Here is a 132,650-nt window from a genome sequence, read left to right on the forward strand (position 1 = left end):
TTCACTTCAATATCTTGCTAAGATCATGTTAATTTTGAAAGCTTAAGATACGATGCATCCTCTATATGGCATCCACCCATCTTTCAGCAGGAAGCTGGGATTCCTGTGTTCTTCTCACCACTAATTATCTAATTACTTCTCTAGTTCATTGCTCAGAGAAGACTGAAATACAGGCATATTGTGTCTGAAGCTTTCATGACCCTTCCTGGATCCTCTAACAATGAAGTCATCAAGGACAGTTGGCTAAAAAGCAATGGACATTTAATGATTAATTGTTTTATCTTTTAAAAGTGCTTTTAAGATATGAACGCTATTTCAAATTGTTGATATTACTAATATTAGTCACCAAAGGAAAGCATTTTACTTGCCTGCAAGTTTCAGGAAATAAAGTGCCATGCATAGATGCTAATATGCACAGTTTTTAAAGGTCACCATCAATCCTAAAGACTGAATAAAGAGCTATGTCTTATCTTCAAATTTGAGAATGGTTGACTGTTCTGCTATCCTCAGGAAGGAGTTCAGCAATCATGGGTATGTGGGTTTTTTGGTCAGGGTTATTTATATACCAACACAATATACATGATAAACATGATATATAAACTTCCAGAGTTCTTTGCCTCAGTTCCCAGCTGATTAAGCATCCTTTACAGAACACTTAAAAGAAATTGCAGTTGGAGCTAACACTATAAGCAGCTCACTGGAATTGAGTGTTTTGATTGTGATTTTCATGCTGAAAACAGAACACTGTTAGCCAGAATGATTGACTGGAGAATGTCAGCTGAGGAATGATTATCTTAGTAATGTACCAAGAATACGATTAAAACTTGGTATTATGCTACTTGACTTAAACATGTATTCTACATTAAGAAAAAAAGAATAATATCATCTTGTAAGGAAGGAAAAGTAAAATTAATTGCTGTTGATTCATCTAAATCTTGCTAAGTGCTTCAATACTAGCATTTTGGTTTCTGAAATATTAGTTACTTGGTTTCTGAATTGGTTACTGTGTTCTTTCTCTAGGGCCACTTCAGAAAATTCAGAGACTCCAACAAGGTATGTCTTGCTTACTTTGCTTCTCAGTAGATTTGGAAATGTAACACACCCCTGTGCATAAACCTTGAGTATTATTTTAGATTTATTTAAAATATAACCACTGTATAATTTATCTGGAAGGGTTCCTCCATAGCCCATGTCACAGAATGACATGAAGACAACTTTCTTTCAGAAATGCAATTATTTTCATATAACTTAAAACATTTAATTGGATATTTATTCAAATTGAAAAAAACAATTGTAACTCCATAAAAAATTAAAAACTGCTTCACAATTTTAGTTCCACAGTTACATATGGTGCTAATGCAAATATTCTTTTACATACAACTGATGCTCTAAGGACAAAATGAAAAAGACACTGTGAGCAAAGTAAAGAAAGTGGTAAATTTGCATATGCAAAAGCTTGTAATAGATGGCATTAACATAAGACGAATTGGTGTAAAGTACTCTGAACTTATTTGAGTGTCTAATTTATTTAATTAATTCATTAATCAAATGTATATTTTACATGGTCTAAATTAAGAGAAGATTACTTAACCAACCTGCAATTTCATGGCTTATAATTAAGACGGCTTCACAGCTTGTCATGGTTTAGTTGCCATACTAATAGAAATATTCTCTAAAGAAGCAGACAACCCTCATTAACTGCATCAGCCACCTTCTCCCTTCCTTATAATTTCTTATAACTTTAGTATTCCTGTAGTGACCAAACTGATTGTTCACATAAATAAATAAAAATTGGTAAGTGTAATTGTTTACTTATTTAACTTTTAAAAAATCAGTACTTTGCTAGTTTAGTCTTTACTAAATAAATACAATTTATTTATTAGGTAGGAGAAAAGGATTTAGAAGTTCCTTTATTACTAAAATAATTTTGAAACAGTAAAGAAATGGCAGTCAACTATAACATCCATACTAACAAAACAGCGACTCTTGGGATACTAATTTTTCAAAGGGCTCAGTGTATCCAGCAATCTAGTGAACTAAAGCATTACATGGCTCTTTATATGTTTATTTTTATATACGTATAATTCTTTATACATGTATTTTATATATACACTATATATTTAAAGAAAAAAAGAGAAAAAATTTCTCAAAGAAAATTCAAACTCACAATAATAAACCATTTCATAGAATCATAGAATGATTTGGGTTGGAAGAGGATCTTGAGGGTCATTTAGTTCCAACTCCCCTGCCATAGGCAGGGACAACTTTCACTAGACCAGGTTGCTCAGAGCCCTATCCAGATTGGTCTTGAACACCTCCAGGGATAGGGCACCCACAATTTCACTGGGCAACCTGTGCCAATGCTTCACCACCCTCTCCGTAAAGAATTTTTTCGTAATATCTAACCTGAACCTTCTCTTTTTCCATTAGAACCCACTTCCTCTTGTCTTGTTACTACAGCACGTTTTCACCATTTCTATTGCAGAGCTGCCCTTTCATCAGAACAGGTGACTCTTCCAAAATCAAAGACTGATATGGATGTCCAAGCTACAGCAAGGTAACATAAAAACAATATTTTGATTAGCATTGATAAATGTAAGTACTCAAATTGTTTTATTACTGTATTTGATATCTCTTTTGGACATGTGTGTGATTAATGAGTCATTTATCTAGTCCTAACTATTGACCTGGAAGTAAAAACTTTGAGTTCCATCTCATTGACTTGCTAAGTTATCTCAGATGTTTCATTTTTTTATCTTTTAGTCTGTCTAGCCTGCATCTTGAAAAGCAGCATATAGATAGTTTCAAAACAAATGTTTTGAAACAGAAAAATTTGAGTAGTATGGATTATAGAGTGTATTTTCTTAACTCTTCAATACATTATGGGAGAGGTAATAACTACACATTACTATGTATATAAAAACAGCCCAACTCATGCACTGCAGTGTTAACATTTTAAATAGTAAAATCCCAACACAGAGATTTAGTGTGACAAAATTAGTATGTTTAAACAGATGGACTTGTTCTTGTGGTATGAGTTAGATGGCATATGTACTAATCTTGGAAAGAGTATAGAATACCAGAAAACTTATTAGTGGAAAAGACAGAGACTTTTTAACTAAAATTTCAGAAAATTGTAAGGTTTTGTACTAATGGATATGTTATACTTCTCAAAACAATCAGCAATAACTGCCCCACCCTTGGAAATGTTCAAGGTCATGGGACTCTAAGCAACGTGATCTTGTGAAAGGTGTTGCTGTCCATGGCAAAGGGTTTAGAACCAGGTGATCTTTAAGTTCCCTTTCAACCCAAGCCATTCTATGATTCTATGATTCTATAAACATGCAAAATGTTTTAGTCTGTGACCTTGAACAGAATAAAAGGCCTGAATATGCAATTAAAAATTGAATTAATTAGAAACAGATTTCTAGATATGCCCTGAGAATTACAGTAGCTCATTGCTCAATCGCTAAAATTAATCTAAATTATCTAATTTTAATTAGTTTGATTCATAAAGCTCAGTTTTGTTTGGTCTGAAGCTATAATCTATACTATTTCAAATTGTGTTCCTCTCCCCCGAAGTCCTCAGTATGTAAAATCAGTACAAAATTATTAAGAAAGCATCCAAAAGATGCCCGACAGCATAATCCCTAGAAAACAAGCAATGTTTCACTGAAACATTTTCCTGTTAACAAATGTGGGAGATCTTAGAGAATTAAATATGCCACTGTATTAACTATGGGAGTCACAGCCATTCTTTACTCCTAAAGGCTTTTTAAGGTCTTTCTTAATCCTCACCCTCAATCAGTTCACATTCATCACCCCCTGGTTGCTCTCATTACCATATCAAGCTCTGTATTCCTGTCTCTTCATTGGTGAAGAGCTGGAGGAATATTTTACTGGTCTACAAGTTTCTATGGCAACATTGCACTGCTATTTGTGTCAGTATATAAACTGTAAGTAGTCTGTAATCTTAGTGGGTAAAATTCAGCCCTCTCCACTGCTGCTATTAATTCCTTTACATTTGGCTGGTGCTTCAGATGTCATCCATCTGCTGCTGCTGTGTTAGCTTCACAAAACTACAGACTTCTGTTAAATTTACGCTAATCAAAAATGTATTAATCAGCTGTCAGCAGAAGTGATGTTTTTCTATTAAAGATGTCATAAAAATACTACATTTTTGGCAAAAGTAGTTGTGTCACACAGGGGAAGTATACATGAAGAGTATGTATAGTAACATCAATTTTTAGTAGAATACTATTTTAATTTACATACTTCAGTTTCCTATATTTTTACTTGGAATGCAAAGATTTTCAGGTCATGCTTTTAAAACTCATACTTAATTGATTACTTGTCTTCCACTCAGGATTCTGATAGGGATGTTAAAGTAATAATGAATTAATTTCAGTATAAAACAAGCAGAAAATGGCAATTGGCTTTCCATCAAACTGGTCAGTGATACAAGCAAAATCTTTCAGAAGGGATTTACCTGAAAAGGATGTCCGATACTATCTCTTTGGTCTAAAAGTGTAAGCTTCATTGTGTAGTGTTCCATGTAAGGCCTGACATTGATTCTGTTAATGTTAAAAATAATTTTGCATTGTTTTCATGGACAACAGTTAGACATGGCATCCACCTTAAAACACAGAGTATATAATAATATATATATCTATCTTATATCTAGCGGCATGGACATATGCGACCTCTACCTCTTGGATATGATTAACAAAATGAAAAAGGCATCTTGTGATTAGTTGGGGCATTTATAGATACCCTAGACAGCATAAGTAGGCTAAGACACAAGAAAAGTAAAGATAACTACTGCCTAATAATTGTGCATTTTTCAGAGCATAATAGGTCAAATCAGGTCTATTGGTATCACACAAATGCAGCAGCAGATGAGCACTACACTGCCTACATACAAGGACATTTTTCTGATTTCTTCAATGGGCCTTTTATTCATTGCTTATCAGGGTTTTTTTGTGTTTTATTTCCACTTCAGTGAAGATCCAAGATTCTCACTCTGCATTTTTCCACTACGTAATTGTAGCAACCATCAACTGCAGGTGTTTAAAAGCCAGAACTCTTTAAAGAACTATGTTCAGTAGAAAATTTTGTTAAACCACTTCAAACATCTTGAGGGTGTTTAACAGAGCTTTAGTCAATCTTTCATTAGTGATTACATTTAGGGTACAAAATTGTGTATTTCTATCAAATGCATTTATAATGCGGTTTACTTGTATTCATCTACACTGCTTCCTTGCATATGTATATACACACACCCCGTTACAGAAAGTAATGTATTTGTCACAGTGGGCCACATTTATCAGGGCATTAGCAAAGGTATTACCACCAAAAGATGCAGAATAATCAAAAAGCCATATTTCCAAGAGTTCATAAATTGTAAGAGTGATGAATTTATCTCTTATTTTGCATGGATACATCAGAATTTGTGTTGGACATACTTGAGGAGAAGCTTTTGAGGTGATCATAACAGTGGTTATATATGAAATTAGAGAGACATCCCACTCAGCTTGTAAAGCATCTGTGGCGAGATTCTCTGCTACCAGCAGATGACTATTAGTCTGTAGGGACACAGGGCATACTGTAGAAACATTTACATAAGCATATCATTTTGGTATGCCATCTACAGCAGTCAGGTTGAAGAAGATGTTTCAGCTGTGTATTTGTGTGTATGTGGGTGAGAGAGGCAATTTCTAGGGAACAGAAGCAAGGAATTAGAATATTTTTTTCTGACATAATTAAGATAATAATTAAGATAATTCTATATTCTTGCTCCTGTACAGGGTTTTCCTATACTGTATAGAGTAACTCAGTATCATCAGTCTCGTCAGATAGTAGAAAATTTAGACAATGCTGTAAATCTGTTTGTATTTTGCTCCTTTTTAATGATATTCTCATTTGACCCCTATTTGAAGGAACCACAAATTATTTACCTGTGCTTAAATTAACTCTTGCAACAAGGACACACGTTTCTATATCTATCAAAATCTGGAACTTTGAAAAGTGGAAAAAACCAAGAAACAGGATTTTCTTCCAAATGATTAAAAAAAGGAGTAAACTGTTATCAACCTGAAATTTTCCAAACCAGTGGAATTAAAACCATCATGTCAGATCTCCTAAATGAATATTTATTGATAAAACTTTTCCTGTTCTAGAGTTGCATAAAGCGGAAAAGTGAGAGAACATGTAAGTGCATTTTGAGGCATTGGCCAATTATGTGTTCCTATTGCATGATCTAGGGAGAGAGATAGTTGCTGTCCCTGAAAGCGTTCAAGACCAGGTTGGATGGGGCTCTGAGCAGCTTGGTCTAGTGGAAGGTGCCCCAGCACATGGCAGGAGTGTTGGAACTAAATGATTTTTGAGGTCCCTTCCAACCCAACCCATTCTATGAGATAGGCAATTCCAAAGACCCACTAGAAATGTCCTAAAGAATTATCCTAGCTTGAACCAACATTTAGATGATCAAAATTTGAAGGCATGGCTCCCATACCAGTAATTCCTGTGTGACTTTTCCTTTGGGATGTCTTTTTATTTGCTTTCACTTTTTATCTAGACCTCCTGGAGACCTCTAAAATGTTCTGAAGGACACCTGTGTCCCTCAAAAAATGCTGGAAGCAAGGATACTAAAAGACAAGTCATATAGGCACACTCACAATTCAGTACCTTGCTTTGGCTATAACGACATTTGTTTCTTTATGGCGAAGTGGCTTTACACTTTCTAAATTGTTTCTGATAGTACAAATCAATAGAGTCATTTTTGATCATACATTTTTACATTTCAGGAGAAGGCTTCCAAGTGACAGGCACCTTCTGTCTCTCAATTCTGACAGATTTGGCATTCACTGGAATGCTGGTTTGGAGCTTTTCTGCGTGTTGATACAAACAACTCACTGTGGCACAGCTTATGTGAAGAGATCCAAGCCCATTATTCCTAACTGAAAAGTTAACACAATGTCTACAGGGTCATACACACCCTTCAAGCAAAACGGAATAAGTTATTGTCCTTTTTCAGTAATCTTTCTCAGTCTACCTTCTATGGAACATTTTGATCAACAGCTTCTTGCTCTGTATTTAAGTCCAAAATCCTCTGGGCTAAGAATTACACTGGTTTTGGCACAGTAGCTTTCACAGTTGACTGCAAGCTTCTTCTGTTCTTTCATCCTCAGCTGTTATTGATGAAAGGTCTGAATGAGGGCTTCTGGCACTGATCAGTGAGCGTGGCAGTGTGGAAGGAAATGCACCCTGCTTCAGAATAAATGCCAATCTTTTCTCAAAGAACTCCTTTATTCATTCTCAGTTGTATATGACAAAAGTCTGATAACATTGACAGTAACACAGCCATAACAGCAGATCAAAATTCATCTGGGCCCACAGTATTAAACTTTATCCAGTAAGATGTCTGATATATTTAATATACTCTAGACCAACTCTTTTAGCTCAGAGTTGGAAGGTCCACTTGGCAATTGATAGCTTTTGTCTTCTCCTGTGCGAACATGACTAGGTCAGAAATGCCCTCATGGTTTTAGCCAGGCTTGGTTAGTGTGGTCCTTCTATATTCCATCATTTCAGAAGAAGGAACTGTTGACTGGAATTCTTTGTTAGTCCACTGGGAGAGATCACTGAAGAAAGGACAACAGATGTAACTTTTTTAGTTTCACAATTAAAAATACTATACATATATCTTATAATATCATCTTGGTCATCTCAGTAGTTTTTATAATTCAGCTCAGTGCTTTTAATCAGAAAACAGATTGACATCTATTAAAAATAATGTGCATGACTCCTTTAGTAGTATTCAATAGTATCCTTTAATATCTGCCTCTGGATTGCTTCATGATTATGTTGATGATGACAGAGTGACTACATTTGAAACCTTACTGAGTGTTCTGTGATTTGACATGAAGTGTCCCACTCATTAAAGGCAATACAGCAAATCTTCTGAAATATGCATGGTCCTTCAGTTTTCTAATCCATAAAATGACACCTACAATATTGGTGTGTGGGTATTATGTCAACTATTGGTGTATCAGCAATGATAGATCATGAATTTCTAGGTAACTAGGTAAGAATGCCTTCAAGAGTTAGGGAACATTTGGAACTAGACAGAGGCTCAGCAGGACTTTTACAGGTTAAATAAGCATTCACTGAATGACTAGGGAGTTGTGGTCACATAATCTCCTGCATGATCCTTGAGGTTCAAGAGCATGGATGTGGTCTGTTTAAAATTTCCTTTCTCACTTCCTACAGTACACATGTCCAGGATCAACTTCAATTTCACCTCAGCATTAAAGACAGTCAGAAAAACGCGATCAAACTTTTTAAAATGTATTTTTATTGACTGTTTTATTCACTGCTCTCAGAATTTGCAAATACAAACATCAGATAGATTTTCAGTGCTTTCACTGAACAATGATGACATCACTAAAGCTGTTTTGTAGGCATGATTCATGTTTCCTGCTTCCATGTCATTTGAAATTTTAATGTTTTCAAGACTTAAAAAAAAGCCCAACAAACCAACAAAAACCCCACAAAAACTGTTAGCTGTTCTTGAATGTGTGGATGGGATTCACTTGTGGTTTTCTTTTTGATGGTGATCTGACTTGTCACCAGCTAAACCAGAGTTTCTGAACTATGATCCACTGAAAATAAGTGAGATTCACAAGCACAGGTCACAGAGCAGAAGGACTGAAAAGTATCAGATCTTTATCTCAAGTGAACTGAGCTAGAAATCAAATGCAGACTGAAAATAAAAGCAAAATGTAGACAACTCAATTTCTCTAACTTTTTCATACAAAACATAAAAGGGGAAAAAAATCATACTTTGTGGCTACATAATACATTAATTTTTACACTTTTAAAAATTACTTAATGAAAATGTTCATAGATCCTTTGTACATTGAATCAAAGAAGACATCAGATACCTAACATTAATGGAATGAGGTAATGCAAAGGACAACTGTACTTTAAACGAGGAAACATTTGCTGATATTGATGTGGGTCAGAGGTATTAAGCTTTTGAAATATAGCTGATTTCTGTAGAGCTTGTCACACAAGAATTATGTAATTTCCCTTTCTGTTTGTGTCTGAGAGGCATAGGGGTAAAGATATGGCAGAATAAGAGTCCCTGGTTAAACTAAGCCATAAATTTTATGTGCAGCCTGTTTTGACACCTTTTTTTTTATACTTATTTTTATTTATGTTCTTTGCTAGCCTTTTATTCAACTGGACTCTCTTCATTAATTGTCAAATTTCTAATCCTATTTTACACAAGCACCTAGAGGCAAAATAACAGATAGCAGCAGCAAAATTCATGGTTACCAAGTTTCCAGCATGAGGCCCACAGTGGCCCAGTTGCACATAGGTTTTTCTGTCCTTCAGAGTAGGGCTTTCTTTTGGATGTTAAAGGCAGAACTAAGTTTTTTCTGGAGGTGCTCACTTGCAAACAGAAAAGTAACTGAATCAATAGAATTGTCTTCCGTACTTCAGCAATGCTGACAAGCACATTGAGGTCTTAATGCAAGTCTTAATATTTTTATTTCAGAATAAATTAATTCATTGTTTCAATACTTGAGATCTTTTTGTACAAAATGTGATATAAATTCCTCTCTACTGCTGTTACAAGAATTTTTTTGCAGCATAAAAGAATTCATATTAGTTGCCCTGAGTTAGGTGCCCCTAAAAACTTCTAGTCATGTCCTGAGTCTTTATTAAAATATTTAATCTTATTGAATTTGTGAGTAAACTATATATTCTCCTCCTGGAAGGCCATCTGACCCACCTCATTCTGATCCATTTCAAAAATACTCACCCCAGGCAGAATGTTCACAGGGATGTAATGGTTGTCTCAAAAGATACTATGCTTTGAGGTGGCATCCTTTGGAATGACCTATGAAAAATGTCATCATCTATTACAAGCCACCTACCATATTTGAAAGATATTTCCTCAAGTTTGTCTCAACTGCTTTGTATAGAAGTTTTATGCTGCTGTTTTCCATCATCATCTATATTTTAAAAAATTGTCAACAAATGTAAGCAGTAGGAATTCAATTCATTTCATCCTTCTACTCAGTTTTTTCAAGTGACAGTTACACTTGCAACTGGAAATCCTTCTCCTCAGCAGCCTTGCACTGCAACTAATATTCTGATACACAAGGAGCCTTTTTAATATATGAATATAGGTTAGTCTCTTTCCCACAGTAATGCCTGTCATCTCTTTTAGAAGTATTAAAAATGGGATAAATTGTATTGCTGATTTTTAACAAGGTAACAATTCTCAAAAGAAACCTAAACTGAAATTCTGTTTAGGCTCTATAATGCACACTCCTCTAGTTTTTAATGTGAGGCTGGATTATGTGCTGATATCAACACTGGTGGTCACTGTGTGCTAATGCTAAAGTAAATGTAGCTTTGCTAACAAAGAGAGATTTAAAAAGTCAGCAAAAGTATGCCCTGAACATAATCAGATAAATTCTGAGACGTACCATGTCCTGTAGCTTGCCCTAATTTGCATTTTATCCTTTTACAAATAACAGCTCTCAAACTTTAACTTCAGTTGATAATAGCCTGAACTATGCTTGAACCAGTAACTTGGAAGCTGCGTATCCTGTGACCTCTTCTTTGTACCAGCCAGCCACCTCAAGGCAAGCTACTTGAAAGATGTCAGTCCTGATTACTTGTTGCAGTCATGTCAAGATGTTTCATGAGGCTGAAAGTTTGAGAAGTGTTACCAGTGCAGTAAATTAATATCTTCTAAGGGTTCTGTTTTACAGACATTTTGTTCCATAGGAACCATAGTGTAGTGAACAGGTCAGTCTGTATTTATTTCTGTGCTGTAACCTGCAGCTGCAACTGGTTTTGTTAACTTATTAAGAGTCTTTAGAGTTAAGTGTTCTATGAATCAGGCTGCAGTTGACCAGCAGTGCATATGTAGCCTAGACTTTTATTCCTTTTGTCACTGTCCCTTTGGACAGCAAGCCAGTCAGTGTATTGGGATACCCAAAGCACAGAAAATAATGTGTGAGGAAGTAAAAACATGCTGTCGGCTGCAAAGTTATTTTGACTTAAAGACTACAGAAGGGAACTAACTCTTCTATCCTTTGAGTTGCACCAAGGATTAATATGGGCTGGTATACTCATTTCTGAAGGAATAAGTCTTAAATTACTGGAAGTTTGCATTCTTTCCCCCCATTATTTCCAAATAGGCAATAGGTCAAGGCTGAACTGTTTTAGATATCTTCTCACTCTTTTTCTTGGAAACTCTGTGCAAACTGAACAGACCAATTTAGGGGAAAGTAAGTCTGAAGTTATGTGGGAAGAGTGTTAAAATACATGTGAAAACTTAATAAGAACATGTTTTAGAGCCAGAATAATTTCTGCTGATCTTAAGGGAGTTCCTTCCTTCCCTTTTGACAGAAAACTGTTACCTACAAGAACAAGTATATAAGTGATATAATTTCCCAATGTTCTAAAATAAATTTCTATAGAATTATTCATTCAATTATGTTGTATTTAGTACAAAAACACTAAGATATTTTAATATTTCTTTCAAAGATTAACACAGAAAGTTCCAGAATTTGGGCCTTGTTGTAGAAGCATATTTTATCTGCATTGTATTGGGCTACTTTTATAGGAAGATTTCTTCAATTAATTTATCTAATTCTAAAAGAAGAACACCCAGGAATTAATAAAATATATGAAATTTAAATTTGTATAAAAGCTAATAGAATACTTTTATATCTACAGGCTGAGTAAAAATTTCAAACATATCTGTTTTATTGAGTTAACTCTCATTAAAAACACATTGGAATTTGGTTCTCCAAATGCTTATATGCCTTTGAAAGTCAGACAGGAGCATACAGACAGAGTGGCCTGCAGGGCACAGCTTTGCTACTGTCACAGCTTTTCTATTGCTCCATGCTGTGAAAGTTAGCAGAAGTAAGCACAAAGGATACTGATAACCGTGCTGAGTAAACTGCATGTAATCCCATGACTTCAACCAGAATGAACAGGAGTCCCAAATCTGCTCTCTATGTTTTGGGTGAATATACAACACTGAGGCCAATATATATGCACAGGTTGCATAGCAAAGAAAGGTCATAACTGAGGCATCTGCAATTGCAAAGCTTTGGTAGGCTTCATTGAAGACTTCAGATGCATACTTAAAGTACCTCTAAGAACATAAAGGAATGGAGGATGCAAGAAACAAGAATTCTAATGCACATATTACTCACGCCAGAAACATGCACAGCTGGGTTTTTTGGTGGTTTTGTTTGTTTTTAAATAAAATTTGCAAAATTAAAGTTAAAGGAACTACCTAAGCCCTTATTTACACTTGCTATAATTTTAGTATTGCTACTTCCACCTACCAAGAAAGCAATTTGCCATCCAGGAAAGGATAGTTTTGGACAACTGCAAGGCTACAGTTTCTGAAGAAATACTCCGAAACTGTGAAATCTGTGATAATATAAAGAGAATTTCCAAAAGTATATAATTTATTAAGGACTGGTTTGGAACTGTAGTTAATGCCAGTAGAGTCTTCTTGCACTGAACTATTCTTTCATTCCTAAACAAATGGAGATCTTGATAATCTCATCAAAGGGAAGCCCAAAGCTGACAAACGTGACCAAGAAGAACCTGAAAGGGCTATTGTTTCATGACAGAACAGGTCAGTGAAGAGACATATGGAACATTGTTGACTGCCAGGCTATAGAACAGGTGGCACTGTCACATCATCAAAGGCATCCTTCTTTTCCCATTGCTTTCTTTTGAGGAGTAAATGTATTAGGTTTTTGTAGGGAGCTAAGGTAACTGGATAATAACTTTTTGGGTAAAGATGCTGAAAAATTTTCAGTAGAGGAGTTTGCATTTTGAAAATGCGTTTTCATGGAAATGAAGTGTTCTATGGAATTATTAACACCAGCATAATCCTTCAAAGGGAAATAAAGGTAGTCAAAACAACACTCCATGTTTTGACTTGACACTACAAAAAGTTACATTCAATGAGTATAAAATATGTTAATTTCCATTTCTAATAGATATGTTGCATTAATATATATTGTATCTTTAATGTTACTATATTGAAAAAGGAAATTATTTAACTAACAAGATCTAATTTAAGGAACAATTTTTTCCCCCTGACAACAGACAATAATAATAATAATTATAATAAACCTCATCCTATCTCTTGTGTGGAAGTTCAAGAATTAGTGGATGCAACTAGATCTCACCATCCCTCACTTTAATCATGAAATTTCTTGTGAAAAGTGAAAGTTTTCTTGGGAAGGAGCTGGTCTAGATAGCCTACCAAACAGACAAGTGGACTTTTCGACTGCCTCAGGAAGAGTGTGGGCTTATGTGCATATGGTGGACATATGGCTGTATCAATGAATTACTAAAATGATGTATGCTTTGGACTTTTAATCAGTTAATTTTTTCTTTCATAAAGGATGTGTCAATTATAATTTTTTAAAATTATTATTTAGTTTGACTACTTGACATCTTGTTATACTGGTTGTGATACAATCTGGGTTTTGTTCTGTCTCTAAAGGAACCAAGACCTCGACAACCTCAGCAAAGTGAATCCAAGTTCTTCCACAAGTGACAAGGAGTAAGTCTTCAAAGTTTCTCAGGCCCTACTTTCCTAAAGCAGTGAGTAATTTGCAACTATGAAAATGTCAGGAAAGGTAACGTTGCAAACCTGGAAAATATTTTATAGATTTAATAAGTAGCATTTCTTATACAGAATGATGAATATATAAAAATACAGATTAATTCAGTGGCATGTGCACTATCAGCTGAACAAGTACTATCTATGGCAAGCTTCCATACATGCCTTATATGCTTCTGCAATTAAACTGTTAATGAAGTACTGTGATACAGTTAGAGAAGGGGCAGTAAACAAAATACCATAGAACTCACGGATGATAAGGGTTGCCCCAACCAGGTGTAACAAAGCATTTCAGTCAGCAAGGGCAGTGATACACAGAGAGCATCTTGAACTTACTTTTTTGAACAATGCATCAGTTCAATCTGTTTCTTGACATCTGCAAGCATCCCTTCAGCACATGGAAGGGGAGGAACTGGCAGGGTACTGTGCTAGTAAGAACTGTGTAATATTTGTCACACCTAACACTGACATTCTGCAGAAAATTTCAAGACGGATGTTCTAAACAGTAATAGCACACAAATGTTGCCTACCTATGATCATCTATTTTACATAAGACAATCTTACATATATGCACACACATGCATATATATATGTACACTTAGCACTAACCTGTAAGTTGAGTATCATTTCTTTTGGAAATTTTAATTCACAGATAATTTAATAGGATAGAGTACAGGGCTTTGAGACACTACTGAATTTTTGGAGGATCCAAAGTTTTAAGATTAATAAGCCTATCATGGATTGAAGTGACCAAGCTATGAGTTTCATAGAGCTAACTGGGCCTTTTGTTTTGCTTCCTATTTACCTAAAGAGAATCACAGGGTTTTTTACAGTAGTTAAGAGTGCTTTTCATAGGTCATTCAATCCTCTAATTCATGGAACCATTTTAAAATAGTAAAGAATATAGAGGAAAAACTTGTCTCTAATTTAATTGTATTTATGAAATTTTAAAAAAAGTTTCCTTATATGTAAACTATGTGAGTCTTTGGATGCTTACATTTTCAGTATAAATATGGACATAATCAATGCTTTAATTGATCACCATGATCATAAACGGAGGAAATTTCTCATCATTCCAGAAGGACAGTATGTGGAAATTTGGCTATATTTCTACAAGCTGTCTTCAGGAGTTTCTTATTTTAAATAAAAATTATTTTTGAAAAGTAATGATGCAAACACAGGTTATGCTGCTTGGAGCCTGTAAATTAATTCTAAATTCTTTGAAAGTTCATATTTCTCCTTCACTGTCTTCACTGGCAAAACACAGTCTTAAACTATGGCACTGATCTGACTAAAGTCTTTTTTATCTTCTTGGATATAACAGATAATATTTTTTATTTAATTATAACTTTACCTTGCTAGGGGAAAATTGTAAACATATTTTCTTATTATGTTCAAGTACATAAGTGTTTGAAAATTTTGAACACAAATGTAACTAACAATTTACTTTTTTCCTTTTAAATGTGTGCATAAATATATTTCTTTCTTTTATGACACTTTATTCCTTCCTAGATAGGGGGAATATTTTAACAGTTGTATTTGTTTGTTGTTTCAGACAAAAACACCTTCAGGATCTTACTGAAATAAATACTGCTGATCAGAAAAACAAGAGGTGAGTTTGTCATTTATAAACTCATAAAATGTTGATGGTTGATTGGATATTAGCATTAATAGCTACTGTTCTGTAAAAGTCACTACATTTTTATTTGTGTTCAAATGGGAACCTGAGTGACCATTTTTAATCTGAAATGATTTGTCAATGGGCAACATTTTTGTTTAATTACAGGGCATTTAATATACAATATGATTGTAAAATTATTATATACATGACACAGGATAATGAAATTTATTATATGAAACTGATTTTTCACAAGTAAGTGATTGATGAGTTACTAGTATAAATGTGGTGCAATATAGACCTAGAGATTGTATAAAATCCTAGATAACAGCAGTTGCAAGAGGAATTTGGTCTGCATATAAAAATAAAGCAAGTAACATATTTTGGAAGCCATTTCCATAGCTCATGGTATTGATGCCTGTACCGAATGAAATTCTGTTATCAAGTTAAAATGATAGAGCCACAGTCAGTTTAGCAGATGTTGGCAGGACCTTCACCCATAGCATGGGAAGGCAACATGACATAGTGGTCATAAAATGAAATGAGAGATTCTGACTGGGTATATGGAGAACTGTCCAGCAGGGGAGCAGGCAGCCTGGAGAGGTTATGCCATCTCTCTCCTTGGAGGTTTTCAAGACCTAATTGACAAAGACTTGAGCAACCTGGTCTGACCTCAGAGCCATCCCTGCTTTAAGCAGAAGGTTGGACTCAAGAGCCCCTGAGGTCCCTAAATTCCAGCCTGAATTATGCTACAAAACTATAATGAACTTGCTGGTTTTGAGCTGTTTGTTATTCTTTTGTGTCATCACACTAGAAAGAAACTGAAAAATACTGAAGCCTGAACAGATAACTAGTCAATTTATTCAGGAATATTCCCTGTGAAATGCATACAATTTTTTTCTTCTTCAACATAAATAGTTCAGCCCGTTTAATATGTTTAGCTTAAATAAAATATTTCTATTAATTCTGAGGTCTCTCTCACTTTCAGAGATGAGGACCTTGGTGATAACACTGAAGTAAAGTCTGCTGATGACCAAAGTAAAAAGCGGTGAGACTCAACTGGTAGTTTTCTCTAAAATTTGAAGAGCTAATATCATCAGTTGTAGCTGTTTAGTGTGGTACCAGAAATTTGAACTCTTAATATAAGAAAGCAAAATTTTCCCAACATAAGTAAGATATCTGTATTATTTCTAAAATGTGAATGAATAACAATAAAGCTGCACGTATTTTGGTAGTAAGCAACAACTCAAACATATAATCTCTTGTTAAGAATGAAAATGACTGGTGACAAGATCCTCATAAGTATTTTTGTGCTTATCTAGGTGTTTTGTGAACTCAGCTGCTAGCATCTCAAATATAAGTAAATGCATTCCTAGTACAAAGTTTTGCTGCTACTAGGTTTCATTATTTTCAGAAGCTAGGATCCATTTTGGTCAATTAAAGTGAAGTTAGTATTATGTTTTCAGCTACTATTCTGATGGTATCTTTTTGACAGTCTGACCAGAGAAGTATATACTAAGTATCTACGGCAAATTAATTTCTCTTTTAGTTCTGAAAGGGGGCATGCCCGGTTAGAAGTCACAATAGAGGGTGCTGCTTCATGCTGCATGCTATGCATATAAAACATGACAGCACTAAGTGAGGGTTGTTCGGCAGAGCTTTGGTCCTTGGCAAGCTCACTGAAATAAATCAAGCTGCAGCCCAAACATCCAGAGTTAAGGTTTGAAATCATCATGTTGTTTCAGAACCTTTGGCAGAACCAAACAACAGCAGCCTTTGTCTGAGCTACTTTGTAAAATCATCAAAAACATTATAGCACTTATTTCTTAAATCTTATAATTTGTATGACAAGGTTTATTTTGTGTTTGTTTGACTGTCATGTCTGTGGTAGCGAAAACTGCAGAGACAAGGTTTTTTTTGCTTGAATAATAATCCTGCTTTTTGAAATGAGTCTACGTGTCTGTTAAGCTAGTAATTTCTAAGAAAAACATAACTGTAGTATATTAAAAAAAAAAAAAAAAAAGAAAATTTGGGACTGAAATGCAGTAAGCCAAAGAATACATTATAAAATACTGACAAGAAAATGTGGAGTGCTATCAACCACTGAGACATTATTGCACAGCTGAAAACCTCAGTGAGCACTTCAAGGAAACTAGAGTTCAATAAAGTTAGATGAAGTTTCTGATATGAATATATCTGAATATATCAGCATAAACTGGAGGACTTAAAATTATAGGTCAATGATTGCATTATTTTTCACCAGCAACAGTTTAACAACAGTAAGAAAAAGATACATTTCTTTAACTACTTTTTCAAGCCCAAGCTTCTGCATTTATGGCTCTAAGTATAAATTAAAAGCTGTGTAGATGAAAAAAGTCTAAAAAGTCTTTCCTTTTTTTTTTTTAGGATAACTGAGAAATCATATGAGAATCCTCCAAGGGCTCCGAATAATCTCCCAGAAACAAACTACTCCAGTGACAGTGAAAGAAAGACCAGGTACTGTGGACAATGAATTGAGCATCATAGCATCTAAAGTGACATTTCTTGCAGAAAATTAAGAAAAAACATTTTTTCTGCATGAAATTTCAGGCATGCTTAGAAACTCACATTGGTCTTTGGAATCATGCCAGCCCTCTTCCAAATCTACTTCCAGGATCCCAGGCTTAGAAGCCCACAAATCATAGCTCTGGTGCACAGAGTGGGGAGCACAAGACATACCCTGTGTAGCTCTAGACATGTGGCTGAAACACGAAATTGAGGAGAGCAGCTAAGCCAGAATTCTTGTATAATCAACAGAGGAAAGGCATTTCCTGTGTGTTAGATACACAGTGCTCCTATTTCTTACGAACTTACTTCTTTGTGAGGGTGTAAGGAAAATATTACACTCTTCACTCAAGTGCCTTATTAAGTTCCTAAAACTATATGGGATGAATCTGAACCCATGTGTCACAAATCTAATCATGGAAACTGTGACAAGGGTTTCTGACTTTTTGACCAGGAACTAGCTATCTTTAAAACCATTTATCTTGCAATGTTCTTGCTCTAGCTGGATTCTGCTTCTGCAAGCACACACATTGCAAATCTGAGTGAAAAATATGATGTAGCGATATTTAAGAGAACTAGCTATACACCAGGTCTGCTGGTAACAGGAAATAATTTAAACAAAGGAAATTATATCTTGTTCTTCATGGTTAAAATGTATTTTCAAGAAATATGACAACAAAAATGTAATATATAATTCCGGAAGGAAAGACCTTTTTGGATTAGGAAGAAACCTCTCCTCAGTACCAATCCATCCATCTATATGGATTAATTAAATATTAATGTGGGTGGGATTGTTTAAAGATATAACCCTATATGTAAGGTGTTGCATTGCTGTATAGTAGTTTTGAACTGCTTGAGTCAAGGCTGACGACTTTTCAGGGAAAGGAGTAATCTTCTATGGAGCCTCAATGACAGGGAAAATAGCAGTCACAGTGTGGTACTTTATGGGAACTATGGCCAATGTCCCCATCCTTAACCTTATGCACACCTGAGCCTTGGTGTGGGTAGGAATGGGTGCAGGATCTCTAATCCCTCATTTTCTTATTCTAGGAGGTTAGAGTACAGTTGAAATTTATGTATTCTGAAACTTCTGCATGGCCTCAAAGGACAAGCCCATAAACTGGCTGAGAATAAAGGCAAAGTAAAACAGCATACAATTTAAGACTAAAATGACTATTCAACAAAAAATTCAATTAGCATTTTGTGGCATTTTGCACACATACAGATTCTGATTTGTTATATTCTGATTATCTTTGAAAGTTAAAATAGAGACAATAATACAAGAGTGGCAGGTCAAAGAATGTGCTGCAATATGCAATGTTACCTTACACTTGACAAAATTTTTACCCTCTACCTGAACCTCTAATCCTAATTTAATTAATGAAATCTTATTAAATGATTGGTCTTTGTAGGTTATTTCAGGTTTTATGCAATAGATTCTACAGAGTATTTATGGCTGAGTAGTTTGCTGTGTAAACAAGTCACACCACAGCAAGCAAAGGAGTGAGTGATATGAGCTGAAAGAGGGTACGTGATCAGATACACAGCTCTCAGGCTACATTGTGACTCAGTCTCTTGTCAAGCTCTCAGACTATGCATTTATTTTAAAAGGTTCTGAGTTTCCTCACACTTTCAGTTGACAAGGTTAGAAACTGATTCTTTGGAAATATTTTTGCTTTAGCTTCATTATTTTTTTCTATACAGTAGTACAGTTATATTTTTCTCCTAAGTTGTGGTTATATACATTTTTGTGTTTTTCAACATTTTTATGTTCTATGAAATGTACATAAAACCTTTATCATTTAAGCTTATCAGTAACTGCAATTTTAATACATTTCTGGTTTACCATAGAAATCAAATAAGAAATATTTACATTAAAAAATGAAACTATGTAAAAAAGAGTATCTGGGCTTAACACCTTTCACACACATATTATCAGTCTGTTATACTTTACCTGAAAAAAAACATATTCTGCAAAGACACATGATTATAAACAATTGTTCGTAACATTGCTAAACATTATTCAAGAGTGAAATGGAACATGTAATAATCACCATATGCCTTATGAATTTCTGGTGAATAGGATAATTAAATCAGTCCAGAAATGTTCAAAACATGTATGGCAAGAGGACTTCTTCAGCTGTCACATACATGTTCATCCCTTCTGTGCAAACAAAACTGAAACTTAAACAACTTAGAAATGGGACTGTCAAAAAAGGAAGATTTAACTTCCCTGACAGTTAAGTTCAGTTTATTCCTTTTTACTTTTTAATTCCTTTTACTCTGATACAAGGAACAATACAGTTACTGTAGTGATCACAAATCACACATTGAACAGCCTGTATTATTAAGACGTTCACTCTAATTCAAGGAGCGTGTTGTAATTTTGTTTGGCTGTTTGAAAGCTCTTTGAGGACAAGCAAAAGAAGCAGAGGAAAAGAAAAAAATGCAGTCTGTCACCATTTCCTGACATGTATAATTCAGTCTGGGATATCAGCACAGGCAAACCCAATAACATTCATAGAATTTTGCTCAATGGGCTTGTGTGGATTTAATTTTGAAATGCTGAAAAAATTATTCAACAATAAAACACAGTCTAAGGACACTATATTTCTAATTTAGGGTTTTTTTAATTTGATATTATTATTCTTTATGGTTGTGAAGGTACAGAAAAGAACTCATCACCAACTATGATGGGTTTTTTTTCACAAGCATGTTACTTTAGTTTAATTTGCATATTATCATCAGAGTTTAGTGATTGCTATGCACTCTCTGCTTCACAGCAAATCATCATATGGTGCCTATGAAGAAAATATAACTGGAAATACTATTAAAACTGTTTACTCCACTTCTGATCGGTACGTACACATTAATAACATCATAGAGTACCAAAGGATACAGACATTTGCATAAGCATTCAAGTGTTCAGACAAAAGAGAGCAGTGGAAGTCACCATTAGGCTCGTCAGACAGCTTTTCATACAGAGCTCTCTTTCAGTGGGATCTTGCCATCAAATCATTACCACAGTTCAGCAGCCTAATATTATATGTCAGGCTTGTCACAGCTGACATTTTAAAATATCTATAGAAACAATAGCCAGTGCTTTAAGTGATAGAGTTGGCTTTGTGAGTCTCTAGTTTCTATCTCAGGCAGCTGCTTACTCTGCAAAATGTCCTTCCTTTGTGAGAGTGATTTCTGTAATGACCAACTTTATGACCAGATGTGGAGGAATCAGTACACATGACAAGGCTGTTAAAAACAATGTTTTCACAATAATTGAGATATTCCCAAACATACAAAGCATATTTGCTCCATCAGTAACTATCTCACCTTACAGAGAAAAAATAGTTAAAGGATAATTTGAACAGTCCCATTACTTGGAATTACCAAATCAGAAGGACTTGGTATCCTTTCCAACATAAGTATAAGGAACTCTGGGAATGATTAAATATTAGTACGATGGTTTGTCATTGAGTGGAAAGGAGCAATACCAGTTGATTTTGTAATGCAAACCCAAAGACAATTATATTTAAATACATATGTATTTAAATTACATACGTGTCACGTAAGAATGCAACAAGAGCTGAGAAAATTTTTAAAAGTACTATTGTCATAAATAGCAGATAGGCTGTTCTATATGCGTGTTCACTATAACTGCCATGAAGGTATAAATTCTGTCTGATGTACAGAAAATCAAAAAAGTTTTCAGCCATTTCAGCAACACAGAGTATTCTATACCAGACTGATCAAATTATGGCAGTTTCAATTCAACTACCAATTTACTTTTGTGATTAAAATGTTAAAATTCTTGTCCTCCACTCCATCCCTATTTACTATACATGCTCCCAGACATTCAGCAGCTTAATTCAGTTCACCAGAGAAGACCATTCTTTCTATGAAGGTATTTTTGCTATTTGACAATTACATTCAGCAATTTACCCATCACAGGAGCATGTATATTACACTTGTCAGCTAGAATGGAGGGAATACACACATGACATTTTTCCATTTATGGTCACTGTACAGTATAAAAATGTCTTTCCCACGCAGTGTACTAAGCTTATCAATTTTCTGCTTGAGATTTCAATGGCAGCTCTTCTTCTGACAGCTGATGTTATATTATATACACAGGAGTATAATTGGAAAAGATATATGTACATACTGCAGGAAGCCCTTGGGCATAGATGCCAAAATGATCTTAGATGCCTTGCAAATTTGCTGTCATTCGACTTGCTTCAAGGTAAGAAGATTTCACCTGGTACTAAGAAATATAATTTGAATGTAATACCTGCATTATACTACACATATAATAAGACTATTTAGGCCTTAGGCCTTCTCCACCTTGAAGAGTAGGAAGGCTTCCAACTGGAGGAGATTAATGTAGAAAATACTATCTCTCTGTTTCTCTCTCTGCTCTACATACTCCCTTCCTCCTTCTTTCCATTTCTCTCTCTCCTCCCTCTACTCTCCTCCCTGCCTCTCCTCTCTTGACACAATAAGGAGGATAAAGGATGCAACTGAATGTATCCTGAATGTCCCACACATTTAGAAGCCTTCACTTACACACACTTACAGTCTAATACAGTGAATTATATTCAAGTTACACTCTCTTTGTATTATAAAATTTTGTTCAATTTCTCTTTTTATGAGGTTTTGTAATGTTCTTGATTTAGTGACATCTAAAACAGTCTTAATTATTAAAAACTAGGTATTTTTTCCCTGTTTCCATTAAAAATGAAGGAACAGAAGAAATTTTTTTTGCTTGTCATTCCAAAACCTAAGCCTCAGCCAAAAATTAGCTCCTAAACTTTTCTCAGGATATTCCTGGCAGTGCTCAGTCCTATGGTCTGTTTTCTTTCTGCCTCATTTGTCTTATTTCTGCTTGCATCTACATACAGAGTTTGCTGTTCTCACAAATGATACTCTGCAAAATCACTGCATTAGAATAGCTCCTTTTTATGCCCAGTCCTGCATAGCTTTGACTTCAGCTTCTGCCACCAGTTCTTTTACCTACTTACTGCATGGAAAAATTAACACAAAGCAGAATACAGCAGTAAGGTTGCACTTAACATGTATGAAGCTGCATGTGCTTTTTGTCTCATATTGACTTTCTGAGCTTTTTGAGCACCAGAAATGCAATTTCTTCATGGGAAAACACTATCCAGTGCTATTATTGCAGGTAAATGTAAGCTCTGGCTTGCTTCCCACACTGGGAGGAATGGGCTTTTCATGCAGTTAAGAGTATTAACAAGATTATATTGGCTAAATTATCTGTTAAATATTATTATTATAATTTATATAATTTATAAATATTATAAATATTATTATATTATTTTGCTACCTATTCTCCATTTGGGACCTGTCTGGCCAGCAAAATTCAGTTTTTGTGTAAATACACACTAATGAAAGCACTGGCAAAAAATTTAAACAACTGATGTAGGTCTGTGGCTCATGCTTGTAGTTATGTATTTAGCTAAACAGTGCAATTTTTCATCATTAATATTCATTTAGCTCCTTACAAATACCCTGTATCCATTAGAGATTTGCATGTAGCTGACAGCAGTATAACATCTTAATTTCCTTGCAAAGCTATATACCAAAAGCTCAGTGAGTAAATAATCCAAATCGTAACAGGGGTTCTCTGTATAAAAATTCTAGCTTATCTTTGAGATAAAAAGATCATGAAGACATGCCCATCCTTTTGTTGATTAAAATAAGAAACATAAAAAAAGTGAAGAAGCAGATTGTTTTAATAGCACCTTAATGTTAGTGCTGATTTTCATTTATCAGAGCATAAAATATCCAAAGAAACCAGAATTTACTGTTCTTTTATTAGATTAAAACAAATAAATAAATAAATAGGTAAAATTATCTGGATACCAAGATTCTAGTTTATATATCAAATTACCATGCTCCTTGATCCACTGTAAGCTTTCCTTGTGATATTGGGAAGTAAGCCTATGTGCGTATCTGTGTATTTTCATATGTGAAACATGGAAAATGCTTCCTTATCTAAAAAAATTAGCTTTCTTTAGACATTTGTGAAAGCAGTGTCCAGATTCTGGAATTGGAGACGTAGTTAAGTGTTAAGGGTCATAAAATATTTTGAAATAAGCAGGCTTAGTTTCTTTAAGATCTACTCTGGGTTGGATGATTAGATGTGATCACGCTTCTTTTACTCGGTGAAGAAAGAAAAGGATCTCAAATTGGTGATTCATCTTATTTTAGGATAAACTTCTAAGCTAAGACAGAGAAAGTACCCTTTGGAAACCTCTGGGGAAGTACGGGGTTGTTGAGTATAATGAGTACAGTAGGGAACCAGTTGAGACACTGATTATCAGATGTTTAAAGGTGAGATATTCAGACGTTTAACTTTATGTTCATTAAAACTACTCTTTCGGAGTTCAGATTTGATGATATTGCAGTACTTATAACCAGTATTCTGGTCTGGAGTTGCCTGTTTCCTAAAGTACAGCATACTAGGAATGAGTACTAGAGGAAGGTTTCATTTTAATTTTTCCTCTTTCTTTTGACTTGTGTGTTGAAGTGTGAAGTATGTAAGAGACCCCTGGAAGATTTAAAAGCAGGAGACAGCATTTGGATTTACAGACAAACTGTGCATTGTGAGCCTTGCTATTCCAAAGTTAAAGGTAAGGTATAAGATGGCACTGAACATAAACAAAACAATTTAGAGAACTTCATTCAAACAACTTGAACGTACAACACAGCAGTTGTTTTTGTTCACTTCTGCGCACTTAAACCTTTTCAAAGTATCTAATTCAGTAAGTTTAGGATGATATCCAATCCCCTGGTCTAGACACAATTATTCTGTGAGGGAGATATCAAGTCTCACTGTAACCTGTAGAGTCCTACCTGTGCAGTCAGTGAAGACACTTAGAGTGAGGCAATGGCATCTTGCCCTGGAAGTGAGAAGAATAAATTGCAAGGTCATCTGAGAATCAGGTTGCTCTACTGAAATGATTAAGCCAGGGGCCAGACGTACTTTCACCTAGAGGAGCTATTGTGACCATGAGAAAGAAGATACAAAATCTATTAAGTCATAATGAAAATATTTTACTGTGATTACCATTCTTACCTTTGTGAGGAGCATAGTGAGTAAACAAATGTGCAAGGCAGTGACAAATGAACATTTTGTTCTATTAAGTTTTCTAGAAGTTGATAGATTTTAAACCTTGTCTCTTCACAGCATTTTTATTTCATATAAATCAGTACCTAGTACCTCTGTACCAACTTAAGACAAATGGACATGGAGAAGAAATGCTCTGATAAGCTGATTATCTTAGATAAGATCATGTTAACAAAAATTATATTAAAAATTTGTTTGATTAAAATACTTTGTGTTATGCCATTGCAAAATTTGACAGGAAGAGTGAATTTTGCAATTAATCAGATTAGAAAATTAGTAAGAATTGTAATAGTTACAAAACAGTAAAAAGACATACCAAGATTCTGTATATTAAGCATTATAAATTGACATGTTCCATTTAATCGAACTACAAGATATGACAATCAGACTTCAGTAGATATTCTAAAAAAAGAAAAAAAAATTAGAATATACTTCTTTGCTTGGCATTTCTGACCACTATTTTCTCTCTTGCAGAAAAATGGATCTACTAATTCTGACATACAGAAAGCATGACAAAGAAGTTCCACTATTGTTTAATTAAGTGTATTGGCCTGTTAATTCAAAGCACTGTGGAAAATAATTCATTTGTATTGTGAGGAACAAATTTCCTAAATGAAGTCCTACTGCATGGTTACCAAAGGAATTAATTTATTGGGAATTTAGATGCCCTTTCATACCTACATTGCAGGAAGCAAACCAAGATCTTCATCAGTATATTCATCAGATCTGTGAAACTGCTAAAGTCTATGTAAAACCAATGATAATTTATTGAAATTTTCTGAATGTCAGAACATACGTACACACTTGTTATGAAGGGGTTGTATTCTCTTTTGTGAAAATGCATCTCCAATATAAAGATCTTTTAGCTTAATATAGCATGAATGGGATTCATCTCATCAAAGATTAGCCATTTAGAGGTCAACTATTTGGTTTAAACTACTGTTTTCATACAGAGGGAAGGGTGTTCATGCTGTGCCTTTGAGGAGAGACACCGTTCTCCAGAGGAAGGTTCTTCCCAAGTAACTTAAATGGTAATTTTGAGACAGAACAAATCATCTTTGGCAAATGCATCTCTATTACTGCTGAAGGATTCTAGACAAAAATAGTTAGAGGGGTTTAAGTAGAAGTATTCCACTCCATGTTTATAATTCTGGTAACTATTGTATTACCATTTTTTTAAGAGGTGCACACTTAATAGTTGCCATGAAATAATGAAATACATACTTTGCATGATATTATGTTGTTGTATTTATCTTTCCTACTTTATTAAACTACCTAAACAACTTGAATGGATTTATCTTGCCTAAATTTATATACAGTGTAGACATCTATTTCTCAGTTACTTGATCTATTCTGTCTTACATAGAGAAGCAAACATTTTCAGGAAGCAATTCAATTGGTCAGATTACAAATGTCTATTTTACTGTGGTGTTAACCATGATTTGAATATATGTCTTACTTTCCATGGTTTGCAAAGAACCTGGAATGAACAGTTCAGATTTCTAGATATCTACATTAGGCCAGATAAACTCCTTTCACTACAGTGAAAGCATTTTTTTTCCTTTTGGACAGTGTATGTGTATAAAAGTATAGAAATTGAAAGAAGAATTTATGCTTTGTTATAATATGTTGACTAAAATAATCAATAGTTGAGTAGTTTACTGGACATACAAGGTGTTGACTACTAGTGTTTGCCACGAGGTGTTTTAGATTATGGTTATTCAGAACAGTTTTTTTCTTCCTTACACCTCAGCTTAAAAGGACTTCTTGTATATGGCCATGACAGAGTTAAAGGGTTTGGAGGCTGCTGGACCTGAGCAAGAGCTCAGAAGCATGAGAAGTGTCAAAGCCATAGATAAATATTAGACTGGTGAATAGCTGTCCCAGTCAAACTCTCTCACCTTGACTGCACATTTCATAGTGGAGACAGGAGGCATGGATGGATGTCTGTGTAATTTAAACCATTGGGCCTGCAGTTGAATAACGATGTAATCTGTCTTGTCTGGCTTAAAGGATCTTCAGACTGACATGCAAAGGAGCCATGAAACAGTAGATATTTTGTTTTGTTAATTTTATGAAAATTTCTTATGAATTAATGGCAGTAGCTCTAATAAACCTGTTACTATAGAAATTTTCTGCTGGTGTGTGTCTCTTGCTGATGACATATCCTAGTTAAATTATACTTATTGTTACTCTGTGCTTCACCAGGAAAAAAATGAGACTTGCACCACCGGGTAAGAAAAGTAGTGGCAGAATTTTAATGTCACACATTTGGTCCTGTTTGGAGACCAACAGTTATTGCTAAAGCCTGGTTACAGTGGAAGATATTAGATGTTCATTTGGGCCAGCACAACTGAATCTAAGACTTCCTAGTGTTTGAGGGGATGAGAGATTTTATTTCAGTCCACTAGAGACCAGGAGCAAGCTCTGGATCAAAATATCTGCTACCTAAATGCTTATGACAGAGAAGTAGCAATAAGAAACAATAAATAATAATTCTGTACTCATTAAGTCATCCTTGCTGAACAGCCCTGGCAATTTTGTCATGTGGGGTTTTTTGTTATTTTTTATTATATGTTGTATAAGTTTCCTGAAAAGAAACACCGGGTTTATGATTTACCACATAAAAGCTGGCATAGCAGTACTCATTAAGAAAAATCATATTAACATCTCAATATCAGTGTATCAAAACTTAAATGTTTTTTGTCCGTTTTGCATATCATTAGCATGTGGTGTTTCATTTCCCTTTGACTAGTGCTTCCATGAAACAATCCAAATGAACAGTTTGCTGGCAGATGTTTTAATGAACGTGTTATCTTCAATGCCTCAAATTAGACTGAAAAGCTATATTGAGAGAAGTACTAAATTATGTGGGGTTTTTTGATTCATCAGGCTCATTTTTTCAGTGTGTAATGGATACTTTATTTTACAAAGCCGGGGGCATAGCTCTAAGGTGGGGGAATCAAGCAATAAGAGGAAAGGAGCGAAATAATGCATATAATGCATATTGATGTATTTAAATGTGTAGATTGCTTCAAAGCTACTGATATTTACAAGAACAAGGAATGTCATAAGAACAGTTTTGCTGTGTTGATATATTCTATTGTATCCTGCGTAGGTTCTTGCAGAATGCTCAGCCTGTGCATCCCTTAGTAGCAGTGCTCGACACAAGGTGACAAACATCTGTAACACTGTCCTCTCATCCTCTTCCTCTTGAAATAAAAATCCCTCTGAGTTTGACAAAACATGCTTTCCATTACTTCATAGAGCCTCCTTAGCTAGGCTTGTAAAAAACTAGACAACATCAAAGGGGCCTTGCATTTATTCAGTAGGTCACCTCTATCCCTTTCTCCTCCACATAGGGATGAATATAGTGTTGGAATAGCTTAACGTGTTCAGTTTATTTACTCAGAACATACAAGGTCAGAACTCCGCTACTCTGCTTGCCTGCCTTGGTAGTTTAACACAATCCTGTTGTTTACAGGGAAAAGTATCCACTTTCTTCCTTGGTTTTGCTTTCTAATCATACTTGCATATTGCTCACTGTAACTACTCTGTTACACTGGGACATGGTTTTAGCTTCCAGTTTAGTTGATGTCAGACTATGAGAGAGAGAGATGTTGCCTTCTTTTCTTCCTTTTGCTTAACCAAAACACCTTGTTCTTCTTCACAGCAGCATAACAGCAGAAATATCCTTCATTCGATACAGAGACTTAATACGTAGGTGGGTCATGTGCCAAAGTCTGAAATTGTTGACCAAAATAGCTCTGTTTAGCTGCTTAATAGAAAAACAACTGAGTTGAACTGATGAGGTGTTTCCTTCTTTGACTTCAAAGACCTCCTCTCCCGTTTTCTGCTTTGCCTGGTCTGAACAACTCAGTTCTAATCTCTGGCATCAGTAAAACTAGGACTTACCAACATTTCTTGCATTTCAGGGAGAAGAATCTGTAGACATTTTCAAAATGCATTTGCCACACCCTGCTAAAATCAGACCCTCCTCAAAAACTTGGTAACTACCAGCTTTTAAAACCATGGAGATGGTGTTCTCCATCTGAACAGTGAACTTGGCCCAGAAAGTGGGAGTGCCAAGTTCAATTTGTCCCTCAATGTACCTAACTAAATTGCATAACCTAGTGGAACAGGCTGCTGTGAGGAATGAAAAAGATGCTTCCATTAATGTTTTTGGACCCTGACCTGTGCAGGGTGGATCCTTATGGCCCTTATTCCACAGGATAGCCACAATGCCTGCACATTCCCTATATGCCTATTAATGCCTCAGGAATGACTGCTGAACAGAAAACATATAGTCCTGGGAGCAAAGACCAAATCCTGGAATTTCACCATCTCATCTGAGTGGTCTAATTAGTAACTAAAAGCAGTGTGAAAACAGAGTTTCTGTTAATTTCTGTTAATGCCTTGTTCCTTTCTAGCAACATTAGAGGAGTTGTCACTCAGATTTGGCTGGAGTAGGATAGGTGGAATTCTGGGAGGTTTAATTCGAGAGTACCAGGAATGTCTTCATATGACAAGCTCTTTTAAGCCTTAGTATCTTTGTCTTTCCAGTCTGTGAGCTCTTTTGGACAGGAACAATCTTCTGCTTGAGCAGTGCCCAGCACGGCAGTGGCCTCTGGGTGGTACTGCTGCACCTGTGTAAGTGACCCAAGAAAAATTTAGATTTCACCTCCCTTGCCAAGCAAGCTGCTTGGAAATGTACTATTTTTCCTGGGGTTTTTATAACTGTGTCAGTTATAAATTGACAGCTACAGTCTTGTAGCCTGTGCCAAGACTTAAAACTGACTGGTTTTGTCCTGTTAGAATCAATATCTGAATATAATCATGCCAAAAGCACTTGTCTGAGTCTTGGCATTGCTGTGCAATCATCAGACATCTGTTTAGGGAACTTAGACAGCTATTGCAGTCAAAATAATGGGCAGCCAACATTTTAAAACTACCTACTCAGGAAAAAAAAATGACATAATTTCTGGAATAAAAAGGTAAACTTTTTCTGGCATCCAAGCTATTTTTTCCAAATGTTCAAATACTAAAAGAAGCAGAAAAGTGAGACAATATTCAGAAAAAGATGAAAGCAGTATGAAAATAAGCAAATTAAGGAATTTTAAATGTACAAGTGTCGCTGTAAAAAATGGTGCCATTGAAATTAATAGTCAAACTCGACTGTAAGATGAATATTCCAGAAAACATTAGTCTGTCTTCATATTTTCTGGTTCCTCGAGGGAATTTCTACCCATGGAACTTTGAATTATATTATCCCTGTAAGTAGTTCAAATCTTGGAATAAAGAATGAGAGTCCATATATATATGGATTCTGTATATATACGGAATACTGTATTCATAGCATTCTAATTTCAAACAGACAAATATTTAAAAAACATTAGGGAAGTATACGACTGATAATGTATTTGAATACTAGTTTTATCTGTTTTTAAAACTGAACATTGATTATACCCATTTACCAAAGTAACATACATAAAAGGAACAGTAAAGCCTTTTGTAGCAAAGCAGCAGTTTTCTCACAGTAAAATTCTCAATGGGAGCAAGCACACCAATTTTTACATGAATGACATCTGTGGAAAGCTGAAGAAGGAAAGCTAGGAGTGAGCAGTATTTTTTCTGTCTCTTCCACTCCAGTGAGAGATCCCAGATACCCAGTCAGAGGAGGGCACATGCTTTGAGAATTCTGCTCTCTGCCTTTTAATGCAGAGACCATCAGGACTGTTTAAAAAGGAGGGGAGGAAAGGGGAGAGGACGGGAAGTGAGGTAAGGGAACGGATGGTCTAAAGCATTTGAAAGTCAGAGTGATTTGATACGGAACTGATTAGTTAAAGTAAAATAACAATCCATTGAATTAAAGCAATCATGTAGAATTCTGTCTAGATGGATTTAAAAACTAGCAGACCCTAAACTTAATGCACAGACAGTACCTTTCAATACCAAAACCACTGATTTTCTGGAGCAGTTTGGGCTCACCAAAATGATGCAATTTTGGATTTGATTCTGTAGTAATTCCATTCTGATACTGAATACAATGTACTTCAGATTAATATTAATTAAATAAGGAAAAAGCCATAAGGAATCGTGCTAGTTCAGAAAAGGAAACAGTATAAAAAAGAGAAAGTCAATTAGCATGAAATTAGCAACAGCTAGGAAGTCAAAATGCTTGCAAGAGATGTTGAGAATGAAGAATTCATGCTGTAACTCCAAGAAAATGTTTAAACGCTCAAATATTGCAAAGCAAATGTATACATTTAACAATAACAAATTGCTAGGTCTAGATAGTATCTATGCAAAACCTCTATGAAGCCCAAGTGGGACATCATTGCATTTCTCACAAACATTTACCCTACCATTCAAAGCAGGCTTGGTGTCCAACAAATTGGAAGCATCAGCTGGGATATCAGACTTGAAAAATATACAAAAACTGGTCTGGGGAACTACATTTCAGTTAGTCTGATTTTTTTATCAAGCCAATTTGTACAACTTGTAATAAATAACAGCACACAGGGGCATCTGGATATGTATGATATATTGGAAGAGAATCTACACAGATTTTTTAAATCAGAGCATGCTCATGAATATATGAGTGTTTCTGAAGAAGCCAATATGCTTTCAGTTAAGCCAATTTCTTCAACTTGAGCACACCTGGATTTACAAGATTTTTTTCACAGTCTTTTCCAGAGCTATCATGACATAAGAAAACATGGAACAAGAATAGAAAGAAAACAATGGGTCAGAAAATTCAGTTTTCATTGTGGAGACAGGAAACAATGGGAGGTTCAGCCTGACTTCTGTGGGAGCAAGGCTATATAAATTAGGGCTTGTCAGCTGGGAAGAGAAGTAACTGAGTTTTATATAGTCATGAATGACAAAGAAAAGCTGAATAGAGAATGATTAATCATTCTGTCTTTCTCAGAAAGCCAGAATAAGGGGCACCCAATTAAATTACTAGGCAGCAGATTTAAAGTAGATAATAAGAAGCAGTTTTTATAACAATACATTATTAAATTCCAGCTTTAATTGCCACAGGGTGTTGTAGAGCCCTAATGTTTAAATGGGGCTCAGCAAATGGAATATTATTATACATCGGTGGCTTTTGAAAATAAATGATCCAGATGTCCTGATTTGATGACTTCTGAAAGATGGAGAAAATACCTCAATATTTTTCTTGTTTCTGAGATATTTACAAAGCTACTATCAGCCTTTGCTAGAAGCAGAATACTCGATCTGATGACTTCTGCTGGCATGGTAGTTGTTCTATTTTTATAAAACTACTTTCACAGTCATTTTCCAGACTGAAACTGCACTTTAAAATAATCTTACCAGACTTGGAGTTTACTGTCCATGCTCTGACCTTATTGTTACACATCCTTTGTATAACCCAGACTGGATTACTGCAATTAATTCTTTACTGGCTTGCCTGAAAGGCAGATCCAGCCTGCAGCTATTGCAGTATAAAGCAACAGGCTTATTATCAGAAAAGAGCAGATGGGATTTGTGGACTTCCTGGTTCTTTGTTCTCTGCACTGGCAGCCTATTAGTAACTATACTGATTCAGAAATTCTTACTATTGGACACTGTGTAAGTAGCATCCTGTAATAGATTTAAGGCATACAATTTCTCCAGTCTAGGAATAACAGGTTTCATGGGCATGTTATCATGTTTGGGTTTGGTGTTAGACATATTTTATCAAAGCATTAGAAAAAGAATGGAACCATCAAGTCTTTGATGTGCTTTGTAAAGTGCTGATGAAGTTCTGGGTTGATCAAACTCATCAGCTACTGCTGGGATACTGAATGGAGCTCACTGAGAATTTATTGTTAATACTGGGAGGAGAATGTCAATCATGTCAATATTGGAAGGAGAATAATTTGTGTTTGAAAACCCCAAAACTTAGGTTAAATATTTTAATGATGAAGGTGTTCAAATCATCTTTGCAGAAGAGAGGCAGACCAGCATGAACACCTTGAGACAGTGTGTTTATCAACATATATTTTACCTGCCAGGAACTCTATTTGAAGCTACAGTATTAGTGGAATTATATGTCAGTACACTTAAAATAAAGCAATAAATACAACATGGTTAAATGCATTTCTATCTTTTACTAGACCCACCTGTCCAGGCAATCCTGGAAAAAAGGGGGTTTCTCACACTGGCTGTGAGCATGGCAGTTGAAGCATGCACAAGTTTAAGCTGCTTTCTACTCATACTGCTGGACTGAAATCAGGCTTAAAGCTTCCTTTAGCTCCAGTAAAGGAAGAGCCAATCTCCTGGCCCATTTTTGTGGGGACCAGATGTAATAACACTGGTCCTGCCTATAATCAATTCATCTGACCTGCCTGGAAAAGTTTTTGTACCCATGCTAAGGCACTATGCTCAGTCCTCAGCTTTCTCTCTCTGGGAACTCAGTTCTGAAACAAGTGTCTGCATGGAACATTTGCACAGGCAGTACAAAGAGTAGATGGCATTTGAAAATTTGCAACTACTTGTACTCACAACTGAGGATAAGCATTCTCATGGTGACTCTTCAGATTCTATGTCACAATGATATATACTCTGGTGTGTCTTCAAATGTGTCTCCTGGTGCATCTCCAAACTGATGTCTGCATCAAAATTTTTTTAATTATGCAATATCCAGGCCACATTGTCATATTCCTGTTCCGACAACTGAAAACATCAGATATCCATTTCCTGTTTTTTTTGTTGGTCCACTTAATGACCTGCTTGGTTCAAAGAAAAAAAAAGTGATTCCTCCATTCTGAATGGATTCCTCCATCCTGAAATAGTCTTTTGAGTCTTTCACAGAATCATCAAAGTTCATCTTCAAGATCATCTAGTCCAATCATTAGCCCAGTACCACCATAATCACCCCTAAACAACAAACCCAAGTGCCACATCTTCAAGACATCTCTTGAACACTACCAGAGATGGTGACTCCACCTCCCTGGGCAACTTACTGCAATGATTAACCACTCTTTCAGTTTTAACCACTCTTTCAACATTTATTTTATAATCTCTAACTGAACCTCCTCACCTCATTGCATCATCCAGCTCTACTCTTGTTATAAACTTGTTCTTGGTTTTTTTTTTTTTCATTGTATATTACTGATCTCAATAAACTTCTTATTACACATGCTGCTAATTCATCTTTTTATATCACTTTGCAATCTTACTGGATTAACAATGCACTTCTAAGAATGAAGGCTAGTACCATTATCAGTGATAACAACCTTAGCCCATTTTGCCTAGAGCTAAACTTGTAGAAACTCAATTCTTTTACCTCTGGGAATAAATATTACAGCTACCTGTAGCAGTGAAAACTGGATTACATTACTCACTCTAATGACACACATGGCAGAACTGGGGCCAGATGGTTTTTACACTCTCAACATTTTTCCACTTATTCTTCCAAAGGGACAGAGGAGATACAACAAAAGTTTTGGATTAAGTGCTATCTGGTTGCAAAGTAGTACACTGGGGGCTGTACTTATGAAAGTTACATCATCTGGAAGTCAATGATTTGCACTCTGCTCTATCTGCCTTTCCAGTCCTTCTTATAAGACTGAGTGGTATTATTTGCACTGCAAGAGTGCTTGAAATACTGACAAACAACAGTGCTGTCGCCATGTGCATATGCAGAAGAAAGTTTCCAGATTATAAACAATAGAGAGAGAAGTGTGACAGGCTGGATGATTTCAAAGTTGACTCATGACCTGAACAGAAAAATAGTGTCTGTTTCTATTTGCACAAGAAACCTGAGCTAGCAACAAAGCTGAAGGCAACAGTGGCAACAGTGGCTGATAAGGCTACTGCTCTGCCTAAAGCTGATACTCAAGAATCGGGTAGCAATTGAGTAGTGACTCTTATTAGTGGGAAGCAAGCAACTTACATACTTAGAATCACAAAATCATTTAGAAAAGACCTCTAAGATCATTGAGTCTGTTAACCCAGCACTGCCAAGTCCCCACCAAACCATGTCCCTAAGTGCCACATCTACACATCTTTCAAATACTTCCAGGATGGTGACTCAACCACTTCCCTAGGCAGTCTCTTCCAGTGCTTGATAACCCTTTTGGTGAAGAAATATTTCATAATATCTAATCTAAACCTCCTCTGGCTTCCTGGAGATCTGTTCCCAATTTTGTATCAGTGCTTTAAGAAACTTCAGGATGGTGATTTAGGAGGTTGTTCCCTCTTGACATGGCTAGAGGAAATGAACTCAATGAGGGTTGTGTGATGCTGAGCAACCTCGGGCAACACTGAATCTCAGCTCACCTCCTAGGTGGAAGGAAGGAACACAAGCAGTGGTTTCTTACAATACTGCACAATGAAGGACAATGTAAAAACACTACCATGAGTGAATGGTATCCATCTCTTTTGCAAAGATTTGCAGATTACAAGTCCACCTATGTATTTGGACTGCGTTAGAGGAAGACATTTCAGTACAAGGACATCTTTCCCCTTAGGTGTTCTCCTATACATTGACAATTGCATAGTTAATGCAGTTTTCAGCAGTGCTTGGTTCCGTCTTCTTGCTTCACCAGCAATGCAACTTCAAAAATACGTCGTTTTCCTCGCTATGAACCAAAACTCCCAGAATCAGCACGTCTCAAGCGCAGGGGTTTTGGCTGAATTAGCTCCTTTCAAGCCCAACAAAGACTCTACTTGTGATTCCCATTCCCCTCACACTCTCAATCTGCGTAATTACCACCCTGACACCACCAGGCTCTAATTACACGGCTCAGGAGGGGCGCGGCGCTTGGGGCGGGATCCAGCCCGCGGGCGGGGCGGGGTGCGCTGCGGAGCGCTGGGGGAGGAAGGCACTTTTTGTTTAGAGACCGGGGCTCCCCGCGGGGGTGGCTCCCATCGCCCTTCCCACGGCTGGATGGCGGGGGCTCCGGGCGGCTCTTTGTTCCTGCCGAGTGCGTGTGCGCGGCGCTCGGGCTGCCGGAGTGGGAGGGGATCCCGCCCGCGCCCTCGCCGCCGTTAACGGGAGGCGCAGGAGCGGCGGCGGAGCGGGGGTGGGCGGGCAGCGCAGCGCAGCACCGCAGGGCAGGGTCGGGCCGGGCTGGGCCCCCAGCGCTGCGAGCGGCGCTCCCCGGCGCTCCCGCCTCCCCCGGGGGCCGGGCGCTGCCCTCCGGCGGCGCGGCGGAGCAGGTGCCGGCGGCGGCGGGCCGGCAGGATGGAGGCTGCCTTGTTGAAACCGGCGATGATGGCGGAGGTGAAAGGGAGCGGCGCCGGCCCCGGCGTGAGCGCCGAGCTGGAGGTGAAGAAGCTGCAGGAGCTGGTGCGGAAGCTGGAGAAGCAGAACGAGCAGCTCCGGAGCCGCGCCGCCGCCGCCGCCGTGGCCAGCGGCCCGCCCAGCCCGCACCTGCTGCTGGCCCCGCCGCCGGCCCCCGGCGGGCTGCGCCCCGCCAGCCCCCCCGCCCCGGCCCCGGCCGCGCCGTGCATGCCTAGCCCGGTGCCCACCCTGCTGTGCCCGCCGGAACCCCTCGCCTACTTCAAGCCTTCGCCCGGCCTCCCCGCCGCCGGCAGCGGGCAGGAAGGCGGCGGTGGTCCGGGGGCGGCGGCCACGGTGCTGGACGAGGTGGCGGTGCTGGAGTTGGAGGACGGCTGCGGAGAGGACGAGGACACCTGGTACATGCGGCTCGGCCCTGCCCTGCCCTGCCCCGCTCCGGCCCGGTTGTGCCCCCCGGACCCGCGTGTCGGTCGCTCCCCGGCCGGGCCTCCCGCGGCGGTCTCCCGGCTCTGCTTAGCATTTGCCCCCAAATCCACTTGATCTCCCTGCTTAGACTGAAATCAGCTTCCACCCCCCTCCCTTCTAAACCTTGCCATCGGTGCGGTCGGCCCTGCCCAGCGAAGGGGCGCGGGTACGGGACGCGGTTCGGGTCGGGGCTTCACCCCCCGGCTTGGGGGAGCAGTGCTCGTTTTCCGCTCTGGGGTAGATGGTTCAGATTTCAGCCTCCTGTTTACATAAGGAGTTAAAAATAGCCGAATTTCGTTTCGGGAAAGCCTTGATCTGAGCAGTGCTACCTCCTCATCCTAAAATCTCTGCCCAGTTGTCTCCCATCTTCAGGGATTTGGGAGGGCTTTTGTCTTCTAGACATTGATCTAAATTGTTGTGTATCTCAACGCGCCCACGTAGCTCCAAAAGGCACAGCAGGGTATTAGTAAATTAAATTAATCAGAAACGACTAGCGGATGAATAAAGCAAAAAATAAAATCAACCTGGAGGAATGGTTACACTCAAAAAAAATAGAAGGGGAAATTACGAGCTAGAGATATAAATAAGGCCTGTGCCTCAAAACCTGTTTAAGCAACGTGGAGGAACGTTGTAGGGACAGTGCTGAAATACTATCTTGGCTACGTAACTATGTTAAATGTAATTGATCCTGAATTGTTTTGAAGTGTCAATAAGAATATGTAAATCATCTATATAAAGATATCAGTATCTGTCAAAGCTTCAGTGAAATTTTTTTAAATGAGACTAGTTTTTGAATCCGGCCAAAGTTTATGTCAGCTCAGTATAAAGCAGCTGTGTTTAAACATTCTTATTTTTGGTAGAAGAGAAAGAGTTCAAAAATTATTCTGAATACCATAAATGTTTCTGAGTCCTGGTTGTGTGTGCTTTGTTGTACACGATACCCGTTTCTGAAAATTGCTTTTGAAAATCATCTACAAATGGCATGGGGATTTTTGTCAGTGTTGCTTCGTTGTGGATATGGTTGATCTGTGCATGGCTGGTTTGGGTTTGTCCGTCCAGACTTAAATCAAATTTTCCATGGATTCTAAGTCCTAGGTTTCTTAGCATTAAAGAGTAGCAAATTTGATTGATCGTGTCCTGTTAAACAAAATGCTTTCCCTGTTTACATTTGAGAATGGTAGAAAGTCATTGTTGCATTGTGCCTTAGTAAAATTTCCAATTTGATTTGCTCCCTGGGAGCAATCCTAAATTTTTTGGGCACCAGAACTTACCTTTGTCACACACATATCTGTCCTCAGTCAGAATTTCATCACAGGGATTTGTTAACAAGTGTATTCCACTAAGAGTGAATTGTTTTAGTTGTTTGTCAGCAAATGGCTATCTGGAAAGCCAAAGCCCAGTGCATATCGTAGTTTTTGGTTGGTAATTTAATTAGTAATTTTAGGCCTTAAATAAATTGGCAGGTTTAGGTTTTCTTGCGTGTTTTGTTTCGTTTTATCTGCAGTTAGAAAAAAAACCCCAAAACATTAAACAACTAACCCTGTGGAACTGCAGAGATGTCAAACCACTTTTTGATGTTGAGCTTATTACAGGAAGGTCTAATCATCAGTTAGATGTTTAGCTTTTGAAGCACTTCTACAGGTTAACAAGAAAGCTGAAAGCCTTTTGCTTTTTGGTTTTCTCAGTATCATTTTTTAAATGTGTGGTCAGGCACCGCAGGAAGTCTGGGGAAATGAGTCCTCTCTTCAGAGAAATTCAGTAGTTGATCTTTGCTGGGATTGCCAAGAGAGAGAGCAGTCACAGTGAGGATATTTATTCTTTGTAAGCTTGATAGACAGTGCTGATTGACTTCAAAGGCAAAAAAACCCCATGGAGCAGACACTGAAGAGTGCTTGCTCTGGTGGGATTTGGGTAGCTCTTGAGCCAGAACCACAAAGGTGAAAGGCTACTGCTACCTGCTAGTATCCCATGAGGAAAAAAATCCTGTTTATTTCTTGGTCTTGTTATTTGCCCCCACTGTGTGCAGGCCAGATTCCTTTGCAGTCTACAGAGTCTTCTGGTGTCTGAGAATCTGCTCTGACTGTAGCGCCATGTATTGGAGGTGGTCAGGCCAGGAAGCTGACAAGATTAGATGTTAGGAAGAAATTATTCATTGTAAGGCAGTGGAAGAGGTTGCCCAATGAAGTTGTGGATGCCCCACCCCTGGAACTGTTCAAGGCCAGATTGGATGGGGCTCTGAGCAATCTGGTCTAGTAGAAGGTGTCCCTGCCCATGGCACGGGAGTTGGATCTAGATGATTTTTAAGGTCCCTTCAAATCCAAGCCATTCTGTTATCTCAAGCAGCCAAGAATAGTTTACTTACCAGGAGATTTGTGCTTTCCCAGGTGAATCAAGTCTGCTGTGCTTGCTAATCTGCCAGGGTTGACAGCAGCAACCCAGATCTCAGCCTCAAGAATTCCCCCATGAAATCTGCTTTGATACCTGGCTTCCTAATGTGCCTAGCCATCTGATTAATGGTCTGCTCTACACTAGATTTTCTTGCATATATTTTTTTTTTTGCTGGCATTGAATATCAAAAATGGATCTTCTTTGTTTCTCAGCAAATGTTTTTTATTCTTTACAAATAGGACTTGTACAACATTTGATTCATTTGGGAAAACATACGGTGTATGAAAATTATAATCAACACCATATATAATAAGGTGATTAAATTGTGATAGGTAAAGGTGTGAAATAGTTAACAGTGAAATTGTGATTTAAATATAAAATCAAATATTGAAATTGTCTAATCTCCAATAAAGATAAGTATAAAAGGGACAAGTGAGAGCACCTTTTGTATGTGTATAGCACCTAATGCATTTGAACTTTGGGCAGTGCTGGAATGAAGACAGTGGTAGTGATGAGATGGAAGATTTTAATGTGAAATCTAGTTCTTTGTTTTGTCATGCCAGACCTGTAGAGTTTATATTTTACCACCTACTTTTCTGAGGAGGGAATAAAGAAAACTAATGTAACTCTTCTACACCAGAAAGTCTTTCTTAATTAGATATCCTCTTACAAGGCTTTGTACGTTATAAATGGTTAGTAGCTAATAGAGAAGAACTTCAAAAAGCAAACTTTTAAGTGTTGCATATCTTGCTGATACTTTTGTGTATTTTGATTAAGGTTGTACGTCTTGCCTACCAAGACTCACACTTCTCAAGAGAAATCATTGAATCCTCTGCAGTGGTGCAGGCGTGTTCTGGATCATCCAACTCCTGAGATAGAGGCTGCAAAACGTTCCCTATGCTTTAGATTGGAGCAAGGTAATTTTATTCTCTGAATTTCTTTGATAGTAGGTTGGCAGTTTTGGTCTGGTGTTGCACTTGTCTTTGGTGTTTTTCACAAACTTAGGAAGCTTTACAAATGGCAGATGTGCCATTTTTTTTCTGCATGTACCTAAATGCGAACAAATGTTTGAAAATATTTTTCTGATCGTGCAGTTTTGAAGGTGTTTACCTCCTTTGTTAATTCATTTCTTCTCCTGCACAATTTTTTTAAACTTGGCATCCATTGCTTAAAATAGTAGACTAAGAAAAGCCTTAACTTGACTGCTAGTGCTGCTCTGATGGGCTCAGGTTGTCTCAAGTACTGGATCCAAACTGATGGCTTTTAAGTTCCTGTGATCTTGTGGAGTTATATCTGGGTGTGCTGAATTTTGTTTTAAATAAATACCAGACAGCATTATTCTTACTTTTTTACCATTTAGGGTTTCATTAAGATTGTACTAAGCATTGTTGAAGAAAGGGATTAAGGGATGATGTTTTCTTAAGGTTTATAACTCACTAGGAAAGAAGAAGAAAATGAACAGTGCAGGAAGTCAACAGGAGATGGAAATAAAGCTAATGGCAATGTGAACATATGGCTGTATAAGTTAACTGCAGCCACCACTAAGAAAGATTGAACATGTTCCTACGTGCTTTAGAGGATATAGATAACTGTGGCTGTCTTATCTAAATCAGTCATTTATTTGACTCAGACTCTGAAGGCACCTGTCTCTTTGTACTGCCTGTAAAAGTCACTACAGCAATTATTGCCCCAGCAATGTTTTGGTGAGCTTATTTTCCTTAAGTTACATGGGTCAAGCTGTGGTTCCAATGTTGATAATCATCCCACCTAGCTTTAGGGTTGAAGGATGTCCGTGCTTGACCATCAGTGGGAGTTTTGTCTGTAGAGTCAGAGGAATCAGGTGAGCTGCTCAGGTGACATGCTCTAGATATTGGCTGTGGAATGAATTCAGTAGCGCTCTTTGAAGTCCACTAACAACAGTGGGTGCTTGGCACTTGTGTCATCTGGTCACCTAAAGGTGATGCCTGTGTGGTGCTGAGCATCCAGCAGTGGAGCTGAATCAGATGTGAAAGCTTGACTTAGATTGCCACACATAGGTATCTGGTGCCATTTGAGATGGCCTCATTTAACCTGATTGCTAGTCATGATGCAGACCTTCCATAGGTCCTGTGCCTCATCTGTCATCCTTTAATGATATCTTGGCCTCCTCAAGGGCCTCTCAGGTGGGCAAGCACATCTGAGTATGGACAACTAAATCAAGGCTGTAATGGGAATGTAGAAACAAGCCAGAGGACTGCATGACCTATTTTTTCCCTTAGAAGGATTTATCTAAATTTAATAGACGATAAAGGTGTCAGATTTAAATCTCTCTGTGGTTGTGAGTTCAGCTGCTGTCTGTGCAGAAGTCACAGGAAGTGACATATGTCACAGAGTTATGTTGACAATGAGTTGCTCTGATCCATATGTTCTGCTCGTGGTGATTTGTTCATGAACTTCCTGATCTCTGTACAAAGTTTCTCAGAAGTTATATACCATAAATAAGAACTCATTATGGGAACAATATGTTCAGCGATACAATAGAGTTGTGTTGGTACTGCAGCAATTCTTTGCTAAAATTAGCTTTAATTAATAATTCAATTAGTCTCTTCATGAACTCTTGTATTTCTTAATATTTTATTTTAGCACCTGTTCTTTACAAGCAATACATAATAAAAAAGTGCCATCCTTGCTCCAACTTTGTAGAAGTTGGTTTCACATTTAGTTTTTTCTTGGTTTTTACCAGGTGTGAGATTTCTGTGAGAATCTAACAATTTGGTTTTTAAAGTAAAAAAAACTTTCTGTAACCTGACTTTCCTGTGTTTTGTTTTGCAGTGCACTCAGTCAGTAATGTGTGTATAAATACGTACATGTAATTTATCCAGATTTTAAAAGTGACTTGTTAAGAATGGCATTCTTCTTTCCCAGTACTAAAATTTCAAACTTTGTACCTGTAAGTTGAATGCTGTTTCCCCTTTTAGCCATATGCCTTGCAAGGGCATTTTGGAGATGTTTTGAAATCTAATTGTGCCTCTTCTGCTTGGCCTTGAGTCACTGGTTAACAGTGATGTACTTGAGAACTACTAAATGTGTAGTCAAAAACCATTTTTAATGTACCAGTGTGTGATTTCTGGAATGGCGTATAGGTAGAATTCTCTTAGTAATTTTGTCCGTGGTGCATTAGCCAAATATTAAACTAGTTGAGTTGTCATCACTCTTTAAGCACTGTAGTGCGCATAGAAATTGAAAGCAGTAAAATTGATTTTTGTCTGCAAAGTCAGCATATCTGAATAAGTGCGCCCAGAGAGAAGAGCTGTGAGCCAAAAGTAGTAAAAATTTTGCTAGCTTATTTTTGACTTTTAACTGATTTCTGTTCTCTTCTTGAGATTATTAATTCTGCCCTCATTTATTCCTGCTCTTGTAGATTTTTTTAATTACATTATATCCTGATTTTCCTAAAAGTTTTCATTTGTTGTCTGAAATATCCCAGCATTAGGGTAGCTCATAACAAGGCTAAAATTCCTGTGAGAGACTTCTGCCAAAGCAGTCCAAGGTGATGAAATAATCCAATGACTAGTTGGTCTTTCAGGCTGGAGAATTACTAGAATGATGGTATTTTCTTTTCACTTCGCTGTGTTCACCAGCCTGTTTCTTTTCTAATGAAAATGACCGGTTTAAGTATTTCATGGTGGAAATTAAGAATTCATCTTGGCATAAATCCTTAAGGTTTATTATAAGCACAGTGGGTGTCTCCAGCAGGTGGTTCTTCTGTGAACCACTGTGAGAACTTGGACAAGCTTCTCAATGTTCCTCTGGTCTACCACTAAGTAGGTAAAGCTTTTATCATGTTTATAATGAACTAGGCTTATTACAAGCCCTGTTTCTGTGGATTAAGCATGCTAGCTTTAAGGAGGATGAAAGTTAAACGTTAAATGTAACCTCCTATGATAAGATCTTTGCTTGGAATCGTTCCTGTTTCCCACAAGCAATTATAGTATTTAGGTACTATTTCTTTGTTGTTTGTTTTGGTTGCTTTTTCTTGGTTGCCACCTTACCTGGATCACTTCTTTTTTCCTGCTCTTCTTCAGTTATTTTTTGTTTGAAACCTTTCTGATTTGTTATACTTAGAGCAGTTCTCTATTAGAGGGTTAGAGTTCTCTCTCCATTTTGTTTTGAATCTTGCTGTTGTTTTATTTCTATAGGTCAAGCTGAAATGAACAGAGCCACCTAACAGTCCTAGTGGCATCGTAGAGCTGCTTCTGTATTTTCTTGGTACTACTTGAAGATGTTGGTACATGTTAGCATTAAACCTAGTGAGCAGAGAAATGTGATTTGTAACCTTCCTAGCTAGTGCGGATGGTTATAACCCCTCTGAAATTGATAAGTTGGTGATTGACACCCTGGTTGAAGATAACCGCTTCTGTAAAAAGCTCTGAAGCAGGCAGGTGGATAAACTGAGGAGTTAAGAGGCTTAACGAGGAGTCAGTCTGTAGGAGCTCAGCTTTTATGCAGGGTTTCAAAGCATATCTCATCCAGTTCAGCCTTCCAGACAGAAAGCTCTTCTTTCTTGTAGAATATGAACTATTGGCTAGATTCGGAGTTTGGCTTGGATGAGTTCTTATTCAGAAATGCTGCTTCAGATGTTTAAGAAGAATAAGAAACAGAAGTCTGTAGGTTTTGCAGTTGGCTGCAGTAGTTTAAAGAGTAAAACTGTTTTGCTTCTTAAATTATTAATGTGTTTCAGGCTGAATGCTCTTATGTTGTCTGTGGATGATGTTGTGAAACAGATCCATTGCAGTTTCTCCCCAATTGCTTATGATTCCACAAACACCAAGAATCTTGTCAGTGAAATTTTATCCTTTATCGTGCAGGATCATGTTAGTTAAGATTTATGTCCAAATATATAACATACCAAGAAAAAACCCTTATTTTGACATTGCTGTATTCTTTTTACCTATAAAAAGAAAGGAAGCCCCAGGCAAAAGGTTTTAACTGGATGTGCAACTTGTTGCTTACGCAGGAGGCAGGTTCGTTCCCATTATCTTAATTTTCTTCCCCTTCTCAGGGGTTCATAGTGAAATCATTTAGTTTGGAGTTATAAGATAAGGAATACACTTCATCAGGTGTTGAGAACTGCTGTCATAAGGAACTTTTATGCTATAGTCTGTTAACAGCAAAAGCAAACACAAAATACTGTTACGTGGACAAAAGCTTTTATCTTATCTGCTTGAGCTGGATCCAGTGCTAAACCAAGGCCAGTGTGGAATTTTTTTACTTTTTAAAGTAGATTTAATAGGTTTAAGTTTACTTGCTATCCATTGATGGATCAGAGATGTATGTTGTGGTACTCAGAAGTAGATTAGTAAGATCTCATATAACTTTCTTATTTTTCATATATAATGTGGATTAGTTCTATGTAAAATCCTTTGAGGTAGCAAATGGTAATGTGCAGAAGCTTACAGATTATTGGATTGTTGTTTTCATCATAAATAATAAAATGTCTAAACCTGTAGAAGGAATGAAGAAAGTGGCATGGGAGGTTTGGTTTCTTTTTATGTTTCTGATAGTAAAAAATGATGAGCAACCGTAACTCTTACCAACATCTTAGCACCCTTTGAGGAATGTGACATCTCAGAGGTCAGGATATATAGGCATCTTCTGCCGCAGTACAAGCTTAGTGCTCAGAGTGCACTTATACATGCACAGCAGTTATTTCGTATTACATTTAATTTATTTGAAGTAACCTGTTGTAACAGCTGCATAATTCCATGCAGTTCATAGAGGTTTTGCAAATGGATTGTCTAGTACAGCTTCTGAGGATTCATGTTTTTCAATTTGGGAAAACTTGGGTTTTGTATTATACTTGCATTTGAAACAGAATATTTCTCCCTACCACTGTAACTTTTCTACTCTGCAATTACACTTGAAGATGGAAGTGTTTGGTTTAAAACCCTTATGGCAACAAATGCATAGAAGATCGGACACTTCACTTTTTATTAATTTCAGAGATATCACTTACCTTTGTGCTACAGCTCTTGGATGCGTCTTCTACTTTTTGGATTAAATTACAATATGCATATTACTTAAGCATTTAATTTCATTTTTGGGAGCCCCTGGTGGTCTAGTGGTTAAAGTCGCGGCGCTGTCACCGCCGAGACCTGGGTTCGATTCCCGGTCAGGGCTACTCCCCGGGCAGGTGGAGCTCGTTAGCTCTTAAAGGCAACCCATCTACGTCCTGAGGACCTCGCTGCCACCGTCCAAGCTCGCTTGGCCCTGGCAGATGAACCTTAGGATTAAAGGGTGGGCTCAGTTCCGTGCACACTGTGTCTCACCTAAAAAATCCAATGCGCGGGCTGGAAGGTGTAAAGACCTTCCCCAGATCTTTGCTTGCGAAGACTGACCATTATTTAATTTCATTTTTACAGGTTGATTATTGTGCAGCTCATAATTATTTGCTTAGAATAGACTTTAGGTTGCCATACTTTCAAGAGGAAGCTGAATTCTGAAGTCTCTAAAGATTAGTAGAGAGGTGATGTTGGGTCCTGCCTCAGTTGAGAAGATACCCATCCCATTTTAGAATATGTTTTATTAATACATGCTGACTGCTGAGCTGGGATTTTCAAATTCTTGTGAGTGCTTAAACGGCTAGAGACACCATCAAATTTTACGTGAGGATTTCAGTAGGTTTATTTAAAATAACTTATACTCACGGTATAAGTTCAAAGTCCGTAATGCAGTGAATGTCTAAAAGTAGTAGAAGTAGCATCAACCCTGCTTTATGTTAAAAATACAGGCACAATTAGTGTTACCCAGCAGAGTACTTACTAATCACTGGGTTTGTTTTTGAAGTATGCAAATACTTTACTGGATAGAAATTGAAAAGAGACCTAGGTTTTAATAGTTCACTTGAGGGCACTTGAAAGCTTATTCCCTGGAGATGTCTTTTCTGTGGAAAAGAGGATCTTTTCAAAACTGCTGTTCTGGAAGCTGTCATTCTGTTTTTACTTCTGATAGTCTGTGACTTTCTCACTGTTTACTAGTCCCCAAATTACTGTTTTGGCTTTTGTCTTTCGTGCTGACTTCTTTTCACAGTCTGTTTTTGATGTCTTCAGAAGAGAGCAGGGAATAACGTTTCAAAATGCAGACAAGCCTCTTCCATGTGGTTATATAGAGGCTTCTCTACTAAAGTGTTGATAATTTCTGTATTTTCACTTTCAGAGAGATCCTTGGTTCTTGTCTTCATAGCATTGCATGATGATTGCTTTTGGGAAGCTTTGGTTCGAACTGTTTTATGCCATGATCCTGAAGTCTCTTTTTGTTGGACTGTATCTTCTGGGATGTAGTCCACAGTTATACGTGAATACGCTATACAGTCTATTTTACCTTGGCAACTGACTTTGCATGTTAATATATTAGAAAGTAGTTGGTTATCTGCTTTCCTAAGTTTTCCACACTCAGCATATCTGTGCTCAGATTTCATGGAAATAACACATTTACACCAGTAATTTGCTTTCAAGTAAAGATTTATGCAAAAGTTCTTGTAATAAAGAAATCTTTTTTTTCACTCTACCTGATAATGAAATGTAGTCAGTAAGATCTAATCTGAATACTTGTGAGGCATAGGCATTTACAGATTAACTTGATATTTTTTTTAACATTGCAAGACAGAAAGTGAGTTAATGCAAATGATAGAGACATAGTTTATAAAAATAAAATTCCTGAGCATTTTGTATGTTTTTTATGAGCCTCATTTAAAATTCTATTTTCTTAATTTTGCTTCTAGATTGGGATCTATTTGAAAAATTTTTAAATACAGAAAATATTTTTTCATGGAATATTCACTTTCAGTGGAGGCACTAAGCAATTCTAAAGTCTTTTGAATTTGGCATTTTTGGGTGCAGTAATGAAATACTTCATTAAATGCTTCACACTTCAGAAGTCTGAGTGAGAAAAGTAGTGAAAGTATGCCTGTAGGATGAAAAACTATGTTTGTCAGCAAAAAATAGCTGGAGTCTAGGTAGTTCTTGTTTTGAGAAGCATTTGTAGCAGTGCTAAGATTACGTTTTTGCTAACTTTAAATAATCATAAGGAATTAAGTCACAAATTATACTTCAAGTTCTTGACTATTTGAGACTATGATTGGCCATGAGATGTGAAAAAACTGATATGGGATAACAGTTTTTAAAATAACATCGAGCTGGTAGCATAGGCATTTGTTTTATTTTATTAATTTTATATATTTTTAAGTTTATTGTATTACCAAGACAAAAGAGGTATTGGGGCATGTTTACTGGTGAATTTGGACCACCATTACCACTTCTATAACATAAAGTGCCTGTAAACTGAGTCTTACGCTGCTGGCTATGCTCAGTTTAAGCCCATTTTGTAATAATAATAATGGCCAGTCTTCGCGAGCAAAGATCCGGGGAAGGTCTTTACACCTTCCAGCCTGCGCATTGGATTTTTTAGGTGAGACACAGTGTGCGCGGAACTGAGCCCACCCTTTAATCCTAAGGTTCGTCTGCCGGGGCCAAGCGAGCTTGGACGGTGGCAGCGAGGTCCTTAGGACGTAGGTGGGTTGCCTTTAAGGGCTAACGAGCCCCACCTGCCCGGGAGTGGCCCTGACCGGGAATCGAACCCGGGTCTCGGCGGTGATAGCGCCGCGCCCTTACCACTAGACCACCAGGGGCTCCAAGCCCATTTTGTAATGCCAGAGAAATCTGTATGACATCATCATTTTGGGTGAGCCTTTCCCTTGAAAGCAGACGGCTGAACACGCTCTATCCTGTGTGCCCCTTTAATGCAGAGAAGGTCGTTGCACATGCAGTCTGACTTGGAACAAATAAGTTTGCCTACTTTCTGGTAAGTCAGTCAGCTCCTTTGTATTCACTTGTCTTCCCCCATTATGGAGTACCAAGTGACAATGTTGATCTTGCTGCCTGTGCTATATTAATTCAGAGTGAGATATCTTGTACCTTGAAGTGCACATTTCTAAGATGGTTACACAGAGAGTTAGAAGTGGATAACTTTGGTGAAGATATCCTCATGCAGTCAGATAAATTCCACTGTAAGATTTGATGAGTTGTCCTCTGCTGCATAGGGGAGAATATCAGTTGATTTCTCTTAGTTTTGTCTGCAGCTGATGGAGGACAGATTGTTTCTTTCTAAGATGATAAGGATTTGTAAGAGGTCTTTTTGATCCTAAAAGGTTATGAATAATTTCACTGAACCTTAGTCATTTCAGTTAGGTACCTGGGACAAACTTGTCTGTCTGACGCTGAAGAAGCCAAAGGCCACCCAACCTGTCTTACTCCATTCTTAAGCAGTTGTCCAAACTGAGTCTGGTGATAGTAATTTCTCTCCACTAATTAGAAAAAACTTTGGAGTACTTAGCACTGGAATTATTTAGTGTGCTGGTTTAAAAGTAAACCAGCAGGAAAAATGAACCCAAGTCTAGAAAGATATGAGTCAGAGTTACAATTTACTAAAAATAAATTACAGTAGACGCAATGATACAGAGAAAATCTGGTTTTAACTCTGGTTTTACATCTGGTTTAAACCCCACTGTCAGGACAAGAACAGAACAGTGTTTGTTGGCCCCTGTGCTGAGCACCACGTGACATCCCCAGGTGCAAAGTAAAAGGAAAGGAAAACCTGTTAGTCCTGATAATGTTTGGATTGTCAGTGAAATTTGAGTTCTCTTGATGATAACGATTGCAGATTTGTCAAGAGTGGCAGTGGTAGTCCTGTTGGAATTATGGTCCTCCTCTCGATCTGACGAGTGGTACCAGAAGTACCAAAAAACCCAAAGATTATATATGCTCAGGTTCAGGTGGAAATGTGCAGTACCTCTTCCAGGCCAGAGAGTTTCATAGTGGGCAGTTTAACTCTGTGAGTCATGGAATATTTTTGGAGTCTTTGGTGGTCTAGGTGTTGCAGCTGCCTATTATGCCAGTCCAGTACAATCCGTTAACAGAGGTGACCCCTCAGGCTGGGTGTGAAGGTGCTAATTCCTCCCCAGAGGGGAGTTACCACAGCAAGAGTCATTAGCTGTGCCCTGGGCAGCTGCTGCAAATGATCCATTATTAACAGTCCATCCGAAATTACACAGAGGGTGTAGAATACACAGTTTTGGTTATACCCACATAGTAATAAACTGGTCTTGGACCCTGCAATTAGTACATTTAGATGGCACTATTCCTTTATACTTCCAGCAAGTTTTAAACATGCTCTTCATTTTGCAAGAATAACCCTGGTGCCTTTCAGTAGGAGATGGTTTCTCATAGTCTGTTATTTCTTCAGTCATGGCAATTCAGACCTTGTTTGTAATCATTTGTTTTGATGCCTAAGCTCATTCTCCAAAATGAGGACACACAGGACACTGGGGATTTTTTTTGGTGTCTTTTCATCCTAGGAGCTATCCGTTATCTTTCTGTGATCAGCACAAAAAATTAGTACCACAGTCCAATCACTGGTGAAATAGTTGGTGTAAATTCTATAGTATGTGTCTGCTAGTCTTAACTGAGATACATGGATTATTGCTTTGTGTTGCATCTGCATCACAGAAGAAAAGCTGTGTGATTGAATCTCCCTGGAAAAGATATTTTGTGTCTCAGTTTCCAGAGCCAGACATGTTTCTCTTGTGTCTGACTGTAGGTGCCTTGTCCTTGAGTCTCAGCATTTGTTGAATTCATGGAACTTGTAATGGCCCAGATTTGTTCTAATTAATTTTAGGCATGCAGCTGGTAAATACCTGATTTAAGGCACAATCATTTTGATTGTGATTCATTGATTCTAATGAGGCTCCTAGGCATAATTTGACATGCTTTTGCGTCCTTGAGGTATCTGGATGGGCAGATGGGTTTGATACAGGATCTGCACAACAGCCTCACTTAACTGGGGCACCTCAAATGTCATTACATTCTGGTTTTAGACAGGTGAATCATACCTCTGCTGTTTTGTGCTGAAGAGTGGGATATGCTTCGGACTATAGGTGTTAAATGAGGCTGCCTACAAATAGACACTTCTGTGTGTATGTAAGCCTTGTTTTGTCTTTTCTGTTTAGAATTGTTTTTTGCACGTGAAGACATTCATTATGCACTTTATATTGATAGAATACAGAAAAGTTATCAGCATGCAAGAAAATAAGCACAAGATAACTTGCATTGCCATATTTTTAGCATGTGAATGGATCTCAAGTAGTAGTAACTGCTTACACCTCACTTAATATCACTTGAAAGCCATGTAAAGTTTTGTGTCAGAAATTAAGCTTTTAGGTCTAGAGATATAATTTGTTTTATTCTTCAGGAGTGGCTCATACTATGTAGTTTCAATTTCTTTAGGCTTGAGGTACTACTCCACTATAACCTTAATAAAAGAGTAGAATTAAGATTTTAGAATTTGCATCTGACTGGTGGCATATCTTTTTTTATTTTGTTTTATTTTAGAGTTATGTGGCACTTGATGTGTTTGTGACTTTTGTCTTCAGCCAATTCCTTCTTCATAAAATGTCTGAAGTCTTTGTGGGTGCAGGGCAGGGTTTTGTGGCCTCTAGGGTATTTATGATAGCAACTGAGTCATCTGTTGTGTTGTTGCCTGCAAACACAGAGGACTGGGCTCAGCATCCTAACACCTTAAGGTCATTTCTTCCTAGAAGTCCACTATGTCCCTCACTCAGCTCTCTAAACCACTAGCAAACCTTCTTGATGTTCTTCATTCTCCCTTCCTGATCTGTAGGAAAGGCAGGGTAGGGAATGATTTGTAGGCCTACATGAGTTAGGGCATGATGGAGTGACAGAGGGAGTCATGGCTTCAGTCTGTTCCTCTGTGGTGGTGCCAGTTTTCTTGTCCTTTCTGCTTCATATGTTGCATTTATATAGTCAGTGTTCAGAGTGCCTTATGGTTATTTCTTGATGTCTTTTGAAACACTGGGTGTGAAATACTTTACTGTAATCACAAATGGATCCTTATTTATGAACAAGGAAACAAATTTCAGTTTATAATCAGGCACGTATTTTCTTATTGTGTTGGACGTAGTCCAAAAAAGATTTTTTGATCTATGTGGATGCTGAAAAATCTGGAATAATTACTTTGAAGAAACAAAATGGTTTTTATGGAGAAGCTTGAAGAAACCTCTCAGACTTCGTTGTCCAAGCCCATTTTTGCTTACTGTGGACATGGCAAGTTCTGGTGATGGAAATGCTTAGAATATACTGCAGAGTACCTTTTATCTGGAACAGTAAGGATGTTGGCAGAAGGATGTTGCAGCAGTGTAATAATTGTACTGAAGGAGCTTCTGCAATTTGCATGCTCTGACTCTTTTCTCTATGCCTTTCTCATGCTTCCCTTGTTCTTCTGTGCTCTTGAGTGATATTTTACTCCTCTCTCCTCTGTCAACTTATACCCTACTTGTTAATGAGGAGCAAAGATTGCCTCTTTGTTAAATGCTTGTACAGTTCTTGGTGGAGTGTAGGTGCCTCTGGAAGGTACTCTTAAGGAGAAGTTTACCTAAGGAGTCTCTCTCAAAATATCTGAAATCACTCCAGGGGAGCTTAAATTTAGGAATGTGCTCCAAGTTACTGCCAGGAGACATTGGTCTCTAGGGAATCTGAAGAGACTAGTCTGCTTAGGTTAAAAACTGTTGTGGAACCCCTGATGCCCTTGACAGTAATAATAGTGGTAATGGTATTTATATCAAACATCTGTGGTACTTAACCCATTTTCCTAGAAGTAATTATTTGGTCAGTACTTCTTAATTTGGCTCTAGGCTGGGGTTGAACCTTAATTCTACATGAGAATATGTATTCCAAATACATTCTTATGTTTGGCAGTCACTTAAACCTCTATCAGAACTCTTCTTAATCCTAGACTTTCATGATTTTTTTTTCCCCATTTGGTGTTTTAAAAGTATGAAAAACCTATTTTACAGTAGCTTTTATTTTTTAAGTGTTTTATATCTTTTTTCTGCTTGGGTAATAGTGTTAACACTTTCTCATAATAGGCACATAGCTGTGACACTTACTATGTTTATCCAAAAGCCACAGGGTTCCTGGAGGGTGAGTGCTACTTTTGACCTCAATTTGAGCCTAACTTTTAACTTTTTCAGTCTGACTCAATGTAGGCAGCAGGACTACTTGAGCAGAGAAAAGGGAGTGTGGCATCTGGGAACAGGGTGTCAAGAGTCCAAAACTAAAAATGGAGAAGCTCTCTTGCAAAACCCTGCTGCCAGAGGGTTTAACCTGTGAATAAATACAGATGGCAAGTAGATAGAGTTGTAGGGGGAGCTATAATTTGTTTATAGCTGTTTCCTGGATGCAGGGGAGGTTCAGGACTAAACAGTAATGTTAGAAAAAATTCAAATTAGCATTAATGTTGGAATAATTTTATCTTTTCTGTGTTATGATAAATGATCAAGAGTTACACCCCAACAGACACATATATTTGATTTCTACCTGGTATGTAATAAAGATTCTGAAGCTGAAGGATTGTAAATTGGCCTTCTATGAGTCTGTTATTAACAGAATGTATCTCTCACCCTTGTGCTTACCTGTCTTGCATGTCTGATTAGCGGTATTGTACATGTCCACTTAGGAGAGTTGTGATACATCCTGTGTGGCATGTGAAGATGAAGTTCTCTTCTATTATCTGAATCAAAGCTGTAGCTACCTTCTCTGAAGTAGTGCACTGACTGTGCACTTACTTCCAGTGAAGTAGATAATAGTTTGGGGTTTTTTTGTTTTACTTCTAGTACAATGTATAGACTAAATGAATAGGATATCTTCAGCATGAGACTACCTTGTGTAGTACCTGTGGTCTGATCTGCAAGGGGACTTGAACTAATACCTGTTGTTTAAATCACACAGAGATGTCTTGCTCCTCATCCTAGAGGAACCCCCTAAACATGGACTTGCAGAGTGAACGGGCAAAGGCACCTTTCATCTTCATCCATTTTATCAAGGGCAGCTGAGCACTTCTTGAAAGATATTCAACATACTGTTTAAATAAAGTTCATCATCTTACGATTGAATTCTTGTCCTGATTATTACATAGTTGTGATTTGATTTTAATTTGTTTTTCTGGAATAGTACTTTTAGTATTGTCTCATCCCATCATTTATTTCAACTCCTGAGACCAAAGCTGCAGAAAAGGAGGACTGCAATGACTCAGCTCTCATACTGAATGAACAGGAACATAAATACAATGACACTGATTATGTTAGACCTACCACTACGAAGACTAAAGATTACAAAGCAAGTGTTTTTCTCAAGTGACCGAAAACAACATTTCCAAAAGAGTGGATGCACTGCTATCATCGGGGTTTTGAAACTGCTTTTGGCTAATTGAATCAGAGGTGTCTAATGTACAGTTGTAAAGGGTTGGAGATTAATTTTTGCACAAAAAAAAAGTGGAGTTAGCTTAACTGGTTTTGAAAACAGGACTTCTCAGGCTGAAGTTAAGAAAATATATGAGGCCTGTACTTCTTTTGTTACTTAGGAGGTAGCTTGCTGATGAGATGAAAGCTTCTCATGCTCTTAGTAGCCTTGAAAGGTACACTTGTGTACAGAGCATATACAGGCAAGCAGAAGACTTCATCCCTTCTTGTTGTGTTATCAAAACATAATTAGACCCTGAGAACTGATCCTGTCCTATACGATGTGTCTACACCACACAGAGCGTGCCTAACAACTTAGCTCCAGTACATCCACACAGTGCAGTGCTGCATGGAAGATGCACATTGGTATATAGCCTGTCCCTTGGATCCAACTTGAATGAATGTCTTGACACTCCTCATATTTCAGCTTTCAGGTCACATCTCTAGTTACCATCTCTATGTGTTAAACATGCTATAAATGATCTCAAGGTGAGATTTAAGCTACTTTATATAAGCTTCAGGCTTGAAATCAGCCATTAGCTGAAAAATAATAATATCTCTGGAGCATGATATCTGTCTTGAGCGATAGAGAGGAGAATAATTAGTTAGGTAAGACTGGAGGTCACTTTTGAGTACTGAAAACTAGTTGAAGTGAATATGGATCACAGTTTATTAAAGATGGAGTATGTGCTGCGTTTTGCAAAATGTTCTTCCTCTACCTCTCTCCTCCTGTGTGGCTGAAATTCAGATTATCTTCCATACCATAGCTTTTGTAAGAACTTTTAATCATAAAACAAAATTAATTTCCAGCTTTTACTTATGCTGTGGTATACTGGAATTAATTCTATTGAAAACAGGCCTCCTACCACTTCAGAATTAACCTGAGACAAGAGTGTCTCCAGTTTTATGGTAGGAGAGGCAGTAACTAAATAGCATTTTAAAAATCTTTTGTCAGTACATCTAATGCATAATGTACTAGGTAGAAGTAGTGGAAAACTTAGAGTAGTAGAAATGTATTAGAAAAAAGAACTTGTTGACCCAAAACCTATTGAAGTCACTGAAAGTCTTTCTTGTGGTTTGTCCATTGTCTTTATGTTCTGTAAGGTATTTTGCCCGCTAATTGCATGCTTTTTGGGGATGAATGTCATATAACTTTGAGAGGAGTTTTTTTCTGCTTTATATTTGAGGTTAAAAATGTGATAAGCTGAGTTTCTGTATGTGTTGGTTCCCACATGACTGAAAATACAGTAAGTTCATGCTCCAGGTTTGACTGGCAGTAATCACTACAAATAGTTTTAAACTCTGGAGTTTGATTTCCCCAAATTCAGAGATTTTGTTTGAGGAGGGCTTTGCAAAACTTGCCTACGTGCCACAGCATTCTGTCTCACAGAGCAAATAGTGGTGTTCTTGCCATTTGTACAAGAACCGGGAAGGTGAGGTGTGAGTGCAGCAGTTCAGTTCGTCAAGCATGTGAAAAGATGTGAATCCATGATCTACTTTTGTAGAAGTCCCTGGTAGGTACATGTATTTGTTCTGGAAGGTTTTCCTTGTATTGATATAATGTGCTTAGTTCATGTAGTGCTTGTGGAGTGTTGTCATAAAGAACAACTTTCCTCAGTGGTGTAAGAGTCATTTACAGGTATGATTCTACTGTATTGGAGAAATACCCCAGCACCAACAGGCTTACTTGGTCTTTATTAAGTAATCCAAAGAACTGAGTGTTCGTGTGGAGTAGACTGGTTTAGGGAAACAAGCATCTTTGAGCTGCAAGACAGATGCCCAAGAAAAGCATCGTTATCATAAGTACTAGTTCAAGGAGTAATCTGACAGAGAGCTATCAAAAAAGGAATTTACCAGCTTCTACTTCAAGTGAAAAAGATTGTCACTGCAGCCTATGTGACATGTAGGAGGATGGATGAAAGCCCTTCTAAATAGGGGACATGAAACACTTCTTCCCCTTGAATGCTGAGGCAAACTGCTCATATAAGGATAACCCCAAGGGACAGAGCTGTCTGGCTGGGGAAGAGGAGGACCTGTAGCAAAAGTCACATAGCCAGTATATATACCAAATGGATTGGTAGCTTGAGAGCCTGCTTCTGAATAATAGATAACCATGTCCAAAGAAGCATTTTTTTTTACCACCAGGAACTTTTTGGATGTTGAAGGGCTTAAGTGTACAGATTTATGATCATGGGCCTGTATTACAAGCAAACCCCCCCACTCCAACATACATAATTAATTTAATATATGATACTAGGTTTCTCTCTTCATTGATCCAGAATCCTGGCTATTGAGAGTAGTGAGTTAGAGGGCTCAGCGTGTCCCAGGGGATGTGCCGGGGAAGGGTTGTAGAGCTACAGCACCCCTGATCCTTTTTGTTAAGTGGTTTTCAGTCTTTCAAAATAAAAGCTCTGGTAACTACTCTCCATCTCAAAGTGGAAGGAATTTATGCATTTTCTCCTGGTTACAGGCTTGACTTTAAACTTCCTTTCTTTACACCAGACCTGAAAATTAGTGGCAAACCCTACAGACTACCTGATTTCAGGTGAGGTTCCAAGACTGTACCTCCTTCTTACTCCACAAGTATATGTCATTGATCCTATTACAATTAAAGCACCTCTCTGTGAGACATACTCTGTGACAGTATGGCAGTTTTGAGATAGAGAAAGCTGATTTATGTCCTCCTATTTTTGGATAATACCATGATCCATAGAACTGTGGTATTAATAAATCTGCACAGTGGCTATCAAACCAATGTTCTGCTGTGTGAGAGCTGCATCCTGGGCCAGCATCTCCGCTGAGGATGCTGCAAGTCTTGAATTATAGCAGGAGGTGATGCCTGCAGCCACATACTCCTCACTGCTGCTTATCTGCAGATGTTCGTTTGACTGTTTCAGAGCTAATGTCATACTGGTCTGCAAAGAAAATGTTCACTGAATTTGAAAGGTATGAACTATATGGCAGACAAAGGTTGCCAGTGCTCTGCAAGCAAGTAGTGAGTTTCTCAGACCTGGGGGTTGCTACAAGAGAGCCAGCACTTAAAGACAGAAAAGGTTTTTTCTTGTCAGAATGTAGCTGGTTTTACTGTTTGTGGAGTATTGTGACCAGCAGAACAATGAAACCAGTGCTGAGTGATTGCCAGATACGCTTCCCGCAGTACTCTGGGGGATTTTGCTGTATCATGCTGTCACTGAAGTACAGACAAACAGTTATCAAGGGTAACTAATTCAAGAAGGAAAATAAGGTTGGGATGAGTTTCACAGTGTTTATGCAATGAGCATGAGAGTTTGGATTTTTCTTATGATGAAATCAGAGAATATGAATGTCTCTTTCATAATGGTAAGGTGCAAGTGTGTGTAATCAATTACAGACCTGTGTTTTTTAAGGAAAAGATAAAGTCTTTCACAAATTGTGCAAGCAAAAATAATTCCCCTTTGGATTAACAGGCAGTGAGTAGAATGTGATTCGCAGTGAACACAATGGTCAAACAAGGTTAAAGTGATGTATGTGTCATGACTTCGGACCCAGCTCTGCTTAAATCTTAATGCTTTGCCATGCCATTGAGTGCAACATCTACATAATGATGTAGAGCTTTTGGCAAAGTTATTTGAACCATCTGAGGCCAGGTTAGTTGTACCCATCAGGCTGGGTGCAGCTAGCTACTTATGAAGGTATGCTGATTGTGGAAGAGACACTGATTTCTTGCCACAGTCCTGTTTTTCTCTGGGGAGATAGAGTAACCTTTTCAGGGTTCTTGGATACTCTGCTGTATGGAGGCAGGAGGTCTATCCAGCTGGCCCTGCAAGAGTTGGAGGAAGATGTTTTTGTGGCTTTAGGTGCATTGTCTACACATCATGGTGGTAGATCTTTACCCTTTGAGTGACATTGTAAGGTGGTTACCATTTTGTTCTCTTTTTTGTTTCTAATTCTTAATATACAATGAAGGTGCTGTTGTTTTATTCTGTACTGTATGTGCAAGTAAATTATTGGTGTTAGACACTGAGTTTATCTCACCTGCCTTTACACACATCTAGAAGGCTGTTCTCTGACATTTGTTTTTTGGAGGCAGTGTTGACTTCAGCAGCCCCACCTTCCTGCTGCTGTTCTCTGCTTCTCCACCTCTCCCTTAAATGCCCTGGTATCACTGGGCTTCTTTGTCCTGCTAAAGGGAATTGAGAAACTCTTCCTTTTATAAAAAAATTAATTAGCATAAATGTCCCCTTTCAACTGGAACTGCTGCTGAGAAAGATGTTCAGTAACTTTAGTTGAATATCTGCAAACTGTTTGAGTAGGACAGATGCAAGCATTGCAGTGCTCTAATGCTGCAGGAGTTGTCTTTTTCAATTGCTTAGAAAAAGTGAAAACTGAATGCAGCCTTTGAAATCTGTTTTTAAGCTCTGTTTATTGTTCTCTGCAATGAATACTGTCAGAGTGAGTTTCATTTCAGTGTATGCAGAGATCTGTATTGGAGCCAGTCACACTGGGCTGCCTTTGTAGGCAGAGCAGACAAAGGGGCACAGCTCATGTCCTTTGCAAGGTGGAGGTGAGATGAATTGCACCCTGTCCTTTCTCTTGGAGTATATTGTATCTTGAGGTGACTAGGTCAGCCATCAGTGCCTGTACATAAGAGAATCTTCATTGTGTCTGGGACGTAGGATCCAGTGCCTTAAAGTGCATAAATAGATAGAGAATGTGAGGAAATAGCATACATGTGTGCCCCGACACCATTCCAGCTGTATATCCAGTTCAGACACTGACAGAACCAGATGTGATCACTGAATTAAAGGTGATATTTTTAACCTTTGGATTCTTGTTTTGTGGGCTTGTGTGCTTTTCCCATGTCAATTTTTGTATTTATGGTGCTGTTTGGTAGGAATTCCTTGTTTTGCAAGGTTCCTAATTCCTTGTTTGATGCTAATAATTTGGTAGAGGAATTTGGAGCTGCATGTTTTGTTTCAGGTTACCTTATGCAGTAATACATGACACTGAGTCTCCTGCTCAGAAAGGTCTATTTTACTTTGAACAAGCTGAAATGTGTGAGCTTGTATGTCCATGGGTTCTGGTTAAGAATTCACCAAATAGAGTGAAAATGCATTAGACTGACAGTTTATATAAAAACTGGGAGCTGGGGAGGGAACAGACATTTGGGCCCTCAGTTATGCCTAAGGCGTAATACATCAGCATAATATTTGGCCAATTTTGCAAAAAAGAGAAGCTGGGAAGCCAAGTTAGGCTGTTACCTTGGCTCAGAAAATTTGCTTTTGGACCTGTGCATGCAGGGAGAGTTGTGCATGCAAGAAGAAAATGAACGCTGAAACAATAATATTTTTCACAAAGCCTCTGTGCTTGCCTGTTCATATAGCTGTGTGGTAAAGAGTTTGCCTTAAAGAGGCAAATTATAAAAACACCAACAAAACAAAAGAAAAAACCACAACCTAAGTCTCCAAAGCACATTGCTAAGCTGCAGTATCCTTTTTTTGTGGTTTGTTGGAAGTAGCTCAGACCTCTCAATTCCATTTCCTTTCTAGACTTTTTGAATTCTTTGATGTCATAAAATCACTTTTGTGACAAAACTGGGTTAGAGCATGCTTTTCAGCATGCGGCAGCTGGACAGCACTGTGGTGGTTTTTCCAGCATGCAGCGTGACCAAAGACAATTTTCAGGTCAGTTTTCACTGTTACATTGAAGTACAGTAGTTGTACATTTACCTTAGAAACTTCCCTGCTCACACCAATTGCAGTATGCCAAACACGATTGCTTGTTACATTATTTTGCTGTACTAGCTGAAAGTTCTAGCAACTGCTGCAATTTAGATAGGCTTTCTGATTGTACCTTTAGAAGAGATCTGTTTTATTTTTGCTGAGGCAGCTCTTAAGGTATATGAATTGTTGCAGCTTAATATCAAGCAAATATTTAGGGCTTGTAATTGCAAAGGAAAGCTTTGAAACATGGTATTGACATAAACCCTGGAAGGTGTTACAGTCCTCTTTTGAGCACAGGAGCTGAATGCCTCACCCTGTGAAACAGAGCTAAGGATTATACGTATTTCTAAGGTCTGTGCATTTGGGAGCTGCTGAGGTGCTTGAAATATAGATTCTACTTCTCTGAAAACTTACCTCCCTGAAGATCTGTTCCTGGATAGGGACAGTGCAGTGTTGGTTGCTCTTGAGTATCTAGCACCTCTCTTCTACCTCAGACTACTTCAAGTTCTTACAGGAGCTCAGGGTTTTCCAATGACCAAGGTGAATCTCTTCAGGCTGCTGAGTAGTGGGAGCCTGCATTTCCCACTTCTGGGCAAGTGTCCCAATAGAAGCACTATTCAGTAAGTAGTGGAGACTCTCTCCATGTCTCCCTCTGTCAGTCTTTTAAGTGAGTTAGGCAGTTACTATTCCCAGATTATCAGTACTGGGAATTGTCAGTAATCCTGACTGCAGGAGTACTTTTCAGACTCTGAATTGCTGCTTTTTACAGGGACCAAAAGTGAAGGCTGAAAACCTGTCTTTGGGAGGGAGGTATTTAGGTAAGCTTCACTGAGGTGATGCCTCTTAGGTGATTTAGACATTATTGTCTGTGGTAAAGAGAGGGTTTGAATTCCCTTCTAGCACTCCGATTTTTCCAGTGATTAGCAAAATGCATCTGTTTCCCATGCAGGTCTCTACATTTTACTCCAGTGAGAGAGATTTTTCTTGTAAGCATGGCTGCTGTGCAACAGCACATATGGAGAATGCACCAGGGAAGTGGTTTGGTCTTTCTTCTCTGAAGAAAATGTGTCAGCAGGAAAGTGCTGTGTGAATTGATGGGATTGTAAATTCCTCCAGTGCTGGCTTGAAAGAGGGTTTTGTGCAGTCTATGTAATTAGTACCCATATTCAGATGTCTGCATATATGCAATTTAATTTGTTTCTAGTTTGAGCTTAAGAAGTATTTTTGACTTTGGCCTGGAGGCCTATATAAAACTTAAGCTAATTGAGTGGGAAAACAAGCTAGATAATGCCTCGTATAATTTATATATGACTTTATTGTTTTATGTCTTTATAGCAAAGAAATACTGTTTATTTGTGTTGCTTAGACCGAAAGTAAGTTCCAGTTCTGGCAAACAGATTTCACTGAGTTTCATAATGGAATTGTGAAAATGGAAGGTGCGTAAAATGTGCATGTACTTTACTTGGTTTGTTGGAAACCCTGATTCTGTAGCTAATATGATCACCGAATCACAGAATGGGTAAGGTTGGAAGTGACCACGGTGGGTCTTCTGATCCAACCTCCCTGCTCAAGCAGGGCAATCCTAGACCACATTGAACAGGATTGTGTCCGTATGAATTTTGAATATCTCCAGTGAGGGAGACTCCACAACTTCTCTGGGCAACCTGTTCCAGTGCATGGTCGTGCACATGTCCTATGTATATCACATCTAATGTCCTAGGGATATCTGGTTCATCAAGTAGAGGACCTGTGTTTGATCTACCTCTGTTTACATCAATGTAACCCCTGAAAATTAAAACAATATAGTGAGAACCTATACCAGTTTTTACGCTGGGTACACTTATGAACGTTCCCATTAATTTAAATAGCAATTTCGTGTTTGCTCTCAAAACCACACTTCTATATATGTTTAGAAATTTTGTGCCTTATGTAGCATAAATAAGGAATTGGTTTTAGGAAAGGAATTGCTTTAGATGTAGTACAGCATGTTGAGGTTTTGAGGGTGCTTCATTCCTTTTGAACTATGCAATTCTGTAGATGTTTACTTGTTCAGGCTTTCATGTGAAATTTGCCATCAGTTCTTATTAAATACTGATTATTCGCAGGAGCCAGGGTAGTGAATATTTGTGTTTAATTAGTTACTTGTATTTTTTAATGTGAGTTACTATTTTTATCTGTTTTACCACTTTGATATCTCTGGGGAAGTTGTAAAAATAAGGTCTTAATTTTTAAACTTTCAGTTTTGTTAGTAAATATTTTAAAGGTATCAGCAGGCTCACTTGTTGCTGATTTTATTTTTGGAAGGAAAGGTTTTGTTTGATTCCTTATGTGGTCAGTTTGAAAGGTCCTTTTTTAAAATATTACAGTAGATATTTTGTAGCACAGTACATTATCAGCAGTACTAGTACTAAGAACTTTTCAAAACCCAGGAAATCATACCCCAAAAATTGGGCACTTCTAATCTAACTGTAGATTTAAATGACTGGGACAAGTTATGGTTATTGTATTACAGAATATTAGTTCTAAGTTTTATGCTTAAAGAAGTAAAATTTTTAATGTGTTTACGTCCTTGCTATCAGTAAATTAAATGGATTTTTTGGCTTCTTTTCTTTTGATGGTTGTTTTAGATGCCCCTGCTTTCCTTTCTTTCTTCCTTCTGTGCATCTTCCACATAAGGTACTAAGGGCAGGATTATTCACATTTCTATTCAGCTGCAAAGGTTAGAAGATCCCTTTTGTTTTTAAAGGGTACCAGAGTTTCTTATTTCATCTATGAGCAAACAGACTTGAGGCTTTTAGAAGCTGCAAATACTGTAAAATTCAATGCTTAACAGCTGGGCTTTTAAGCTTAAAATAAAAGTCTTAACACCATTGTCTCATCTATACATATTATAGTGGTGTTTTAGCGTGCTAAGCAGGACAGTCTCTGATTCAGTCATCCTCAAATGACTATCCATTGCACAGTTTTGGGATTTCACAATTTTTACATTAATTAATGTGTTTGCTTACGTGTCTTTAGCACTTGCTTCCTACATAGCTTTTTATGGTTTTGGCATTAGCATACAACTTCAGAAAATCTAATTTTTCTGTCTTTATTAATACTGTAAAGTGCTCTATGTGCTTTGATATTTCCATTTGAAAGCTAATAAAGACAGTTTTCTATATTTAATCCTAAACAATGGATTTAATTGTTTACCTAAAAATATCTATCCTTTGCTGATGCTTAAACACTTTGAAATTTTATTTTAGGTACGGTGGCAGAAGTTTGTAGAAGTGTGAATATTTTACACTGGTATCTCTAGAGATTTAGTATAAACAGAGATCGGTGTAGATAGAGGTTCTTGGTGTCTTCCACCCCTGTTTCCGTGAGAACAAATGCTATTTGAAGGAGGACTTTGAAATCTGGTTTGCCATAAATACTAATTATACTCTTCGTGTGGGTTCTTGCCTTCATAGTCGTGATAACTGTTGCTTTGTGCTCAGTGGGCCAGCTCACAGCAATTATTGTAGAGGGTAATGAATGATGTTTATTTGTGCTGTACGCTTGACCACATCTGGGGGTGAGAACATGCTGGCAACTAATTGGCCTGGCAAATCATCAGGCTGCTACAAAACAGTAGCTTGTGTTAGGCAGAAAAATAAAATATCAAGGAAGTGCCATCCCTTGCTCTTCCTGGTGATTTCTAGTGGAAATGACGGACATTAGCTGTGGATGTGGTACTGAGGTCTGCTCTATTGCATGCATTTCTTTCAGTGAGTGCTTCAAATCAATTGGCTGCTATTAATTCCTTGTGAGTTACAGAATCAGTTAGGTTGGAAAATACCTCAGAGATCATTGAGTCCAAACTACGACCAAACACCACCATGTCAAGTAGACCATGGCGCTCAGTGCCACACCCAGTCTTTCCTTAAACACCTCCAGGGATGGTACCTTCACCACTTCCCTGGGCAGCCAATTCCATTATCTAATCACCCTTTCTGTGAAGAATTTCTTCCTAATGTCCAACCTAAACCTCCCCTGGCTCAGCTTGACTATATATGTCTTCTTTTCTTGTTGCTAATTGCCCAGAAGAAGAGGCTGATCCCCACCTTGCTACAGCCTCCTTTCAGGTAGTTACAGAGAGATAAGGTCACCCCGAGCCTCCTTTCTCTAGGGTGAACAACCCCAACTCCTCATAGGACGTGCACTCCAGACCCTTCACCAGCTTTGTTGCCCTTCTCTGGACCCAACCCACTCCAGCAAGTCAACATCCTTCCTGAATTGAGGAGTCTAGAACTGGACATAGTACTTGAGGTGCAGCCTCCCAGTCCCAAGTACAGGATAAGAATCGCTTTCCTAGGTCCATCTGGCCACATTGTTCCTGATACAAGCCAGGATGCCTTTGGCTGCCTTGGCCACCTGGGCACACCGCTGGCTTGTGTTCAGCTGGCTGTTGACCAGCACCCTTAGGTTGTTCTCCGTTGGGCCACTTTCCAGTTACTCTGCCGCCACCCTGTAGCACTGCATGGAGTTGTTGTGGCCAAGCACTTGGCCTTGTTGAACCTCATGTCATTGGTCTCGGCCCATCTATCGAGCCTGTCCTTCTGCAGAGCCTTCCTACTCTCCAGCAGATTGCCATCACTACCCAACTTTGTGTTGTCCACAAATTTGCTAATTGAAGACTCAATCCCCTCATCCAGATCAACAATAAAGATATTAAACAGGACTGGGCCCCACTGGGCCCTAGGGGACACCAGCTGGTGACCGGCCACCAACTGGATGCAGCCCCGTTCACCAGCACTCTCTCGGCCCGGCCCTCCAGCCAGTTCTTAACCCAGCACAGAATGCCCCGGTCCAAGCCATGGGCTGCCAGATTTTCCAGGAGTATGCTGTGGGAAACGGTGTCAAAGGCTTTGCTGAAGTCCAGTTAGACACATCCACAACCTTCCCCTCATCCACCAGGTGGGTCACCTGGTCACTAAAGGAGATGGGGTTGGTCAGGGAGGATCTGCCCTTCCTAAATCCATGCTCACTGGGCCTGATCCCTTGGTTTTCCTCTGTGTGCAGTGTGATTGCACTCAAGATAATCTGTTCTATAACCTTACCAGACACCACGGTCAGCGTGACAGGCCTGTAGTTCCCTGAATCCTCCTTCTGGTCCTTCTTGTGGATGGGTGTCACACTGGCCAACCTCCAGTTGTCTGGGACGTCCCCAGTTAGCCACGACTGATGATAAATGATGAAGAATGGCTTGGTGAGCTCTTCTACCAGTTCCCTTATCACCCTAGGGTGGATTCCATCTGATTCCATAGACTGAGTATCTAAGGGCTCAGCTAATCAGTAGCTACTTCCTCCTGGATTACTGGGGGTCCATTCTGCTCCCCATTTCTGCCTATCTGCACAGGAGACCAGTTGTCCTGAGGATAACTGGTCTTAATGAAGACTGAGGCAAAGAAGGTGTTAAGTAACTCAGTCTTTTTTTCATCTTTGGTGACTATATTTCCCCTGCATCAAACAAAGAATCAAGGTTTTCTTTACACCTCCTTTTGTTCAGTATATTTCTAAAACCACTTCTTATTATCCTTTACAGAAGTGGCCAGATTAAGTTCTAATTGAGCTTTCACCTCTCTGATTTTCTTTCTGCATGACGTCACAACATCCTTAAACATTTCCTGAGTTGCTTGCCCCTTTTTTTGAAAGGTGATACGCCCTCTTTTTTTCCCTGAGTTTCTGTTAAGGTTCCCTGCTCAACCACGCTGGTCTTCCCCACCAGCTCCTCTTTAGGCACATAGGGACAGCCTACTCCTGCACCTTCAAGATTTCTTCCTAAAGTATGTCCAGCCTTCCTGGCTTTGTTTTTAAGGGCTGCTTCCTAAGGCACTTGCCGAATCGTTGTCCTGGATAGGCCAAAGTCTGCTCTCTGGAAGTCCAGAGTAGAGATTTTATTTACATTATTTACTTCATCAAGTATTGAAAACTCTCATCATTTCATGGTTGCTGTACCCAAGATAGCCTCTGACTACCACATCACTCACCAGCCCTTCTCTGTTTGTAATCAGCAGATCTAGCAGGGCTCCATCTCTGGTAGGCTCATTTAGTGGCTGCAACAGGAAGTTATCCTCCATACACTCAAGCAACCTCTTAGACTTGCCTCCTCACCACTGTGTTGCGTTTCCAGCAGACATCCAGCAGGTTACGTTCTCCCACAAGAGCAAAAGCTGGTGATGGTGAAATATCAACCAGCTGCTGATAGAATTCTTCATCCACCTCTTCACCCTGGTTGGGTGTTCTGTAACAGACTCCCACCAGGATGTCAGCCTTGTTGGCCTTTCCCCTGTTTCTTACCTGTAGGCACTCAAACTCATCACTTTCCTCAAGCTCTTTACAGTCAAAAGACTCCCTAACACACAGAGCCACCTGCCACCTCTCCTACCTTACCTGTCTCTTTTGAAGAGCCTGTAGCCATCCACTGCCTCCGGTCATGCACATCATTCCACTATGTTTCTGTGATGGCGACTACATCATAGTTTTCCTGCTGCATGAGGCCTTCCAGCTCCTCTTGTTTGTTACCCATGTTGTGTGCATTAGGGTAGATGCACTTCAGCTGGGCAGCTGATTTCGCCCCTAACTCTGGCTTGCCACTACTAGGCTCATCTCTGTGGAGCCTGGTCTTATCCCCTTTCCCCTTCAAACCTAGTTTAAAGCCCCTCAATCAGCCCTGTCAACCTGTGGGCTAGAATCCTTTTGCCCTTACTTGATAGGTGAATCCCATCTGTCTCCAGCAGGCCTGGTGCCTTATAAACTGCCCCATGATCAAAAAACCCAAAATTCTGATGGCATGAGTCTTTAAGCCACTTACTCATCACATGGGTTTTCCTGTTTCTAATCTCATCTCCAGGGATTTGTGTTAATTGCTAGTTTATAGAGTTGTGTCCATCTGTGTTTGCTCTCCTTTTTGTCCTGAAACACTTGTGTGCTTCACTTTTGAACCGATCATGTCAGTGAATGCTAAGGACAAGTGGCCCAACTAGGAATTCTGAGTTGTGTGGCTGGGCATCGAGTAATTTCCTAAAAGTGATACTGATGCTGCCTTTAGGTAAAATCTCAGACCTTTAGGTTTCTCTAAGCTTGAAGGAAGTAGAATTGTCAAAAAGGAGGGAATTGCAATAATTCTTTGATGAGGAGACAGCAAAGAGCACAATTTTAATTTTTACATGTTACTAATGCGTATTTCAGTTACCTTCCACAGAGCCTGAGCCTTGCCGGTAATCCCCGTTCGCAGCAGACTGCTTTGTGCAGTCACTGGAACCAGGCAGTTGCCTTTACTCCAAGCTTAGTAGCACTTGTGGCAAGAGTAGAAAAGGCTGTTTACTCCTTACAAACCCAGGAGTACATTTAAGTGGGTCCAGGCAAAAGGGGGAAGATAGCACCTCTTCTTGCTTGGACTGGTGACAAACTGATCACTCCGAAAGGTTGCAAAGCTGTGATTGACAGGCCATCAGTGAGATATCCCTGCTGTCCCTGTGACCACTTGGTGTTGATGTTAGCAAGAAGGAGGAATAAAGTTTGTACGTCCTGCTAAATCTTTTTGCTGTCAGGTTTGAAAATAGAGAGCCTGAGTATTATTTGAATATCTATGAATGTTTAAGATGGACAGAGGAACAGGTCCAAATAACATGGCAGATTTCTGGTATTAAAGTAGCCATATGATGGAGAATAGATTTTGAGGGCTTTTGGGCCCTTCTGGTTTTGAAAACCAGTTTGTGGCATCAGATACTACAAAGTACACCTGCTAAGCATTGAGGTTATGCCCTTGATTCCAAAGCTAGGAATGGATATGTTCCTAGCTTCCCCTGTTGTGTGGCTGTACATAACATCTGTGAGGACAAAATAGATTCTATCAAGAAAAAAAAAAAGGACAATACTATCATGTATGTGTCATATTTGCTTGTATCTTAATGGGTTCTCTGAGATTTATATTTTTAAAATTTTCCTTTGCTTTCTGCTTAAAACAATTTTATCACTAGTATTTATTTTCTGAAGAGCATGTGGATGTTTTTTTTACCTTTAGAAGATGTGTTAAAAATAGACAAAAGAAAGGACAGTTGTATTAATATGTTTACTGGATGAGCTAAGAAAATGTAAATTAAATAAGCCTTTAGCTTTATTTTTGCCTGCTCTGAGCATTTTGTGATAGTACTGAGAAGACCAGGTGCCTTGCAGGCTTTTTGTAAACAATATGTAGAAAAAGAGATGCCTTGTTCTATTATTTGGTTGGTCCTGCAAAAACAGTGAAAAACAAAAAAATCATGCTTATGCAATCAGGAATTTGATACTGTAAAAAGAGAAGGGAAAATATGGTAGCTTAAAAGCTTGCTATGGGATTACAGTTGTTTTTAGCACCTGATGGTTAAGCGTCTTTTACTCCTGTATCTCTAAACTCCTCTAACTGATAATTTAGCTGCTAATTCAGTTGTGTGATGATTGATTGCCATGAACAATTCTTTGAAGAGCATTAAAAATTTCATTTGTGTTTCTCTACTGACTGTCGCAGTTTTTACTTCCTCTGTTATTTGGCACCTAGTGATGTGTGTGGTGCATATATACCAAAAAGGTGTATATGTAGAAAATGGTAAACAAGACATATTTGCTGGAAAAGCTTTTGGAGCACACTTACACATGTAGAAGACTGTGCTGATCCTCTGATTTGCTGCTGAATTTTCCATTGTTTTCCTTTTGTGATAAGTAAAAAATGTGTAATGAACAGATTAAGATGAAATTATTTTTCTCTCTAACAGCACTACTTTATTAATAACTATTAATCTTTTTTTCTCCCCCCTCCTCCCTCACATCCCTAACAGCTAGCCGATGGCGGAACCTCTTCTCTACACCTGTCTCCTTGGCTTTTCCCTATAGCCCTGTTGCAAGACTCACCCCATATACCAATGGCTTTAATAGTCCCAGCTTCTCTAAAACCTCCAGTAAAGCAATACTAACACCTGAACGGACAGGTAATGCTTATCTTTCTATTGATTTGTCGTGCTTACAGAGTTGCTTAATTTAATCTAACCTAGCTAGCATTTAACAGCAGTACACTTTTCAGATGATTGTATACAAACTCACATTTCATAGGAAGATTTTTTTTTTTTTATGACCTAAAATCTGGTAATTAACTGCAAGTTATCTTCCTAATTAAATTAACTACAGGTTATCTTCTCTTATGCAGCATGTTACGGGAAAGTAATAATAGTTAACATCAATAATGATTTACCTGATAGTATAGTTGTGACTGTGTCAGCTTAAACAGTCCCCAGCTTTGCTGCTCATTTCTGCCCCATGGTGCCCATTTCTTGTGTCTGCAGAAACATATGTGCAGCTGTGTAATGAAATTGCAAGGAGACTTTCTCTATAATAAAAATAACTGTCAGAATCATGGTTATTTTCAAACTGGTATTGTTGCTACTATCCAAGATTTATTTTATGTTTACCACTGATTTTCAGGGGACACAGAGTTCTGGGAAAAACACAAACTTGCTATGGTCTGTAAATTGCAAGGATTTGCATTTTTCCTTCTTCAGTACAGGTATCAGTAGTCAGTTTGTATCCGTGACTTCTGTTAAGCAGCAGTGGAAGTGGAGAAAATAATTTCCTGGGGCAGAGGCATTAGCATTTTTTTGCTGATGGGAGCAGGCGTGGGCTAAGGAAGTTAGCGTCAAGTGTCACACAAATCTGAGTACAATTTTCCTTACAACCCATAAAATCATTGCAAAAAGCCTTGTTTTAAGGGATATGGGAGTGTGGGTGAGATGAAGCTCCAGACTGAATGCATGATGTAGTGGTCCACATATGAGGGAAATGTCTAAGCTTCCCTATTCAGTGGGATGAAATCTAGTTCCTAAATGAAAGCATCTCATGTGGTTTGAGATACCCTCAGGTATCTTGTCTAGCTTCCCACTGCTGCTCCAAAAGAGCACAGCTATTACTACCTCTGCAGAACCTCAGGGACTACTGTAACTTGCACATTTGAAAAAGCAAGCAGATTTAATCCTTACAATCCTTCCAAAGCAAAGTAATCCCCTGCTTGTCCTTTTCTTTCGGAGACATTACCAGAGAACAGCTGAATTTAGGATGAGTTTTAGGTGGCTGCTCTCAACAGTGCTAGGAGATGCAAACACATCTGTGATACAAGCACAGCTGGTGAGCCAAGTCGCAGCAGTTCTTGCCCTGCAGGCTATGGGTCTCTGGTGGTCCAGAGGATATTAGAAAGTGATTTACTGTTTTAGTTGAAGGATTTTTCTTTAAAGTGGAATAACAGCTAACTCATGCAACTAATTGCAAAGTAGTTTATATTTTGCTATCATGCAGGGAAAAAGTGGAATCTACAGCTTTCTCCAAAAGGTAGCTCTGTGAAAGAGGCAATGCTTTCTCTGTTACTTAATATTCAGTCTTAATTGTTACTATCATTGATTTATCTGATAACTATAAACTATTTAAAAAAAGAAAACCAATAAAATTTAGCTAAATGGCTGTGATACAGAATCAGAGTACTGGTGATGACACATAGATGCTTGCATTTCAGAGCAGAGTAGGAAGAATCACAGTCCCATAAGAGAGATTCTACTGCAGATGTGGTTAGACTACGCTAACTAATTTGAGCTGTATCAGAACTGTATTGCATAATTTATTCATTGTCTGGGCTATTCAATACTGTTTTGGGAACAAGCAGAGGAATTCATGATCTATTACTACACTTACTACTTCTCAGGAGTATCAAAGCTCTTTGCATTAATTGTTAGTGAATAGAACTGCACTTCTGAAAGTTTTTATGCGCTATACAGGAAATATGTTAAGCTACTGTAGTATAAAGGGCAGATGATCATGAAGGAAAGGCAACCAGACATATTTGCAGCCTAAAGTTTATGTTTTCTTACATAGGTTACATTTCTAGGAGTTCCCCTTTGAGTCCACAATCATCAGTAGACAGTGAACTGAGCACTTCAGAGCTGGAAGATGATTCCATCTCAATGGGATACAAGCTACAGGATCTCACTGATGTTCAGATCATGGCTCGTCTACAGGAGGAGAGTAGGTGGCTTTTTTTTGGTTTTTATAATAGTCTAAGGAAGATTTCCTATAGCAAGATTTCCTATAGCAGTTAAAACTTCTCCAAGATCCACAGCAAGTGGATCTTGCTTAAATGGTGTTGCCTCTTGAGTGACAGGTGGAGAAACTCTTCAACTGCATGGAGAAGGTGTGCACACTGTTGGGTTCAGGTTCATCTGAACTGCTACTGGATCTCTCAAAATTTGATGTTTCTATTTTTCTGAATTCAGACTAGTATATCTATATATGTTGAATACATTTAGATTTAGAGGATTTATAATCTTACCACATTAATTGAAATAATTTTATTTTTGGAGAGGGAAGATGCTAAACATTTTTCCCGTGCGTATGTTTCATGACAAAGGTAAAAATAAGCAGCTCTTTTCACTTTCTTTGCCTCAAGTTTAATTTTCTTAATTGTCAGATGAATTTCAAAATTAAATCTCCTTTAAATATTGAATTGGTGCCTTTAAATTTAGCATCTTTGTTTGAAACTAGTGATTATGCACAAGTGTCAGCCCAAAGTTTTGTTTGACAAAGATTATAGTTTGGATAAATAGTAATTTTTGGAAAATTTATTCATAAATAAAGGGCACTTGCCTTGGAGGTCATTGAGATAGTAAGTGCAGTATCTTCCTCACTTCCTATTAGTACCAAACAAGACATCAAGGAGGAATCAATGAGATTAAAAGCAGGAGAAATTCGGAGATGGGGCCTGAAGAAAAATACCAAATAATAAGTGATTATATAAAACAAAAATAAAATCTGAAGAAAAAATTAGAACAGTGATCTGTCTGCAGTCACCAGACTGAGCAGGCAGAGTGATCACTTGTCAGCAGTCAAACTTGCTGAGTATTTAGTAGCACTTATTATGTTCAGCAGAGAAATTAGCAATTGTTTTAATTTTGAAAAGAAAAAAATTATGACTATCAAAGATAAAAAGGATTGCATCATTTAAATGACAGCCGTGCTCATCTCCAGAGTGAGGTTTAAAAAATGTTTCAGGTACTTAGCTCTTTAAGGAATCAGGTCATTGGCAAACTGGAAAGAAAAACACTGGGTTTTCTTCTAATCTGTGTCAGGTGCAGTGATTGTATCCATGTAGTAGCAGCTGGTGCAGAATGTTTGAGCACGTGACAGTTGTTGTCCATGTAATCCTGTGGAAAGTGGTAGTTCTATACGTGCGCGCAGGCACGCTCTCTTCACAGCCACAAATAGAAACTCCCACTCGAGGAGGGGGAGAGGAAGCATATTAAGAAGTTTCTATTATGAAGCAAAGACATCTGTTAAAGCTGAGGACTTTTTGTAAATCTAGGAAGGCTGTTATCTGCAGCTATTGGCAGAGCTACTTGGCTCCTGGAAATGTGATGTATATCCCCTTTTTCCCTGGCTACTGTGCCGCTGGGGAAAGGGGGGATGTGCACGGGTTGTGAATGGTTCCCTCTCACTTGACCTGGAGCAAACAGGATCTTCTGGGGTAGTGCTAATAGTGAGATGATTTTCAAAACCTGGCGTTCTAAGAAGAGGGTGGTAGGTTGGTGTACCTGTGTAAAACACCATTGTGTTACTACTAAGCCTTGTCCATGAGATCACATACTATCAGAAACTAGTTCTGGTTCAGAGAGGGTGGAGAGCCAGAGTATTTACAGGGGTTAGAAGTTTAAGAAATGTCATTGTCAGCATTTTTATTGCATGAATATAAAAGTTTAATAGCAGTAGCTTGGAAAACTAATGTAATTGCTTTAACTAAGAATATTTTATAGTTAAAAACTTAGTACTCATTTAGTCATTTTAATGGCAAACTAGGTACCTTGTGAAGGGGATTTATCTTAAGAGAGGCAGCTAAGACATCTTTTGGAGACACCGGTATTCTTTTTCAATTTTTTATTAAAAGGGATCTTGAGGGAAATAATGTGGGCTTAGATGCCTGAAAGGTAGAACTGAAAATTAGATCAGATGAATCCTAGGTCAGATCTTCAGCCTAGTTATGTTGTAAGTCTAATTCTTGCTGTAAAATTATGTCTACTTACCTGCTTAGTTTTCAAGCTTGAAGTGCATATTAAGAGTTAATCACTTAGCAGGAGCTGAATCATCTTCCTCTTGAAATTTACAGGCCTTAGGCAAGATTATGCTTCAACTTCAGCATCTGTGTCAAGGCACACTTCCAGCATCTCTCTGCATGCGGGAAAGAAAGGGACATGTGGTGACCAGGAATACGATCGCTATAGTCTTGAGGACGAGGAAGAGTTTGACCACCTTCCACCTCCACAGCCACGTCTGACTCGCTGCTCCCCCTTCCAGAGAGGGATTCCTCACTCACAGACTTTCTCCAGTATCCGGGACTGCAGGAGAAGCCCTACTTCCCCACAATTCCCTACAAATACTTATCAGCAACCCTACTACTCTCCTCAAGCCCAAACTCCAGATCAGCAACCAAATAGGATTAATGGAGGTGGGTTGCATGCTTTCCTGAGGAGTGGTCTTCTCTGCATCAAGTGGCAATTCCATTTTAAAGGTGGATTGTCCATAAATTGTGACAAATAATTTAAGCTTGTGTGAATGATTAAAGTATGCTGTTGTTAAGCCGTTTGCTACAAAATGTAATCTGTGACCTGATCCTGAAAGTTGTTACCTTAGTCTGTTTTAAAATGCTGCAAGGATGACCATGAATAAAGAAAGAAGAAGAAAAGGAAAGAAGATCATGTTTTAGCAGGCTAATAGTTGGTTAAAAGAACTGATCGTTTTTCAAGCTTGATGTATGCATGTCCATCATGGATACAGTTACATACAAATCAGGGGTTCCAGATTTTCTTTCTCTTTCTTATTCCTGAGCTTGCTGTTAAAGCATCTGTGTTGTGAATCCATGATGAGTGCTTATGGCAGGGGTCAACACCTCGCTCCTGTTCTAGGTCTGATAGGGCTGACCGCTAAAGTGGTGGGAGATACTGTCACTCCCAAACTATCCTGGGACATTGCTGCTTTTTTGCACTGCATTTGAAATGTATTCCAGAGCCTCTGGAAGATTTGTCTTTTGCTGCTTAGTTATGATTTAAGTTTCCCTACGTTGTTACTGTTAACTTGTTTTCTTTCCTTGCTGTGATCACAGTTTTCTTCCTTCTGCTGCATCTTACTTTTCTGTTCCTTCAGTCCTTCCTCCAAGCTAATTCTATACAGTCCATTTCCAGCCAGGGTCTTGTTTGTAACCTTACAGATTACAACTCACCCTTGGGCAAGAAAATAAATGTGGTGTTCAAAACAACACACAGTTGCTATTTATAGTGCTACAGGTATGCATGTTGCTTTTCTGACAAATAGGACATGACAGGTTGGTGCCCAAAGCACTTGCATTCAAAGTAAGCCATGTCATGGAAGTGTAATTGACATGTGGCAGTTTATAAGAAAAGCTGATGTTAGCAGAGGGTAGAGCAATGTGGGTGTCTGTTGGTGCAGCATATATGCCATATTAATTTCAGTGTTATTTTTCTTGCTGGTGAGGTACAAGAATGGGACAGCAATTGCTGGGCTTGCAGAAGTGTTGGGAGATAGAAAGGGAAGTTAATGGGGCATTTTTGTTTCAGGAAGGACAGGATGTGGTTTTGCTTTTTTATCTTTTTCTTTTATGTGACCCTCAAATATATTTTGAATAATTTTTTCATGTTCCATGTCAGTGGAATTTAAGCATTGGATTCCCACATGAAAACCTTTAGGGCATTAGAAACACTCCTGTTTTATTAACTAGTGTCATGGTTTTGCCCAGCTGGCCAGCCCCTAGGGCTGAGAATGGTTTTGTCCAGGTGAAGTTCTGGACAAGAAGCCAATTAAAACTCTCAGTAATGCCTTTGCTAATTACATCTTTAAGAAAACAGAAGAGAAGGTTTGTGTTGCAGTTGAAAATTAGGCAGCCATGTAGGAGAGAGGCGGCAAGCCCCAGGTGGGGGCAAGGCCCCCTCCTCCCCTGGCTTGGGCTGGGGGGGTAAGTGTAGCACTGAAGCCCCCCTTATCTTTTGTAAGAGAGTGAAGAAAAAAAACTTTAGAAAAGACTGATTGCTTGGATGAGAAACCGCTGTGGAAGAATTCCAGCAAGAGATAACAGAGCCTCCAAGGTCAAAGCTGGCAGCTGAAGCTGCAACAAGAGAAGTAAAGTCCGAAGGGAGGGGGGCTGTTTCTTCCCCCTTTTGCTCTCTCCCTTCAGCAGGGTAAAGACTGAAAAAATAAATCCCTGCCACCTATGGAAGTTTGTAGGGGTGAGGAGACACCCGTGCTGCTCGTGGAAGAGTCTACACTGGAAGAAGTTAATACATGAAGAAGCTGAGACTTCATGAGAGACCTGAGGTGAGGCAGAGACCTGTCGAAGATTTGTGACTCTAAATATGACCCTGAAGGGGATGAGGCTCACGCTGAAGCGAGATGGCTCGGGTGAGATACTGGGATCTGTGTGTGGGATCCATACTGCTGCTGAAGATTTATGACTAAACCTACGCTGGAGCACAGAACGGCTCGGGTAGGGATGTTGGAATCCAAGTGAGTGATCCATGCTGGAGAGGTCTATCAAGGACTGTTCTCCCATAGGGAGGGACCTCCATAAGGAAGAGGGGTGGACTCTTAAGCCATTATCCCCTGTAACCCTGTGGAAGAAGATCCATGGTAAGCAAGTGTCCCCTTGCAAGTCCATGGAAGAAAAGACCCTTCAGAACCTGGGTAACCCCCAGCCTTCGGTCTTAGCCCAGGAGGGGGGGATAGGCCCAGCCCTGGAGGCCGACACAGAGAAGGAGAAAGAGTTCCAGCTGCGACGAGAGTGCTGCAGAGTTACTGGAGAGAGAGCTGGAACTCCGAGAATGGAGATGGAAACTGCTTCTCCTCCTTGGACTGATATAAAAAGGGGGGAGGAAGGAGTATTTTCTATAAATACATGGCACCTTTTACTTAAGTAAGATTATTGTAGATATAGTTCTTTAGTAGTTTTTATTGTGCTAGTAATAAATGCTCATACTTTTTTCCCCAGTCCAGTCTCTTTTGTTGGCATAAACCTTCTCTCAACTGATTGGTAATTGTGTGAGGGGTGTAAAAGCAAATTGACCCAGGGCAAAACCACAACAACTAGCAAGTGTGTTAATGTAAAAGACCACCAGTTTTACCATCAGGTTGACTTTTTTCTCAAGAACTTTGAGGTGTTGGATAATGTGTTTGGTGTCACCCAGATGTTGGACATGTTTGATTTCAGTTACCTGCTTGGAGGAATGGCAGACAGTCTTATACCACTATCTTTAGAGGGAAATTGTCTCTTCAGTTTGTATACTTTCAGTCTCTGACTCATGCAGCTCTGATCTGTATAAATGGCAAATACTGAGGGTGAGAAACATTTTACTTTGGCTGTGTTCTTTTGGCAGACAAGGAGACAAGGAGTAAAGTGTTCACTGTGTTGAATATGTCTGAATAGTATTACAACATCATCTCATTGGCACCATCTTGGCAACAATTTAGTTGTCTCTCAAGAAGTGCTGCAGATTGAATGGAGATAGACTGCAGAATGAAAAATTGTCTGATGCTGAGTATAGTGGATGATGGTGTGTTCCACCCTGTTACAGTTTACCAAGGCAAACGAGAAAGAGGGATGGGACAGATGGAAGAGCTGAACTGTTTTGTTTTTGCTTTCAGTATATGTGGAAAGTATGATCCGTAATTAATAAAAATCGTACATACCACATGCTGCTGCTCTTGACCATTCCAAAAGTCTTCCTGAATCTTTCTTCCTCTCTGTTCCCCCAAAGAAATCAGATGAGTTCTTTTATGTGCTGTCAAGGGTCTCTCTCTCTCTTCCCGCAGAGAGATCACATGTTCTCGTATGTGCTGTCAGGCCCCTGTTTCATCTGGTCGTTCACAGAGCTCTCCATAAAAAAAGAGTAAGCAGCAAGTAACTGTGGAATTTTGACACTCAGTCTGGGGTGAAAAAACAGTATTTAGGATTGACACAAGGTTTCCCCCAAACTAGTCTCTATGTTTAGTTTAAGTATGATTTTTTGCCTTTAGACAAGTGGTGTGAGGGATGCTGCCCCACCTGCTTTTAGTGATGTTTGTTTAGTATGGTACTTTGTTTAATTACTTACACTGTAACAAATATGCTAAAGCTATGATAAACATAGAAAATGTTCATAATTCTTTTCAGAGTATAATACTGGTTGCCCAATGAGAAGCTTTGACATTTAGATTCTGGGATGTGGGTGCCCACCTGTGTATGAATGGCCCAATTCAGCTGTCCACACAGAGCTACATGAGGTACTTCGATGCCCCCTGGCTTCACCATCGCCCTGTGTCAGTTCTGTTTAAATGCCATACACAACCCAGGGTCTGTCAGATGTTGTGAGGTACCTCTACAGAGACAGTTATTTGTGCACTAGTTGTCTAGTCTCTCCCTATAACTGGTGGTGTGGTTATTCTCCATCCACAGGTTTGTGGTTTAGGTAGCAGAGAAATTGTGCAGTTTCTGGCACCCTGCTAATCTTCTACCTTTGCTTGGGGTGAGAATAGGCTCACAGATGTTTCCCAGTTGTGTTTGAAGCTATAATTTTGAGCTCACACATTGTTCTTGCCAATGTGTTATAGCAAAGTGTTGCCCCTGCTGTAATTTTGTCGCTCTACCCTGTTTTAAATTGCTGTACAAAAGAAAATAAATACATACTTGTGGTTTAATATAGCACACCATCTAGCCCACCTCTCAGGCCCAGGTTCTTTATCTTGTCTTACCCCACCCATGTCAGAGTGAATGGTGCCAGTCACATTTACTGCCAGTCAGTCACCAACAGCTTGCTGTATTGAAAGGCTCCTGGTAAATAGTAGCATAAAGTGGAAGATATGAGAAAACGTATGTATGTTGTGAAATATATTACATATTTCATATACATATACATCTGGCAAGAATACACTAATAGAAAGCTTTGTATGAAATAGGTTTGCGGTATTTTTTGTTGTTTAATTGCACCCTCTCCCTAAGTCAACTGAATTGTCTATAATGATGAGTTACATCAGAAAAATTCCATTTGTGAACTTTTTAAGGTATAGTTTTCAAGAATTTTCTAATCAGTTAGTGGGTCAGAAATAGATCATTTAAAGAAGATCTGAGAGAGACAGGAGGTGAATAGCTTTTGAGTATCTGTTATAATTAGCTAAGGTGAGTCCATCTAGTTAGTTTGTGTTTTATAATTTAATAAAGTTTTTAATATGTTTACAATGGAAAGATTTATGTTTATACCACTCATTCCTCTAATTTGAAGAAGTTAATGGTTAGCAACTTAAAATGTTGCTGTTAATATCAAGAATACTTTACATATAGTAATTTTCATATAACAAATGCAACCAAAAGTCATAAAACCAAGCTGTTTTCTGCTTCATGTTGTCCATAAATACACACTTCTTTTACTTACTGTGACACAGAAGTAATTGCTTTCATTTTAACTTTTTAACAAATATGTTATTTCTATTTAATATTTTTATTATTTTTAATAGATGTTTGTATTTATGCCTTTCACTACTTATGATTTTCTGAAACCAGAAGTAACAGAACTGTAGTGCTGTGAAATCATCCAGAGTAGTCAAAATCCAGGATAGACAAGATACAGAAAATGGGATTGATTTTGTGTTCAGGCCCACTTTCCAGCTCTTGAGATCAGCTTGCTCATAAATTTTTACCCTGGAAACCCTTATTTCATGTGCATTTTAAAGGGTCCGTTTTTATAATACTTGAAAATTGGCAACTTTGTGTTTTGGACAAATTATTCTGGGTAAACAGTAAGAAGGGGCAGATGAAAATACGTCATTCATGGAGTAGCCGTGCATTCTGTCTGTTTTACTTTTAATATATATTTTCCGTAACCTTTTCGTGTTAAATTTTAAGTTTTTACTTTGGTTTATACTTTCATAAACAGGCCACAGATACCATTCACTTGAAAAATTTTACTTTTATTTTCCAGAAATTACTAGTTATGGGTTAATTTATTGCCTGCTCTTCTGGGGAGTAACATTTCTCAGGCGAAACATTATGAACATTATGGGCTTTTGCACCCTTTCCTCATTTTGAAAGCTGCAAATGTGGTTTCTGTTTGTTATTTGGGTTTTTTCAAAGCAAACTCCAGGCAGATAGAGAAGAGCAGCATTTCAGGAGCAGTAGATTGATGTTTGGAGATATATCAGTTCAGTGAAGACTAACATTGATTTGTGTGTTTGAAGAGGTGGGAAAAAGTCTGTTCTTACTAATTTATGAAGTGGTTTTCTGCTCATAACTTCTCTTGTTCAGTAAGAAATGGAGAATTCTTTTCAGGAAATTGTTGCAGACTTTATTAAAGAAAACAAGAAAAATAATCTTACTTTGCCACCTTTGAAGTTACATTGAGAATAATGATCAGTGAGAGGAGTCATGGAAGGATAATGGAAAAATCTTTATTTGGCTGTAACTGACTGTGGTGGCAAACATATGCCTGTGAAGGCAGGAAGTTACAGTTCTGAATAAAATATTCAACATTAGCAAAATGTAGGTATTGGAATCATAGAATGGCATCACTCACTTAACTGCAGGACTTTTAGTTTTTAATTTATGTTGGAATTTTTACCACTGATGTATCTATTGTGTCAATTGGCGACTCCACAGACCATTAACAAGACCGTGGTGTATTTGGGATGTCATAAATGTTATAACTATAACAAAGGTAATGCAGGTACTGATATCTGGTCTTCTTTACCCCAGCTTAATTGTGCATACAATACAGATAAGGCAGAGTTGAATTTGCAGGGTTTGTGTAAAGGATTTAAATAAGTGTAAGAAATTGCTAACGTAGCTCAAACAGTGATATATTACCAATAATAATTCTGATTCATTGTATCACATTCCTTAATGATACCATGCTTTTAGCAAGGCTCGTGAATCATTTTGTTCAAATAAAACATTGCCAACACTTGCAGAGAATAACAATGAAGGAAGTTTTAAGACACTTCTCTATAGAGTCAGCTTAAACCCTCCTTGCAAGGTGAGCCTCACTGGCTGAGGTATCTTGGCAGATAGAAGATGATACTTATCAGGAACTGCTACAGAAGTCCCCATCTGGCAGCCTACCAAGAGTGCACCTCTTCTGGGGCAGCTTTGCTCCGAAGGCAAGGTTTGTTTGCGTGCTGCACGGACATTAATCTTCGGCTGGTGATAGTATTAGGTCAGGGAAGGGTCAAAGAAGCAGTGGAATGGGGACGGCCACCAGTGGTGCTGGGATCAGAAGACAGAAGGCAGGTGCTGCCTGTTCTGGTCTCCTGCCAGGAAGAAGCTGGGCCATTGATCCCAGTCTGACTTCAGAGAAGAGAGAGCATGAGGGGAAGAGCTTCTTGGAAAAAGAACTGAAGCAGCTGAATAAGAGGCCAACTGCTGTCTTCACTGTAATTTTGTGGAATGTTTTACAAAATAAGAGAGACTTCTACCTCCTTTTCAACCTGCTTCTCAGCAGTAGGGAGTATGATCTGTGCTAGGAGGTGGCCCTTTCATGCACATTTTCCGTTGAGGGCAGATGATCCTGTATTTCACAATTCCCAGGTTTTCTTATGCTGTAGACAGTGGGCTGATTCAGCATGGATGCTACATATGGGAAAAGTGTAAATATGAAGTAGGTGATTTTGATGTTTCGTTCTACTGCAGATATGTGAAACAAGGGCAATATATGCCCCCTAAAGAATGCTCATGAAATAACAAGCACACATGTATATGTATGAATTATTATGAGAAGGTGGTTGCAACCAGGAACCAGTTATTAACTCCCCTTGCATGGCCTATCCCTGAATTTTCTTAACACTTCAAATATTTCAGCAATACAGTGTCTGTAGGTCATGCTATTATATCTCAGAGAAGGCTGAGAAAGGTGAAGATGCCATCTGTCATGCTTTATGTGGCTTCATTCTACTTAAACATCATTTTTGTTTTGGCCTTGATCATCCTTGAGACTCATTAATGGGTCAAAGTAACTATGGATGCTGTAGAATCACAGAATCATTTAGGTTGGAAAAGACCTCTGAGATTATTGAGTCCAGCCTTTAACTGATCACCACCTTGTCAACTGGAACATAGCACTAAGTTGTTTCCTGAACCAGGTGTAGGTTCTTTGGAGACCCTAATCCCTAGTGCTATTATCCACATCTTCCTAACAGAACAAACTGCAAGCAACTGATCTTTTTTTTTAAGTTTGCCACTGAACCAGATTAGTGCAGAAGAGGTAGCAGAAACTGTAGCAAATTTCAGCATTCAACATAAACAGGACTACTTGAGCAAATTATTTCTCACCTGAGAATACGTCTCAACTCTAGTCCTTCACTTCTCCTTTCTGTCAATTTTCTCATCAGCATTAGGAGAGCAAAGAGGTCTGGAAAGGAAAAATTTACTAGTGGCAGCCTGGAAAAATATTTTTGTTTTCTTATATATTTCCAGCAAGTTTATACCTAGTCACATCTCAGGCCTGAAATAATATTTAAATCACATAACTCTCACCTTCTGCTTCCATATATTAAGCTCACAAGAGTCAACATTTCATTTACAAATAAAACGTCTGTAAGACTGTTTCCACTGTTCTTAGGAGGGGAGCAGGTGACAGAACAAACTTCAAGAAAGAGATGAAAGAGGATGTGATATCATCCAAGGAGACGAAAGCTGCCAAACGCTATCAAGGCGAACATTTCTGGGTTTTCCCCAGACACAAAACTGACCTGCTATTTTCATTGCTTTTCAGGGCCATTTATCTCAGCAGACACAAGGACCCATCAAAGAAGTAATGCAGCTGATTGATGGATGAGAATTTGCAGGTGCAGCAGGAATCTGCTGCCTGAGGACTGAATGAATCAGCAGCAGAGCAGACTGCTGGAACAAGAAGGGACTAATGGAGAGGAGGCAAAAGACGTGGCCACCCATGACATGGAGGAAATCCAGGCTACTTTTGTGCCTATTTTTCTGCTGTTGTAGCTGCATCCACTGGACAGTTGAAGGCACAGATTGTGCCTGGGGTGGCTGATGCAGTCCCTGAGTTGAAGAGCATGTAGAGTCTAAGAACTCCTGCTGTGCAGCATGATATTAGAAAAGCTATTTTATGCAGTACCATGTTCCCTACCACCATCCTGCTGCTCAAACCTTTTTTGCCAAGTACTATAGTGGTGACCTAGAACTTTAAAGGGTAGGCTAGGACTCCAAAATTAACAGTAGCTACAGACATCCCATATTCATGAATTTTCTGGTACTCTGGCCCAAATACTGCATGAGAGGAGGACAGTTTCCTTTTCAGTTTGCAAAATCCATGAGTATTTCTGAAAAAAGAGACATGCAGTAGCTGTGTGGATGCCATTGTTTGCATCCCTAGGACAGTTTTGGAAGCCTGATAACTGTTTTATCGTTGTCACATCAGTGATACTAATACTTACCACCTGACTGAACCACAGTAGTAATCATTTTGCTAATGTTCGTTGCTGTGCCTTGGCAGTTTCAGTCTGCCAGTGTCAGTAATTAGTCACTAAAGTACAACTCTAACTCTTTGATAAAGGATTACGCTTTAAGTGGTTCTGTGGCCATGGATTCAGACCTTGCATTTCCTTTTCCTGCTGGAGATGATGTAGCCTTGCTGTGACACAGTTTGGTGGAGTTACGCAGGCATCACATATATTGAAGTTACTGTTACTGACTCCTGATAACTTGCATAGATAGAACTGTACTGTCACTTATTACTTTCCAATTGTTAGCAGCTTTAAGGATTAGAGAAGCTCATGACAGTGCTAAACAGGTTATGTATTTATGTGGACTGATCAGCAGAGATTTCTAAATAAATCTGTTGTTTCTGTGGACTGAACTTGCCCTGTGTGAGCTAGGAGGTCAACCCATACCAGCAGTTCCAAGCAACATCATGTATTGTTCCGATGCATAAAACCAAAACATCAGTCTGGAAATGCTCTGCTTGCTGTTGGAGAGAGCAGTTGTAGCTGCCTGTTACAAGACAAGCATAGCCCTGCTTTCGGCTGCACTGTAAGATCTGAGGGCAGATGTCTGCCCAGCATTGGAACCTAGGTCAGGAACAGGAGCTGGTGGCCTCTATGCTGACCATGGTACCAGGAAAGACATAGCCACTGCAGCAGGGCACACCACTGCTCCCCAACCTGGCCAACAGGCAAACCTTTGGTGGTGTTGTCAATGACAGTTTAATAAATGACCCAATAAATTTCCCTACAGCGGTGATTTACTGAAGTCTGTCATGTCACAGGAGGTGACTCAGACCAAGTCATTCAGTTTGTGCCTTTCTGCCCCTGCCAGTCTCTTCTGATTACACAGAACTGAATCATCTCCTTTTGACCCAGCGGCAGAAGAGACTGAAAGAGCTTCACCTTATTACCTGATGCTGTTGTGATTGGGAAGTCTTGAGATGTCAGATTTGCTTTCAGCTTCTCTCTCTCCATGTCAATTAGTGTGAGTGGGGTTGCAGATGTCTTCTGACCTGTTAGACACTTGCCTTAGCTGTTGAACTTGCTCCAGAAACATTTGGGGCATTTGCAGCTTTCATTTTGTGGAAGGCCCTACAGACCTATTCTGAAAATGCCTACCAAATCAGGTACTACAAGTGAGGTAGGAGGGAGAAGCATGAGATTTGAAAATTCTCTTGTCAACCCAGCGCTCCAGGCAACTGAACAGCATCAAGAATTAGCAGGTGGCCACCTGCAGAAACTTAACATGCTAATAAGGTTAGGTTCTGAATGGAATTTTTTAACATCTCATTGGCACCCAAAAGCAAGACTTTAGTCACTTAGGATGGATTAATCTCACCAGTCTTTAAACATCCACAGTGTAAATACCTGTGTCTGACTGTCGCTGTAGCCTTGCTTTTGTATTCGCTGCGAAGAAACAGGCACATTTAGGGCATGATTTGTGTGACCTACTTTACACATCTGTGTGAAACTTATTATGACATTTTGTTGTTTAAATCCTTGCAATTCTGCAAATGTACTGCTTCTTGGTGTCTTTAAAATTACTTGTGAATAATCACGCTGTAAAAAAAGAAGGGTTCGATTTTTAGGCTCTCAACAGGATTTTCATATTATTCATATCGTTCCTGCAGAACAAAATCACTCTTTGTTTTGAAGTCATTTGTTATAATTTTGATTTTCTACAGAAATTACTTGGAGGCTGCTTGTGTTCTTTGGAAATTCCGACCTGACTATGGATGTTGTCTTCTTTTGCTTCAGATAAACTCCGAAGAAGCATGCCTAACCTCACTCGGATGCCAAGTACCCCCACCATTAACAGTAATGCTGGCTTTGCTGGTTCTCCTGTCACTGTGAGGAACAGTCAGAGCTTTGACTCCAATTTACATGGAGCGAGTAATGGGATTTCAAGGATGCAGTCAAGCAGTAAGTACCTGTGTTCTTAGACTGCATGCAAGGAATCGATGAAGTGGTAAAATACATGTCTCAGTCACCGATCCTTTGTTCTGTGAAAAAATGAAAAGCAAACTGTTCCTTTTGCACCAGATTTGGATATAGCTCAGGATTTCAAAATTTCTGTTGTTGAAAACAGATTCTGCCAACCTCATTATTGAGCATTTCTTCACCTTTTTTTTTTCTTTGCTCATTCATCTCGTGCCAACTTTAAAACCAAAATAATAAGTAGTAGTATTGTAGAAGCACCAATAATGCAATTGATTCATATAAGTTTACATTTTTAGTTTTGGTGCTACAATTGAAAACTGCTCTTCTTTATCAAGAATCCAATAAAGTAATTGGATTACTTTATCCAATGCTGGGTTTCCAATACACTATATAAATACTATCTTAAAATACATGACCTCTCTCCTACTGAACTTGAGCCACTTTCTTCCAAGCAAATGTAGTAAACATTGTATCCTTGAGTATAATATAGTTGTTGAGTGGAGAAATTAAAATAACACGGTAATTGGATTAATTTAGGTGTCTTCTTGATGGGGGGAATGAAGGGAATATTGATCTAATGGATGTTGAATTATTAATGTAGAACATGAACAGAATCGATGAAGATCCAAACCCATCTTTTCTAGTACAGTGGTTGAGGTACTCTGAGAGGAAATGGAAAAAGTCGATTTCATTGGACATAGGCAGAAGAAAGGATTTAACTTATGCCTTCCATGTCCTGTGAGATTTTGGTTGGAAGAAGCTTCAGGTGTTTTCTTTCAAATTTGAATAGAATTTACAAATGTCTTCAAAACTTTTAAATTGCGTCTTTTCTGGAAAATATTCTCGACTGATGGATTTATTTTGTTGTATATTTTTCCTGTATTTTTTTTCTGTTTGAATAGGAGAGTGGAAGTAGTTCAGGTTCTCACATGAATTTGCATGGTAGTGCATTGCGAGTTTAATTTTATTTAATATTTTAGAAATCTCTATTTCTCTGTGTATTTATGCTCTTATATATCTGTGTGTATATAAAATGTAATTTTTCTGAAGTAATTTAAAAAAAACCCCATTTCTAATAAGTGGCTGTGCTGGGGTATTTAAGGAGCTGTTACGGTCAGAGTTCCTTAACAATGTATTGCCATTATAGTTTATTTGAATCACAGCCCTGAAATTTCTGCTGTGTCTTTAAATGATTTAAGATGTCCTTTTTCAAAGACTTGAAAACTGATTGCTCTAGATGCGGTGTGTTAGTTTATGTGCTTCAGGCTTTTGGCAGTTTGCTTTTGATACATGGACTCTGAAACTGATGCATGTCAAATGTACACCAGAGGGCAGGATTGGGTAGAAAAATCTATATATAAAGCTCCTGGAACTCATAGCATTGATTTAAAATGATAGTTTACATAACATCAGCCTTGGAATGTGCTGCTACATTCAAGAGGTTTTTATTGTTTTTATACATAAAGCTTAGACTTCTCTGATGTTTCATAATGCTTGAATGCAGTGTTGCTTGAACAAGATGTGGTTCTTGCAAGCCACCTTCTAAAAATTGAAATAATCTAACAGTAATTAATTAATTTGTATCTTTTGCAGTTTCTCCTGTTTAAAGTTCTAATTGTGTAGATGGATTTAGTGTGCTTATGAGAGCTAATGAAACCTCTTTGAGGAGAGAAGGATGAATATGATCCAGTGTTTTTGTTCAGGATGGGGGTGAAACATGGTATTTTAGTTCAGTGCAGTGTTACTGGATACAGCATTGGATCCAAGGGGTTTTGAGGAGTTTGTAGTCAGCAAGTAAATGGTATTGTGATGTGTTTATTCCTATTCAGATCTATCTAGAAATGAACATTAGTACTTGGCCTTATTTGTTGCATAGTGACCTTGTTACTTCGTTTTCTATCACTTTTCACAGTTCCATCACCAGGACAGCTTCAACACCGAGTTCACAGTGTGGGACATTTTCCAGTGTCTGTCAGACAGCCTCTCAAAGCTACTGCCTATGTAAGCCCAACCGTACAAGGCAGTAGTAGCAGTAGCAGTCTTCCAGTGTCCAGCAACTCGCAGTTATATTCTAACACCGGGATCCCAATGCCAAACAAGACTGCCAGTCAAGGGCTTGTAGGGCGCAGTGCTCTTCCGAGACCATCGCTGGCCGTCAATGGGAGTGGCATTCCCAGAAGTAAAATTGCACAGCCAGTTCGAAGGTAAGAGTTAAACAGGCCTCTGTCCCCGTGGGGATGGCTTAGGCTGAAATTGTGGGATTTTGGTTTCTTCCTGCATATGAAGCATAAGAGTTTCTGTCTACAAGTGGGGTGTCATTGAATGGGCAAAGATTTCTTGCCAGAAATAGTTAGGGACAGTGCTTGCTGGTAGCCCTTAGTAAACTGTGATAATTGAAATTGTGCAATCATATATAAATAAGAATGGACTGCCACCCATCAATAGGAAATCAAACCTAACAGAAACCTCATATCATGAACATATATGGCTTACCTTCTTCCAGACTTGTGCCAACTGCTATTTCAATGTCACAGAATGAGCAAATCTTAGAAATACAAGTTGTAACATTACAGCCTTGTGAGGAAGGAAATATCCTGGGTAGCATGGTCTTGGTTTGAACCACCGTCTTTTCCATTCTAGCTGGGAGACAATAGGAAAACAGGGAATCCTGGAGTATCACATAGTTGCAATGAGCTGTACTTTTAAGCAAATGCATTTTTGCATTTTCCAAGACAATTTAATCTCCAAATGAATTATTTTTAAGTCAAGCAATAAAATAAGCTTGAGGAAAGAAACTGTGTTTTAATCACCTTACCACAGCTGGGAGTTAAACTCTTGCTGCATGTTCTATAATTAATAGGTGATGAAGTTTCTCAAAGAAAAAACTTCTGTCAACTTCTGTTAATTCTTCCAACTGTTTCTTCCCGTTGCACACATCCCTCCTCTTGTGAGGACCTGCTGTGTGACCACCTTGTTTTCTGTTGGATGAACTGTCACTGTTTAGCTCTCATCATTTTTATACTTTTCATTACCTACCAGCTATATCCAGAATAAGCTCAATTGTTCACATTCTCTCTTTGGTTGAGTTACTTGGGGATTACACTGATGTGACTGACAACAGATTTTGACCAACTGCAGTGAAACTTTGATAAAGAGCTGTCAGATTTCTTCTTTGATGAAGACTGTACCATGAGATTTCTATTATAACCTCCTTTGCTCTCAGCTGGAAATCTCTCAGTTAGAGTTCTTTATAGTAGAGGGTTTTCTTTCCTTTTTACTTTGTCCTTTCCTCAACTTCAGGTTCTTCTGCAGGGCTCTTAAGTCTTTCATAGCAACATGTGGGAAAGTCCCTTGCTATTTTGTAACTTTTCATACAACAGACAATATTAAAGAAAAACAAAATTAAGAGGTTTCAGTGGGAGGGTGAGACACTTTACTCTCAACATTGTTTTTATTAGAAGGTGATTCAAATCAGTAACAAGGCTATTTATAGTCCAGAAGGTCTGGGCCCTTTTATTCTTTCCTTCAAATGTACCTTAGCAGCATCATATGTTGCCATAGAGCCAAACCAGGGATCCTTGAAGATGGATGATCTTTGCACTATGGGAACGACAAATTTATAAGACACAAAAAGCACAGGTAGATTGGAGCTCAGCATACAGTTCTTTAATACCCTCGTTTAATTTTATTGATGCATGTGGAAAAATACAAATGGTTTCAGTTCATGTAGACTTTTCTTGGAAGGCATTCAGCCAGCCGTCAGGCAGATTTTCTCCCTGTTGGTTTTTGTCTCTGTTGTCATTTCTAAGGAATGCTATTTCTGATTATGAGTTCAAGACTCTAGCTTCTTTCAAAATCAGACAGTGTTTTTAGTCATGACTTGGTTAAAAGTAGAACAGGTCTTTTGAGTTTTTTAAATAAATCAGATGTTCAGGGAGAAGTGCACATTGAGAGCAAATCTGTGTCTTCATACCTATGGCCAGACTGTTAAGTAGCTATGTTACTGGTGTTCTAGGTTCTTAAAACAGAATACATATTTTATATATAGAGAGAGACTTAATGTAATATATAGACACATTATATAGGGGTTACATTAGGGAACTTGAGTGTTTACTGCATAGGATCAAACAAGGGATGAGGGAGTGCTTTTAATAATTTGTAAAATAAAATTATAACAGCCAAGATAATTAACTTGGCCAAATATTAACTGCTTTTCTGCTTGCCATTAGAGATTCATGCACCTACAAGTAGTGTAAAGAAATTGTGATGGTAAAGTCCATCTCTTAGCCTTACAAGTAAGGCAGAACTTTTTTTTTCATTCCTGCTAAGTGGATCCACACAACCCTCAGCCTTTTTAAGCTCCATGCTTGGGGCTTCTTGCAGACCCCTACCTTCCAGTTCTCCACTTTCTAACTTTCTGCAGTGTGACAGGCAGCAGGGGCAGCTTCCCACAGGGTGAGATGAGCTGGGAGCTGAGGACAGCTAAGGCTGTCCCACAGTGCTCAAGCAAGAGCAGCATTGGTGGTGATCAAGGGTCAGCTGACAGTCCCAGTATCCAGGCAAGTCCACAGTGATGAGGCAGGTTCCACCTAAAGCTAGGAAGTCAGTCAGCAGCTCAAGGTCTGGATCATTCCAAATACCAGGCACAGGCGTGGCAAGAATGTAAGCACACCTGTGGAACCAATGCTAGCTTGTTCGTGCTGCCTTGCACTGGAGCCAGTCACTGCTATCCAGCTGGTGATGGAAAAGTAGAAATGGACTACAGACCCTCCAAAACTCTGTGTCAAACCACATGACATCATACTGATATCTTGTGCTTGTTTGAAATGGTTTTCAATGCTGGCACATTTTCCTGTTCAGTGCCCTGTAGCAGAGATTTAGCTCTGGGTACACGGAAGTATTCTTACAGCTGTTTTCAACTTAGTTAATTATTCTTTACTTTTGCTCTCTCTATGGGTTTTTAGTGGTTTTTTTGTTTGTTTGTTTATTTTGTTTTGGTTTGGTTTTGTTGGAGATAATTAAACATACTTTCTTCTTTTTTTTTTTTTTCCTGGAAAAAAAATGGCAGCAGTTGCAGGAAACAGTTCTATGTCTCAAGTAACTGGATTTATGTCAAAGATAAGTGATGCTGCACCAAAGAGAAGCTACTTAAAAGCAGCTTGGCTGAATCTTAAGTGTAACCAACTGTTTTTACTTAAGTGCAATGTTTTTACCACTAAAAAAGCAGTTGTAGCAGAGAGACAAAAAGCTACTCTGCTGCCTGCCTGCCTGCCTTACAACATACCTCTCCCTTTTTAATGCCAAAAGCATTTGGAAGGGAGAGGAGGCACCAGTAGCTTATAGCAAAAGCAGAGTATGTGAAAACAAGGCTTGAGATTTGGTTTTGTAAGAAATAGTTTCACAGAGTTGAGATACATTATTTTCAGCAAATTCTGGTGTGACAAAATTGTGCTTGTGGCAAATTAGAGGTAGAGGCTGCCTTGTCATCAGTGAGTTGGCAGTTGGATCAAATCAGATGGTTGTTTTTCCTTTTTCTGGTCTTATTTGAAATAGTTGCCTTAATAGTACCTGGAGGGTTTGGAAGATGGTCAGCAAGCATTTTGTAAATCCTCATTGATGAATGAGAGATGCAGCCCAGGTGTGAGGGTGGGGACCTAGAGGACAGTGAGTTCCCTGCAGGAGTGGTAGTGCTGGAACTGGTGGCTCTCTGATTGTGGCTGTGGGATGGAAACCCATCATCACATCTTGGATAAGAGGGTCTGGAGCAGAACTTTGTGGAGTTCTTCAACTGATAAAATTCTTTAGTGCCTGCATAGTGTTTTTATAAAGTACTGTTTTTTCATGAGCATGCTGAGCACAACTTTTTGGAGAGTGTTTCCCATTAGATGTCTGCTGCCCATAGTGACAAAAATAGGTTTTTATAATCTTTAGCCGTGAAAAAAAAAAATCTTCCCATTTAGAGGCATCTCATACATGATTGCAATTATTCCCCTAATTCCTTTTTACAAATCTTTTATACTCTTAAGACCATTAACAGTGATGGGGTCTTATTGGAAGTGACCTTGATTTCATCATAGATCTTTACATGTGCATTAATGTGTAACCAGACATATACCAGAGTGATGTCTCTAAGCAAGCCCCAAAGCCAGTGTCACTGCAGAAGTAAATGATGTTTGTTACCTTGATCTTTCACATGAAATATGACTTCTTTTATAATTTTTTTTCCCTGCCATTCGGTTAATACAGTTTTCTTCAACCTCCAAAGCCACTTTCGTCACTCAGCACGATACGGGATGGGAACTGGAGAGATGGCTGCTATTGATGAAGGATGCCCATCAACAGTGGAAAACAAATAATGCAGATTTCATTACCCAGCTGGCTGGGTAACAATGATTTGGAAAAGGAGGGTCATACAGTATTATTTCCCCCAGGATCTCAATATGTAACCATCTACAATGCAATGTCATTTTTAAAAAATGAACATCTTATCAAATACTAAATATTGCACTTAATCGGTTACCTGAACTGCATTGTTATCAGATTAACAATGGCAGCACTGGCATTTGGAACTGAAGTATTAAATGTGTGCAAAGTGCAAGAATATTTCCTTGGAAGGAGCTGGGACATTATGCTTCTGGGCAGCTTTGCCATACTAAAGTTCTGAGATAATTTATTCAGTGTAAAGGCATCATGCATTTTATTTTGAATTGGGGGGTACTTATGTATGTGCTTGAATTTTTTTCTAGTGTTTCCAGTACATTTTATTTTGTATACTTAATTTCATTTAAACTTGCCTGAACCTTGAACAACAGAGAGATAATTTAACTTTTCTGTGCCATAAATAATATTTTTGGGGCAATGTACTTTTTTAGCACTAGGAACATATCTTACAAAATCTTACCATTGGCAATACAGAGCAGTATATTTATGTTGCAGAAGCACAAAAGAAAGGTAGCATTCACTGGAAGTTGTCATCCAGCTGGGTCAGCATGGTTCTGTTGGTCCTTCACCATTTGTTCAATTGTTAATTTATTGTCATAGTGTTTTGTATTTAAAATGGCAGCATAAGTCTCATGGCATTTACAAAGATACAGTGATCTCTAAAACTACATTGATTTTCAGTACTTTATTACAAAGAATAAAATTGTAATGTTTTATTAACAGTTGCTTATGGAAAGTGAGTTTTAATGTGAATAAATCTTTTTGATAAGTCTTTTACAAAATTCAATTGCACTAATCAATGCTTTCTTACAATGGCATATGACTTAATATTTGATTACAACTGTGTATACTGCTGTTTTGGAATGTTTCAGGAAATAAAGAATCTATTTCAGCAATAATGCTCTTCTTGAGTGTGCAATGTAAACGTTGTCAGAATTTAGCAACTGTCATCTACTTAGCTCCTGAAGTTTGTACGTAATTTTATCAACATTATGCTGGATTTTTCTGCAAATAGTAACTGAGTAATCTGAAAAACTCTTTTTTTTAAATTGTGTTATGAAGCCATGGTATGCCTAGAAGACAAATATGTATTATTTTCAAATCAGTCTTATTTTGATCTTAAGAGTTTTTTTCAGTGTTTAGATTCTGCAAGTGCAAATGTGACTTGCAATGGGAAACAGATTGTGTACCGGGTGAATCTTTTGCTGTGGCTCTGAATTTGCTCAAGGACCTGCTTTTCTTAAAAGGACAATCTAAAATAAAAAGCAAAGGCGAAGTGTTTGGTGGTGAGTAAAACCTTCATTACACTGAGAAGTGATGTATGGTAGTGCAGTAGTATACCTGCTCAGCTTAACATTGTTCAGGAGAGATAAAGAGTTAATTTTTCACACTGTAATTGTTTTAATCCAATTAAAATCTTTTTCCTCCCCCCAAAAAAAGCAGAACTGTTGAAAAAGGTATCAAGAAATACTCCAAAAAAGAAATTATCTCTGCAGAGGTAAGTATTTAAGCAGAGGTTTACCAAACTCATCTTGTTCATTACAAGCTTTAATTAGAAAAAATTACTGACACTTAAAGCAGTCATTTGTGGACAGTCTCTGTTCTTGAATGATTTGACTCACTCACAGACTGACTGTGGTAGGGTTCAGAGCCAGCTTAGGGGTGCTTTGCTTTTTGCCTGTGAGAGAGAGGTCTGTAGAACCTCCTGAATTAATAAGCTCTCCCAGCTTCTGGTGCTGGGAATTCAACATGATGTTCATTAAAGATGGATGAAGACCAAAGGCAGTGATTAGCTGCTTCTCAGTGCCAACAGCCCTGGTCTGAGATAACTCTTCACTCTGTTCCCTCCTGCCAGTATTTTATTGCTGTTCCTCCTTTATCTGGAACACCACAGCACCACGTTATTCTCAGTTTTTGAAATAGGTAGTAGTTGGAGGTAATACCGATTTGTACACAGGAGGGCAGTATATACTTTGAAAATATTTTCAATTTTTTAGCTAAAGCTCTTCTCTTTACCAGGCTTTTGGTTTGAACCCAGTGCATATGGTTTTTTCCAGTTGTCTACGTGTGATGCCATGTTAAAGGAAGGTGCTTGAATGTGATTTGCATTTTTAAATTTCACACTACAACATGTGTCATGATCTGGAGAGTCACGCATCTTGGATATTATGAGCTCTTTGAGAAGATGCAGTTGTTTTGCTTTTTAGTTATCCTGTTCCCTTGCAGTACATCATGTCAGGATTTGGTAACCTTATAGCTTTGCTGTTTTAAGTGATTTTGTCAAGTATCTGTCACGTGCCATCAAACTTTAGGAGGAAACCCCAGGTATGAGCAGCTTGATCTAAGAATTGACAGAATCATGCTTGTTTCAGCCATGGGCTGTGGTACTGCTGCTGTTTGGCTGTAGCTGGTGGGGTTGTGTCCCCTGAGATTAGCGTCAGTGAACCAGATACTGCTTCACAGTGTCGCGTTCCTCACGACGGTCTCAGTGGGAGCAAACTGTGTGGAATATGCAACACAAACCCACTTCTGTCAGGCTCAGTTTTGTGAGAGACAGAATCTCCCTCAGGGCAATGGGAAACAGCAAGACCACGTAGTTATCTTTAAAAATAAAGACTCAGACTTATTTTTCACAATGAAAAATTAATGTCTAAGTGTAAGGGAGCATTTGAGAACTCTCTCCCTTCTCTTTGGTTCTTCTCTTTTGGTCCATGAATGCACATCACACTACTTTCTCCTTGTTGCTGCATCCCAAAAATTATCTAACTCCTTCTGCCTGAACTGTAGTCTTGGGCTCAGCTCTTGAGCTACTGCTTGAGTCTCAGCAATGTTTTTCTCAAAGGTCTTTTCCCGTCCCTTTTTAGTCAATGAGTGTACATTCATTCCACACTCATTGAGTGTTGAAGTGAATTCCCATATCAAAGTCCACGATGCCAACCTGCCTTGTGCCTGCTGCAAGCATGTCACCTCTTGGCACCCTTCTGTGTTGCTCCTCACTGTAGGGGACCCCTACACATCTCTATTTTTAATTCTCCTTCTTACAAGGCTTTTTCTTTGATACAGTACCACTTAAAGCAGGACAACAGTTAAATTGCCAGCATTGTCATTATCTACTTTTGAGCCCACTAATGAATGCTGCTTCATGATTTTTTCTTTCATTGGTGATTTTTGCTGTACCTAAATGGCAAGTTGTTGGAGACATGGACTCCTGTCTTTTTCCTTTGTGTTTTTACAGCATGAAGTCCTGTAGAATCTCAGGTCCACCATTACAATGCCTGTATGCTAAACACATACTAAAAACTAGCATTTTTATACAGAAAAACACTACTTAAATATCCACGATGAATGATTGGTGAGGTTTCCTAAATTAAAAAGAATTGGAGCAGTAACACACTCTCTTGGAAGTGGATTTGTGGTGTTTAATGCTCAGGCATGACTTACTGTTTCAGAAATTGTGGTTGAAAAGGAAATGACTGAACCAAGATGACTTTCTCTGTCACCATTGAAGTCAAAAGGGTTTATTCTGGCTAGTCTGGTTTAATTTTTTCTTTTTCCCATTTGACCAACCCATCTGCTCAGCCATCTTTTCCCTCTCATGGGTACTTCTACCTCTTTCATTCGCCACATTCACACCTTTTTAGTAACCTCTCTCAGTGATTACACATGCACTTTTGGCTTGTGCAGTTCCTGACCATCCACCTGCAGATCCCACTCGCATATTCTTCTGCTCACTCACCAGCCTGGGGAGCCGGTCCTCAGTGCATCTTTTGTCTCCATCATTGGACTTTCAGCTGTTACCTTCCCAGGTAAGCAGTTATACTTAATCCAAATTAATGTCAGTGGGGTGGGGGTCACACCTCTGCTCTCAGATCTGACCAGGCTGCCCATTAGTTTCAAGGGCAATTCAAGGAATTGGCTTTGACCTAAAGAGGCCCAGGAGATTATCTTTCTACGTGTATAGTTCAACAATACTTTATATAAAGCATCTCATGGAAGGAAGGAAGGGAGTGATTAGATAGGTTTATTCTTGAAACTTCATTCCCCTTTTATATAAGCCATAATCATTTAGGTGACTTCAGCGTTACAAATCTCTTATCCATAAACAAACAAAAAAGTGTCTTTTGGTGCCCAAATACTGATTTTGGTATAATCACAGATCAATGTCACTATATCTTTCCTGTGTTGGGGACACAAAGCTGGATGATTTACTCCAGGTGGGGTCTGACCATAGCGGAGTAGAGGGGTGGAATCCCTTCTCTTGACCTGCTGACCACGCTGCTTGTGATGCAGTCCAGGATACAAGTGGCTTTCTGAGCTGCAAGGGCACTTTGCTGGATCATGTCCAGCCTCTCATCCACCAGCATCCCCAAGTCCTTCTCGTCAGGGCTGCTCTCAATCTGTTCATCCCCCAGCCTGTATTGATACCAGGATGTATCCCTTCAGGATGGTATCGTGTCCTTCAGATATGTCAACTGCACCACTCAGTTTGGTGTCATCTGCTAATTTGCTGAGGGTGCACTCAGTCCTTTCATCTGTATCATTAATGAAGATATTAAATAACATTGGTCCCAGTACAGATAATGGCATCCTGACTTGTATCAGAAATAGTATGGCCAGCAGGATGAGGGAAGTGATTCTTCCCATGTGGCACTGGTAAGGCCACACCTTGAATCCTCTGTTCAGTTTTGGGCCCCTCTCTACTAGAACGGCATTTTGGTGCTGAGAGTGTCCAGAGAGGGGCAGCGAAGCCAGTGAAGGGTCTGGAGCACAAGGACCAGCTGAGGGAGCTGGGGTTATTTAGCCTGTAGAAGAACAGTCTCAGGGGTGAGCTTATCGCTCTCTACAGTTACCTGAGAAAAGGTTGTAGTGAGGTGGGGTCGACCTCTTGTCCCAGGCAATGAGCAACAGGACAAGAGGAGAGGGCCTCCAACTGCACTAGGGGAGGTTCAGGTTGGACATCAAGAATATTTTTTTCACAGGCATTGGAATAGTCTGCCTGTGGAGGTGGTAGAGTCACCATGGAAGTGTTCACAAAACGGATGTGACACTTGGTGCTATGGTTTAGTTGGCATGGTGGTGTTTGGTCAGAAGTTGGATACATTTCTTTAAAAGAAGTAGTAAGCACATTTCTTAACTTAGATACATTTAAAGGCAACTGGTAGTCTTGTTTTCTACTGGTTCATGTGAACAATGGACAGAAGTACAGAACTGGCTCTTGACATCTACGTGTTAAGAAGTTTGGATGTTGAATGATAGTTGAACTTCAAACTTTTTGCAGAGAAAAACATTAAAAATTAATCTCTATGGACTGTCTGTCTTGACTTTTTAGAAGTGGAGAGAAGCTTGGTATGTAACACAGTCAAAATATGAGCACAGTTCCCAGATGCAGCTGTCAAGATTTTATGAAACTACAGGTAAATAGACAATAGATAATGTTCACAGAACATTAAATGAGTCTTACTTGCAGAAAAATGTGACAAATGCACAAAATGAAGGTAAGTGTTAACTACCATCACTTTCTCATTGGTTATTTGCTGCTGCTCTGCTGAATTCAGGCCTCTTTGCAAAGAGGTTGAACATCTTGATTGAGCTGTGTAAGTTGTTCTTGTGGCTGGGCTGAAAAATCCCCTTGTGACTCCTAAGCACGGAGTAGATTTGGCCCTGTAGTGTGGATCTGCAGTGCAGATCCATTGCTCTGCAGCAGCCCCATTGCCTTCCAGAAGCACAGTGCCTGCTGGACACCTCGTACCCAGATGCATGTCCGTGGCTATCTGCTGCCCTCTGTGGAGGTACCAGAGAGCAGATGTTCTTTGCTTGCTAAGATGGAGTGCTTAAAAGAGGCTACTTAACTGGGGCAAAGTCCAACTAGGCAATATTCAAATGTTAATTTTGTTCTGTGAGCACAGCCAGGAGATTATGTTTTGCCTTTTCATACACAATCTTTCTGCTCTTGAGAGCTCTTTCCCTATCCCCATGCATTTAGTATTGTATTATTCTATTGTGACTACTTTTTTTAGTTAGAAGAATGAAAATAATATTTCTTCTTTGTTTTAAAAAAAAAAATGTCTTCTTTGTTTCTGTTCACTTCTTGCCCCTGACATTTCTGTTGTTCCCCTAGAAAAAATAAAATATTCCATTGTCTTTATGGCCAGATCTATAGAAAGAATGAGCCTGTGGCCAAATTCCCAAACTGAGCTCTAGCAATCCAGCCAACCTTCATACTTTGCAGTCTGCACGCAGATGTTACTAAACAAGGTATATTAACTCTATCCAAGACTGAACTTTTTGATAATAGAAGCAGCGGAAAACATGATGTGGATGTCAACTATAATACAGCTAAACTGGAATTTTGTGAACTATTTTTTGCAATAATAGAAAAGAGAACATACTGTTATGTTTCTATGACTTTGCTTTGCAACCCTTCCTGCAGGAGGTTTTACTAACTTTTTGGATACTCTTGATATGTGCTTTTTTCCTATCTTCTTATGAATTTCATTAAGACAGTACAAATGTGTTGAAATCATTTTAGCAAAACGAGACTAATGACCTTCTTAGGAGACTTGCACTGTTTCTAAAACTGAGGTATTCCAATAACAGCATCAGAGTATAATACAGTTTCTTTACATAATGTTGCTAATGCCCTATTCAGTTCCTTTAAAATGGAAATAATTGAAATGAAAATACAAGAACTCAGAAGAACAGTTTTGAAAAAGTGATTTTTTTTAAAACCAAAGAAAATATGTTTTGATTTAATCTATGTTTTTCTGGGCAGTCCCTGAGTGCACTAAATTATGCAGCTCTGATTATTGTATACATATTCAATGGGAAGGATTTTTCTGTATATGAGAGGAGGAAAAAGCAACAGATAAAATAGAGTGTTACTCTTCACTGGATCTGAATTCACATTAGACAGCCTACTTCTGCCTCCAAAAAAGGAACACTTTTAACACCTGATCTTTTCAACCAAAGTGAAACAGCATTGATGGTATACAATGGTCCCCATCCCATTTAATTTACAGATGCAGCTACTTGGGTGGGTGCAGATGGGCTCAACTCCTTTTAAATATGCTCTCATCTGGTTGATATAAGTGAAGTCTGATCCAGAAGCTATGCTGAGTGTTAGTGGAGCTTATCTTGCTTCTCAGGATAGCTTATTGCTTTGTCTAGTCTCATGCAGATGGAGATGTGTGGTTGGGTGGGTTGGGCAGAAGGAGACCATGCATCTGCCTTACCCAGTTCAGCACTATCAGCCTGTTAGCTGATGGTTGATAACAGATGTGTGGCTTTGTTATCTGGCCCTGTGGTTTGTGAGTGAGCTGAGTGATGCTCTTTGATGAAGAGCCAAATGCAATTATGCACAGTCTGACAACACGGGCATATTTTTCTGAAGCACTGAGTACTTGCATCTCCCATTGCATCTGGCTCAAATGGTAAGACTTTTAGCACCTCTGAAATTAGACACTGGGAAAAATGGACCTTCCTGATACTGTCTTACTAAGGTCCCATTTAAAGTGATCTTTCATTACTGTCAACATCTTAAAGTCTATTCAGAAAGCAGTTTATACGATGGCATTGAGTGAAAATGGATTGGAATAAAATTCTCTGTCTGGGCATGGATATTTTGGGTTTTTGTGGAATTCCAAACTCACTGCACAGAACATTCTGTTAAAACTAGTGTTTTAGATTGTTTTGCATTGTCGATGATACGTTTTCCAAAGAAAACAGGAAGAAATGTTCTATTTATTTGACAAGCTATTCCAGACAATTGGAATGATCATTTTCCCTGATACCCAATTGCTTTATACAGAATTGAGTGCAAATGCCAATACTGATTGAAAAGTCTCAGGTATTCATAAAACTCCCAAGTTAACTTTATAGTGTAGCATAGCAAAAACTACACCTAGGGGGCATGTACGTAATGGAGGACTCCATCATGGAAAGCCTTAGAAGCATTCCCAAGAGTAGACTTACTGCCTCCATGTAGACTAAACCAACAGTTTGCTCAAGAAATTCAGGTTCTGCTTCAAAATATGAATCACAGGTGCTTGTTGGGTTTACATAAGCACAAGTATATTTCTAAGAAAGAGATGGAGATGTGAAGACATTGGAGCATTTCAGTAGCATTTTGGAACATAAACTACTGAAAAGAGCCTTGTTTCCTTCTGCATCATTTTGTAGCCTCGCTTGATATCCTGTCTACTTTATATCCTCAGTGTGAACAATATATGATAAGATAAAAGGCAGTTTACATAAAAGCAGGCCATCTCCTTGAGGAGAACTTACGTATATTCCTTTAATCCTTTGTGAAGCAGTAAACTGCAGTTTTACCCTCTGTTTTGAAATTTTTCCTTAGTTCCACAGAGCAGTTAAGTTTGTTGTGAAATAGTTTGGGGTTTTTTTCCCCTTTCCTCAATGAGAAAAAAAGATACAGGAAAAACTGCCACGGCATGTGTTAGCCTGCAGACAGAATCACAAAGCAGTAAAAATGAACATGTTTTCCTAAAACCTCAGTACTACCAGAAAACCTGCCTGGCTTGTCCACACTTGAGTAATGGGATTAAATGTTTCTTCTGTGGTAGTGTCTGTGGGCTTGGAAGCAATTTGGACTTCATGGAATAAAGCCAAAAAGCCTTGTCCAAAGCAGCTGGCAGTCTAGGTAGGGGGATTGACTAAGCTCTGTGCAGGTTGTCATATGAACAAAGCTCTTCCAGCTGCAAGAGAATTGCAGAGCTGATTCTGAGGCAGGAGCAGTCAGGACAGTAAACTGGAAATCAGAAAACCTGGATTGTTTTCTCCAAACATTTTCTTTAGGGCTGATCATTTTTGCATTCTTTCCTAATTGATTTTCTGCTTAAAGAGTCCTTGCTTTAGCGAGCTTACCATGTACTCCTAGAGCCTGGCATAACAGAGTTATTGTTTAGGTTTTATGGGAACTACAGTGAAGCAAATAACTTCTGATTCTGTTGAACAGAGGAAACTATTTAGCAATGAAGAAAAGCAGTGGAATAATAGAACTTTATAATTCAGATTTGAAAATAAACTTCTGTATGGATGTATGCTGTGTAAATGGGATTACTTTGTGTTATCAATGCATTTAGTCAATGAGCAAAGGCTTGGTGAAAGTTTAGGTATCCATAAAGAAATAACTACGTTATTGTTTGTTAAGTTATGTTGACTATGTTATATGCTTGTTAAGTTTTGTTCTTTGTTCTGTATCCTGATGAAAGTTTTGTATCTTTGTGTCATGCAACAAAGTGGGAGTAACACAAGTGAAAGTAAAGGGGAAAAAGAGAATCAGAAATAAAGCTTGTTGAAGGGAATAGTACTCATTTGAAGACAAGGAGACTTATATAGGAGGTACTGAACTGTAAGTGCACCAACAGTCGAAAAGCCTCAACTGTGAGCCAGTTTATTGTCCTGTGCTGTTTGGTTTGAGCTGTAAACAGAGAGGTAGATTAGATGATATCCAGAGACACTAAAAGCACTATAAGTGGTACTATATGTCTCATCCTTATCTCACACGTACTGATTCTTATCCTGAAGGACAGTTGACTTCCCTGGGATGTTGGAGAGACAAGATCACAGAATCACAGAATATTCTGAGTTGGAAGGAACCCACAAGGATCACTGGGTCCAACTCTTAAGCGAATAACCCATACAGGTATCAAACCCAAAACCTTGGCATTGTTAGCACCATGCTCTTAACCAACTGAGCTTATCTCACGATGATGTAGGTATGACCTGAATTCAGGTAGCAGAAAATTTTAGCTTAAAAATGAAACAATTAGTGTCCTTTAGCATCCACTCATATACGTGCCCTCTGCTAATCTAGCTGTCAAGATTCAGGGAAGGAGAGAGGATGGTAGAAAACTGGGAGAGTTGTGGTTCATCTGTATTTATTATATTACATTATATTGTGGTGGTTCACGAGTGTAATAGTGAGCCAGAGCATCTGGGCTGGAGCACTTGATGTTCTGATGGTATATGTTGGTTATGCATGCACTCTCCATCGCAATCCACACACTTTGGTATTTTTGTGTATTACAATAGCTGTGAACAAAAATACCATCCTGTTTTCTGATGTTCAGGGCAGTGTTACTGCAGAATTGGGCCTGTTGTTCAGCTGTTATGCATATGGCATTGGTCGGGAGATAAAACTGGATCAAATCAGGAACAAGTACCTGCCTTGAAGAGCTTAAGAGTCTGAAAATCAAGTTAAAAACCAGCATAATACTAAACAAAACAAACTGTGTGTACTTTTATAGAGCAGTTCAAATATGTATTTGAAAAGGAAAGGTCTCTGGCAACTTTTTTTGTCATCCTCTTTTCTTAGATTTACCACAGGAGGTGGTTTTGTAGTATTGGTTTTGAGATCAAGGACTCGAGCCAGCCACCACACAACTATTGTCATCCCTGAGCTGATGTTGACCCCTTAAAGGGGAAGAAAAAGCAGTGGTAATGGCACCTATGGTGACTTGAAAAACAGCAGAGGAAAAAGAATATGATGATATTATTTTTTTTGATGTTTTAAAATCTTGTGACGCTCTTCTTTTTCCTAGCGTGTGAGCTTCTATCCTGCCTGGGCTCTTAACCACTTCTAAACAGTTCCAACCAGGAAGCTTCTCTTCTTTGTCTAGATTTGCATCAGCAGAGAATGAATGACCAGAGATTAAGTCTAAGCCTGGTGAAAACCTCTACAAGAAAAGCTCTTCATGAAGGAGTGTAGGGCTGGATCTGATTGTGGAAGTGAGTGCCTCCATGGTAGAAAAATGTGATCTACTTTTGGCATTCCTGTCCTCCTAGTTGATAATCCAAAATACTAAATAAAGTGGGGAAGCATCCTAATTGCAAAGGGAGAGAGAAACACCTCAGAGGAATGCTTCCATTAGGGCTAACTAATAAAAAATGCTAATTAAAGCCTTCCCTTTTCCTAGACTGTAGGTGTTTGAATTAAGTCTTCAACAGAGATGACTCTGCTCACTTGGGATTCACAACCACAGATCCTCTAATGAGGTTTGACACCCACATATGTTCTTTGAAGCGATGTTTATGCTTCTAATTAAAAAGGGGCCATGAGCCAATCCCTGACCTCAAAGCCAAATGGCACAAACTGGCTCATGGCTGCACAGCTGAGAGGTGGCTTCCTGTGGAACTAAATTTATCTTGGAGAGAGTTATGAAAGGGAACAAGAGTGTGAACTAACATTTAAATGTTGTGGATGATTTGTGAGCTTGCTGCTTAACCCAAATCCTGTCTTATTTAGCAGTAAAGATGCACCTTGTAAGGCCTGGACAGAGCTACCAGCCTAAAAGATAGCCTCCAAGATAACAACCTGTATGCAGCTATCGATAGTTCCAGAGCTTCCAAGTAGCAGACCATGTTTCTAGGTCCCAGAGGAGTGCCACTCTACCTCTCCAATTAAACTGGACAGAAACTACCAGAAACTTCAGGCCAGAGTGAGAGAATAACTTGTGCATAGCTTTGAATGCTGGTAGTTAAGGGAAAGGAAACACTGTGTTGGTTTGGTTTGATTGGTTGTTTTTCTCTTGGGACTATTTCTGTGTTTTAGATTAAACACTTCTTAAATGCAGGAACTGCCATGTTTAAATGCTTACAGTTCCTTCCATTGGCTCTATTTCTAAAAAAAATAAGCTTGGAAAAATCACCAAATATGCTATTGTAAAGCAGTCGTGACAAATGTAGGTACAAAATGTGTACAAAATGTAGATTCAGGCTGTGTATATTATCACTGAAAGGATCATGTTCAACAGGAGAATCTGAAATACATCTGTTTTAAGAGTCTTTTTGACTGCTACTTCCCTGGAGGAGGCTGCAGCTGTTAGATATACTTGTACTCAGCATAGTAAACCTTTATGCAGATGGTAGTAACTAACATCAGCAGACACAACCTGTAGTTTCTACCTGGATTTTTTTTTTGTTGGGCATATCTTACAAGAGTTATTACTTCAAAATGTAACTAGAAGAGGGAAAAATGGAGGGAAAAATTGTGGTCTTAGATCTTACTATTAATTGCCTCAGTAATTTTAAGCCAAGTGCCAAACAAACACATTCCTTTCTATTGTTCTGCAGATGAAAACTGGATTGTAATACCCAAGGGCAAATAATATCCATCCACAAATATTTTGCAAATTCTTTAATGGAGTACCTCTTTAAAAAGGTTGTGCTCAGATTTCAGGGGCTTTCAGTGTGCATTAGTTTTGAAAAATCTCCAGGAAAAAAAAAAAATGACTGCAGTTTCTGTGTCCTGGAAGAAATCAGGGAGCATTTTACTACCTGAAATATTGCAGAGCCACTGCTGTATCCAGATCAGGCCCAATGCAATTGAGCTGTTGCTGACCACTGCTTTGTCATCTAGCACAATCCCAGTTCACTCTTAACATAGCCATTATGTCACTCTTAACAAAGCTCTACTTTGTACAGCCAAAATACCAGCTAAATGTTTCAACAGCTAAAAGAATAAGGGAACTAAAAAGCTTTTTCTTTCTTTTCTCCATGGTTCTGACTCCACCATGGCATCAATAGGACATCATGAAACTTTATTTCTGAAAAGTAGAAGTTTCACAAGTAGAAGTAAATAGAATTAAAGTTACAACTCAAAATGGTATGTGGTACAATATAATTCTTCAGTTTCTGGGGAGTTCCCATTATAACTAAATAAATAGAAAGTGTATCTTTATTGCACACCATCCTAGGGCCTCTGGTGTCTGGGGTATCTTTCACAACTTGATTTGTCTCTTCCTTCCTGGGCAGAACTTTACATACTGCACATCACTGGAGTCACTATTGCAGAGGTGGTTGTGGAAAGGAGTCTCTGCCCGATGAAGTCTTCTGAGTCAACTCATAGAATTCAGTGTGGCTTTAAGCTTAATTAAAACAGTACTACTCTAATTTTTTTTTTTCGTGTGGTTTGGCTTGCTTTGCTTCTATGACTCCTTGTTGATTTAAATCTTTCCTGTTTTCTACAAGGTTACCCTATTTTCTCATCATTGACCTTTGTGTTTAGCTGAATCTCCAGGAAGTTATCTAGTCATGATTTGGAGTGTTCAGGAGAGAGAAAGATATAAAAATTCTTCATTGATACAGTTGGGTTTCTTTGCTGATAGTTCTCCTCACTGGCAAAAAAAATGTACCCTGCTTCTCACTTGAGTAATGTAAAAATCATTGACCATCATTTCATCGTTTAGGAAAAATAGTTCAGGGAATTTTGTGTCCTGTGTTAGTAATAAAGACAAGTTAATACAAATCCTCAGACTTAACAAAACAACTAGGGGGCCAAACTTTGGAAATTAACTGTAAAATGCCAGTAACTAGAAAGGTGAAGAAAATGAATGTCCAGCTCAATACATTTGATAGATTTTTTTTTTTTTTAGTGGTAAGAACCGGCAAACTAAGAGTATTGTGAGTTGCTCTGAGTTTGTCATATGGCATGTCCTAACATCATCAAACATTCTTTGCAGTATTAAACTTCCGTAGTTCAAACCATTTTATCAGACACACACAAAATTGATTTGCCAGTAACAAGGGGAACTACCCTAAGGGTATGTTTGTGAACATTTATTCAAGATGTATTTTGACTGCCGTTTCAGCTTTCATTCTTAGATATTGGCAGAAACATTATTGCTTTTGCTGCAGATGAGCAAGGCTCTTTAACTGCTCCAGATGCCAGGGAAATGGAACACTATGAAAATACAGTTGCAAAAATAGTTTAGAGAGTTTGTACTCTGTGAAATGAACATTAAATAGATATTGTTTCACTACACACAGGGGACATGAAGTTCTGTTTTGAAGCCTCAGAAATAGCCCTATCCGATTGTTTTAATAACTGCAGTTGGAAAATTACAGAGAAAGCTGTTAAACAACTTTGGTATTGCTCCTGTTCAGGAAAGTATGAAATTAGGTACCTAACATTAATTGCAATGTAAACTTAATAAACAAGCCCTTAATTGCAAACCCTGCATGGGGTGTTCTGAATCTGAAAAGCCAAAGTGCTCGTGTGGTTATTTCCAGTCCTGAAATGTTTTAAAAATTATGCTTCTTAAAAACTGAGACCCATTTTCCAATTAGTTCAGCAGACTTCAGTGAAGCTACCATTCTGAAGATCTCATTCTGTGTGTCTTAGTGGTCCTAAAATAAAATTTTATTTTCTGAGGTGGAATCGGAACTCTGGATTAAGATAGCTCTTTTTTCCATGTTTTTCTGTCTCAAAGAATCAAATACTCATGCTGCAAGAAAGCCTCAGTGTACTTTATTAGCAGTGATTAGTTAAGCTTTTTAGCAGCTATTCAAGGGAAAACAGTGGTGGTTCTTACCCTTTTACAAAAGAGGTCGAAGGTGCAGATGGTAATGTCTAAGGCTTATGCTAGTCTTGTGACTTTTGGGTTTGTGCCAAGTGCTCTGTCTTCTGGAAAAGCTGCATCCACATCAGAAGCCATCATCAAACAATCGTACAGTGTCTACCTGTGAGCCTAAAATCAAAAACCTACTCTCAAGAAGTGTTCGGTCGTCTCTCATACATGTGCTATACTAGTGTATTGGCTTTTTCAGCACTAAAAGTAATTGTATCATATTTTCCTAGCAGTCCCAATTTTTCTTATGCAAATACCGGTTTGCTTAATGACATACTGGCTTCATTTTGAGCTATGAAAATGAATTTTGGAGTGGAAGTGCTGCAGTAGTGTGTATATAACTTCATTTTCATAATGGAAAAAAGGTGTCTTCTGAGTATGTGAATGTGCACGGCTTTAAGTTTTCATGCTACTTGGTGTCAAGATTGCAGATTTATACAGGCTAGGTCCTCAAACTCACGCAGACATGAGAAGAACCTCTGTTATTTTGCTTCTTGTTGTACAAAGCTCTACTTTGTACAGTATATGTCACTAGTTACATAGTGGGGAGAAAATGCATCACTGCATGTGTTTAGTGCAGCACAGCCGGGTCTGTTTTGCTCCTTGTTACTCTTACTGAATGTGAAAAACACCTAAATGGGGACATTTGTGCACAGCTGTCTAGTATACTGGAATATCTTGTCCCTTCCCTGTAGGAAATATAAATGTATCATAAGATACATTCTAAAACCATTTTAAAATCCAGAACTGGAAAAAAATCACTTTTTGTTTCTTTGAATGACAAAAACTTGCTTGAACTTACCCGTTCCCTCCCTCCCCCTCCCCGCCCCTCCTGCCGCATCAGTTGTGAGCTATAGAAATTAGCTTTCAAAATCATTATAGAAAATACAGGAAAAAGCATCATATTGGATGGGATCTGGAGCAACCTGGTCTAGTGGAAGGTGTCCCTGGCCATGGCAAGGGGATTGGAACTAGAAGATCTTCAAGAGTCCCTTGCAACCCATGGCATTTTATTTTTCTATGATATACCACAAAACAAGACTTATTTACTCTGAATACATGCACGAGGTCACCTACAATCTTCTTGTTCATTTTATGGAGCCTGTTCCTCAGAAAAATCTCGGGGAAAAAAAGATTATTAAAAAAAAAAAAAGTTGGCATGAATGATTTCTTTTAAGTACCAGAACCTGGGTATTCAGTAAATCACTATCCCCAATTTTAAGTGGATTTTGAAAGAAAGAGCAAGGCTTTGCAAGTTATCTTTTCACAGCCCAAGGGAAAAGTTCCCTCCCTTCCTTTCACACTAGCTATTCTTGACTGCTAAATTGTCTTCCTGCTTCCTCCCTCTTAGATTTCGTGTTTAAAAGCTGCAAAAAGTTAAGATAAACAGGAGTTGTCACACTAACATATGACTCAGTAATATTGCAAAGCTTTGTTGTTGTTTTGTTTTCATTTTGTGGGGTTTTTTTGTTTGTTTTTTTCCCCACTAGAACTAGGACTGCTAGTGCTGCATAGGATAATGGTGTATTTTAAAAAAATATAAGCAGCCGTCTGTGGATGCTTTAATTAGAATTGATTTCCTCATACGAGATCTTTACAGTCTTACTCTTTAAGTAGATGGCTGTCATAATTTACAGTCTGACAAGCTACACATGATTCTCAAGTTTTACTACCTTCCTTATAGCTTACATTTATGTGGTCTTTCAAATGATCCAAAAGCTGATTATGTACGTATGTATGCTACCACAGAAGAGTGAGCAGTCTGGTGTTGGCAAAGTATAAAAGACAAAAGGCCTAGTTTTATGGTCTGTGTCCCGGGATCAAAAATGTCCACTCAGAATAAACAGGAACTTTTAATGCTTTGTGCATGACACACACCCCACAGAGCACTGGTAAAGTGCACTGTGTCTAGGTTGCCCAGAGGATAGGAGGGAGAATAAACATTCACAAGTTTGAAAGTTTTGATTCTGATATAATAGGATACTTTACCACCTAACACTTGAACTACGTGTCTCCTTCCCTTTTGAATATGTAAATTCCTAGTGTAGGGCAAAATGAAAGCTATACAGTTTGTAGGGTTTGTAGTATTCCCCCTACCTTGATGGCTCTGCAGATGGTGAAATTGGCCTCAATGTATGTCTGCAGATCTTTCATACTTGGGGAAGTAAATCACATTTCCGTAAATCACATTTCCCTTAGAACAGGGAGTATCTTGTCAGACTTCTGAGCAGAATGAACTGTGTTGACCCAAAATTATATATACCCAAATGGTACCCAAGTGGCTCTAATGAAACACATTTGGTCCTGAGCAGTAACAGCCAAAGTATGCACGTATTTTAAGGCACCTAACAAATGCTTCACAATACCGAATGACGCTAAGAGACACTCAAAAACCAGAAACTTGTGGCATGTGGTTCCTTAATTCCGGTTTAAGGAGTAGTCTTATAAAAAAGCTACAGGAAAGGGGACTTGCTTTGGTTTTTTTTTTTTTTGTTAAATCTCTAATAAAACATGTCTGCCCTCTTGTCGACTCATTGTTTTGGAGGGTTTTTCTTTACTGTGTTAAAGGGAACTAATTTTTTTAATTACAATCTATCTTTCCCATTTACTGGCTATCACAAATGATTTTTCAATTACTCTAGGATTGTTTGGATACAAATTCTTTCACATCCTTTTTGCTTTACTGCAAGACAGTGCATTAGTGCATTCAGTGCACTGTCTTCCATTTCTTTGAGAGAGCATTTTGCTTAAAAAATATCTCATGCATTTCTCATTTCTTTTTAATGCCACATTTCTTTCCTCTTGTCCTATGCTAGTGACTTAGATTTGGAGCACCTGACCACTACCACAGCTCTCTAGCTCTTCCAAAGCTGGAGAGAAGTTGTAGCACAGTGCAGTAAGAAGGACTGCAGGTGCCTGTGTCTGTGCTCCTCTTTCCAAAATTCTGTCTCCATTTCTACCCCATGCATTGGGGCTTTTCCACTGTCTCCCTTTCCACAATATCCTTTCTGAACTTTAAATAATTTTACACTAAACCTGTTGCAGAGAGTTCTAAAATTCATGTAGCATTTCACATCCCTGTGTTCATGCTGCTTCTTGCTACATCCCTTCCTGATAAGCATTTCTCTGTACTGACTAATGAATTTCAGGTTGAGGAAATCTAAATTCAGGTGCAAGCTTGAATTCAGGTATGGGTGAGTGTGTTGCTTACTGGTTGAGGAAGACAACCCATTGAATTGGAGAAAGTTCTTTAAATTAAATGGTCATTATTTGCATTGGCTTACCAAGGGTTTTATTGGGTCTTATTTGCCCTTGAAAGACTAAAACAGTGGTAAATAGTTGTGGAAATGTTTTTGACTTTTGTGCCTCAGGTATAATCTGAAGTCAGCTCACAGAATCAAAGGAGATACTCTATTTTCAAGGGGATCGCCTGTGTGTTTAATTTTGAAGCAATGATCTAGCCACAGCAATGTCCTTTTTTGTTCTGCTGGGCTGTGGCACTGGAAAGCTCTCTCAGTGGGGACGCACTGAACAGGCCACCTGGGAAATCAGCTAGAGCAAAACACAGCAACTTCATTTGCTGAACAGGGATCCCATGAGGGAGGACCTAACACTTGGCCAGAGCACAGTGCTCACATTTAACCTAGTTCTTTCAAGTTTGGTTGGAAGTGAAGAAGAAAGTGGTTTACAAAAGTGCCCTTTGGTATCTGGGCAATCCTGCTGCCTGGTCAAAATGCTTGAACTGCCGTACCTGTCCTGGACACAGGGTTTGGACTAGGGGAACTCACTGATTTTTCTGGGTCCTGCACTTGTAATAGAAACATGATGGAGTATGAGAACTAACAGGTCTGCAATAACATAACAGGCAATTTTTGCTTCAACGCAAGCAATGTGTTCTGCATTTACAATGCCTTCTATGTAAGCGCTACTGGATGTGAATAGCCTAGAGTTTACAAGACACACAGGAAGCTAGGAAATTCATTGGGGAAGATAACTTGGTGCTTATTGTCATTACTTCCATGTCTTCTAAGGTTTCTTGAGTACTGTTTGCTTTTATTAGTTTTAAGTATTTTACATGAAACAGTAGCTAAATTATACAGAGCAAACTCAAAAGCCAACAAAGGCAGTTGGCCAATTTTGAAATATGAATTGCGGAAAGGAAAACGCTTCCAGCTTTGAGAAGGTAGCTTGCCTGTACATGACTGCTAATATAGTAAGCAAACCGAAACAGCACAAAAAAAACTAGACCCTCAGTTTAACTACAGTGCAGGTTTTCATCGGTATGTATTAGCGCATTCAGTTCTTCAGACCAGGTGTGAATTGCTTCCTCAATGCTTTGACCTAAATCTGTCAGTATAAGCAGCTTGCTGGTGAAAATGCAAACCACTTTAGCAGGTGCCAGGAGTAACATCTGAACGGTACTATGGCATAATCTGTCTAGTCAATGTGAGAAGACAGAGTTTCCAGCAGCAAATCTGACTGTATTAAAATAAAATTTGCTCGTGGAATATAGTTGGAATACAAAGGGGGTCTTTCTCTTTTGTTTGATTTGTAATGTTTGCCTAGTGTATATGTCTGCTCTTTCATTGCTTTCATGTATTCACAGTTCAGCACCAGTAAAAGCATAAAACAGTACAAACAAGTAATAAAACAAGAAAGGCGGTTTGGGTGTTTTATTTATTAATCTAAGTGGAGATAAAAACTGGCAAGTGGAGCAACAACTATGTTGTATGCACCACTTGCTCCTGCTGAGCCCACTGCCTTTCCCACTCCTTCAGCACCATTACAGGTGCATTGATGTTGCTCTGTCATCTCTTTCTTATTTCTGAAATACAAAAATATTTCTTCCCAAAGTATAATTTCTAAAGGTATGGTTTCTTTAAACTAACTTTAGCTATCCAAAAGTTAGATATCTCCTCCAAGCTAGCCATATGGGGTTTCCTTATATTCAGTGAAGAAAGATAAGATTGTTTTTGGAGCAATTTTTCTTTTACCAAGATCTTTATTCAGATCAACTTGCCTGTGAAGTGTCAGTATCTCCCTCTCCATTGAAGCAGAGAAGACCTAGGCAACTAGATTGGACTTTGAGGAGAGAGGAATCCTGTCCCCAGTCTAACACCACATCCCTGTTATTTCCTAGGGTCCCTGGGATCATTGCAAAGAGTATTATCCATGCTTTCAAGATTCCTGCCAGTGGAACACTTAATTTTATATTAAATGAATTAAAAGACTCTTTTGTTGTTAAAATTAAGGTACATTTTATTCAAGTGCTGCTTCTGTTCTCAGTGGATTTATTGGAAGGTGAATTTATACATTTAAAATAAGTGATTCAGTGTCATTTGATATGTGCCCATGGGGAAGTTTGGAAAGACTTAAATGGCACTGGAAGATAAACTTTCTCTGTCTTCTCTGTACACGTACTCACATATAATGTTTATTCTGCTTGTATAGTAAACATTTTATGTCTGAACACACACCGATTGCTAAGTTACTCTAGGCATTAAAGCAAATATGATGAACAGTAACTGGTCAAGTAACCACTGGAATTTGTGCAGAAATAAGGTGCTAATAAGCAACAGGGGAGGCACCCATCACACTAATTATGTAGCAATAAGACATTTGTCCTCAGATTTTTTGTTCCATCACATTCTTGCTTTCAGTGCTCTGCAAATTGTGTTTCTTATCCTTAAATGTCAATTTGTCATCACTTACTGCTGTTCTTTCTGATCACAAATTGTTTACTTCTGACTTCTGGAGTTTATGAACCACTTGTTTGCCAAGTAATTAAAGTCATTCACAGTTAGTGCATTCCTAAACAGATATAAATGTTAAATAAATGATCTCATATTGATGTCTAGTGGCTTTGCAAAGTAGCAGCTATGTACAAGAACCAGTACTCTCTTAACAGATAACAGAGAAGAAAATCAGGTTGTCTGTCTTTTGTCCTTATTGCAAAAAACCATTTTCCTGGAAATTGAGTTTTCATTTTTATTAGAATTCAGTACACAAAAGCTGTTATCTATTTCAGAATTTCTTTAGAGAGAGAGCCAGGACAATAAAGAGGTTATTGATGTTAGTAATACTCTAGGAAATTATGCAAGATTTAATTTTCTAGTTTTTACTAAAGAGAATTTTTTCAAATATTTTTGTGCCTTGAAATTCAAGGCTTGACAATAATCACACTAGGTACCTCAGCCTGACAGCAGGCTCTTTGTTTTTACTATAATATATGCAAAATAAATATAAGTACATCCACAAGAGATTCCTGGCTTTAACTTGACCATTTTGCTTTATGTTAGAAGTATGATTTTTTTTTTTTCTTGAATGTGTTCTCATGACAGTCAGGAGTCTAAATACAGTATCTAAAATATTAATGTCCTCTTATTTAGTCAATAGAAGGAAGTACTTTGCAGGATGATAAGCTTTATGAAATGCTTACTTCTCTCCATTGGCTACAACAGCAGATATTTACACTTCTGCCTCAGTTCCTCACCAAGATATTAATAGCTATGGAGGATAAATCTTGGCTCTATTATTGTACAGTCAGATTTTACGTTAAATGGCACCTTCTGACAAAGTGCTGGATCTAATGCAGACAAAGCATGACCAGATGAGGAAATGAAAAGTGTAGCAGTTACCGTATGTTTTGGAAACTCAGAGAATTCAAAGCAACCAACAGCAGATAGGACTTGAAAGAGAAAGCTTGCAGAAATACTCTTCATTATCCATAATGTTGCATTGATTAAGATACTCTGAGAATCAAATGGAATCATTTTGAGGAAGCAGAGAAGCAAAAGGTGATAATGCACTTTCAAGACAGCATATCTGTCTGGGTAAGCACAAAGACTGGGCTGAACTTTACTTACTTAGCTCCACTATAGGATTTTTTAAATGGGAAAAGTTCATCCTCCAGCTGCTGTTGAGTCACCACCACAGTTACACAAGTCATGTGCAGTGGGATTCTCCAACTTTCATACCTGAGCTACCCTCTATTCCTTCTCTATATTCAGTAGAGAGAAGCAGGCACTTCAGTGATATTGTTTGTCTCATCTGAAGGTTGGCATGTGGGAACCAGTCCAGTTACCTAAACATATTTACCTGCTACCATAAAGTGTCTCGAACTATCACTGTGGGACTGGTAGATAAAGTACTGTACTTTTGGGAGGTCTGTGCAGAAAGAAAGCAGGAGGCTCAGCGTGATGTCCTGTTGTTGTTAAGCTATTCACCAGAGTCATAAATACTCAAGTTTTTATGACTTAAACCACTTAGGAGTGGGATTTAGTACCAGACTGTAGATGCTTACAAATGAACTGCCCATCCAAGCTCCCATTATAATCAAAGTACATTTAATTGCTAGTGTCAGTGGTATCTGAAGAGCTATGATGTAATTTAACAGAACCTTTTCAGATAAAAAGATTCATGATTATAATAGATTTTAATCTGACTTGTGGAAGCCAAATTCTTCCATTAGCAGGCATACAGTAGAGTGGTTTAGTTGAGAACAGTGAAATTATTTACTAAGAAAACTTTTTCAACCTGTGTACAGTTGCCAGACCAGGGCCTTTATTTAAAGTAATTGATCTAGCACCAGTTGGATAAACGTGACTATGTTAATACTAAATAACAGTGATTTGGGGTTTATTTAGCTCATAAAATCTTTTTTTTTCATGCTCACTTCATTCTCAGTTATTTGAATTTTAGGTGGAAGGTTTTAATGAGTACATATTTATACATTTTAGGATGTTTATATTAAGCTATAGAGTGCCTGAAGCAACTCTACAGGACAGACATACTCTGTACATCAATTTATTTTTACTGCTACTCAGATGGTATTCTGTGACATGACAGTACATGTTGTAGAAAGGTAATGCCTGAAGATGTGATAAAAACATTATTTATAAACATCTCTAGATCAAGTTTGTAAGGGGCAGAGAAAACTTATTTTTCTGTCACAGAGGGCAATTAATAATGTCTGTGAGAAGTATGACCAGCACAATAGAGTGGTCGGGGTTTTATGTTTTAAATGGTTATATTCCTATTATGTTCCAAAAGAAAATACAACACAAGAGGATACAAATTTACAGCTGACCGTTCATGTAACAAAATACCTCTAGAAGCTTTTGGTCTGAAAACATGACCTGTCACAGGCTAGAAGTGCTTTGGATGCTCTATAGTGCCTGGAGCATTTTTAAAATCTATATTAAACAAAAAGAGCATGAGTATCAGGCTTTGAGGTGACAACTCCGTCACTTCCTTGCCTTGGCAGAAGAGTTACTCTGAAAGAGAGATTATCTGGATAAACAAACCATTAATCAAAAGGCTACCTGGAAAGACATGCAATGAGACTATTCCAAACCACCTTTGGGCAGGGTGGCTGACAGTCTTGAAATCCCTGATCATAAACCCCTTCCAAAGAGCTGTCAGCACTATCCCTGCTAACAACTAGACTCTGGAACTTTTGTGTTGATGTCAGCTTCCAGAGAACTACTTGTAGGAAATTCCCTGGGACTTTGCTATATGTCCTGTGAATGGTGCAGCACACTGCATCAGAGGAGTAAATTGTGGTGCAAGCCATCTGACACATAGCTAGTTAAAAGCCATGCACTAGGATCTCTGTACAGATAATAACTTGGAATGACCAAAGCTTTATGAGGAGCAATCCAAAACAGTTAGCAGAGATACCTCTTCTATTCTATCCTAGTTTGAGTGACTTCATCTGCTTTCTTGAGTCACATTACTGCACCTCTTTGCAATTGTCATGGATGCCTGAAAGTGGAATGAGCTCAAAATTAACCTTTCCATAGTGCTTGGACAGACTCTTGTCTCTCTTGCATCTGGTGTTGCTGGATTTGCTTTGGTTTCTGGTTAACACCTTCTTGGCTGTGCTCCCTTTCCTCTTTGCTTTTCCGTCCCACAGCACAAAATTAACACATATGACTCAAACCTTGTCCAATCCCCTTGGCAGGTGGTGAGACCTACTACCAAGGTGTTCCTGAGCCTCCTCCAAAAGGGTATAGGCACTCATTAGTTGTATATTGGGGTTGGATTTGATGATCTTGGAGGTCTTTTCCAACCCAATCTATTCTATGATTCTATGATATTGGTGCCGTTGCACTTCCATGGTAGATAATGAAAGGTGAGGGTGGGGCTTGGTCATCACTGCTGAAGAGAAGGGAGGTGGGAAAGAAGCTCAGGCATAACACCCAAGATGACCTACATCCCTCAGTTCCTAGTTCATTCCCTGTCTTTGTTACTCCTGTCAACTAGCCACAACCAAGACGTTTCCAGGAGGTTAGTCCCAAGCCAGTTTGAGGTAAACATGCTGGTGCCAGCCGAAGTGGAATGCTTTGTTGAGCAGCTTAGAGGTTAACCTTAGGGTTTGTTGTAATGGAGCATGATCATTTTTGGTCAGTGACACAGTTTCCAAGATGAACTCCTTAAAGGCAAGGTTTCATACACCACAGCCTTAGTAACAGCAGTCTTTTTGTTAGGCCTTATTGGCAGCACAAAAGGCTTCCTAGAAATCTCTTTACTAAAACAGATTTGAATATTCACCTAGAAACCTGGGAAAATAAACCTGGTTTGTCTGGAAAAATAGTTCTGCAGATGTTTGTGATGAATCAAACAAATGAATAGATTAAACAGTGCTTTACAGAAAGGAGGGAAGGATGGGAATCAAAGAAGCAGAAAACACGTACAGTTTCTGCCCTGAAGCACACAGCTTCTAGCTTGAGTCCAAGAACTTCAGAGCTCTGGTTATTTGCTTCTTACTTTAGTTTATATCTCACTCACTGTTGGACCATCCAGGTGTCAAGTCCATGGATCTATTATATCTCTCAGTTTGTGATGGAGGATTTGGAGGCCTTTTACTAGAGTTGTAATTACGTAATATTTTTCACAGAATCACAAAATATGCTGAGTTGGAAGGGAAGCCACAAGGATCATTGAGTTTAGCTCTTAGTTCTGCACAGGATCATCTCCAAGAGTCACAGCAGGTACCTGAGAGTACTGTCCAAATGCTTCTTGAACTCCATAATATTTTTGGGTTTAATATGAATTTTTAGAGAGATATACAACATGAAATTAACATAAAACATATGTCAGCATGTTCCTTTGTACACTCCTCCAGCTTCCCCACTTTCCCCTCTCTGCCAGGAAAGGGGCATAATCTAAGAGAGCTTCCATGCATGCGGAGCATGATCTCCTTTGCTCAATATCCGGACCAAAACACTTAATATATTTGTCCTTAAGCTACATGTATTGGGCTTGCTTCCAAGGTGTTTTTGACTGGTCTGTGAGGTGACAGGTCTCTCTTGAAGTATCAGAACTGTTTCTAATAAGAAATTGTAAGTAGTTGAATTTGATAGTATTAAGGACCTGGGGCTTCGCTGTCTTACCTATTGTAACAACTGCCTAATCATGACTAGAAAAGAAAAAAAAATCAAGCCGAATAACTCTTACCTGCTCTCCTGAAACTGAAGATAGCATTTGCTTATTAAAGTCATTCTCGTAAGCATGTGAACAATAGTATCGTTGTCCAACTGGGTCTAGCCACAGTATAAATAGGAAAAGGTGGGGAATTGGGGAAATTTGGTCAACTGTCATATGATTAGGGTGCATGACATGAGGCAATTTTGATTGGACTTTGTGCATCCTCTATCTCTGTTGTGTTCTGGTCATTAATTTTCATCATGTGCATATACTGTGCTTCAAGTCAAGGGATTGTTGATAACTCCATGACCATCAGATCATATTGCAGATAGCTGTAATTATACTTCCACAAAACCCTGACATCAACTTCTGTCATCGGTAAATGCATTATAATTCTCCCTGTCTACTAATACCAATACCTGCAGGTGGCAACCTGTATTTAGTTGTTATACCCTAATTTAATTGGGTAATTTTTATACCCTAATTTAATTGTAGTAAACATTTTCAAAGTCACTTGGATTATGACTGAAGGCACACTAGCAGTAACTTGTCTACATCCAAACTTCACAAAATACTGCTTCTTAGTAAACTTAGTCCAGAAGAAAAATGCATTTATTTTCTTGGCCAATCTAAACAAGTCTAAGCCTGTGTTGCTCCAAGGGAACAATTTTTCCTATGCCACCAATAGGGGCTCTTTTGCTTGACTTGGCTTGTTCTTCTGGCGTATACAACACATCTCAAAAGTTTGCTCAATATCTCTGTTCAGCTGAGCCAATATAAAGCATTTCTGGTTCTCTTAGGTTTTTCAGTCCTTAAATGACCCGTATGGTCTTTTTTTTTTATAAAAGTGGGAGTGCAAAAATTCTCTGCCCAGAATTCCATCTGGGTCCAAAACTCCCTCTTAAAGGACTCGTGGGGCCACCCTCAGCTAATTGCTTTTGTTATCTTAAAAAGTCTTATCCTTAGCTAGTACTTAGCCTTGCTGTTCACACTCTGCATAGGCAATCAGTGCTTAAAGATTCTTGTAAAGTTGTATAATTTTCCAAACTGAGAAGTATGGACTAGGAATCACTAAGCCTATGTTGAGATGATCAGAGTTAGAAGTGCGTCTAGGGCTGAGATGATGAAGACTGCACAGCTTTCCTGGTTTGCATTGAAGTGAAAGCTAGGAACAAAGGTTGAGCAGGAGTTACTGTGCTTAAACACACTGTCACGTGGACATCTGGGAGTACATCACTGTCCATCTAGATGGTAAATTGGACAGAGTTTAAATGTCTTACTTCACTTGCCATATAGATTTTAAAACCTACAAGAGAAGCAGCAGACCTGAGCCAAGCAAAGAGTAAAGCTGACAGAGCTGCTGCAGAAACTGTGGAAGCTGAAAGCATTAAAACAGTGATGACTTTAAAAGCTTATTTCTGCTGTCTTAACTCCATGTAGCTTGTTGTCCATACAGATTTGCTCTCGCGGATATACTCCTATCCTTTCGTTTTTCCACCTACCTAATTCCTGTCAGAACTCCACTGAAAAGATTTAAGCAACAAATGAAGCCAATAATAGCAATGCTAAAGGAGCTAATATTTGCTACTACCACTTTGTTTGCTGTGCTCATATGTTCTTCCTTTCCTCTGTCCTGTGTCTCTATTTTCTGACTTCTGTGGTCCTGATACTTTCTCTGATTGTATATTTATACAACTGTGGTAAATTCCATGTTTCTTAGTGGTTGTTAGGGCACAGTATGAGCTTCTATTAGGTCTGCATAGTATATGCACACTAAATACGTACATCTCAACATCCAACTTTGATGGAAAAAGAACAGAGTCAGAGATTGTGATGACAAAGTGAATCAGCATTTTGCTCTGTTTTGGATGCCAGAAAGTTTTTTTTTATATGGTTTCTTGTGTTTGGACACACATGGTTAAACTTAAAGACTATCACTATTTGGCCTCGAAAGACAAAACAGAATTTTGTGTTTAAGTTTACAGATATATGCATTCTCCTTTGAAAACTAGTCCAAGATTTAGACTGTCATAAAAAATCATAGTCTCATGCTACATATATTATTTGTCAGAATGTGTCTTGTATACTGAATGATTTACCATGAGGGAAAAATGCTATACATAAAAAGTAATTTGAAAATTACTCCATGATATTTGTTAAATATATTCTATTTTTCACATATGTAATGAAGTCAGAGACAAAGACAGTATGTTCAGCCTCTAGAGAACTTTCAAGCTTTATACTGTACCATCACAGTCCCTAGAAATGGTTTCATTTGGACTGCACATGGGTCTTCTAATTTAGGTGATTATTTTTCTCTTCTACAGTCTCCTCAACTCTACAGTTAAGTGGGATGATACTCTAACATAAATATGTGTTAGAATCACTGAATCGAAGAGTAATTTGGAAGAGACCTCTTGATGTCCTTTGATACAACCCTCTGCTTGAAGCAGTGTCAGCTGAGATCAGGTTGCTCAAGATCTTGTCTCCGTGAGTTTTAAATATCTCCAGTTCTGTATATGACAGAGACAGACACTTAACCTCTTATTTGGATGTGCTACATAATTTGTCTGTTTGTGTCTACTGATGTTGTTAGAGGCAGTGTTATGCTTTTGACTGAGAAGAATATTTTAGGTTTGTTCACATCCCACATGTTGGAACAAAAATGTCTAGCAGAGGACGGGTAGACCTTGGCAAGATGGACCCCCTCCCATCTCTGGTGCTATCAGATAAAGCTGTTTTGACATAAAGGGACATTACCCTTTAACTCCCTTTGTCAGGAGGGCAGCCTCTGGAGAGGTTGAGGCACAGACCTATCTCTTGGACTCTGGCATCTCTGTATAGGGCTTGTCCTGAGCACATAGGATCATAGGCATGTTGCAAGGCTAATTCTCCATCCAAGTTGTTTTGCATACTTTGGAAATGCTGAAACTTCCCTCAAATTCCAGCTTCTTTCTTGGTCTCAGATTATGTTTTCAGAATTCGAAGTGGTGAAACCATGAGTGTTGATCTCCTCTTGGCTCCAGCTGCCACTTCTTTAAATGCTGTTTAGCACCATTTGGTTCAGCAATGGACACAAACAAGGCAAGTGCCTTACAATCTGACACAAGAATGTTTCGTAGCACTTTGCCAAGGTTAAGATGTTGTTTTGGTCTATAGCATGAGAATCAGGAAGGGCACGTGAGGCAATGAAGCCTGCAGGCTGAAGAATCTAGATCTGCCAGGATTTATTTTTCTATTTTCTATAGGAACAAACCACTGTCATTTGCTGTTTCCAGTTCATGCCTGCACATTCTTTTTCACAAGGAAACTGTTTAGGCTCCAGTCCTTCTGACACCACCCCACAATGGAATATATATATGTGGTGACCAAGATCAAAGGACTAAGAGTGGAATGGGAAACATGGGATGTAGCAATGTGATGGTAAAGATAGGAAACTATTAGGAATTACGCAATGGCCAGGAGTCCTCTATAATTCAGTGCTCTTTCAAAAGCACAGGAAACACAGAGTCTAGCCCAAAATTATCTGAGAAAAGAACTGAAATATGGGTATAAAAGATATAGAAATAAAGCAGAACTATGAGGCAGTATTATCCAACATAACAAGCATGCAAGCTATCTCCCTCATCATATAATTAGACTGAGGAAAAATTCCTAATATTAGATTCACTGTATGTACTTCAGAGAACATCCTGTGTAAGACACTCATGCAGAGACATTTTTGGAAGAAAACAAGTGAGCATCTCACACTACTATCTGTGCAGAAGCAAGCAAATTAAAAAATTTGAGAACTTGTCTGCAGAAGAGTGATTTGTTCTGGCAGAAAAAGAACACTTCAAATGAAAAAGTAATAGCAGCAACACATGTCAGTGATAAAAATGAGACAGAGAGAATAGAGAAGGGCTGAGTTGTGAAGAATCAGGAAAATAAATGTATTTTTTGTATGGAGAAGACAGAAAAAAACCTCACCTGATTTCAAGTGGTTAACTTCAACATTTAAAGAATATTAGTCCAGGAAACCCCAACTCCCTTTACAGGAGTTATCGGTAGAGTGAATTACTGTCAAAATCCAGCATCTAATACCAAAAGGGTTAACTTATCTGCTTAAATCAACAAACAAATCAACTTACAAGAATTTTTTTCCACTACTGCTTTTTTTTTTTTTTGGGGGGGGGTGGGAATGACTCACAAATACATTAATGGCATGAGTTCTTTTGAGTCTTTTGGAAGGGCTCCCAATAAAGTTAATAACAAAAAACTCTTACAGCTAGTTTCTTTTGGAATGTGTCCCCATAATATTATTGTCATTCCCTCAACTCATTTATCTTTATAACATCATAGTAATTACACATTCATTTTCCTATATATTGAATGACCTTTCTTTGTAATAAAGTACCATGTTAGGTAATTAAACAGCATTTTGATTTTAACTATATTCAGTATTAATATGTGCAGTGTTTACAGCCAAACACAAAGAGCTGAATTAGTCAAACAAAAATTTCATTAAACTGAAAACCTGAAATTTTCAGATGCAGTATATGCCTTAATGAGCAATATTATATAGGATGAATTCGAGTATGCAGAATGAAACACAGAGAGGACTTTTTTCATCATTTATCTAGTAGAGTTGTCAAGCTAATTGACATAATAAAATGGTCTGACTTCTTTGTCTGGCTGCTTCTTTCTCTGGCTATTGCCCTTTCCTACTTAGGCCTAAGCAGTGTGCTGCTCTGACCAGCTGAGGTTTTGTCACAGGTCGGGTTGGTTGCTGAGCTCGCTAGAATAGGCTGTAATTGTACAGGATAGTTCATGGCCTTCTGTAGCTTTCTGCTACCCAAACCTTGCCAGTCATGCCCTCTACACCTTCCCAGAATGGGTTTTGGCCTAGTTCTGCTCATGCATATACACACACATGCACACACACAAACTTTTTCTTGGCAAAGCAATTTCTTGCTCATGCATATCTCAGACATACCTGTAGGCACTTGGGTCACCCAAAATGCACTGCCCTGGCCCTGCTGACCACACATTTCTGACACAAGCCAGGATGCCATTGGTCTTCCTGACCACCTGGGCACTGCTGGCTCATGTTCAGCTGGCTGTCAACCAGCACCCCCAGGTCCTTTTTGCCAGGCAGCTTTCCAGCCACTCTGCCCTCAGTCTGTAGCACTGTCTGGGATTGTTGTGACCCAAGGGCAGGTGCTGGTACTTGGCCTTGGTGAGCCTTATGTAGTTGGCCTCAGCCCATCGATCCAGCCTGTCCAGATCCCTCTGTAGTGCCTTCCTGCCCTCCAGCAGATCAGCACTCCCACCGAACTTGGTGTCGTCTGTGAACTTAGTGAGTGTGCACTCAATCCCCTCATTCATATCTAACAAACGTATTAAACAGGACTGATCCCAAGACTGAACCCTGAGAAAGACCACTTGTGACTGGCCACCAAATGAACTTAACACCATTCACCTCAGCTCTCTGGGTTTGACCAGCCATCCAGAATCTCCATCCAATAAAGGCTTAAGATTTCCCTTAGTCCTTCCTTTTGCTGCTCATATATTTATAGAAACATTTTTAATGGTCTTTTGTGGTAGCAGCCAGATTAAGTTCTAATTGGGTTTTGGCCCTTCTAATTTTCTCTCTGCATAAGCTTTAAACATGCTTGTCTAGACTTAATTGTTTTCACAAGCCATATGTAATTCAGTGGTGTGGACTTCCGAATAAGATATTTTATGAGTAGGAAGGGTTGAATTGTTTGGAAACATGGAAAAGACATGTAGGGCTTTTAACCTTGAGGTCATTGGTTTGAGTTTGGTCCAGCCTGATAAGAAACCAAAAACATTAAATCTGTATGTTCTCATGCAACTCTTCCAAACAAGTATTTCCTAAAGTATAAGAGAGAGGTCATTGCTGTTGTTTTTCCCTCTTTTTCCTGCTTTCCCTTCTGAGTTCAAATTTGAACACTGCCTGGTAGGATGATCACCTTCTACTTTTAGAAGAAATGCAGCAGAGAATTGCTTCTGTAGAAAGAATTTCTCCTTCCCTGCTACATATTGTATATGAATACTATAAAATTACTCAGTTGACTTCACTGAGATATTTAAATAGACTTTCTACTGGATATTGTACACTGTGAACAGCCTTTTGTTCAGGTCATATGTTCTGGATTTATTTCACCTAGATTCAGGCACCTAGTCAAATCACATAATTTACTGGGAGGGTTTCTCTAAATCCTATCATGTTGAAGAGAGAAAAGCACCAGGAGAGCATGTCTGAGATTTTATATGTACCACCTTCTCTGAAATAGCAATGCATTTCTGCAATTTTGTTTAATGCATTTTGAGAACAGGTACAGTTTGGGATTATACTTAGGTGCAGCAAGGCGCTCCTAGTGTCAAATTACAGTGTTCACTCTGGGATTTGAGATGTATTCAGCTGGATTCAGATTGAGTTTTGATGACAACATTCAAAAGAGAAATTAAGGATGTCTGCAACAGATAGCTGACAGCCCTTGAAAACCTCTAATTCTATTAGACTTGCAATGCAGGGTTCCCTGGGAACTGAAAAGGCAGGATCCAACATATCCTCAGAATTTTCCTGATCTAGACATGTGGGAACCTGAACTCCTGAAATTTCTTCTGGTGCAGACTGATTTACAGCGATCAGACTGATCAAACACATGGCACTAATTTTACTAGAAAACTCACAAAGAAGACGGTTGGTGGCACTGCATAAAGACTCTTTGAGGCTGAAGATATCCATGGGATTATGTTTTGTTTGATGTTATATTTTGTTTTATGTTTGAAACATGTCTTTTTTTTCTGGCACTACTGCCGGCTTCTTATGCTTCAGGTGGCTTCCTCTCCCTTCACTATGCAATCCTGGGTTAAACACCAGTACAGGGATGAACCAGTGCTGCAGCTTTCTTATTAGCTACATGCTTATTGTTCGGGGTCTCAGATTTTCTAAGATCCCTTATAGTCCCCTGTAAGGACTTTACAGAGGTAACTGTCCTTACCTTTACCGTTATTGTGGATGTTTCATTTTGACATCTATATGAGTGTTGCTTTATTTTCATTAACAGTGGGCCATATTTTTTAATTATACCTGAGGGTATTTCATGGTTACTGCCACAGTGACTGAGTTGTGTATACTCCTTCTTTCTGAAATAAGTACTGTACGCAATACCATTTTAGAAAAACTGTTCTCCCTGCTCCTGAACATCGGTTAGACCTTCTTACACTGGAACTCACCACTGCTTTGATTAGGGTCCTGCTAAACTTCAAACCTGTTTACCTGTTTTTCCCAGCTGACACTCAAAATACCAGTACAGGATGATGACCAAATATTCAAACTGCTTGTGATTCCTAATCCAATTTATGCCTTTGAGGAAGAGGTTTTCAGAAGTATCTAGGTCTTCAGTTCTGTTTGTTTTCATGGTCAGCAAGCAGCATATAGACACAATGCAGATGTGAGTTGATGGTGATCTCTTAGTCCAACTCGTATCTCTGTTTTGCTCAGTTGCTCTGAAGCAGCTGAGTGTGTCTGCACTATTGTTTTCCTAAGACCATGTGAAGGCATTAGTTTTATACTCCGTAAAAAGCCTGTAGCATTCAGCTGGGCTCCTTTTGTCATTTTAGCAGCTGAGTGGAGGGGAAACAGAGTGAGGAAGAGAATACCACTCTTAGTGTTTGAACAGTCAAGTGAATGGGGTGTGTGTTACTTACAACTATCACCAACAATAGGGTACTGTTGATGTTACCAGAGTCTGTGGTATTTTCAGAGATCTGAATATGACATTGTGTTTTCAGCAGCAGAAATATATCATTTGAATTAATTGTACTTTCCCACATAGTTGAAATATTGCTGATGCAAAGAGGGAATAATCAGCTTCTTGTGGGATTTGCAACCATTGATAGCTGAATATTCAAATAAATTTGCTTGTGAGCTTTGCAGCATTGCTGGTGCCCTACTGGCATTGAATGCAGCTGTGAGAAAGGTGGGGTGGGCTTGAACCGGACATGGGAGAACAGCATCAAAAGCCCTTTCTGTGCAGCAGCCCTAGGCTATTTTATAACCCAGTTAGAGCTCTGCTTTGGATGACTGTAATATGTGTCTGTACTTGCCATAGCTTGGTCACAGACACTGAAGATATACTTGAGCCATATTTTAACCCTGATCACAGTACCAAGCAGTTATTGCATTCTATAGCATTACTTCCATCTGCATAAGCATTCAAGGCTTCATCTGTGTAGACAGTGTAGCAAGTTGTTCACACTGGTTGCTGTTTATATTTGAGATGATCTCATATGTTTAGTGTTTCAAATGCTCTTTTTGTAATCAAGCCCCTATCCTCACATGGAAGTATGGTGGTGAGTATACAACAAGTACATTTTTCAGCTGGAATTGGCTGCCAACACTCACTTTTCAGAACTTTAAGCTGTAGCTCTCAGTCACAAAATAATCTTCACATACAGGTATAGGCATAGGAACGATTCAGACAAAGTATCTGTCTAGCACAGTACTCTGCCCTAGCAGTGTCTATATGTGGACATGAAGGGAAGGGAAAAAGTGGGTCAAAACGTTGCCAGTTTGTAATATTCTTTCTACAATGAAGGGCAAAGCTGTAAAAAATATTTATTCAAGGTGTGAATGAATGATGGATTTAAACAATGACATAAATATTTTCCTGTCCTTTTGGTTATCCTTCCCTAATGCCTACTTCCCTAATGGTTTTTGAGCACCGAGTTGGTGCTTTCACAGTGCTGTCGAGCCTAAGCCCAAGATCTTGCTGCTCCATCCGCTCATTTTATATGTAATCACCTTTTTGCATGTGATACTAAGTCTCTTTTTCCAAATGTTTTCCATTGTGACTTCACATTTATCTGCATTGAATTCCACCTGCTGTTTCACTGCTCAATTGCTTAGGATGGTTCCTTTTGCTTTCTCTGTCTCAAATGACTTAATTACATCCACAGGCCTCATCACAGCACTGCTGGCTTTCTTTGCCAGGCTGGTTACAAACATCTTGCACTGCACACCCATGACCAAATTTGTGCTCACTCTGAGACTGTTCAACTCCTTGAATTGAGGAGATTGCTCAAACCCATCCAATAGCTGGAAGAATTTAACCTGTAGGGAGAGAGTATCCTCTAATTGTTCCCTGTGAACCAAACCAGTAGACTGCATTGCACTGTTCTTGATATAGAAGATTTAAAGGCTTCCTTTATACAGGTATGTGTTTATTTATTTTTTAATCATAGGTATGCATTACAGTTTTCCTTTTTCAATGCTAAAATTGTCTTGGAAGGTTCCTGTCCACCCAGAGCTGCTTGCTCCCTCATTCCAACTTTTTCATAAGTTGCAATAGCTATTGGCTTTTTGTTGTTGTTTTGTTTGTTGCTTATTGTTTTTAACCCTAGATCATTGAAAAGACCTGGCACATCCCTGTGACCCTTCATGAGCACACAGTAAGGCAGAGAACCTCAACAGAGAGTGGGAACAGGTGATAGGAGTGGGGCTTTTCAGGAATTAATTTTGTTGCCAAATAAAATGGAACATGTAAACAGCACTCTAAGAAAAGACAGGTTAGAAAATACCATTTCCTGGATAAGCTGCACTTAAGCAATCTTATCTTTAAGCTTCAGGGTTCAGATACTCTCAAAATTTCTTAGGCTGAGAGGTCTTGACTGTCAAGAAGTCACAGAGATTTTTAGCATATCAGCATGACGTGTAACGCTGGCTCCCATGTTGTGAACTCCCTTTTTATATTTGTGTCTCCTTGGTTTTCTTCATCCCTTTGTGAAATTCTGAGGCAACAGAAATTTTCACTGAAATCTAAATGACTCATTGGGCCATGATGGAAAGATCTACAACTTCCTGCCCTAAGTAGCAGTGCTGGATAGTTGCCTATGATTCATACTGGGCATGGTCTCAAATTCATCGAAATATTGCTAGAACTGTAAAAAGTGGCAAGTCACTGTGGGGGCCTGGACCCTGCCAAAGGCTGAACTGAGGAAGCTGAGGTTCAGCTACTATTGAGTCAGCCTGACTGCTGTCATCAGTAGAGAGATCACATTTTACACCAGCTGAAAACCCCATCACAGCTATCAGTTTGCAGACCCAAATGCGATAGGATTAGAAGCAATCACCGTAAATTACTGCTTTGTGCAGCACAATCGGGGCTCAGCAACGGATGTGCAATGTGCTTAGGTAGCATGGAAAGAATTAGACAGCAGAGACAAAAAGTAAAAACATCCACTAGACAAAAAGATGACCGTATCAAGTTATCAAGATAATGTATCTGCATATTACTGAGGTTTACTTTCCGTTGTTGAACAGCAGTTTGTTTTATAAAAATATCGTTTGGCGTGCAGGAATAGTTACTGTCTCGTTAGCTGATTTGCTTCTTTTCAGGGAGAGATTATTCTGTCTGCCTTTTTTGAAATAATTTTCTGTTTAGTATTGAAAGAGTCGCCCTGGATGTGGGTTCATCCATCTTCTGGTGAACATGATGAAGATCTGAATGAACCGAATAAAGGACAAATTGCAGCAGGCATGTAACAAGTCCTTCTTCTTTCTGTTAAACCTCTGTTAATAATGTGTGAAAGAGTGACAACAAAGAGCTTCTGTCCTCTTTATAAAAGACCCTTAAGGGCAGAGGCAAGCTGTAAGAAACTATTCTTTTGCTAATGATAGCTGAATTACTGAGAATGCTCAGTGTTAAAAACCCACGACAAGGATCTTGTACATGGAAAGGAAGTATTTCCTTGGACTACTTTCTAATGACTGTTAAACATTTGCAGCCATCAGACAAAAGGAATCATTGTGATGACAAGGCACACAGCTAGTGCTGTGGTTACATCTGCCAGTTGTGTAGCTGTGAGCTGTAAGCACTCCAGTAGTCCCACGAACGAAAAATTGACTCCTGATTCTGAAGTTTCTTTACTTCACTCTTCCTACTTCTTTTTTTTTTTTTCTTTTTCTTTCCCAAGGGTAGCTTGACTGATCATGATTTTACCAGAACGATCTTAGACCCATTCAACCACATACAACTCTTTCAGAGTTATATAAAAGACCATTTCATACCAAGTTGTTCACTTTTTCAAGATCCTTAGATTTCTATGTCACCATAACTCTTTCCTCAGCTCAAACGCATTAATGTATGTCCTATATTTAAAACTTAGTGGCTTGAAGAATACTCTTGCTCAGAGTATACATTTTCTATGTGACTCAAAAGTTTATGACTTTACAAGTCATAAACTTTACAAGTTTTCAAGTGGCAATTTAGTCCTATTCATGCATTTTTTATACTTTCAGAAAATCCATAAACTGACCTCTCTTTATTAATTTGTGACTAATATTTTGTGGTTTTCTTTCTCGAATATAAGGCAGAAAAAGAACAAGGGAGTTCATGTTTACATCATGTACAAATAATTGCATCACATATAAAAAAGCAACCTCATATCATAGAACTTTCATAATAGTAATTTTTTATTGCAGTCATATTTTGGCAATAACACAGTTAAATAGTGAGGAGGAAAATCAATCATACAGCTCGTGTTGCATGGTAAAATCAAACAGGTGTTATACACTTCTTTTCCCATCACTGTGATAGCATCAAGGAACTGATTTTTGGAGTGAAACTTCTATAAAAATAAAATGCTTGGAAATGAGGCAATATTTCTAATACTGGTGTAAATGTGTAACAGGAGAGTAAGTGTGTTTGTTAGTGGAGCCTGCCAAGCTGTATCCCCAAAAATACTTCTTACTGAAAGCTATGTGCACATTAAGTTTTCCTTTTTTTTGATTGCTTTTTTTTGTCCTTAGGCTTTATAGGTAAACTTTTAGGTATGGATATGATCTATGATGTAAAGTTTGTCTGTCAGTATGATTTCTCAGCTGAGCAGGGGAAAAAAAATCACACACCCTAAACTCATATATCTGTCCACACAATATGCAGCTCTAATCTTGGCTTGGCGAGAATGATTAAAGTAGGCGCGGTAAACGCACTGTTGAAAAACTGCTTTAGTATTTTGTTTTGCTAAAATAGCTTTGCTGAAGAGCAAATTGACAGAATCTCTTCAGTGGAGAGAAACAGGTTTATAGTATGGCTAATTATGAGGCACTCATGGCAGGAAAAGTATTACTATTTAAGGATATGTGCCTTGGAAAGCAATGTGGCTAAAAGTGTTAAAGAGTTTCAGCAAACACCAAATTATCTATGTGCTCCTCACATACTGCTGTGATTAAAAGGGCAAATGCAAGTCTTGAACATATGGACTGCAAACTATTAGAGAGCATTTGCATCAAATACTAAAGAAATTATGAAGTTCTACCAGAGCTGGAATAATATGATTAGTAGTAAGGATGATTAATCATAGCAGTAACCTAACAGGAGATGTGATGATGTATCTGCAATTCAAAATATGCATATAAAACCTTCGTTTGTGAAGCCTAGTGATGATAAAACTGGTTGTTTCTACCTAAAATACGTATTCTACTTTAAAAAAAAAATTACTTTTCGAAACCAGTGTCTTGTGCTCCTTGCATCTAGCCTTAGAAATGTAACAGAACACCATCACAGTAGAGGTGAGCTACCTACTTTCCAGGCTTAAAGGGTATCTCTTAAAAAAACCCAAATAAATCGTACAGGGGGTGAGATACATTTGCCTTAACTATAGACAGCTAAAAATGAGATATCTGAGTTATCCATTCAACCCTCCCGATATGATCCGTGGCAAGAAATAAGCATCGGAAGAAAGCTGTTCATCTCATCTGAAAACATACATCTAAGATAGATCAGAAGAATTGCCTCTGGATGTGACTCTTCTTTGTACTGTAAAGGGAACTTGAAGGATTAGCTTCCAATACTTAGGTAAGTTCTTTAATGCAGGTGAATCCCTTCAGAGGTGTAGACTTGGTAGAGTAAAGGGCTTCAAGATTCTACATCTTAAATATTTGCTTTAACTTTTCTTAAATTATACAATATCTTCTACTCTCATCAATAAGAAAGAGACACGAAGATATATTTTTTTACAGTAAGTTGCACTGATTGCTACAATTCACCTCCCATTGCAGCAATATCTACATCAGGAACCCACATTCATAATTTTCTGTCTGTGGTGACACAGAGGACAGAGACGCTGAGGATTAAAGGCTTGATTTAAATCCCATTAAAATGGGGGAGACTTGCATTGACTTTAGTGGGATTTAGATTGAGTGCAGAGAAGGCTGAATGCTGAACTTCTGTCAAGTTTGAAGAATAGGGGGTATTAAAGGGAAAACTAATAATGCTTCTGTTAAATGTCTCAGAGAGACTTGCCAAACTGGTCATTCAGCCTCATTCAGGATGACTAAAGTGACTCAGTAAGTAATAAACAAAATTATTAATATAATTGTTAGTTGTCTTCGTGTCTTCTAATTTTTATTACATTCCAGTAAAGTAAGATAGTGTGTAAGACATGATGTATTTTCTAGATACTATTAATAATTTATTTAATAGGGTAGCTTTTGCCATCTCTCAAGAAATAGCTGTCTTCTATTGCTGCACTGCTTGATTCATTTACAGTCCAATGAGAACATGTAGGGCTACATTAAGCCTACCAGTTGTGGTACCTAAGTAACTCCTGTGGACTGTAAGCCCCAATATATCTGGAAAGTCCTTAGATACCTTCATTAAATGAAGATAAAGCCAGCTGCAGTTGATAGATGCCTATGCTCCAATGAGCATATGGACAACAATTGGTTCAGTTCATTATGGGGAGAGAGGCAGGACACGAAACTCGTGAAATAGGAAGTGGGAGCTTTGGTTTTCAAGTCCTTCTTTTTATAAGGGGTTTTGGATCCTTAGTTGCTATTTCATACAATTACTGCCAAAGTAGAGATGCAGGGACAGTCTTTGCTGTTAAAGCTGAATCACTGTGCAGGGATGAAGGTAAGGGGCAATGGACACAAACTGAAACATAGGAAACACCATTTTTGATGTGAGGAAGACTGAGCACTGGAACAGGTTTCCCACAGCGCTTGTGGAGTCTCCCCCTGAAGAAAAGCTGTCTGGACATGGTCCTGGGCAACCAGCTGTAGGGGGTCTTGCTTGAGCAGGGGTGGTGGACCAGATGACCACCAGGGTCCCTTCCAACCTCAACAGTTCTATGATTCTGTGATGAATGGCATAGTCTATGAGGTAGCAGGGATGTCAACCAGGTCCCTGCTCCTGAATAGTTTTGAGAAGAGACATTTGTGGAAGGAGGGCATCCTGGTGTCAGCTCAGTTCTGCTGGGACTGCTCAACCACTTTTTATTAATAAACCAAGGGATTACACCAGTGCTTTATGCATGCACCACAACACAAACTCCCCTGGGGAACCTTTGTTTCCCTGATCTAGGGAATGTCCTAGGAAAGTGGGCAGTCCTTGTGTCCTGGGAGTGGGGGAGGGGCAGGGCAACCACAGCTCCTCCAAGCAACCTGTTCCAGTGCTTCACCACCTCACAGTAAAGAATTTCATCCTAATATCTAATCTTAGTCTACCCTCTTCAAGTTTTAAATGTGAAAGTAAACACGAAACGTGCTGCATACAGGACATGTTCTCAGTGAACCTCCTGTGCAGTTGACCTCAATGCTGCAATCAAATCCAGATTATGCAAAAGGGAGATCGGGATATCATTCAGGATTTCCACATTGAATATTGGATGAATATTTAAAATTCTCTTAAATAGACCATAATTAATTTTCCAGGCAGAAAATGCAGCCTTGTGGAAGCAACATAGCCAGTGATTTTCAAGAATTCTGAGGACCAGTAAACATCCAGCACACTTCTCCTTTTGCTGCCTGGACCAGGCAAAAGCTGTGTGTAATGTATAGCCTGGGAAGTAATGGTCCTGTGCCTTGGAGCAGGAATGCTGCCTGCTTGCTTGTGGACTATCCTAGGTGACCTTATTGATAGATCAGGTGCCAGTACAGACAGAGCATTGCTGGTTTTGCCGCGATGGTGGTAAGAGTGTGGTTTCCCTTGATTGCAGAGGTTAGATTTCCCAGAGGTTCCACATGATGTCCTGCAGAAATGTGCATGCATATGTATTGACTGTATTTGGGATTTGGGACTGAAAACACCAAATTGGAGCAATTGTTTTAAGTTAATTGTTCTGTTTAAAAGAGCCCAAAGAATGAACCTGTATATGAAGAAGACATAATGATCTCCACAGTTCTTTTTAAAATGTTAAATAAATTTACTTAAAGAAAAAGAACTCATGTGCAATTCTAGGCTTGAAATCTAAGACATGTTTTATTGCTTATTTTGTTTAGAGTTGGAAAAGGAATTTAAATATTTTTGTAGAGGCCCAAGGTATTCCCTCCTCCCCCCACCTCCCCGACATATTTTAGAAAATCTTCTAAGTGCAGAAGAACAAAAATACACAGATACAATGAGAGAAATCTCAGATTAGCAAGGCAGTCTTTCACATGGCATTCAGGTAGACTCAGTCTTATTTACAGTTCATTTTAAGAGATGTAAAAGACTTTTTCCACCAACAATTTTAAATTTGTGGGTATCTGTGCCAGTGTTAACACTGATGTGTCTTTACTATCTATGCCATACTAAAAAATCTGAATTTAGAAATAATTCCTAGACTGTCTTACAAGTTGCAGCCTAATGGGTTTCTACTCTTTTCATATATAACAAGAAATACAAATAGCAATCCAAAGTAATTTGATTTCTGAATTAAATACTTCTGCTAACTGACTTGTAGTGACCTTACCATCCTTATTCTAAACAAGTACTTGAATAGATCCTGTTTAGTCTCAGAAAGCAAATCCAGCTTTTTTGTGATGAGTTTTGAAATGCATTGATGAGGAATTCTCTCTGGTGAAGAAAGACAGATTTCACTGGTTTTCTTTCTTTACATTCAGGGCTTTGCATAATTTAGCAAGAAAAGAAAATCATGAATGCACTCAATGCTCATGCTAGCTGGTGGCTGTTTCATGTCAAATGAAGAAATCCAAGTAGGAACAAGAAGCACACATTTGTGAGTGAGTGTCCTAATTGCTGGAGAAGAGGAATTAGTTTTCTCTTCTTCTCCAGACTCATCAATCTTGGCTGCACTTTTGATTTTTTTATAATAGCACAGATGAACAGCAGAGATGGATAAGGTTTGCTTCTTGTCATGAGCAGCCTGCAGCCTAATGTCTGGTACACTTTTACAGGTGAGAAGAGGTAAACTGACATTGGGAAAAAATGTCATCATCTCCTGCTTTGTAGAAAGTATTGTGTCTCTTGAGTTACTATATAAAGGGCTGGAAAGAAAGAAGACAGTGAATAACTTTTTTTTTTTTTTTTTTAAATAGTAAATGCCATTTTTTTGCATAGCAAATACCTTGGGTTTGATTCTAGAAGGGGGATGGTTATGACTGCTATATTCTTCATGGAGTTTATGCCTTAGAAGTGAGTTATGTGTGCACAGACTCTACCTGCCAGACTGGGTTTCTTGGAAAAGACGCATAATTTAAAATTCCAATTATGTGTAAACATGAGATACATGTTGAGCTGCTCAGCTGTGCCAAAATAGTAGCAATCTTGTAAGTGCTTAGAAGCTGACTATCACAGGAGGTTCACTGGTTTAGATGTGGCATTGTATCCAAAATGTCACTGGGAATGTAACTAACAAGTTTGGTCATTAACTGGGAGGTGGGAGAGGGCGGGTGGAGAGGGGATCTGTTGGAGATGACCAGGAGACCTCAGGGAGGCTTCTCACCAACCATTACACTGAGCACATCAAATATATGGCACACAAAAAGAAATACTGGGGAGAGCTGGCAGGACACCTTCAATTATTCCAGTCACAGGTGTTCAGGCAACTGAAAACCACCACTCAGGCTTTAGCATTGCTGATACCATTAATCTGTGTATTTTGTTCCTGGTTCCTAGCACAGCTCAATGTACCAAGTTATGCTATGTGTACAAAGTCATGGATCTAGATTTGGCTCTTGGTCCTTGGTCCTGTAAGTTATTTTCACAGCTTCTTAAAACAAATGGTTTAAACTCCCTGATTTTAATCCGACTATTCCCATGTCTAAAATGATTCATGTTCTGAAGGCTTCCTGCAACAAAACATAGGCCTAGTCTGACTTGTTCTTCCTCTTTCAATTTTTCTTTTAAGTATCCTAAATGATGGTTGACACTAGAACCAGGAATCCAGACACATTGACTTCAAAAGCAATTGTAATATGGATGTGGCAACAAGGGTGGGGGGCAGAGTGGAAGGAAGAGGAGCACTTTGAAGATGTCATGATAACTCAGGCATGTTTAGATTCAGTAAGTAGGTGTGCCTTTTTCTGTATCCTGCTCATCTGCAAAGTAGGATGTTTGAAGAGAGGGAAAAATGAAATGTTATTTCCAGTAAAGGGGAGGAGACTTAACAATGGCAAAATTGTTATGAAAACACAAACAGTGGAGAGAACATTCAAATTTTTATCCAGGGAATAACTAAAAAAAGTGTATATATTTGAAATACAGAGGAAAATTTCTGCCTTTTTTGTTTTTCAAAGCACTGATGTTTATAATTTATTTGTGACTGAATTTTATAAAACTGTTGCAATAAATATAAGGCTGGAACTGAATAATATTTTTCTCTGTTAGTTTGGTTATTTGCCAGAAACATGATTAATTCAACCTGTACTTGTAAATATAAAATTTGGTTATTTGTTGTTTAACTGGGGATTGATTCATCAGGACTGTGGTCATCTCTTGAAATTTCTACTTTCTACTTTT

General features: G+C 38.6%; 2 protein-coding genes across 4 annotated transcripts; both read left to right on the top strand.

Moving 5' to 3' along the window:
* The first annotated feature begins 2,489 nt into the window (after window positions 1-2,489).
* On the top strand, window positions 2,490-27,032 carry LOC126649560 (sciellin-like). Of its 2 annotated transcripts, XM_050333836.1 has the most exons (9): window positions 2,490-2,557; window positions 13,571-13,630; window positions 15,246-15,302; window positions 16,297-16,356; window positions 17,715-17,804; window positions 20,636-20,710; window positions 21,984-22,092; window positions 24,400-24,502; window positions 25,474-27,032. In XM_050333836.1, the coding sequence occupies exons 1-9, from the start codon at window positions 2,535-2,537 to the stop codon at window positions 25,488-25,490; spliced, it is 594 nt and encodes a 197-aa protein (XP_050189793.1). In that variant the 5' UTR covers window positions 2,490-2,534; the 3' UTR covers window positions 25,491-27,032. The 2 variants fall into 2 exon arrangements, with proteins under 2 accessions (XP_050189793.1, XP_050189794.1); XM_050333837.1 differs by lacking the exon at window positions 16,297-16,356.
* A 9,149-nt stretch (window positions 27,033-36,181) lies between these two features.
* On the top strand, window positions 36,182-90,996 carry SLAIN1 (SLAIN motif family member 1). 2 transcript variants are annotated; one of them, XM_050333833.1, is made up of 8 exons: window positions 36,182-36,651; window positions 39,884-40,023; window positions 67,996-68,145; window positions 70,070-70,219; window positions 72,351-72,689; window positions 83,474-83,638; window positions 85,569-85,860; window positions 89,903-90,996. In XM_050333833.1, the coding sequence occupies exons 1-8, from the start codon at window positions 36,197-36,199 to the stop codon at window positions 89,976-89,978; spliced, it is 1,767 nt and encodes a 588-aa protein (XP_050189790.1). In that variant the 5' UTR covers window positions 36,182-36,196; the 3' UTR covers window positions 89,979-90,996. The 2 variants fall into 2 exon arrangements, with proteins under 2 accessions (XP_050189790.1, XP_050189791.1); XM_050333834.1 differs by lacking the exons at window positions 67,996-68,145; window positions 70,070-70,219; window positions 72,351-72,689 and having other exon boundaries at window positions 36,186-36,651.
* The last annotated feature ends 41,654 nt before the right edge of the window (window positions 90,997-132,650 follow it).

Source organism: Myiozetetes cayanensis, unplaced genomic scaffold, assembly GCF_022539395.1.
Source record: "Myiozetetes cayanensis isolate MyiCay16 unplaced genomic scaffold, myiCay2020 scf5-8, whole genome shotgun sequence".
Lineage (NCBI taxonomy): Eukaryota > Metazoa > Chordata > Aves > Passeriformes > Tyrannidae > Myiozetetes > Myiozetetes cayanensis.

Excerpts from the sequence above, each read along its gene's own strand:
- LOC126649560 (XM_050333836.1), top strand. The coding sequence starts at position 2,535 with ATGGATGTCCAAGCTACAGCAAG. Across the intron at positions 17,805-20,635 it reads GACAGTGAAAGAAAGACCAG|CAAATCATCATATGGTGCCT; the intron begins GTACTGTGGACA and ends TCTGCTTCACAG. Across the intron at positions 20,711-21,983 it reads GTTTACTCCACTTCTGATCG|GAGTATAATTGGAAAAGATA; the intron begins GTACGTACACAT and ends TTATATACACAG.
- SLAIN1 (XM_050333833.1), top strand. The coding sequence starts at position 36,197 with ATGGAGGCTGCCTTGTTGAAACCGGCGATGATGGCGGAGGTGAAAGGG. Across the intron at positions 70,220-72,350 it reads GGCTCGTCTACAGGAGGAGA|GCCTTAGGCAAGATTATGCT; the intron begins GTAGGTGGCTTT and ends TGAAATTTACAG. Across the intron at positions 85,861-89,902 it reads ATTGCACAGCCAGTTCGAAG|TTTTCTTCAACCTCCAAAGC; the intron begins GTAAGAGTTAAA and ends CGGTTAATACAG.